General features: G+C 38.3%; 2 protein-coding genes and 1 long non-coding RNA gene across 4 annotated transcripts; 1 reads left to right on the forward strand and 2 right to left on the reverse strand.

Moving 5' to 3' along the window:
- Positions 1-16886: 16886 nt before the first annotated feature.
- Positions 16887-19152, reverse strand: MAGEE2 (MAGE family member E2). The gene has a single exon (XM_045538939.1). It carries the CDS (start codon positions 18951-18953, stop codon positions 17382-17384), a length of 1572 nt encoding a protein of 523 aa, XP_045394895.1. The 5' UTR covers positions 18954-19152; the 3' UTR covers positions 16887-17381.
- LOC123628221 (Y-box-binding protein 1-like) lies at positions 19118-33081 on the forward strand. Its single transcript, XM_045537853.1, is given in 4 exon segments — positions 19118-19299; positions 31572-31744; positions 31747-32305; positions 32307-33081. Coding segments are annotated over 4 exon segments (1290 nt in total). The 3' UTR covers positions 32683-33081.
- Positions 33082-54953: 21872 nt separating this feature from the next.
- Positions 54954-120039, reverse strand: LOC123628905. Of its 2 annotated transcripts, none has more exons than XR_006731798.1 (3): positions 120021-120039; positions 117529-117634; positions 54954-55074 (listed from the first exon to the last, which is right to left on the reverse strand). It is a non-coding gene; the product is annotated as an uncharacterized LOC123628905 (long non-coding RNA). The 2 variants fall into 2 exon arrangements; XR_006731797.1 differs by lacking the exon at positions 120021-120039 and adding an exon at positions 117886-117895.
- Positions 120040-121896: the final 1857 nt, after the last annotated feature.

Consider the following 121896-nt stretch of genomic DNA (forward strand, 5'->3'; position numbering starts at 1 on the left):
AATTTTACCAGACCTACAAAGAACAGCTGGTGCCTATCATGCAGAAATTATTCCACAACTTTGAAAAAGAAGGGATCCTCCCCAACACATTTTATGAAGCCAATATCACCCTGATACCAAAACGCAACAAAAGGAAAAGACGCAACAAAAAAAGAAAACTACAGACCAATATCCCTAATGAATATAGATGCAAAAATTCTCAACAAAATCCTAGCAAACCAAATTCAGGTGCTTATCAAAAAAATAATCTGGGATTCTCATAAAGAGATTTTGTTCCACATATTGTTGTTAGATAATTGTGTTTTTTGTGTGTTTTTGTTTTGTTTTGTTTTGTTTGAGAACAAGGACTGGAACTTCCTATTCTGCCATCATGCTGACTTTACTCCCAAATGGAAAATTTATAACTAAAAAAATACCATAATAAAACTTACTGGATGAGTTCCACAACCGAATGGAGTGGGCAGAGTATAGAATCAGTGACTTTCAGGACAAAATGGTAGAATTCATCCAATTTGGACAATACAGACCAAAGAAGAAACAAAATCCCACAAAACCAAACCAAACTCAAGAAACTTATGATAGTATAACAAAAGATCTAGGATTCATGTCACCAGAATACTGGATGAAGAAGATAAAGGAGATGGACTAAAAATTATTCCAAGAAACAGTGACTTAAATTTGCCCACATTTGGTCTAAAACATAAACCTGCAGATTTAAGAAGCTGAGAAAATCATGAACAGGATAGATCCTAAGAAGCTTATGCCATAAAAAACACAATCAAATTTTGAAAACTAAAGAGCAAGAAAAAAATCATGAAAGCATCCAGAGAGAAATCAAACATTATTTGTAAGAAAAGACAATTTGATTGACAATGGATTTCTTATCAGAAACCATGAAAATGGAATCTAGTGGCACATTTTTTAGTGCTGAGAGAAAAGAACTGTTTAAAAAGAATTCTATATCTAGTGGAAAAAACAATCCCTGGAGCATGAAGGGGAAGTAAAGACTGATGAAGAAAAACTAAGGTAAGTTTTCTTTAAGAGACCTACCCTAAAAAATGGCTATAGGAAGTTCTCCAATAAGAAAGGAAACTATCAAGAAGGAATCTTGGAACATTACAAAGGAAGAAAGATAGTGGATTGAACAAAAATATGGGTAAATATAATGGACTATCCTTCTCCTCTTGAGTTTTCTAAATTGTATTTGAAGACAAAGAAAAAAATTTAACACTGTCTATTGTTGTTCTTAATGTATGTAGAGGAAATGTTTACAACAATTATAAATAGGGAGGGTGAAGGGATGTGAAGGAAGGTAAGTTTTCTGCACTTGATCTAAATTGGTAAAATTTTAACATCAGTAGATTATGATTATATATATAATATATGTGTGTAAATACATAGAGAAACCACTATGAAAGCTATACAGTGAGGTAAACCCAAAAACATTATAGATAAATCAAAATTGAATTTGAAAATATGTTCACATAACTCATAGGAACCGTGATGGAGAAATAAAAAACAGGGAGAACAAACAGAAAACAAAAAATAAAAAGTCATACTTAAATCTTACATATAAAAGATTATATTAAATTTAAATGATTTATATACATCATCTAAAAGACAAAGATTGGCAGAGTGGGTAAATAAAATCACCCAATTATATGCTGGCTACAGAAAAAAAACCCACCTCATTTCAAATATAATGATAGGTTAAAAATAAAATGATGAGAAAAGATATAAAATAAAAATCAAGTAAAAATAGGAGTGGCTATATTAATATCACATAAATTAGATATCAGAGCAAGGAAAATTTTAAGGGCAGAGAGAGAAATTATATAACAATACAGGGAGAGATCAATCAAGAAGATATATCAATACTAAATATCTATGTACCAAACAACAGCTGCAAAATATATGAAGCAAAACTGACTGAATGAAAAGGAGAAATAGATATATCTCCAATTACAGTTGATAACCTGAAGATTCTGCTCAGCAATTCATAGGACAAAAAAGGATGTAGAAGAACTCAAAAATACTCTCAATCAACAGGATAAAGTTGACTTTTATAGAGCACTATATCCAAGAATGGCAGAATACATACTTTTCAAATGTACACAGAACATATACTGAGATAGACCATGTCCTGGACAATAATACAAATCTCAACTAACTTTAAAAATTGATATCATGCACAGTGTATTGTCTGAACACAGGGAAGTAAAGCAGATGTCAATAACAGAAAAAGAAGAGGAAATCTCTAAACATTTGGAAGCTAAAAACACACTTCAAAACAAACCATGGGTCAAAGAGGAAGTTTCAGGAAATTAACAAATGCAAAAACCCCTAATGAAATTGAAAATTGCAATGTATCAAAATATGTATGATGCAGTTACAGCAGTGCCAAGAGGGAAATTTATGGCACTAAATGCATACATTAGAAAAGAATAAAATTCTTAATTTAATAATCTAAGCTACCACTTTAAGAAACTAGAGAAAGAAGAGTAAAATAAATGCAAAGCTTGCAGAAGGAAGGAAATAATTATGGTAAAATCAGAATTCAATGATATAAAGAACAGAAAATTAACAGAGAAAAAACAGTAAAATACAAAGATGATATTTGAGAAAAATTAATAAAATTGACAAAATTCTAGCAAGACTAACAACAAAAAAAATGGGAAAAGACACAAATTAATAACATTAGGAATGAAATAGAGGCTATTGCTACACACCCTGAAGATGTCAAAAGGATATTGAAGAAACACTATGAACAACTGTATATGTGTAAATTTTACAACTTGGGAAAAAACAAAAACCAGAAACTATCACAACTCACCCAGTAGGGTATAAATACTTGGAATTGCCCTGTGAGTATTAAGGTAATTGAATTTGTTCTTTAAAAAGTTCCCAAAAGAAGAAAATGCCAGGCCTAGATAGCATCACTGGAGAATTTTTCCAGACATTTGCATAAGAACACCAATTTTACACAATTTCTTCCAGAAAATATAAGAGGAGGGACCAGTTCCCAATTCTTTCTAATAAAGTCAGTATGGCCATGATGCCATATCCTAACATACAAAGTACAAAAAGATAATACAACACACCAATGTCACTCAGCAACATAGATCAAAAAACCTTAAAAACATACTGGCAAATGAATTAAACTATATGTACACACACAAAAATTATACACTATTACCAAGTGGAGTTTATCTCAGAGATGCAAAAGTGGTTCAATGTAATCTTTCATAGTAATAGGCCAAAAAGAAAAATTGTATGACCATATTGATGCAGAATAAGCACTGGGCAAAATTCAACAGCCATTCATGATAAAAACTCTCAAACTTAAGAGTCAAAGGAATTTTCCTCAATTTGTTAAAGAACTTCTACAAAGAATCCTACATTTAACATCATGCTTAAATTAAAAGACTAAATACTTCCCTGCTAACATAGGGAACAAGGCAAACCATATCTACCCTCACTACTGCTATTCAACATAGTACTGGAAGTTCTAGTCAAGACAGTTTGGCAAGAAAAGGATATAAAATGCATACAGTTCAGAAAGGAAGAAATAAAATTACCCCTATTTGCAGATTACATGGTTGGCAATGTGCAGAATCCCAAGGAATTTATACAAAAATTTATAGAACTAAGAGTTCAGCAATATTGCATGATACAAGATCAACAAACAAAAATGACTTTTACTTTTATTTCACTAAAAATAATAATCTCATTTAAACCAAAATTAAAAATAAAATAACATTAATAGTCACTCAAAAAATGAAATACTTAAGTGTAAACCTGAGAAAACATGTACCAGACTTGTACATGAAAACTACAAAACTCTGATGAAAGAAATAAAAGAAGGTCTAAATAAATGGACAGACATACTATACTATGTCCATGAATTGAAAGACTCAACTCTCACCAAATCAATATACAGGTTTAATGAAATTCCTTTCAAAATCCCAGGAAGATTATTTTTATAAATATAGACAAGATAATTTGAAAATGTATATGGAAAGGCAAAGGAACTAGAATAACTAAAACATTTATTAAAAAGAAGTATACAGTGGTAGGAATTGTTCTACTTGCTTTCATAACTTATTGTGTAGCTAAAATAATCAAGACTATGTGATATTGGTGGAGGGATAGACACATAGAACATTGGAACATAGTAAGTAACCTAAAAATTGTCCACACCAGTATAGCCAACTTATTTTTGACAAAGTTGCACCAACAATTCAATGGTGAAAGAATAGTCTTTTCAGGAAACAGTGCTGAAGCAATTGGACATCCATAGGTAAAAAAACAAAACAACAACAACAAAAAACCCTCAATCTAACCCTTACACATACAAAAATTAACTCAAAATGGATCATAGGTTTAAATGGAAAACATAAATTGTAAAACTGAGAATATAACATCGGAGAAAATCATAGGGACCTAGGGTTTGGTAGAGTTAATAGATATAATACCAATAAACTAAATAAAAAGCTAAAAGATGTGCTCTGTGAAAGGCCTTTTAAAGAAAATGAAAAGACAAGTTACATACAGACCAGAAGAAAATATTTTAAAACCACATATCCTACAAAGGACTAGTATGTAGAATATATTCATAAAAACCTCTCAAAACTCAACGGGGGAAAATCAATCAATCCCATTACAAAATGGTCAAAAGTAATAAACAGCTATTACACTGTAGAGAATATACAGATGGCAAATAAGCACACGAAAAAAGTTCAGCATCATTAACCATTAGGGAAATGCAAATTAAAACCACAATGATATTTTGATACATATTTACCAGAATGGATTAAATAAAAAATGGTGATAACACTGAATGTTGATAAGGATGCAAAGAAACTAGCTCTCTCATACACAGCTAATAGGGATGTAAAATGGTACAGCTACTCTGGAAAATTGTTTGGCAGTTCCTTTAATAAACTAAACTTTCAGTTGCCATGGGAGCCATCACTTATACTCCTAAGCATTTTTCTCAGAAAAATAAAAATTTACATCTACACAAAAACCTGTATGTGATTGTTCTTATCAACTTTATTTATAATAGTGAAAAACTGGAAACAACCCAAATGTTGCTCAATAGGTGAATGGTTAAACAAACTGTGGTACATCCATACCATGGAATCCTACACAGCAGTAAAAAGGGATAAACTATTGATATACTCAACTTGGATGGCTCTCAAGGGCATTATTTTGAGCTAAAAAGCCAATCTCAAAACGTTACATGCTGTGTAATTCCATTTATACCACATTCTTGAAATGATAAGATTATAGAGATGGAAAACAGATTAATGATTGTCAAGGTTTAGGGATAGCAGGAATGTGTGGGGGGTAGAATGTGGATGTGACTATAAAGGGGTAGCAAGAGAGAACCATTTGTTTGTATGGAATAGTTGTGTATCTTGTGTGCGGTGGTGTTTACATGTGATAAAACAACACAGAACTATACACACACATTGTATCCATATCAGTCTCCTGGTTTTGATATTGTACTATATATATTTAAGTAGTAATCATTGGGAAGAATTAGGTGAAGAGTACATAAGATCTCTCTGTACAACCTTTGCAACATTCCATGTGTTGGTAATTATTTCAAAATAAAATGTTTAAAAACTATATTTTACAGTTTTCTATGTCTTTAATATTCTTCTGTGACATCAATTGCAATGTTTGTAATATCTTAAATTCCAAAATCTTACTCTCTCACTCATCATTGTCTCTTACTCATTGTTAGGTATTCAAAGTGATTCAAATTGTTCTTAATTTAAATAAATGGTGGTGAATCAAGAACATCCTTGTACTTAAATCTGTGCTGATATTTAGAATTACTTATTGGACAAAGATTTCAGGAGGTTAAGTGGCACTTTGAAAGTGCTTGTGCATTTCAGGTCTTTTAATTAAATATTGCCAAATGGCTCTCATTGAAGTTGCTCTAATATAGGGTCCCATGAGTAATGTGATGCAGTGCTATTTTCCCAAATGAATGCCTCCACCAGGTATTTTTAATTACATTGGGTCTGTGTTCATTTAACTGACAGAAATTATTTGGTTACTTTTTTTAGTTCAGGCTTTAAAATATTATTACACAAGAGCCAGTTATTTGTTGTAGATAAAGAAAACATCATGATAAAAAGATGTAAAAAATGACCAGAATTCCACCCAACACAGAGATGTGACTGAAGTTTAATTTGGGACCATTCCTTTCTGTTTTATACATTTGGGGTGTGTGTGTGTGTGTGTGTGTGTGTGTGTGTGTGTGTGTTTATAAAAACATAATCATACAAAATATTTCCTTTTTATCACAAAATGATATATCTTCAGCATTTATGTGCCTTAAAATATTTTCTGCTTCATCCTGTTTAGTGACAGAATTCCATTCAATTTAATGCACAGATCCTAATTTCTGTTTAACTAATTTCTGGTTTTTAAATCATTTCAAATTGTAACCTGTTCAATCAATATTTCTATGGACTCCATGTAGCCAAATCTACATTTATCTGCTGGATTATTTCCGGAGAAAACCTTCAAAAGTGTCATTTTGCTGTCAACACTCCCTCCATAATGGGGCTATTCATATGTATGCTCCTAACCACAGTATAAGAAGTTATCTCCCCAACCTAACCCATATTCAGAACATTAGAATTCTTTTCTGACTTTTCAGAAAAACAGAGGTCATCACAATATGCCTTTGATGTTTCTTTCTCCATTCAAAAAAAGTAATTTCACTGTGGAAAATTAATAAAATGCACATTAGAATATACACAAAAATAGAAAGCATTCGTAAAACCACTAAGCAAAGATGAATAGGACTGTAATGTGGCTGGACAAATAGTCCTTTTTATCACACAGAAATTGAATGGTACTGTCAATATTGTTTCCTAAACTAAGTTTCTTGATATTAACCATTCTTTTACATCATTTCTAATGTCTGTATACTATTCCACTACATAGACCTTAATTTCCCTTAATTAAATATTATTAAAGATTTAGGTGGTGTTCAGTATTTTCGTACTTAAATCAAGCCTGGAAAGATCCTTTAAGCCAAACTTAACCTCATATCAAAAAATATTTTCTAAAAATTAATTCTTAGAAATGGAACTGCAATGTACCAAGACAAACTTTTCCTAAAATTTTATTAGGTATTTAATGTAGCTCTATTTAACGTAATATAACCCACTACCAATTTATACTTCCATGGGACATGTTAATAAGTTACATGTATTTTTATTTCCTTCTGCATTTGCTTGCCCTGGATATTACAATACTTTTATTTTTTACTGTCGTAAGATGACACGAGAATCTCATTATTATGGACAGATTCAGCTGCTTTAAATATTGCATTTTATTTATTTATTTATATCTAAATGTGAATATCTCATGCAAAAGTAGAAACTTAAATCACTACATTTTTCTACCCTGTGATAAGCACTTGTATTAGTTTCCTATTGTTGCTGTAACAAATTACCACAAACTTAGTGACTTAAAACAAAAAAGATTTATTAGCTTACAATATTGAAGGACAGAAGTCCAAAATCAGTCTCACTGAACTAAAGTCAAGATGTCAGCAGAGCTGGTTCTTTCACAAATTTCTAAGGGGAGAATCCATTTCCTTACCCTTTTCAGCTTCTAGAAGCTGCCTGTATTCTCTGGTTCATGGCCGCTTCTTCACATCACTTTGACCTCTTGCTTCCATTGTCACGTGTTCTACTATTAACTCTGATCCTTCTGCCTACCTCTTATAAGGACCCTTGTGATTACATTGGGCCCATCTGGATAACCCAGAATAATCTCCCTATTTCAAGATCATTAATTAAATTTCATCTGAAAAGTCCCTTTTGCCATGCAAGGTAACACATTTACATGTTTCAGGGATTAGTAGGGGGACACCTTTGGTGGGCTGTTATTTTGTCTACCACACCACTATTCATAAGTTTTAAAATATATATATATACACACACACACATATATATTTCTTTGACTTACACATTTTTACAAAAAAATATTGACATTATATGTATTGTTTCATGGTTTGTTTTTTTGTACTTAATAATATATATTGAACATAATTTGTTATTCCTTAATAGACTTCTACTCAATCACTCCCAAAGATTTTTATACTGTTTCATTAAGAGGAGGGGCCTAATTCTGTTAATAAGTAAAAACAAAATATTTGCTGTGAAAATTTAGGTTGATTTCAACTTTTATCTATTAAAATAAATGTTATGTTCTGATCAAGATGTGGGATTATGTCCCTCTTTTTCCCTTCCTTCCAAAATTCCATTGAAATGACACTAAATCATTGTAAAAGGAGTAAACTATAAGAACACTGAGCCATGGAGGGCAGCAGAAACTTGGATAAATATCTCAGAGTCATATATACAGGAAAAGGCTTCAGTGGAACAGCCCCAGAGAGCCTCCACGCTCAGAAAGACATGTTGGAAGAACTGGAGTGGAGCAGCTGCACCAGACTACATATAACTCTATTCAAAAAGGACAAGATTGGCAGCAGAGGCATCCTCAGAGTCTGTCAGAAGACAATGGCCTGCTAAATCTTAGCACATAGACATAAGTTATAAAGCATAAACAAAACAAAACCACCATTAGATACTGAGCAGACCCAACAAATGGCAGAACTCACAACTAAAGAAACGTGCAATAGATCAATATGAAAGGAACTTTAAAAATAAACCTGCTTAAAATGTTGAAAGGGATGAAAAAGGGAATAGAATCCATAAGACAAGAACAGGGACCTTATTTTTAAAAATTCTACTAAGTTAAGTATTGCAAGAATGGAAAAACAAGCACCACATGTAGTCACCATCAAATTGGTATTAATTGATCAACACTTATGCACACATATAGTAGTAACATTCATTGGGTGTCTGGCAGGTGGGAGGGGGAAGGACGGGATGGGTATATTCTCACCAAATGTCTGTGGTGCGCACCATCTAGGAGATGGACACGCTTGAAGCTCTGACTTGGGCAGGGCAAAGGCAATATATGTAACCTAAACATTTGTATACCCCTGTAATATGCTGAAATAAAAAAATAAAAAATTAAAATAAGATATATTTGAAAAAGAAACAATTAGGAAGTCTAGAAATGAAACAGGTATGCATTGAAATAAAAACATTACTAGATTGCTCATATATTTGACCAGACTCAAAGCTGAATAGTGAGTTGGGACACAGATCAGATGGGTCCACATCTAATTCATCCCTGTACCCCAGTGTCTATATATTTCTTTTTTTAATTAAATTTTTTTTTATTTCAGCACATTATGAGGGTACAAATGTTTCAGTTCCATATATTGCCTTTGGCCCACCCAAGTCAGAGCTTCAAGTGTGTCCATCCTCCAGACGGTGCACACTGCACCCATTAGTCTAATACAAGATCAGTGTTTAGCAGTTGCTTGTTAAATTGAATTGGGTAAGTGTCCTTTGGACAAGCCTGACATCCAGAGGCTTCTCCAGTGTAGATGTGTCACAGGGGCCAGGACATTCTCAGGTGGAACTACCTGAGGGCTGGGCTGAGCAGTGTCTGGTTCCTTGTGGGTGGGGTAGTTAATGAAGGCCATCTAGAAAAGAGGCATTGGCACCAGCCATTCACCTCAGGGAGCAGCTTGTTCCCTGTCAAAGCTGGAGACAGACTCCTCTTCCTTCACCATGTGTCTGTCTACTGTCCTTCCTCCCTGTGTCAAAGATAAATAAAGTGGTAAAAACATTTTATTTAGTAGCTGCTGACAGTAGAGGAAAAAGCCGAGCTGTATTCCAATTTGTACAATGGTGATCTGGGCATTTTAAAAGGAGAATGAGGGAGGGGGCTCAGTAGAATCAGAGAAGTGAAAATTACAAAGGGTTGGTCAATGTAAATATGATTAGGTCGGCTGTGTTTGTTACCTAGCAGTTAACAAAGGATTCTGTTTTCCCAGAGAGACTGGGAGACAGAGGCTGTATATTTGTTGATTGTGTTTCAGAGAAATGGCTCTCAGGTCCTTGAGAGAGACACTCCTGAGCTTTAAGAGACACATATTCACAATGGTAAGCCTTTTTTTATTAAATGCTCTAAAAAAGGGGTCTTATCATCAGATGTTGGCTAGAACAAACAGTAAATTTTCCTGGCAGCATTGAACTTTCTTAGGCAGGTATTTTAATATGGGGCCGGGATCACACATAAGGACATAGCCTTATGCTGCTTGAAGTCATACAAGAGTTTAGTGAAATTTCTTTTTTTTTTTTCCTTTTTATTTCAGCATATTATGGGGGTACAAATGTTTAGGTTACGTACATTGCCCTTGCCCCACCCGAATCAAAACTGCAAGCACGTCCATCCCCCAGATGGTGCGCATCACACTCATTATGTGTGTATATACCCATCCCTTCCTCCCCCCTCCCACCTGCCCGACACCTGATGAATGTTACTACTATATGTGCACTTAAGTGTGATCAGTTAATACCAATTTGATGGTGAGTACATGTGATGCTTACTGCAGGGGTTTGGGCAGAGGTGTCAGTGCCAAGAGTTCTGCAGTTCTTACCTATTAGGAATTATGAGGATGTCAATGGCCATATTTCCGTGAGGAAACATTATATAAATGGTTGATGTTAACAACTGTGCCAAAGCTCCCTCTCCTTACCCCATCCCTCCTAGGCCTTGCATCCCCGTCAATCAAGAGAAAGGGGAGCAGTCCTATGTGCAACCAGCTCTCCACTCCTGGCCCCCACAGCTGGATATCAGGGTGGTCTCCCTCACTGGCTGAAATGATGAACACTTTATCCCAGGAAAGCAGCCTTCTTTGTCTTGCAGAAAGGAGAGAAATCCAGGCTGAGACCTTCCTAGGGCACCATGTTGTCTGCAGCCTTCTTAGGCAGAGAAGCTTCTCTGAGCTGTGGTCTAAGCATGTTGGCCACAAGAGAGGGCAGCTTCAGAAACAATGGCCATTCTTGTATCCTCCCTTTCCCCATCCTCCTTCTCTTCTATATTTCAATGGAAGTGGACACTCAGAGGACAGAGACCCTACCCTGGCCAGCCCATGGCAAACCAAGTACTATCAAGAAAAAGGCAGTTTGAGACAGACTGCTTGGACTTTAGATCTCAGCTCCCAACTCCCTCTCTAACTCTGCCCCCTTAGAAGAGAAGTCATACTCACTGACTGGGAACACCGGAATGGTAAGTAAGGCAGGTGGTCTCTTGTAGGACACTGAAGTCTGCTTAAATATACTACCCATAAGCTTCCAGGAAAATGTCTTGTGGATTGATGTCTACAAACAACATATTATTGATGCAGCTAAATCTCACTAATTCATAACCACTTGGGTTAATATTTGCCTTAAGTATTTACTAAAGAAAACAAAGACTAATAATTCTAACAACCCAGTATTCATTTGAACTCAGCTACCAAGGCATTGACAAGTAGTAGTCTTAAAAGCAGTTGTGTGGCATGGAAATATCACTAGATTGTGATACAACTAGCTTGGGTTACAGTTCTGACATAATCAAATAGTGGATGGGATGTGTGGCCCTGGGGTTTTCTATCAAGTTCTTGAAAACAGCTTCAAGTTGTCTAGAAAGAGATGTTGATTAACTTGCCCAGGGCCACACAGCTAGTAAGTGACAGAGCCGATACTTTCCAGATACAAAGTTCTTAACCATTCTAATATACTGTCCCCTCCTTATCAGGTGCTTGTTTTATTCCTATGGGGCATAAAACAAAAGTGTCTCAGGGTGTATTTTTCCTTTCCAATCTTTTTTTGCACCTACCCTCAAATCCTGCCAGTAGAGAATTCCTTAAGACATTGCTGAGCCCTCATTAAGGGGGAAGACAAACCCTGTTCAGTGAAAAATCTTACTGTCCAGAGATCCCCTCTAAGAAGGGAGAAGGAGGCTATGGGATTCTTGTGTGAACCTGAAAGGTGCTTATGGACTGATCTAGGTTGTCAGTATCAGAACATTTAGAAGCAGCAATCCTTGGGGCAGGGGGAATTGCCTTGAAATCCACATATGCCAGTCCAGCTCAGCTATTCCTTGAATTGTATGTTTATGTGTGGGTGGCTTGTGTGTGTATACAGAAGCTCATGGAAAGAAAAGGCAGGAAAAGTCTTCCCTAACCACCATCCTCTCTAAAAGAGGGTACTCCTGGGCCTTAGTAACTGAAAGTGAATGTATTCTCAATGTTTTCTCTCCAGGAAGGATCCCAATCATAGGTCAAAGGGGGCTCTGGATGGCATTGTATATACAGAATGATGAGTCCACATCTAACCAATACCTACTCTGCAAACTCCAATATAGTCAAAACTTCAATACTTGGTGAATATTGGTGACCCACAGAGTCTGCAAATGAACCCAGGCCTTTCCATTCTCCAAATGAATTCACACAGATAAGAAAGATATTTGGTCTGATGTTCTAAAGGCTTAACAGTGATTGCACATTGGAGTAATTTGTTCAGCATCCTCTGTAATTCTTGTTTACTAGACACTCACTTCCACCCCTAAGTGTTTCCCCTAGGGGGTGTTAATTCTAAGTTGCTGCCTGAAGAATGGAGAGTACTCAAGTCTCTGTTGCCATTCAAGGGAATGGCTGTGGCCACAGAGAGACTATATCCTTTCCCTCACCATAAATAGGTGCCCCATAAGTCTCATTCCTGTCACTTCTGGGAAACTGTATGTGGCCTCTGTGACACAGGGCTATTTCCCACTTCTGTTTTTGCACCCAAAGCAACATTGGACAAGGCACGAGTTTTGTCAGGTCATTGTTCTTTCAGGATTGCAAAAAAAATCACTGACAAGAGACTACTGGAATTTATAAATAAGTTCAGCAAAGTCTCAGGTTACAAAATCAATATACACAAATCAGCAACATTCATATACACCAACAACAGTCAAACTGAAAACCAAGTTAAATACTCAATACCTTTCACAATAGCAACAAAGAAAACAAAATACGTAGGAATATATTTAATTAAGGGTATAAAAGACCTCTACAGGGAGAACTATGAAACACTAAGGAAGGAAATAGCAGAAGATGTAAACAGATGGAAAACCATACCATATTCGTGGATTGGTAGAATCAGCATTGTTAAAATGTCTATATTACCCAAAGTGATCTACAGATTCAATTCCTATCCCTATGAAAATGCCAACATCATCTTTCACAGATCTAGAAAAAATAATTCTACACTTGTTATGGAACCAGAGAAGATCTTATGTAGCTAAAACAACTTTAAGAAAAGAGAACAAATTGGGAGGCATCAATTTACCACACTTCAAGCTATATTACACAAAACAGCATGATACTGGCACAAAAACAGAGACATAGACCAATGTATCAGAACAGAGAACCCAGGTATAAAACCATCCTCATATAGCTGTCTGATCTTTGACAAAGCAGCTAAAAACATACACTGAGGAAAGAAATCCCTATTCAATAAACAGTGCTGGGAAAACTAGATATCCACATGTAGAAGACTGAAACAGGACCCACACCTCTCACCTCTCACAAAAATCAACTCATGATGGATAACACACTTAAACCTAAGGCATGAAACCATGAGAATCCTAGAAGAAAACATTGGAAGAACTCTTACAGACATTGGCCTAGGCAAAGAATTTATGAAGAAGACCCCAAAAGCAATCACAGCAGCAATAAAAATAAATAAATGAGACCTGATCAAATTAAAAAGCTTCTGCACAGCCAAAGAAACTATCACTAGAGCGAATAGACAGCCTACAGAATGAGAGAAAATATTTGCATCTTATATATCTAACAAAGGGCTGATAACTAGAATCTATATAGAACTCAGGCAAATCAGCAAGAAAAAAATTAAACAACCCCATGAAAAAGTGGGCAAAGGACATGAACAGAAACTTTTCAAAAGAAGATAGAATAATGGCCAACAAACATGAAAAAATGCTCAACATCCCTAATCATCAGGGAAATACAAATCAAAACCACAGTGAGATATCACCTAACTCCAGTGAGAATGGCTTTTATCAAAAAGCCCCCAAACAACAAATGTTAGCATGGATGTGAAGAGACAAGAACACTCATACACTGCTGGTGGGACTGCAAACTAGTACAACCTCTGTGGAAAGTAATATGGAGATACCTCAAAGAACTAAAAGTAGAACTACCATTTGATCCATCAATCCCACGACTGGGTATTTACCCAAATGAAAAAAAGTCATCCTATAGTAAAGACATCTGCACTCGAATGTTTATAGCAGCACAATTCACAATTACAAAGATGTGGAAACAACCCAAGTGCCCATCAATACATGAGTGGATTAATAAAATATGGTATATGTATGCCATGGAGTACTACTTAGCCACAAAAAACAATGGTGAACTAGCACCTCTTACATTATCCTGCATGATGCTGGAGCCCATTCTTCTAAGTTAAGCATCACAAGAATGGAAAAACAGGCACCACATGTTATCACTATCAAATTGGTACTAATTGATCAACACTTATGTCCACATATGTAAGTAATATTCATGGGTGTCAGGCAGGAGGGAGGGGGTAGGAGGGGATGGGTAAATTCACACCTAATGGGTGCAGTATGCACTTTCTGGGGATGGGCACACTTGTAGGTCTGACTCAGGCAGTGCAAAGGCAATGTATGTAACCTCAACATTTGTACCCCCATAATATTTTGAAATTAAAAAAACTAAAAACAAAAATCACTGAACACTTCTGGAGCTCCAGAAATGGTGATGTTTGACTTTCCCTGGGTGACAAGCCAGCAGCAGACAATGCTGGAGGCTTTCAGAGGAGCAGACTGGGGAGGATTCAGAGGACAGAGTCGAGAAATTGGACAGAAATGCATATTCTGTACCTAGACAGCTCTCATGGAGCCCCAGTGATGAAACAAAGAAGAGCCTGGAGAAATTTCAGCATCACTTTCATCCTCCTTCTAAGGGCTATCATTTTGCCTTCCATTGTGGCCTTGCAGGCTTTCCTTGTATCTCCTGAAAGTCAGCAAATTTGAGTGGGAACATAGCACTGTCCCAAAGTGGGGCTCCTTGGACTCCAAGCCCAGCTCTCATTGACTTGCTGTGTGACCTTGGGCATATTAGTTAAGCCTTAGTTTCGTGTAGTATACAATGAGACTATTAAAATGCTTCTTGGAGAACTTCTTGAAAGGTCAGAGTGAAGCATGTGAAGAACCCAGCACAGTGCTTGGCACATATAATAAAACAATTGGCAGCTTTATATTGATAATTGTTGGTACAGATGCTACACCTTCCCCTTGGCAGGTTTCTCTCTCTACTGGAACTCCCAGAAGAGCTGACGTGTTTGAGTACCCAAATACAGCACTAATCCAAAAAGTCAGAGCAGAGCAAGGAAAACTTAGCAGCTTCATGTGCTTGCCGCCTTCCCCTCCCATGCCCTACAAGCATGTACAGATTAAGGGTCCAAGGAGGTTGAAGAATGAGAGGCTCGCGCTTTAGTGCGTAGGCAGGACTCCTCCAAAGTCCCAGATTTTGAGTTGGATACTGCCCCGTCTCAAAACTCCACCCCCACCCCATTTTCAAGAACCTCGTCAACTCAGGCTCTCCAGTTACTCATTTTTCTCGTTACCGGAAATCCCGCCCTTGCCATTCAGTTCTTGGAATGCTACTATAGGGGAGATCACTGAGACGTAGTTGGGGCTGCATCTCCCTGGCAACTGTGGAGTGCGCCTGCGCAGTGGCTTCCCCAAGCAGGCAGCTCTAATTAGGTTTCTGCATCGCAGCACGCCAGACTTGGGGTCCAAAAGGGCATATCTCCCCATCCCCCATCCGCTCCCCCAGCAAGACGATTGTGTTGTTCTCTTCCTAAGGCTGACGAAAATGTAAGGAATGTCTTCCAGCTCTCTCTCATCTGGTAGGAAGTGACAGTTGGAGGTAGCTTTGGTGATTAAATGGATGAAAAAAAGAGCAGAAAGCTTGCGGGTACCAGGAGGTGAGGAATTATAAAACCTCCACTACTGGTAGGCAGCAGCCCTCCACCTCCCCTGTCATAGGTGATTTTCCATATGACTCCCACCCTGTGCCAGGGCTCCCTCTCAGAAATTGTTACCTGCCGGCTCTCTAGGGAAGGCTTGAGGAGAGCTGTGAGCCAGGTTAGAAGCCGTGAGGAGGAACAGGATGAAGAGAGCCAAAATACTAACACACACCTTAACAGCTTGGGTGCTGAAATAAACTGCTGGCAGAGAGGATCCCCTTCAGGGCTCCTCCACGTGGATTATTGGTCTGACTCAAGATGCAAGACTCACTGCCTTCCGGAAAGCCATTATTGATTCCCAAGAGCCACTCTCTGTTACCTCTGTCACAGACTCATCTCTCCCATTCCCCCCTTAAACTCAACATTGTCTTTCTGAGCCACTTTTAAATTCCCTGAAGGTGTTTTACACATCGCCCCTGTCTTCTCCTCAACCTCTGTTCCCCTTCCCTTTCCTTAACCTTAGGTCTCCCAATAGATGTCACTAAAGCACATCTTGTCCCCAGCCCTCTATACCACCTTCACTTCCATACCACCTTCCCCACCACCACCACTGACCACTCCCCCACTCATCCCCTGCTTGACACCCGTGTACTTTCCCTAGCTTTTCTTGGAGCCCATCACCTTCTCCACCATCCCTCCCAGCACCTAAAGTTGGGAGTTATCCCAGGGAATCCCCACAGCACTCTGAGCTTACCCCTATTATACCACTTGCTGCAGCTTAATATAATTGCTGGTTTACTTCCATGACCCCACCCCCTTAAGCCCTGTGGCCCATCTGGGTCTTCTTCACCCTTATATTCCTAGCACCGAGCACTGTGCTCAGAGCATGGCAGGTGCTTAATAAATATTTATAGAATAAATGAGTGCATAAGCACAGTGTATAATTCATTATGCTTTTATTTTTCACTACACTCTGGAACAGTGAAGCCAATACAGTTAAATGACAGTCTTTTAAAATATATATATGCATAGCAGAAGACACAAAGGGAAGACAACCACAGATCAGTCATTTTGTGTTTGTTTTTGTTATGTGTGTGTTGTTATTGTAAATTAAGTCCAGTACCAGATCATTTTACTGATTATTTCAAAGATGTAAATATTACCAATACATTTTACACAGCTATGAATTTTTATACTGAAAAAAGACAGGGATGGCAAATGAGCAATTTCACTTATAAACATTGATTATAAACCTAATTCATAGGTATATTAAAAGGAAAGAAATACTATTAGAACTGGAACACAGACAGCAAGCACAGTGTGTACTCCCCACCCCAACCCTTCCAGACTTCCCATTTCGGGCCCCAGTGCCCATTTTCCCAAGGCCCTTCTAACTGATGCCATTAAACTGAAGTGATACATCTTCCCCAGACTTCACATGGGGCCAAAGAAGAACATGGCAGTTGCCTCAGATCTGGCTCTGGCCTCCTCATCTTCCATAGCCTCCCTATATTGCTCTGGCCAGTCCTGTGGTCTCTTTCTGTAGAGCTTGGCCATGTACTCCAAGGCTTTCATTTTGGTGGTTTCAAGGTGAGCTCGAGGACCCCATAGAAGCTCATATTCAACTGGATTAGAGTAAGACAGTGGCCTGCATTCCAGGTAGCGCTGTCTCATAAGCTTACAGGTGATGGCATGCTTTCTCCCTACATCCACACTAAATCTCCGAAGCAAGTTCCAGACATTGGCTTCTTTGACACGGTTGCCCATCAGGAAGATCAAACCTAGGATCGGCATCACATATTCTTGAGTGGGTCTCCCCAGGCTCTCTAGCATCACTTGCTCTTCTTCTGATTCTGGTTGCTGGACAAGGAGGTAGATGTGCTCACTGGTATCAACCTCAATCAGAGAGAACCCATAGAACAGATCAAGGATTAGAGTAGCTCGACTGAGGATATTTGGGAACACATCCTCGAATTCTTTGCCAGTGTGAGCCAATAGCTCATCCTGATGTATTGGCAGCAGTTCCTCAGTGACATTAATGGCTAACTGTACCAAATCATTTGCCTTATCATTCATAGTGTCCTCTGACCAGAACTCTAAGCCAGCAGCCTGGCTTCTTTCTTTGGCCTTGTCAGCCTCCATGGCCTTGTTATACTCTTCTGGCCAGCTCCAGGGTTCTTCATCATGGGCCTCTGCCACAAACTTCAGGGCTTCCATCTTTGTGATTTCCCTGTGGGCTCTAGAGCCCCACAAGAACTCAAATTCAAGGGGATTAGTGCCATATACTGGCCAGTACTCCAAGAATCGCATGCGCACAAAGTCAGTAGTAAGGAGGTTCCTTGTGTTCCCATAAAGGTTGTTGATCCTCTGAGGCTCATCCAACATATCAACTTTTAGCAGCAGGTCCCAAACGGAGGCCTCTCTTGCCCGGTTGCCATTCAGGAGGATGTGACCTAGGACCAGGGCCAGGAGACCTGCCTTTGGCATGTCCAGGGACTCTGCTATCCGATCCGTGGTCTGAGTACCCCGCTTGCTGACTAAGTTGTAGGTTTCGGCCTGAGGATCAAGAACCCTCAGGTTCAACCCAAAGACCCGGTCCAGGTAAGCTGAAGCTCGTCTGAGTATCTCAGGGAACTGATCTGAGTATTCTCTGAGAAACTCTAGCATCTCTGACTGCTGGATAGACCCCTCAGTTTGGCTTTTCATTCGCATGAAATTCACCAAAGCAATTGACCTGTCTTCTAGAGGGTCGTGGACCCTGAGCGCCCCCAAACGTCGGGACTGCTCATCGATCAGGACCTCGAGGTCATTCGGGTGCTGAGCAGCCTGGGAAGCACTGGCACCCTGAGGGTTGAATGGCGCCCGAAGGCCCTGGGGGGCATCGGGGACTAGCATGGAGATGGGGGACCCAGAGGCGTTAGTAGCCTGCATTTCGCCCAGGCCGTCGCTGTAATCTGCGGTGGTCTCTGCGCTGCCGTGGCGCGCATTCTGGCTTACCAGAGACATGGTTCCAGGAGACAGGAGCGGAACGGGGAGGTCAGCGATCAGTCGGAGAGAGGACGGTACGTGTGTTGGTGCCTCGGCACAAAGCCGAAGCCCGAGACCCAGGAGCTGGGCGGGTCAGAAGTGAGATCTGGGGAGCGACCTTCCTACACGAGCACTGGCCAGCAATGACCGCAAGCCTCAGAGCTTTTAGCTTTGCCGCAAGCTACGCAGGCGCAGTCAGGCTCTGCGACGTGGTGGCCACGCCCCACTCCCAGTCTTCCACTCCCGCCCTGCCGGGCAAGCGAGGCTGGTTGAAATGGTTGCTGCTGAACTCAAACTTGTTAGAGAAGCGAATTCAAGAAAGGCGGTAGCAGAGATAAAGCAAAGGGGCAAGGGAGTGGGAGGTGTTCAATGATGCTTCACTTTGACGTTTTTCTGTGGGGTATAAAGAGTCATGCTAATAGGCAGTAGAGGATTCAGAGAGGAGGAGGAGGAGGATGCTAATGATGACAGTTATTTTACAGATTCATTAATGCAGCCACTCACTCAACAGATGTTTCTTGACCACATGCCACATGCCAGGCTCAATGCTGGGTATTAAGGGTACATCAGAGGACAAACATAATGATTATTCCTTTTTGTGTGGAGCTTACATTCTGAGATAGGTTCAAACAGGGTAATATCAATGAGAGCTAACACGTATGGAACAGTTACTATGTACCAGGCACTGTTTCTGGTGCTTTTGCTCTTTTCATATTAAATCATATAATCTTAGCTAAGAGGTAGCTACTGTTAATGATCCTTATTTTACAGATGAGTAAACTGGGTCAGGGAGGTGAATTTACCTGTCCAAAGTGAAGCAGCAACAAGTGAAAGACACCAAGATTTAAACCCAGGTCTGTCAGTCTTAAGAATAAGTACATCTGACCTTTAGCCCTATTTATTAAACATGACTCGTGTAAAATAGATGGAAATGGGTGCTCTGAAGGAGGGTCAATTAACATATAGTACAAACACAGAAGAAGGAGTAAGCAATGAATTACATCTTAGTCTGGGGTGTCTTAGATTGGGGGAAGTTGCCTGAAGAAGGAGTTGAGCTGTAAGTGATGAAAAAGATGAGAAGGGTTTATAGGGGTATTCTAATCTGAGGGAACAACAACAGGCAAGGCCCAGAGGAGTGAAAGTACAAAATAATTTTGTATAACAGCCAGTCACTCAGGGTGGCTAGAGCCAGTATGCTAGGATGGATGGAAGATGAGTATGAACGTGTCTAGACAGGAACAATTGGATTTCCTGTTCTTCATTTTTTGATGTTAGAACTGATTGTGGCCCCACAGGGTGGAAATGGCAGCACCAGAATAGGGCCTGTTCATTCAGGGGGTTGTTCATGCATGTGTATGTGTGTAAGTGTACATGGGTGTTTGGGGAGGCATAATCCAAACACTTTGGCCAGGAAGAGAGGGGTCAGCTACTTTATTTTCTGGAAGTGCTACAAAACCGTTGGGCTAAAGCAAAGCTGTAATTCTAGCCTTCAACCATCAAGGAATGCGTAGAGCATTGGGAAGAGAAAAAATTTATATAAGATTGCCATCGGCAGCCACAATTGAAATCCTTCCTTAAATTCTTGATGGTAATGAATACTGATACATTAAGTAATCCTGTGTCCTGGAATTCCTTCAGAGGCCAGTAACTTCACATGTGGGGGCAACTCACCTCTGACATTGTTTACATCCCATGTGCTTTCTACAAGACAAATGTAGGTAGTTCAGGACAATGGATTTGGTCAAACTTGGCTAAAGAGATCAATGTTTATACAAATGAATATGTAGGTTCTACAAGGTAGAAATATGTGGCTTGTATGCTGATCCTTCCTTGGGAGAATGTTTCCAAAAGCAGCAGCATCTTCCAAGCTGCTACAAAGGTATGAGTGAGATCAGATCTGATGGAGTCTCTCACCCTGGTCTTTCCCCTTTTCCAGAAGGGTTCCTTCTCTTAGGTGCTTCCCAGAGGCAAATTCAGAGAGGAGTTTTAATCTCTTCAGTTGTAAACAAAAAATTTTCCCCCTGAAACCAGCTCATGAGTTGGACCTCCTATTACCAACACTCTCCATCTAATAAAGAAGAACAATGTTCAATGATAATATCTTACCTCTGAAATAACATTCTAATCCCATTCCACAGCATTTAAACCCTTAAAAACTTAGTCCCCACTTGGCTCTCTATCTTTATCCCCAAGCACATCCTTCCATGAAATCTGTTCCCTAGCCACATTGGACTACACTTCTGGTCTCAGTCATTTCTATTCCACAAGTCTCCAAACAGTTCTAGTTATTGCTAAACAAATAACAAAGGAGCTGTGCCTGTGACTGTGACATATGGCATGTTTTCTTCTTTGTTTAAATGTGATGTAAAAAGATGGGATCATACTCTCCATTATGAACTTCTTTTGATACTTTCTGACCTCTTTTTTATACTTTTAAAACGTGAATATTTTTCCATACAATTGTTTGTCTTCAGCATAATTTTAATAAGGTATTTTTACTTTATTACCATGACATACACAGATTAAAATGCACACATCATGACTATAGAGCTTTATAAATTATGATAAATTTAACATACTATCTGACCACAGTGCCAATCAAGAAATAAATCATTACCAGCATCTCAGAAGCTCCCATGGCACTTCCTCCCAATATCTTTCCTCTCATTTGTTCTGAAAGGAAACCCCTATTCTGACTTCTAGCATCACAGATTAATTTTTGTCTGTGCCCAAACTTTAAATATCAATAGAATTAGACAGCATGTATTTATTAGTATCGCTCTTTTTCCAACAAACTCCCACTATGTTATGTTATTTATCCACGTCATGTATAGCAGTAGTTTGTTTATTTTCATTACTATATAGTTTACCATTGTATGAATATGTACTAAAACTTATCCTGTCAACTGTTGATGGACATTTACCTCTTTTCCAGTTTGTGGCTATTACGAATAATGCTGCTATGAACCATTTTTGCACATGTCTTTTGGTTCATGAGTATATTCATGTTGGAAATAAGTCTATGAATGGAATTGCTTGATCAGAAGTATGAGTATTTTTAGTTTTCAGAGATATTGCCAGAGAATTTTTCAAAATTCTTGCACCAGTTTACACCTCCACCAGTAGTGTATGAGAGTTTCTATTGCTCTGTGTTCTTGTCTACATGTGTTGTTATCATTCTGTTTAATTGTAGGCATTTTGGTGGGTGTGTTGTGGTATATCATTGTGGTTTTTTCTTTACTCATAGTTAACCTTTTTTTAAACAACTTTTCAAACGAGACTAGCCATTTATTTTCCCAGGCCAATGGATAGTAAAGACAGAAAATTAAGAAGGATGAGAAATACTAGAAGTCAGCTAGAAGATATTATAGCAGCAAGAAGGGACAACCGGGAGACACTTCAAAGGGAAGGAGATGGAAACAATATTCAAAACTGACATTAGAATTAAAATATTATAGTTCTTTTAGGGCATTTGGTGCAAGGACAAAAAGCCCTAGATGTCATAATTGTTCTCAAATTCTTCACTCTATAGTATAGTCATTAATGACATAGACTCATCAAGAAAAGTTAACTTCTGTTTAAGAAGGCAGATAAATATCTATTATAGAATTTTGAATCCAGAAGATACATACCATGCTTTCAAAAGGGTTGGTATTCAAAGTAATAATGTAATTACACAGAAAATTCACATATGGAAAGTCTCATTTCTGGATGAGGTATAGATATAACATTGTGGTAGTTATACCCAACTTTTTATAATATTTATCCCTTTATATCTAAAATTGTAATGCTCACTTAGACTCAATTCATTTGTTAAGCAGTGATATTTTATTCAGACTCAAATAATAAGACTTTACTATTATTAGGTTGGAATATATAAGAACATGTCAAAAAAATCTTAAAAATACTCATGTTCCCACCAACCAGAGATATTTACTGTTAGCATTTTAGTATATGTCCTTCTAAGTCTGTTTTTCCATACTTTAATTGAAATATAACATTTCTGTAGAAAAGTACATAAATTATAAGTATACAACTCAATGAATTTTCACAAATTGGACATATTTGTATAACCAGCAACCAGTCAACAAAAAGAATATAACCAGCAACCAAAAGTCCCCCTTACATCTCCTTCCATTCATTGGAACACCCTCTTTCCCAAGGGTAAACACTATCCTAAGTTTTAACACCATAGATTTATTTCACCTATTTTTGAACTCTATATAATTGGAATCATACATTATAATTATTTTCATGTCTAGCATCTTCCAGTCAGTATTCATATTGTTTGTAGCAGTCAATCATTCATTTTTCTTATTGTATAGTACTCTATTTTGTGAACATATCAGAATTTTTTTTAACCCATTCTACTGTTGATGGGCATTTTGGTGATTTCCAGTTTTTGAAATGAATAATGCTGTTATGAATACTCTAGTTCAATGGTCCCCAAACTTTTTGGTACCAGGGACCAGTTCCATGGAAGACAATTTTTCCATGGACTGGGGCAGGGGATGGTTTAGGGATGATTAAAGTGCATTACATTTATTGTGCAGTCAAACCTCTCTGCTAATGATAATCTGTATTTGCAGCCACTCACTATCTCAGCTCCATTTCATATCATCAGGCATTACATTCTCATAAGGAGCGTGATCCCTAGATCCCTCACATGAGCAGTTTACAGTAGGGTTTGCACTCCTATGAGAATCTAATGCCACCACTGATCTGACAGGAGGTGGAGCTTATGTGATGATCCAAGCTATGGGGAGCAGCTATAAACACATATGAAGCTTTGCTTGCTCACCTCCTGCTGTGCAGCCTGGTTCCTAACAGGCCATGGACCAGTACTAGTCTGCAGCCCAGGGATTGGGGACCACAGCTCTAGTGCATGTCTTTTCATTAACTTTTGCATGCACTTCTGTTGGGTGCCTAAGTACACAATTTCTGGATCACAGGTTATGCATATTTCCAGCTATTATCAAAAAGTTTCCAGAAGTGGTTATACCAATTTATACTCTCATAAGTAGAGAATGAGTGTTCTGGTTTCTTTGCATCTTAACGAACACTTGGTATTTTCTTTCTTTCATTATAACTATTTTAGTGGGTGGTATAGTATTGCATTTTCACTATCTTAATATTATCTTTCAATCAACAGCAGTTCTTTTTTTTATTTTACAATATTACAGGAGTTCAAATGTTTTGGTTTCATGGATTCCTTTTGCACTGCTTTAGTCAAAATTATAAATGTGCCCATCACCCAGATAGTGTACATTGTACCTGATAGGTATGATTTCACCCAACTCCCCTCCCCCTCCCACCTGCATGATTTCCATTGAGTTTTACTTCCATTTGTGCACATGAGTGCTCATCGGTTATTTCCAATTTAATAGGGAGTACATGTGGTGTTTGTTTTTCCATTCTTGAGTTACTTCACTTAGGAGGATGGACTCCAGTTCCATGATTGTTGCAAAAGGTATTAATTCATTTTTTATGGCTGAGTAGTTCTCCATGGTGTACATATACCACATTTTATTAATCCGCTCATGAATTGATGGGCCCTTGAATTGATTCCACATCTTTGCAGTTGTGAATTGTGCTGCAATAAACATTCTAGTGCAAGTGTATTTTTGATAAAATGACTTTTGTTCCTTTGGGTAAATACCCAGTAGTGGGAATGCTGGATTAAATGGTAGGTCTACTTTGAGTTCTTTAAGGAATCTCCATACTATTTTCCATAGAGGTTGCACTAATTTGCAGTCCCACCAACAGTGTATAAGTGTTCCTTTCTTTCTGCATCCATGCCAGCATCTATTGTTTTGTGATTTTTGATAAAAGCCATTCTCACTGGAGTTAGGTGATATATCATTGTGGTTTTGATTTGCATTTCTCTGATGATTAGTGACACTGGGATTTTTTTTGTATGTTTATTGGCCATTAGTCTTCTTTTGAGGAGCTTCTGTTCATGTCCTTTACTCACTTTTTAATGGAGTTGTTTGATTTTTTTTCTTGCTGATTTCCTTGAGTTCTTAGTAGATTCTGGTTATTAGCCCTTTATTGGATGTATAGCATGCAAATATTTTCTCCCATTTTGTAGCTTGTCTATTTGCTATGTTGATTGTTTCCTTGGTTGTGCAGAAGCTTTTTAATTTAATCAAGTCCCATTTATTTATTTTTGTTATTGCTATGATTGCTTTGGGGGTCTTTTTCATAAATTCTTTGCCTAGGCTGATATCTAGAAGAGTTTTTCCAAATTCTCTTCTAGAATTCTTAGGTTTCATGTCTTAGATTTAAGTCTGTTACCCATATTGAATTAATTTTTGTGAGTGGTGAGAGATATGGATCCTGTTTCAATATTCTACATGGGGCTATCCAATTTTCCCAGCACTATTTATTGAATAGGGATTCTTTCCCCAGTGTATATTGCTGTCTACTTTGTCAAAGATCAGATGTCAACATGTGGATGGTTTTATATCTGGGTTGTGGGGGATTGGTACCCATATTGCAGAAATTATTTCATAATATTGAGAAGGAAGGAATCCTTCCCGATTCATTCTATGAAACCAGTATCACCTTGATACCAAAGCCAGAAAAGGACACAACAAAAAAAAACTATAGACCAATTTCCCTTGTGAATATAGATACAAAAATCCTCAATACAATTCTAGCAAACTGAATTCAGCAGCACATAAAAAAATCATCCACCATGACTAAATTGGCTTCATCCCAGGGATGCAAGGGTGATTCAACATACATAAATCCATAAATGTGATTCACCACATAAACAGAAGCAAAAACAAAGATCATATGATCATCTCAACAGATGCAGAAAAAGCATTAGACAAAATCCAGCACCCTTTTATGATAAGAATGCTTAACAGAATAGGCCTAGATGAAGGATACCTCAAAATTATAAAAGTTGTATATGACAAACCCATAGCCAACATCATACTGAGTGGGGAAAAGTTTAAATCATTCCCACTCAGAACTGGAACAATACAAGAATGCCCACTGTCACCACTTCTATTTCCCATTGTGCTGGAACTCCTAGCCAGTGCAATCAGGCAAGAGAAGGAATTCAAGGGTATCCAAATGGGGAAAGAGGAGGTCAGACTATCACTCTTTGCTGATGATATGATCTTATATCTAGAAAACCCCAAAGATTCTGCCAAGAGACTCCTGGCATTGATTAATAAATTCAGCAAAGTCTCAGGCTACAAAATCAATGTATACAAATCAGTAGCATTCCTATACATTAATAACAGTCAAGCTGAGAGTCAAATCCAAGACTCAATACCATTCACAATGGCAACAAAGAAGATAAAATACCTAGGAAAATACTTAAGCAAGGAGGTGAAAGATCTCTACAAAGAGAACTATGAATCGCTGAGGAAGGAAATTGCAGATGATGTAAACAAATGGAAAAACATATCATGTCCATGGATTGGCAGAATCAACATTGTTAAAATGTCCGTACTACCCAGCGTGATTTACAGATCCAATGCAATCCCCATCAAAATACCAATGTCATTTTTCACAGCTCTAGAAATAATAATTCTATGCTTAATTTGAAAAAGAAAAGAGCCAAATTGCCAAATCAAACTTAAGAAAAAGGAACAAATCTGGAGGCATCACTTTACCAGACTTTAAGCTATACTACAAGGCTATAGTAACCAAAACAGCATGGTACTGGCCCAAAAATAGAGACATAGACCAATGGAACAGAAGAGAAGTTCTTATTCATCATATATATATCAATTAATTTTCTTTCTGGCTTGTGCTTTTTGAGTCATGTTTAAGAAATCCTTGTGTACACCGGGTGACAATGAAGTTTTTCTATGCTTGCTTCTAAAAATGTATATCGTTTTAGCTTTCATTTTGAGATCTAAAAATAATCTGGAACTTATTTTTGAGTATGATGTGAGATCAGAGGTCAAGATTTGTTTCCTTTTTACCATATGTTAGATGGTAACATGCCATACCATTTTCAATTGATCAGGCACCATTATTGAAAAGAAAACCTTTCATCATGGTACTATCATATCACATTTGTCATAAATCAAGTGATCAAATATGTGTGGGTTTGTTTCTATATACTCAATGTTGTTCCATTGGTTGGGTTGTTTATCCTTGTAATAAGACCACACTGTCTTAATTGTTTTAATTTTATGATAGGTATTAATATATGGTAATTTTAGTCTTCCAGCTCTGTTCTTCAAGATTGCCTTGACTATTCATGCTCCATTGCATTTCTATATATATTTTAGAATTCATTCCCAATGTTCACACAAAAGCCTTGGCATTTTGATTGTCACTTTTCAATTTGGGGAGAATCAATATCTTTAAAATATTGAATCTTCCCATCTATTAATATAGTATACAACTCCATTCATCTTTGTCTTCCCTAATCTTTGTCAATAATGCTTTTGAGTATAAATACCCTCTTGTCATGGCCCACTAAGAACATATCAGTAGTTGAACAAGTTGGGTTTATTACTCATTTCAGGGATAACACACATCATGGAAAGTCATCTCAGTAAGAGGATGTGAGAAAAACTTATAGGATTTGGGCTTCATTTGGGGGAGGATCGAAAGGATGTCGGTATTCACTCTAGATTCGATCCTATGAGAAAATGCATAATTCTGTCTTTGGGTATCTTAATAAATCTTATCTAGAAGAATGGACGCCTAGAATGAGGCTAAGAATATACTTGGTAAAGAAGTGGCTTTCACTTATATTAGCCAGGATAGGGGCAAGTTTGGTAATTTGTGTGGCTTAGACAATCTTTGTATTTTTTAGTGTTCAGATCTGATTATGGAGTAGTCATGTTTTTGTCTTGATCAATCATAGTCACAGAGTGGTCTTATCTGAAGTTGATGATATTTGAAAATTTTCATGTTCAATAGGAGAGCACCAAGGCCTTCCTGATAGTATGCTAGGCCAGCTCATGTATGTCAGGGGCTACTTTTCGCTTTTCCAGTGTCCCCTTTCAGCCAAGGGCAGACAAAGTAAGGCCACATGTGATGTCTAGGTTTTAATCATTTCTGAGATTTTGCTGATCAGAGGTTATTTAGAGAATACAGTTCGACAGTGGACTCAGGTCACTCTCTACTGCTCTATTTGTTTCAGGGAGAGTTGAATCCTTTGATGTGACAGGGGCTGAGCAGTAGCATTTAATTCTCTAGACAAGATCCATGGACCAACTGTAACACAAGAAATTTTCAGAAAAAAAATTGATTATTAGTCCTTAATTCTTGAAGTCAGGGACCTATATTATAAAATATAGGCAATGAACCCAGCTGGGTCTATTTAGAGAGCCAGGTAATCATGGGTTTATTTATTTATCTTACAGTATACAGGTGCAGCATGAAGCATTTGCATATATGTATACATATACATATTTCAGCAAGGTCAAGTGAAAGATGTCATATCCAGCAGTCAGTTAAATTCAGAGTAGCTATGGTTTGGAAAAAAATATACAGGAGAATTTTGTTTTTCTGACAGAAGGAGACTATATGGGGTCAAAGATAACAGGATGAAGATAAGGGAGAGTAAGATTAGTAGTAATGCAAAGATTCAGAAGAGTGTTGAAAAATCAATCTTGTTGCATTATCTTCGGTGTAAGCTGCTCATTTTTGAAAGTAAAAGCTCATTCCATTGTCTTGGGTGGAAGCTGTCCACTTCTGTAGTAACAGGCTTCTGGAATATTCCTATGAATCCTCAGTTTAAGGTATTTTGATAGAATGGATATCCCAGTAGTTAGGAGGAAGTGATATATGTCTTTTAGGTTGAGAAACATGAATAAAAGTATCAACACCTTAGAGTTTTATTGTTATGCCACTTGGCAGCAGTACCTGAAAAATGTTGTCCAACTAGGTTCAAACTCAGTTTCTTCTGATATCTATTTAAGAAGACCAAATCTCCAGATTGTAGATTACACAGAGTTTGTTTAGGTGGGTATTTTGTAAATGTACTTTGTTACCTGTTAATAAAGGTGGAAGTGTTGTATGAGTATCTAATCATATAAGTCTGTAGTAGGGTAGAATCTGGATTGAAAGTGAAATTTCCAAATGCTTGAGACAATCTGCTATTAACTCAATAGGAGATAACCTGTGGGTCCTAGAGAGGTTTGAGCTTATTGTCACAAGGCTAGTAAGAGTAGTTTGGGCCTTGGAAGTTTGTGGGTTTCTGACAGCTATGCTAATTTTAGTTTTAGAATTCCAATACTTTTATTTTTACTGAAGACCATGGATGATAAAGTTAGTGAAGTGTTTCACCAAAAGCTAGAACTTTAGAGAACTTGTTAGTAACAATGACTGTAAAATAAGTGTTTCTGCTGTTAGAGAAGAAATTGGAATTTTCCAGGCTGGAAACATGAAAACAAACCTTTTTTTTTTCCTTGCTAAATTTAATAAGGTTATAGGCCTCCAGTAAGGAAAAGCAAATAATAAAAAGAATATATTCATAGCCCATTGCGGGAGGTATTGGTGTAAAGTCCATTTGAAAGTATTCAGAACTTTTGGAAATTGTCCACCTTCACAGTTTTACCAGAATTCACTTGTTGGCAGGTAGGACATGTTTTGGAAGGGTCCTCAGCAATACCTCTAAAATTAACCCACCAGTGCTAGTTTAATATTGTGGCCAAATTATCTCTGCTATTGTGGGTACTATTATGAGGGTTTTTTGTTTGTGTGGTTGGTTTTTTGTTGTTTTTTTGTTTGTTTGTTTGTTTGTTTGTTTTTTGTTTTTTGGGTTTTTTTTTTTTTGCTGAACTCCAGTTTAAATATTATGGTGCTACCAGTCAGCCATCCTGAAAGCATACAATATATATATTTTTTAATTTCAGCATATTACAGGGGTACAAATGTTTAGATTCCATATATTGCCTTTGCCCCACCCAAGTCAGAGCTTCAAGCGTGTCCATCCCTCAGATGGTGCGCACCATACTCATTATGTGTGTATATACGCATCCCCTCCTCCCCCCTCCCCCCCACCTTTCCGACACTCAATGAATATAATTGCTATATGTGCACTTAAGTGTTGACCAGTTAAAACCAATTTGATGGTGAGTACATGTGGTGCATGTTTTTCCATTCATGGAATATTCACTTAATAGAATGGGTTCCAGCTCTATCCAGGATAATACAAGAGGTGCTATATCACCATTGTTTTCTGTGGCTGAGTAGAACTCCATGGTATACATATATCACATTTTATTGATCCACTCATGTATTGATGGGCACTTGGGTTGTTTCCACATCTTTGCAATTGTGAATTGTGCTGCTATAAACATTCGAGTGCAGATGTCTTTTTTATAGAATGTGTTTTGTTCTTTTGGGTAGATGCCCAGTAATGGGATTGCTGGATCAAATGGTAGTTCTACTTCTATGTCTTTGAGGTATCTCCATATTTCCACAGAGGTTGTACTAGTTTGCAGTCCCAGAGACTTCTTGTTTGACATATGTATTCTTTCAAAGTGTGCTTTTTAAATTTCCATGTGTTTGAAGATTTTTTTTTTAGTACTATTTGTTTCTAGTTTAATTCCATTATGGTTGGAAAAAAAACTCTGTATGATTTTGATTATCTTAATTTTGTTGATTTGTTGTATAACCCAAGTTATGATCTATCATGATGGATTTTACATTGACATTTTAAAAGAATTTGTATTCTGCAGTAAACACTCAAGTGCAGGTGTCTTTTTGATAAAATGACTTCTTTTCCTTTTGGTAAATACCCAGTAGTGGGATTGCTGGATCAAATTGTAGGTCTACTTTTAGTTCTTTAAGGAATCTCCATACTCTTTTCCATAGAGTCTGTACTAATTTTCAATTCCACCAACAGTGTATAAGGATTCCTTTCTCTCTGCATCCATGCCAGAATCTATTGTTTTTGGACTTTTTAATAGAAGCCAATCTGTTTGTTCAATGTCTCTGCTTAATTTATGAATTGCTTTTCTGTGTTATTTGGGAGATCACTAAGTTTCCTTAAAACTTCTATTTTGCATTTTTATCAGAGAGCTCACATTTTGCTGTCTTCTTAGGATCAGTCACTGGTTCCTTGTTTTGTTTGTTTGGGAGGTCATGGTTCCCTTTTTGCTGTTGTTTCTTATGGATGTACATCTGTATCTTTGCATTGATGTATTATATATACCATGGAGTATTACTCAGCCGTAAAAAGGAATGAAATAATGTCTTTTGCAGCAACTTAGATGGAACTGGAGACCATTATCCTAAGTGATGTATCTCTGTAGTGGAAAAACAAACATCACATGTATTCACTAATAATTGGGAGCTAAATGATCAACACACACAAGCACAAAGATATAAAGGACATTGGAAACCAAGAAGGGGGCTCAGGGATAAAACTTACCTGTCAGGCACAATGAACACTATTCTGGTGACAGGCACACTAAAAGCCCCAATTTAAGTATTATATAAGGTATCCATGTAGCAAAATATTTGTATCCCCTTAGTATTTTGAAATTTAAAAAAAAACAAATAAAATAATGATTCTTTAAAATACAATAAAATAAAATCCTTATTAGATCTGTTGGAACCCCCATATATTGCTGGTGGGAATGTAAATTTGTGCAGCCACTGTAGGAAACATTTTGGAATTTATCAAAAAGTTAGAGTTCGATCTGTAGCGGGAGTGGAGAGCGGACCCCAGAGAGCCCTGTGCAGCCCCACCGCTGCCGCCGGCCTAGTTACCATCACACATCGGGAGGAGCAGCTGCCGCAGCCGGCCCTGGTCACCGCCAGCGTGAGCAGCGAGGCCAGACCCAGCAGCCGCCCGCCGCCCCCGCCCTCAGCGCTGCCAACACCCAGCCCGGCACCACGGGCAGCGGCGCAGGGAGCGGTGGCCCGGGCGGCCTTACATCGGCGGCGCCTGCCGGCGGGGACAAGAAGGTCATCGCAACGAAGGTTTTGGGGACAGTAAAATGGTTCAATGTAAGAAACGGATATGGTTTCATCAACAGGAATGACACCAAAGATGTGCTTGTACACCAGACTGCCATAAAGAATAACCCCAGGAAGTACCTTTGCAGTGTAGGACATGGAGAAACTGTGGAGTCTGATGTTGTTGAAGGAGTTTTAAAGGGTGTGAAGGCAGCAAATGTTACAGGCCCTGGTGGAATTCCAGTTCAAGGCAGTAAATATGCAGCAGACCGTAACCATTATAGAGGCTCTCCACGTTGCAGGAGTCCTCCACGCAATTACCAGCAGAGTTACCACAATAGTGAGAGTGGGGAAAAGAACGAGGGACCGGAGAGCGCTCCTGAAGGCCAGACCAACAACGCCGCCCACCGTGGGCGAAGGCTCCCACCTTACCACATGCTATGGGCAGCGACCACAGTATTTCAGCCCTCCCGTACAGGGAGAAGTGATGGAGGGTGCTGACAACCAGGGTGCAGGAGAACAAGGTAAACCACCAGTAAGACAGAATATGTATCGCGGTTATAGACCACGATTCCGCAGGGGCCCTCCTCGCCAAAGACAGCCCAGAGAGGACGGCAATGAAGAGGATAAAGAGAATCAAGGCGATGAGACCCAAGGTCAGCAGCCGCCTCAACGTCGGTACCGCAGCAACTTCAATTACCGATGCAGATACCCAGAAAACCCTAAACCACAAGACGGCAAAGAGACAAAAGCAGCCGATCCACCAGCTGAGAATTCGTCCACTCCCGAGGCTGAGCAGGGCGGGGCTGAGTAAATGCCGGCCTACCATCTCCACCATCGTCCGGTTTAGTCATCCAACAAGAATAAATGAATATGAAATTCCAGCAATAAAAAAATGAACAAGATTGGAGCTGAAGACCTTAAGTGCTTGTTTTTTGCCCATTGACCAGATAACTAGAACTATCTGCATTATCTATGCAGCATGAGGTTTTTATTATTTTTACCTAAAGATGTCTTTTTTGGTAATAACAAACGTGTTTTTTAAAAAAGCCTGGTTTTTCTCAATGCACCTTTAAAGGTTTTTAAATTGTTTCATATCTGGTCAAGTTGAGATTTTTAAGAACTTCATTTTTAATTTGTAATAAAAGTTTACAACTTGATTTTTTCAAAAAAGTCAACAAACTGCAAGCACCTGTTAATAAAGGTCTTAAATTAAAAAAAAGTTAAATGTATAGTTACTATTTGATCCATCAAGTCCACTTTGAGGTATATACTCAAAAGAAATTAAAGGATACATCCACACAGAAACTTTACACAACTGTTTATAGCAGTATTATTTATAATAGCCAAATAGTGGAAATAACCCAAATGTTCATCTACTGATGAATGGACAGAAACAGTGATATATCTATACAATGGAATGTCATTATACCCTATAACATGCATGATGCTTGTAAACATTATGCTAAGTGAAAAAAGCTCGTTACAAAAGATGACATATTGTATGATTTCATATATATGAACTGCCCAAATTGGGCAAATTCATAAAGACAGAAGTGGGTTAGTGGTTTCCTAGGCCTGGTGGTTGGGTGAGTAGGTGATTGACTGCTCATAGATATAGATTTCTTTTGGGAGGTGATGAAGTGCTCTAAAATTAGATTGTGCTAATGGTTTCACAACACTATGAATATACTAAAAAACATTGATCTGCACATTTTAATGGGAGAATTTTACCTTATGTGAATTATATCTCAATACATTTGTTTCTAAAAAATCTGACAAGGATTTAATTCCAACATCTGATTCATATTGCTATTGGCATCAGTTGATTGTCCTTTCTCATTCAAGATGTATATTAGTTTTTTAGGGCTACCATAATGAAGTACCACAAATTGGGTGTCTTAAACAATAGAAATTTATTGTCTCATAGCTCTGGTGGCTCAAAGTACAAGATGTTGGCAGGACTTGTTCCTTCAGAGAGCTATGAGAGATAATTTGTTCCATGACTCTCACCTAGCTTCTAGTAGTTTAATGTATAGGATACTTTGGATACTTTTGTGGGCTATAGTTACAATGACAATTTAGTTTTCTGATCCTTTGCAATGCTATTATGGTCTGGTTTCATTCTGGTTCTGCTTGATCTCCTGCTTTACCTATGTTGGTGCCACCTATGGGGATGGAAGATTCTTCCCAGGACTATTGGTGTTGTTAGGTGAGGAGTAGAGGATACCAGTCCCACTAGACAGAAAACATTTCCCCTGGCCTATTTTCCAACCACTAAATTCCAGTAGGCACCCCACTCTATCTCTTACTAGTATCACCATATAAGGGAAGTACCTATATGTATCATCTTCTTCAATTGACTGGAGAATCAAGAGTTGCAAGGTCTTGGTAGATGGAGATTCAAGAGACCATTGGCTTTATTCACCTTCTAATGCTGGGTAGAAGGCCAGGAATTGGTGGGTCTGGTTGCCTTCTGTCATTGGATATAGGTCCAGGAGACATCTTTCTTGGGTCTTCTGCCAATTTGTGGAAGGCCAGGAGTTGCTGGGTCTAAGTGGCTATCTGCTAATGGGCAGAGAGCTAGGAGACATTGGGCACCACTAGTGTCAACAGAGAGGCCTGCCTGCTGCTGGCAGGTTTGACATGTGGGTTATTTTTGCTTCCCTGTTGCCCTGTTGCTGCTGATTCAGGCAGATTGGCTCACTGCTGCCAGTGGCCACAGGTAGGGAAAGGGCTGTGTTCTACTGTTTCAAATGCCACAGGTGTATTGCTTCACTGCTGCTGACTCAGGGATGGGTTGCACCTTTCCTCTCCTGTTCTGCTGGTACCACTTCTGTTGACAGATTGGGGTTGATGGGTTGGCCCCCTGAGCTCTGCTAGTGCTAATGGTGTGGGAAGATCCAACTGTCTACATTGGTTTATATTTCAAGTCTAATATACATAAGGAACCCATTTATGAGACTTGTGCTTCTGGCTAAAATGGAGTACAAAGGACCAGATTTACCATTTTACCTGAAACAATTAAAAAGAACAAAATATATGAAGCAACAGTTTTAAAAAAATTATGCACTGAACAACAGTGATAACTTGAGAATCATAAAGGAAACAAAATGAGCCCTATAATTGCCTTACTTTACTTCCATGAGAGTTTCTAGACCTCAGTGTAGGTAAAGGAAATCCAGGAAGAGCCATAAAAAAAACTCCCCAGAGTTGAAGAAATGAAGCAGAGAGTTCAAGGAAACCAAGACAACTACAGTCTTGAGGAATGAGTAAAGGAGAAGAAAGCTAACCGTGCTGGTGAGGTATCAACAGTGGGTTCCACTTAGATATGCAGCAGATTACTGACCAATGCTTGAATGTGAAGAAAGTACCCAAATCAGGAGAAACAACCACATGAAAGAAGCTGAGAAAAGAGTACCCAGCATTCACTCATAAATAGTGCCTCTTCCAACCATTTAGACTAGAAAACCACATAATTTGTGGGATAATGGTACTCAGAAGGGTCTGGTCTCTGTACTGGGGAATAATTATCCCTAGACTGAACACAACTCTAGTCCCTCCTAAAAAACATAATAAAAATGGAAGCTGAAAGGCTCAAACTATTTCTATGCAACTTAATAACATCACAGAATAAAGCTCAAGAATATTTATAGGAATACAAATATAGCTACCACCTAAGACATCACCAAAATGGTAGAATGAAAAACCTTGAACTCTCATTCACTTCATGGACATACCATTTCAACAGCAACACATGTGTCAATTCCCTTTTTAAGAAATCTAGAAACTAAGAGGTTCCTGCATCACAGGAGAGTGCAAAATCAGCAACATCAAAACTGGTAGGAAAAGGAGACAGACCCTCTCATCAAAATCTCCACCCCTTGTTCGGGTGCGGTGGCTCACGCCTGTAATCCTAGTACTCTGGGAGGCCGAGGCAGGAGGATCGCTCAAGGTCAGGAGTTCGAGACCAGCCTGAACAAGAGTGAGGCCCCGTCTTTACTAAAAATAGAAAGAAATGACCTGGACAGCTAAAAATATACACAGAAAAAATTAGCCAGCCATGGTGGCACATGCCTATAGTCCCAGCTACTTGGGAGGCTGAGGCAGAAGGATTGCTTGAGCCCAGGAGTTTGAGGTTTCTGTGAGCTAGGCTAACGCCATAGCACTCTAGCCCAGGCAACAGAGTGAGACTCTGTCTCAAAAAAAAAAAAAAAAAACCCACTCCTGGCACAGCACCATATGGTAAAGAGGAAACCCCAAGATTCAAACTTCTCTCTGAAGAGCAAAGGAGGTAAACTGTACATCTAGTGTCCAAACTTCTCTGGGTGCTACCTGAAAGACTGGCTTCTATATTACCTGTCTCACACGCTCATAGGGCCTGGCATACTATTGTCCCCTGGGGATTACAGAGCATAAAGAAGTTTGAACTAGGATTTAGGCACCCACCACAGCTCCTTTCCCTAGCTCACTATAGAGCAAGTGGATGATAAACCTCAACTCCCATTTTCTCCCTGAGGAGGAAAAGAGTTAGACTGTACCCTCGGAGTTCCAACTTCTCCAGGATCTACCTGAAGGATTGGCTTCTACCCCACCTTTCTTGGAGTGTTGATGGGACCTGGCATGCTCTACATGCTTGGGGACCACTAACAAAGATGGTGCTTTGGACTAGCATGAAGGTTTGAGAGGCCCACATACTATATGTTCAAAAAGTTAAGCAGAGCTAAAGAAAATTATAAAAGAACCCAATTCAAACTTCTAGATATGAAAACTACAATGAACAAGATGAGAACTACTATATGGTATTAAGAGTAGAGAAGATATTTCAGAAGAAAAGATAAGTGAACTTGATGACATACTACTAGGAACTATCTGAAATAAAACAGAAAAAAAAATTAAAGAAGAACAAAGTATCAGTAAGCTGAGGGACAACTTCCAGAGGCTTGATATGTAAGCATTTGTGATTCAAAACACAATAGAGGAGGAAAGGAAGAAACATATTTGAAGAATTATAGCCAAAATTTTTAAAAATTGATGAAAATAGGTACAAGAAGTTCAACAAACCCTAAGTGCAGGAAACATGAAGAATAATAAACCAAAACATATAATAATTATATTGTTAAAAACAAGTGAAAAGGAAATCTTGAGGAAAAAATACAAGGATGACAGTACATTTCTCATTGAAAACAGCATAAACAGGAAGATGGTGAATCAACATCTTTAAAGTATTGTGAGAGTTATTTTTATGTGTCAACTTGGCTAGGCCATGATGCCACGATATTTGGTCAAACATCATTCTGAATGTTTCTATGTGGGTATTTTTTGGAAGAGATTAGCATATAAATTGGTGGACTTTGAGTAAATCAGATTGCTTTCCATAATGTGGTGGATCTCATTCAATCAGTTGAAGGACTTTATAGAACAAAAACTTACCTCCCATAGGCAAGAAGGAATTCTGCCAGCAAATGTCCTTTGCACTTAAACTGCAACATTGGCCCTTCCTTTGGTCTCCAGCCTGACAAACTTCAGACTTAGATTGCAACATCAGATTTTCCCTGGGACTCCAGCCTGCTGGCCTACCCTGTAGATATTAGACTTGCTAGCCTCCTTTGTCATGTGAGACAATTTCTTAAAAATCTCTCTCTCTCTCTCTCTCTCTCTCTCTCTATATATATATATATATATATATATATATATATATATATACACACGCACACACACACACACATATGTATAAATAATACACACATGTACACAACCTATTGGTTCTGTTTCCCTGAAAAACCCTAATACAAATACTGAAAGAGAAAAACTCTCAGCCTAGATTGTATACACAGCAAAAATATCTTTCCCCCAAATATGAAGATGAAATAAAGACTTTTACAGACATCAGAAAGTAGAAAAATTCATTATTAGTAGATGTGCATTACAAAAATGTTAAATGAAGCCCTTCAAGTAGAAGGAAAATGATACCAGGTGGAAATATAGATCTACACAAAGTAATGAAGGACTTCATAAATGATAGCTAATTGGGTAAACATATAAGGTAATTTTAAATATTTTAATCTATTTTGAAGTTCATTAAAATAGTTTCTGATTTCTGCTGGAAGATATAGAAATATGGAAAGAGCATCACTCTGATCTGTATAAGAAAAAAGCTAAACAAAATGGAAATTAACAACTTGAACCTATCAGAGAAGTGATGTCAAAGGGCAAACAACTAACCTGAAACCTGGAGAGAAGTGCCCGTGGAGAAGAACAGGACTGGATCATTGTGTACACAAAATAGATACCACTGAACACTATAGGTCTAGGAAGCTGTAGGAAGATTAAAGTGTGCTAGAAATAATTACCCAACTGTGAAATCTGATTGTGGGCTACTATAAGAGCATAAAGCCAGTTCTCAGGCTTAAGTGGATTCCCACTACTCTGTAAACTTTTCCTCCAGAAATCCCACAGGGAAGACTCAGGAAGATCCTAAGAAAGTTCTCTCATTTCTGGCTGGAGGAAAAGAACAATAGACACTGCCAAAATCCACCTAAACCCACATACCTCCCACATCTGTGCTACAGAACAAGACTTTTTCTGCAACGGAATGCACTTGTGGAGTACCATAGCAGTTGTGTAAGGGAAATGGAGACTATCACCAAAACTGCACCTATATTCATCTCCCTAGAAGCTTCTACATTTGGAGTTAGGGGTAGCAATACTTGTGAAGAATATACACCAAAACCCAAGTTAAAAATACTTGCCTAACACTGAGGTTTAAATAGAACAGCAGAGAATGCCCACCTTTGCCCCTCCAATCAGGCTAACAAACCTCGAATAAATATTATAGTGGTGTACAGCTGGAAGAATGGCAAGAGACTGATTCTCTACGGGGAGCAAAACAAAAGAAAAATCCAAAGCCAAGTGGAGAAACAAAAACAAGGTATCACTAGAGGATTTTGAAATGTCTGGTGCCCATGGCAACAACAAAATCCAACTCTGATAACCATAGCAACAAATTCCAACTCTGGTAACCATAGCAACTAAGCAAATTTCAAACCTTGTCCAACTCCTGACTAGATCAACAGAAACCCCCACACTGAAGGCCCATCAGAAGGAAAAAAACATGATAATCTTCAAGTATAAAAAAATTCATCTCAATATTACTATCTTATCATCATCTTTTAAGAAAATAATTATGTGGCATGCCAAAAAGAAAAAAAAAAACCCACACATGTGAATGTACTTAATGCTACTAAACTATACCATTAAAAATCATTAAACTGGATAATTTTATGTTTAAAAAAAACCACACATACACATAATATGAAGAGACAAAGAAATCATCCCAAGCAGACTCAGATGTCTGCTGTTGGAACTATCATAAACAGAATTTAAAACAACTGTAATTAACATGTTTAAGCACTGGTTCTCAAAAACAGGCAATTTTGCCTACAGGGAACATTTGGAAACATCTGGAGGCACTTATCATTGTCTTAATGGGAAATGTGCTACTGGTATCTAGATGGTAGAATCCAGGGATGTTCTAAGCATCCTACAATGCACAGGACAGCATTTTACAACAGAACTATCTGACTGAAAATGTCAGTTATGCCAAGGCTGGGAACCCCTGTGTCAAAAATGCTAATGTGAAAAGTAGAAGACATGCAAGATCACATCTGTACTTTCAGTGGGAAGATGAAAACTGTGAGAATAAAATGGATATGTTAATATAACTGTACCATCATTTCACAATGTATATGTATATCAAAACATCATTTTTTACACCTTAAATATACACAATAAAAAAGAAAGAATAGGGAGAGAGGGGGCAGAACAAAATGGCCAAATAGAAACCTCCAGTGATTGTCCCTCCACATGAACACCAAATTCGACAACTATCCATGCAAGGAAGCACCCCAGAAGAACCAAACATCAGGTGAGTGATTGCAATAGCTGGTTTTAACATTATATCAAGGAAAGAGCTATTAAAGAGGGCAGAAAAAACAGTCTTCCATGGTCTACACCACCCCTCTCCCACCCCCTGGCAGTGCCACTCCAGTGTGTCAAGTGGAGAGAGAATCTATGTGCCTAAAGGAGGGAGAGTGAAGTGATTGTGGGACTTTGCATTGGAACTCAAAGCCACTCTATCACTGGAGAACACAATACAAGACAGAATTCTGCTGACACCCATGGAGGGAGCATTTAGAACAGCCTGGCCAGAAAGAAATTCTAAGCCTTAAAACCTGAGTTCCAGCAAGCCCTACCACCAGCTGACAAAAAGTGGCCTAGGCCCGGAATAAATTGGTAAGGCAATCAGGCAAAAATGGCTGGGAAATTCTTGCAGCTGTGCTGGCTTGGAACCTGTGGACTTGGGGTGCACATGACCCAGTAAGACACCAGTGGTGGCATCCAAGCCAGTGCCTGTGTCACTCTTCCTCCAACTCCAGGCAGTGCAGCTCAGGGAGAGTCTCCTTCCGTTTGTGGAAAGGAAAGGGAAGAGTTCAGAGGACCTTGTTTTGCAACTTGTGTACCAGCTCAACCACAGTAAAATAAAGTACCAAGCAGACTTCTGGAGCCCCTTATTCCAGGCCTTAGTACCTGGATAGCATTTCTAGATCCACCCTGGGCCAGAAGGAAACACACTGCCCTGAAGGGAAGAACCCAGTCCTGGAAGGATTCACCACCTACTGACTAAAGAGCCTTTGGGCTTTGAATAAACATCAGAGATAGCCAGGCAACAGTCACCATGGGCTTTGAGTGAGACTACACTGGCTTCAGGTGTGACCTGGCACAGTCCTAGTTTTGGTGGCCATGAAGGAGTGCCCATGTCACCCCTCCCACAACTCCAGCATCCTAGCACAGAGAGTGAGATAAGAGAATGAGAGACTTTGCCTTGTAATCCTTGGAATTCTCCCATATCTATACAAAGTCCACCAAGGCAATACCACCAGGAGTCTGTAAGAGTCACAGCATTACTGTCCTTGGGGCACCCCAGTGCTAATACAGCCATAGTGACCAAAGAATTGGATCACAACACTCAATTCCATTTGAATATTTGGAAAGCCTTCTCAAGAAGGACAGGCTCAAACAAGCCCAGACTGTTAAGATTAAAATAAATACATAACTCTTCAATGCCCAGACATTGATGAACATCCACAAGTATCAAGAACATCTAGGAAAACCTGACCTCACTAAATGAACTAAATAAGTTACCAGTGACCAATCTTGGAGTGATGGAGATACGTGACCACTCAGAAAAACAATTGAAAATAGCTGTCCTGAAGAAGCTCAATGAACTTCAAGACAACACAAAAAAGGAATTTAGAAGCCTATCAGAAAAATTCAACAAAGAGATTGAAATAATAAAAGGCAGAAATTCTGAAACTGAAAAATTCAATTGACAAACAGAAATGCATTAGAGTCTCTAAACAGCAGAATTGACCAAGTAGAAGGAAGAATTAGTGAACTTGAAAAGAGGCTACTTGAAAATACAGAGTCAGAAAAGCAAAAAGAAAAAAGAAGAATGAAGCATACCTTACAAGACTGAGAAAATAGCCTCAAAAAGGCAAAGCTAAGAGTGGCCTTAAAGAGGAGGTAGAGAGATTGGGGTAGAAAGTTTATTCAAAGAAATAGTAACTGAGATTTTCCAAACCTAGAGAAAGATATCAATATTCAGGTACAAGAAGGTCATAGAACACCAAGCAGATTTGACTCAAACACGATTACCTCAAGGCATTTAATAATCAGGCTCACAAAGGTCATGGATAAAGAAAAGGTCCTAAGAAAAGCAAGGAAAAAAGTAACATATAAAGGAGCTCCAATATATCTGGCACCAGATTTCTCAGTGGAAACCTTACAGGCCAGAAGAGAATGGCATGACATGTTCAAAGTGCTAAAGGAAAAAAACCTGTAACCCTAGAATATTAAATACTGCAAAAATATCCTTTAAACATGCAAGAGAAATAAAGACTCCCAGACAAACAAAGCTGAGGGGAGACTGGAGCCAAGATGGCAGACTAGAAGGAACCTGCACACGCTGCTGTCTATGCAAGGATCAAAAACTGCAAGTAGATGCTCACCTGTGGATGGATTCTCTTGGAGAGAGCACTGTAAATCATCAGAGAACTGACAGGAGACATTCAGAATGACGGAAATGGGGACAGGGAGTTCTGCTCACCAAGACTGAAATGTACCTGGGGGAGACCCCTACATGGGGGGAAGTGACAAAGGAGAGAACCCAGGGTCTCATGCTACCCAGAAGGACATTGTGACTTGAGCTCTGAGGGGCCCCACACCACCACCGAGGATCTCCATATCAAGCAGAGAACTGCTTGGAGACTGTATAGGAACGTTGGATTGGAGAGCAGGCTCAGCAGGGACCCAATGACCTCAGTTCCTGGGTTGCTGCAGCTGACAACACTCTGAGCTCTTGGATCTGGAGCTCCAGGGCTACCCAGGGAATCAGCTTTTCTGCAGCTGCCCCAACACCGCCCCCTGCCAGGCTGGGGGACAGCAGATGCTTTTACACACCTGTGACTGGGAGCAGGGCACTCCCCAACCAGGGAACATGAACAGAGCTAGAGAGGTCCCATGGTAACAGCCTCAGTGTGACCTCTGTGAGGAGAGTCCTAGCCATACAACAGCCCAGCCCCTATGGGCCTGTGCACCAACCAGTGGAACAAGCCACCCAGCCCCATGTTCTGCTGCACCAAGGGCCATGCCCCCATGGACTCAGGTGCTGAGCAGAAGTCCATGCCCTTGCAGACCCACGTGCTAACTGGCAGGCTACACCCCCATGGTCCTGAATGCTGATGGGAGGAAAAATCCCTCTGGCCCTGCAGACTGTACAGAGGTCCATGCCCCTGTAGACCCAGGCATTGTGTGGTGGGCCATGCCCCCAGCCTAGTGCACCAATAGGTGGGCCACATCCCTGCAGAACTGCAGGCCCTGCAGTGGGACATGCCCCCTGGTTTTGTGCACTGGCTGGCAAGACATGCCCATGTGGCCCCAAACACTGACCAGCAAAACAAGTTTTCTGGTCCTATGTGCCAGCAGGTGGGCCATGCCCCCCACAACACTGTGTGCTGCCATGCCTACAGTCAAGCTCTCCACAGTGGACCTGCTAGCCACAAGCCACCTGCTGCCACATACCACCGTTATACCTACACCTAATGGAGTGAACACCTGCAGCCCTGACACATGTGACCACCACCTAGATTGCCTCACCAAAGTCACTGTGACCACCATGGGGATACCTGGACAGAGCAATATCCTGCAATGCCTGCCTCAGTGGAGATAGAGCTTTGAACAGCAGCCTAGGGACCAACCCACCACTCCACACGGAGATCTTCCAGCACTTGCCCAACTCCTGCAACCCGCCTAGGCACTGGCCAAGGTCCTGTGACACACCCATGCACCTGCCAAGGTCCTGTAATATGCCCTGCCACAAGTTGCAGTCCTGTGATGCACGCAGGTGCCAAACAAAAACCCACAACCCACCGCACGACTGGCTGCAGTTCCATGACACATCTAAGCACCTGCCAAAGTCCTGCAACCTGGCCAGGCACTGGCCAAGGTCATGCCACCCTCCTCCATGGAAAGAGACTTGTGCGGCCCCCTACCCAAGCTTCCAGTAGTGGCCTGGGGACCAATCTACCTATAAAATGAATATCCCCCAGCATTGGCTTGGACTGTGACAAACACAGCGGATGGAGACAATGCAGGAGAATAGCACAGCTGTGTAACAGGCTCACAGTGCATCTGCCCCTCTTTTTCCAGGTCAGTCCTCAGAGTAGGACACAAAAGCGTTATCTAGACACCTCTCCTCTTTCTCACTAAGTGGCAGAGTTCCCAGAAAAGGAGAACAGGTGCACTACAAAACTATCAGCCCTGATTTTACAGAAGAGGTTTCAGATGAGAAGAAACTAGCAAAAAAAAAAAATTTTGGCAACATGAAAAAACAAGCTAGCATAACACCTCCAAATAATAACAATAGATCCATGGCAATGGGCCTCACCCAAAAGGATTGTCGAAATGTCAGAAATTGAATTTAGAATATGGATGGCAAACAAGATGAATAAAATTGAAGAGAAAGTCGAAAATCAATACAAAGAAGCCAAAAAATGTCTCAGGACATAAATGAAAAACTCATTAAAGAGATAGACAAGATAAGAAAGGATGTAACAGAACATAAAGAAATGAAAGAGTCATTTAGGGACTTATAAAATACAGCAGAAAGCTTCAATAACAGGCTAGATCTGGCAAAAGAAAGAATCTCAGAGCTTGAAGGTGAGGGTTTTGAACTAACTTTTGAACAAACTAACTAGTAAAAGATGAAGAAATAAAAAAGAAGAATGAGGAATCACTCAGAGAAATACGAGTCTATGTGAAATTTGTACCCTATAAAACTAAGTTTCATAAATGATGGAGAAATAGACTTTTCCAGACAAGCAAACACTAAGGGAATTGTCACTATTAGACTTGCTCTACAGGAAATGCTCAAAAGTGCATTATACATACAACATCACAATAGACAACCACAAACATAAAAAAACCCAAAAGTTAAAGCTCACAGCTCTTATAAAACAATAATATAAGAAGGAAAACAAAACAATTAGGTGTCATCCAACATAATGAGCAGAATGCCATCCCACGTATCAATACTAACTAACATTCAACATGAACAGTATGAATGCCCCACTGAAAAGACATAGACTGGCTGAATAGATTAAAAAAACAGAACTCAACTGTTTGCTATCTCCACAAAACACATCTAAACCACAAAGACTCCCACAGACTCTGTCAAGGGATGAGGAAAAAATTCCATGCAAATTGAAACCAAAAGCGAGCAGGTGTAGCCATTCTCAAATCAGATAAAGTAGACTTTAAATCAACAATGGAAAAAAGACAAAGATGGTCACTATATAATGATAAAGGGAGCAATTCAACAAGAAGACATAGTACTCCTAAATATATATGCACACAACACAGGAGCTCCCAGTTTCATAAAACAAATTCTACCATATCAAAAGATAAAAGATTCTCACTGGAGTTAAGTGTTATCTCATTGTGGTTTGATTTGCATTTACATGATGATTAGAGATGTTGAGCATTTTTTCAAATATTTATTGGATTAATAAAATGTGGTATATGTATACCACGGAGTAGTACTCAGTTCAAAAAACAATGGTAATCTAGAACCTCGTGTATTATCCTGGATAGAGCTGGGGCCAATTCTACTAAGTGAAGTATCACAATAATGGAAAAACAAGCACTACATGTACTCACCATCAAATTGGCATTAATTGATCAACACTTATGTGTACATATAGTAATAACATTCATGGGGTGTTGGGCAGGTGGGAGAGAGGAGGACGGGATGGGTATATTCACATGAGTGTGGTATAGTGTGCAATATTTTGGGGATGGACATGCTTGTAGCTCTGACTCAGGTGGGGCAAGGCAATATATGTAATCTAAAAATTTGTACCCCTGTAATATTCTGAAATTTAAAAAAAAGCTGAGGGATTTCATCAATACCAGACCTGTCCTACAAGAAATGCTAAAAGGAGTTATTCAATCTGAAAGAAAAGGATGTTAATGAACAGTAAGAGATCATCTGAAGGTATACAACTCACTGGTAACAGTAAGTACACAAATATACACAAATACAGAATACACTATTATTGTAATAGGAGTATGTAAACCACTTATATCTTGAGTAGGAAGACTAAAAGACAAACCTATCAAAAATAATTACAACTCCAGTGAAAATGGCCTTTATCAAAAAGTCCCAAAACAACAAACGCTGGCGTGGATGTGGAGTGATTGGAACACTCTTACACTGCTGGTGGGACTGCAAATTAATACAACCTCTGTGGAAAGTAATTTGGAGATACCTCAAAGAGCTATAAATAGAAATACCATTTGATCCAGCAATCTCACTACTAGACATCTATCCAAAGGAAAAAAAGACATTCTATAATAAAGACATCTGCACTCGAAAGTTTATAGCAGCACAATTCACAATTGCAAAGATATGGAAACATATCAAGTGCCCATCAATACATGAGTGGAATAATAAAATGTGGTATATGTATACCATGGGAATACTACTCAACTACAAAAAAACAATGGTGAACTAGCTAGCACCTATTATATTATCCTGGATAGAGACTGAGCCCATCCTTTGAAATGAGGTATCACAAGGATGGAAAAACATGCACCACATGTACTTGCCATCAAATTGGTACTAACTGATCAACACTAAGGTGTTCACATGGTAGAAATACTCATTGGGTGCCAGTCAGGTGGGGACTGGGGGGGGGTAAACCCACAACTAATAGAAGTGGAGCATACAGTATGGGGGAAGGGCACACTTGTAGCCCTGGCTTGGGCGAGGCAAATGCATTACATGTAACCAAAATGTTTGTACCCCCATAATACCCTGAATTAAAAAATAACTAATAAATAACTACAACAGCTTTTGGAGAGATAGACAGTATAAAAAGATATAAATGGAAACAACAAAATGTTAAAGAGCAGGGAGGATGGAGTTAAATTGTAGAATATCTTTCATATTTCTCTTTGCATGTTTATTTGTTTGTAAGCAGAGTTAACTTGTCATATGTTTAAAATAATTGGTTATAAAATGCTTTTTTGCAAACCTCATAGTAACCTCAAATCAAAAAACCTACCACAGATCCACAAAAAATAAAAAGAAATTAAAATATGCTAATAGACAAAATTATTTTTAACAAAGGGATACAGAAGAAAGGACAAAAGAGAGGACCACAAAACAACTAGAAAGCAAATAACAACATGGCAGTAGTAAGTTCTTACCTATCAATAACAACACTGAATGTGAATGGACTAAACTCTCCAATCAAAAGACAAAGAGCAGCTGAATGGATTAAAAAAACAAGACCCAATTATATGTTAACAACAAGAAACCAATTTTACCTATAAATATAGACATAGATTTAAAATAAAGGGATGGAAAAAAAATTCCATGCAAATGGAAATCGAAAAAGAGCAGGAGTATCTATACTTCTATGAGATAAAATAGACGTTAAGACAAAAAACTGTAAAAAGAAACAGGGTCATTAAGTAATGATAAAAGGGTCAATTCATCAAGATGATATAACAACTGTAAATATATATGCACCCAAAACTGGAGCACTGAGATATATGAAACAAATATTATCATAGCCAAACAGAGAGATAGACCCCAATGCAATAATCACAGGAGACTTCAACACTCCACTTTCAGCATTGGAGAGATCATTCAGACAGAAAGCCAATGAAGAAACTTTGAACTTAACCTGTGCTGTAGACCAAATTGACCTAATACATATTTACAGAACAGTTCTTCCAGAATACACATTCTTCTCCTCAGATCATGGATCAGTCTAAAGAATAGACCATATGTTAGGCATGAAAAAGTCTAAAACATAAAGAAAATTGAAATCATATCAAGCATTTTCTCTGACAACAATGGATTTAAACTAGAAATCAATAACAAGAGGAACACTGGAAACTATACAAACACATGGAAATTCAACAATAAGCTCCTGAATGACCCATGGGTCAATGAAGAGATTAAGAAGGAAATTAAAAAATTTTCTTGAAACAAATGAAAATGAAAATACATCATATCAAAACTGATGGGATACACCAGAAGCAGTGTTAAGAGAAAAGTTTAAAGCAAAAAATGCCTACATCAAAAAGTAAAATAGCTTCAAATAAACAACCTCATGATGCATCTTAAAGAACTAGGAAAACAAGAGCAAACTAAATATGTATACCATGGAGTACTACTCAGCTATAAGAAATAACGATGATACGACATCTCTTTGGTTCTCCTGGAGAGAGCTGGAACCCATTATATTAAGTGAAGTATCCAAAGAATGGAAAAACAGGCATCACATGTACTCACCAGAAAACTGGTTTCCCTGATCATCACCTGAATGTACACCAGGGAAGGATACCAATTGGATATCAGACTGGGATGGGGGGTGGGGGGAGGGGATGGGTGTATGCCTACATGACGAGTGCGTTGCACACCCTCTGGGGAATGGTCATGCTTGAAGGTGCAGACCCGGGGAGGTGGGGGGGTAAGGGGATGGAGGTATGACTATATGATGAGTGCCAGGCGCACTGTCTGGAGAATGAGAACGGATGTGCCTGGGACTCTGACTCGGGGGGATGGGCGGGACATGGACAATGTATATGACCTGAACTTCTGTGCCCCCATGATGAGCTGAAATAAAAAAAATAAAATAAAATAAATACAAAATTAGTAGAAGAAATAGTAAAGATAAGAGCAGAAATAAATGAAATTGAAACAAAAAATACAAAGATCAACAAAACAAAAGTTGAGTTTTGAAAAGTTAAGCAAAATTGACAAACCTCTAGTCAGACTGAGTTTAAAAAAGACCCAAATAAAATCAGATGTTAAACAGGAGACATTACAACTGATACTATACAAATTCAAAGGATAATTAGAGGCTACTATTAGCAACTATATTCCCACAAATTGGGGAAACTAGAATAAATGGATAAATTTCTAGACACATACAACCTCCCAAGATTAACCAGGAAGAAATCCAGTACCCAAATAAACCAATAAAAAGTAACAAGATAGAAGCAGTAATAAAAAATCTCCCATCAAAGAAAAGCCCAGGACTCAATGGCTTCAAGGCTGAATTCTACCAAGCATACAGAGAAGAACAAATATCAATCCTACTTAAACTATTCCAAAAAAATCAAGGAGGAGGACATACTCCCAAACTCATACTAAAAGCCTGTCTCACCCTGATACCAAAACCAGACAAAGATACAACAACAACAAAAAGAAAACTACTGGCCAATATCTCTGATGAACATAGATACAACAATCCTCAAGAAAATACTAGCAAATTGAATTCAATAACATATTAAAGAGATGATTCATCATGTGAAAGTGGGATTCATCCCAGGAATGCAACGATAGTTCACCTCATGCAAATCTATCAATGTGATTCCTCATGTCAACAGAAAAAAGGACAAAATCTATAATGTATGATCATTCCAATTGATGCAAAAAAAGCATCTGATCAAATTCCACACCTCTTCATGATAAAAACTCTCAAAAACCTGAGTATACAAGGAACTTATCTCAACACGATAAAAGCCATATATGACAGACCCACAGCTGTATCCTACTAAATGGGGAAAAACTGAAAGCCTTTCTTCTAAGACCTGGAACAAAACAAGGATGCCCAGTTTCACAACTGTTAGTCAACATAGTACTGGAAGTTCTTGCTAGAGAAATTAGATAAGACTGGGCACAGTGGCTCACGCCTGTATTCCTAGCACTCTGGGAGGCTGAGGTAGGAGGTTGCTTGAGTCCAGGAGTTTGAGACAAGCCTCAGTAAGAGTAAGACTCAATCTTTACAAAAAAGAGAAAAATTGGCCAGGCATGGTAGCATACACCTATAGTCCCATCTACTCAAGAGGCTGAAGCAGGAGGATCACTTGAGGCCAGGAGTTTGAGGTTGCAGTGAACTATGATGACACCACTGCACTCTAGCCTGGGTGACAGAATGAGACTCTATCTGAAAAGAAAAAAAGAAAAGAAAAGAAATCAGATAAAAGAGAAAGAAATAAAGGGAAAAGGGCATTCGAATTGAAAAGGAAGAAGTCAAATTATCCTTGTTTTGAGACAATATGATCTTATATTGAGAGAAAATAAAGACTCCATAAAAAAACTATTTGAACTGATAAACAAATTCAGTCAAGTTGCAGGATACAAAATCAACATACAATAATCAGTAGCATATCTATATGCTGGCAGTAAACAATCTTAAGAAAAAACCAAGGAAGTAACCCCATTAACAATAGTTACAAATAAAATAAAATACCTAGAAATAAACTTAACCGAAGAAGTAAAAGATCTCTATAATAGAAACTATAAAACACTGATGGAGGTAATTGAAGAGAACACACAGAAAAAATGTAAAGATATTGAATGCTCATGGATTAGAAGAATTAATATTGTTAAAATGTCCATACTGCCCAAAACAATCTACAGATTCAATGCAATCCACAACAAAATACCAATGACATTTCTCATAGAAATATTTAAAAAATCCTAAAATTTATATGAAACCACAAAATACCCAGAATATCCAAAACCATTGTGAGCAAAAAGAACAAAATTGGAGGAATCACATTACCTTGCTTCAAATTATACTACAGAGCTGTAATAACCAAAACAACATGGTACTATCATAAAAGCAGACACATAGACCAATGGAACAGAATAGAAAACCCAGAAATAAATACATACATCTACAGTGAACTTATATTTGACAAAGTTGCCAAGAACATACATTGGGGAAAGGACAGTTTCTTCAATAAATGGTGCTGAGAAAACTGGATATCCATATGCAGAAGAATGAAACTAGACCATCATTTCTTGCCACATACAAAAATCAAATCAAAATGGATTAAGGACTTAAATCTAAGACCTGAAACTATCAAACTCCTAAAAGAAAACATTGGGGAAGTGCTTCAAGATTGGTCTGGGCAAGGACTTCTTGAGTAATACTCTCAAAGCAACCAAAGAAAAATCAGACAAATGGGATCACATCAAGCTGAAAAGCTTCTGGACAGCAAAGGCAACAATCAACAAAGAGAAGAGACAACCCACAGAATGCGAGACAATATTTGTAAACTTCCCATCTAACAAGAGATTAATAACTAGAATATATCGGGAGTTCTAACAACTCAATAAGAAAAAAAAAATCAAATAATCCAATTAAAGGTGGGTAAAGGATCTGAGTGGACATTTCTCAAAAGAAGATATACAAATAGTCAACAGGTATATGGAAAAAATGCTCAACATCATTAGTCATCAGAAAGTGGCAAATCAAAACTACAATGATATCATCTAACCCAACTAAAATGGTTTTTATTAAAAAAAACTGGCAATAACAAATGATGGTAAGGATATGTAGCAAGGGGAACCCTCTTATAGTGTTGCTGGGAATGTAAATTAATGCAACCATTCTGGAGAACAGTATGAAGATTTCCTCAAAAACCTGAAAATAGAACTACCATAGGAAACAGTAGTTCTACTGCTAGGTGTTTATCCAAAAAAGGGATATAAGTATATCAAAAGGGTATCTGCACTCTCATGTTTATTGAAGGACTATTCACAATAGCCAAGATTTGAAATTAGCCTAAGTGTCTATCAATAGATGAATGGATAAACAAATTGTGGTATATATACATAATGGAATGTTATGTGTAATGTTATACAGCCATAAAAAATAATGAAATCCTCCCATTTGCAACAACATGGATGGAACTGGAGAACATTATGTTAATTGAAATAAGCCAAGCAGAGAAAGACAAATCTCACATATTCTCTCTTTCATGGGAGACAAATACTTGAACAATTGATACGATGGAGTTAGAGAGTAGAATGATGGTTACCAGGGGCTGAGAAGGGTAGCAGGGAGTGGGGGGATAAAGTGGGGATAGTTAATGGGTGCAAAAATATAGTTAGATAGTTCAATATAATGAACAATATTTGATAGCACAACAAAGTGACTATAATCAACAATAAGTTAGAGTATATTTTAAAAATAACTTCGAGTAGAATTGAAATATTCCTAATACAAAGAAACGATAAATGCCTAAGGTGATGGATACCCCAATTACCCTGATTTGATTAATACATATTGCATGCCTGTTTCAAAACATCACGTGTACCTTATACATTATACAAATTTTATATGCCTATAATAATTAAAAATTTAAAAAAAGAAAGCATAAAATGGAAATGCCAGAAATAAAAAAACCCACAATAACAGAAATTAGATTGTCTTTGTTGGGCTCATCAGTTGAGGAAAGAATAACCAATCTTAAATTTGAGTCAATAAAAATTACCCAAACTAGGCCGGGTGTGGTGGCTCACACCTGTAATCTTAGCACTCTGGGAGGCCGAGGCGGGTGGATCACTCGAGGTCAGGAGTTCAAGACCAGCCTGAGCAAGAGCGGGACTCCGTCTCTACTAAAAATAGAAAGAAATTATCTGGCCAACTAAAATATACATAGAAACAATTAGCCGGGCATGGTGGTGCATGCCTGTAGTCCCAGCTACTGGGGAGGCTGAGGCAGTAGGATCGCTTAAGCCCAGGAGTTTGAAGTTGCTGTGAGCTAGGCTGACGCCACAGCACTCAATCTAACCAGGGCAACAAAGTGACACTCTGTCTCAAAAAAAAAAAAAAATTACCCAAACTGGAATCCTAAGAGGAAAATATAGAAGGAAATAGTACAGAACATGCAAATACAGTGGGACAATAACAAATAGCCTAATGTACATTTCATTGGAATTGTAGGAGGAAAAAGAGAGAACAGAACAGAGGAATTATTTGAGGAAATAATGGCTGAGAATTTTCCAAAATTACTAGGAAACATTACATATTCAAAAATTTCAGAGACCATCAGGCAAGATAGATGAAATACAAAACAAAACAAAAACATACATACACACACACTCCCCTAGGCATATCATATTCACAGTGCTAAAAAGCAAAGGCAAGGAGAAAATCTTGCAGTCAGCCCAGGATGAGGGTACATTAGCTACAGAGGAAAAAGGAGAATTACACATTCTATGCATGTAACAAACACTCACATGTACCCTATAAATGTGTAAATTATTATATATCAATAACAGAAAAAACTAAAAATAAAAAGTTTTATAAGAATTATAGATTTCTCTTTAGAAACCATAAAAATAAGAATATATCTTTTAAGTGTTGAAATAACTATGAATTTAATATTTTATATCCAGTGAAAATATCCTTCAAAAGTCAACCAATGTGACCTAACCATTATAGATCAACCTCCCAATAACAGCTGAATATACATTCTTGACAAATGCATATAAAACATTCACCAAAACAGACCATATCCTGAGCTATAAAATAAATTGTGAGACATTTAAAAGAATAGAAATCATACGATGTATGTTCTCAGAAAATAACAATTAAACTAAAATCAGTAACAGAGAGACATCTGGAAACCCTCCCACATATTTGGAAATTAAACAAAACGCATTTGTGAAAGAGAAAATTTCCAGGGAAATTAAATAATGTTTTCAACTAAATAAAAAGTAAAATACAATATATCAAAATTTGTAATATGCAGCTAAAGCAATGCTTAGAGGAAAGGTATAGCATTAAATGCTTGTATTAGAAAAGTGGAAAGATCTAAAATAAATAACCTAAAATTCCACCTTATGAAACTAGAGTAAGAAAAGCAAACTGAAGCTAAAGCAAGCAGAAGAAATAATAAAAATTGAACAAAAATCAACAAAATTAAAAATAAGAAAACAATAGAGTAAAATTTTAAAAGGTGGTTCTTTGAAGATGCACAAATGGCCAACAGGTATATAAAAATGCTCAAAATCACTAATCATCATGGAAATGCAAATCAAAACCATAATGAGATATCATCTCACCCCACTTAAAATGGTATTTATCAAAAACAGAAAATAATGAATGCTGAAAAGGATGTAGAGACAGGGGAACACTCTTACACTGTTGATAGGAATGTAAATTAGTACAACCACTATGGAAAACAGTATGAAGTTTCTTCAAAAAACTAAAAATAGACCTACCACATGATCCAGCAATCCCACTGCTGGGTTATATATCCACACACAAAAAGGGATATTAGTATATCAAAGAGCTATCTGCACTCCCATGTTTATTGCAGTACTATTCACAAGGGCCAAGATATGGAAGCAATCTTAATGTTCATCAACAGATGAATGGATAAAATATGATACATATACACAATGGAGTATTGTTCAGCCACTAAAAAATGACGTCCTGTCATTTGCAGCAACATGAATGCAAGTGGAGGTTATTATGTTAAGTAAAATAATCAAGGCACAGAAAGACAAATATTGCATATTCTCACTCATATGTAGGGGCTAAAAAAGTGGATCTCATGGAAGTAGAGTGTTGACTGATGGTTGCCAGAGGCTGGGAAGGGTGGTGGGGAGGGGCATGAAGGCAGGTTGGTTAATGGGCACAAAAATACCATTAGATAGAAGGAATAAGATCTAGCATTCTATAGTACAGTAGAGTAACTATAGTTAACAATAATTTATCATATAATTCAAAATAGCTAGAAGAATTGAAATGTTCTTAGCATAAAGAAAAAATAAATATTTGAGGTTATGGATATCCCAATTGCCCTGCTTTAATCATTATACATTGTATCCATGTGTCAAAATATCAAATATACCCCCAAATATGTACAATTATTATGTATCAATTTTTAAAAGGGAAGGAAATTTGGACACAGATAAACACACACAGGGAGGATGCCAGATGAAGATGAAGACAGAGCATCAGAATGATACATCTACAAGCCTAGAAATGGCAAATTTGCCAGAAAACCATCAGAAGGTAGGGCAGGGATAGGGAACAGATTTTTTCTCATAGCCCTCAGAAGAAACCAACCTCATTGACACCTCGATCTTGGACTTGTAGCTTCCAGAATTGTAAAACAATAAATTTCCATCATTTTAAGCCAAAATAGTGGTCCTTTGACTAGATTAATAAACCTTTAGGTTGATAAACATCTAGTCAGAGAAAGAGGGAGAGAGGGACAGAGGGAGAGGGAGAGGGAGAGGGAGAGGGAGAGGGAAAAGGGAGAAATTGATTATCCAATCAGGAATGAAACAGGGAACATCACTGTTGATACCCAAATGAGTGCAATGCACACCGTCTACAGGGTGGACACACTTGAAGCTCTGATTCGGGGTCGGGGGCAAGGGCAATATACATAACCTAAACTTTTGTACCCCCATAATATGCTGAAATTAAAAAAGTAAAATTTAAAAAAATAAAAAATAAAAAAATAAGAGGGAGCCAGAAAAAAAAAAAAAGAATAGTATGAAAAATTCTATGTCCACAGATTCAAAAATTGTACAAAATGGAGCATGTCTTAGTCTGTTTTGCACTGCTATAACAAAATGCCACAGACTGAGTAATTTATAAAGAACAGAAATTTATTCTCTCACAGTTCCAGAGGGTGGGAAGTCCAAGATTAAGATGCCAGCAGGTTCATTGTCTGGTGAGAGTCCAGTCTCTATTTCCAATATGGTGCCTCAAATGTTCCATTCTCTGGAGAGGAGGAATGCTGTGTCCTTACATAGTGGAAGGGCAAAAACGGTATGAATTTCCTTCATCAAGCCCTTTTATAAGTGCATCCAATCCCATTTACGTCCATTTACATGAGGGAGGAGTCCTCATGGATTAATCATGTCTTAAAGGCCCCACATCCTAAAACTATTACATTGACAACACCTGAATTTTGGAGGGAACACATTCTAACCATAGCAGACCAGTTTCTATACAGATGAAAACTACCAAAAATCACTCAAGGTAACCTGAATAGCCCTATATGTATTGAAATATTAAATTTGTAATTAACCTGTCATAAAAGAAAGTTCTAAGACCATATGGTTTCACTAGTGAATTCTACTAAAGATTTAAGGAAGAAATAGTGCCAGAACTACAAATCTCTTTTAGCAAATCATTGTATGAAGCCAGTATTACTCTAATACTGAAACTAGACAAAGACAGTATAAGAAAAAGGAAAACCCATTACAGACCAATATCTCTGATGAGCATAAATGCAAAAGTCCTCTACAAAATAGTTAATAATTGAATATGCAAATATTCAATTATTTTATGTATTTATTATATATTCAGAAATATATAAAAATATAATATAACAGGACCAAGTAAGGTTCATTCCGGGAATGTAAGGTTGGTTTAGCATTTGAAAATCAATCAATACAATTAACTCTATTAACAGACTAAATAAGAAAAATTATATAATCATATAAATGAGTAAAAAGCATTAAATATCCATTCAGTATAAAAACTCTCAACAAACTAGGAATACAAGAGGCCTTCCTTAACCTAATAAAGGGTTTCTAAGAAAAATCTATAGCTAATATTAAATTAAGTGGAAAGAGTAAATGCTATCCACCTAAGATCAGAATAAGTTAAGATATATTGTCTCTCACTACTACTATTCAACATCATCTGTAAAGTCCTAAGTGATTGACATAAATTAAGATAGAAAATTAAAAGTATACAGATTAGAAAGGGAAAATGACATTTTTATTTGGAAATGACATGATTTTCTATGTAGAAAATAAAAAATAATCTTTTTAAGACTCTAATAAGGTTAGTCTATCAAGGTTACTGGACACAAGGTGAACATACAAAAGTCAATTGTATTCCTGTGTACCAGAAATGAAAAAGTAAAAATTGCATTAAAAATCCAATACAATCTACAATAAATAAAAAGGGAAATACTTAGGTATATAGCTAACAAAATGTGCAGTCTTTGTGAAGAAATCTACAAAAAAAATTGAAGCAAGAAATTAAAGATCTAAATAAATGGAGATACAGTATATACTGTGCTAAAGGATTGGAAGAATCCATATTTTTAAGATGTCAATACTCCTAAAATTGATCTATAGAATCAATTCAACTCCACTAAAAATCCTAGTAGTCTTTCTTTTAGATATAGACAAATTGATTCTAAAATATATATGCAAAGTCAAAGGAACAAGAACAAAGTTGGAGGATTTATATGATCAGATTTTAAGGCTTAATATGTCAATAACAAACAAAATAGTGTGGTATTTATTAAAGAATAAACACATAGGTCAGTGGAACAGAACAGACAGTAGAAGAATAGATGTACAAATATATAATCAACTGATGGAGAAAGGATAATCTTTTCAACAAATGTCACGGGTACAATGAGTTACAGCAATGTAAAAATGAACTCAGGGATTCATATACAGATGGTACCCAACTTGTGATGGTTCGACTTATGATTTTTTGACTTTATGATGGTGCAAACGTGATGCATATTCAGTAGAAACCATACTTTTCTGGTGATGGTGGGCAGCAGCAGGAGCTGCAGCTCCCAATCAGCGACACATTTTTTGACTTAGGATATTTTCAATTTATGATGGGTTTATCAAGGATGTAACCCCACAGCAAGTCAGGGAGCATCTGTATCTTGTTTTAACAGACCTAAAACTAACAATTCTAGAAAAAAGTCATGTGAAATGTTCTTGATGACCTTGGTTTAGGCAAAGAATTTTTTTTCTGATTTTTTTTAATTTCAGCATATTATGGGGGTACAAAAGTTTAGGTTACGTATATTGCCCTTGCCCCCCCCCACCGAGTCAGAGCTTCAAACGTGTCCATCTCTAGACGGTGCGCATCGCACTCATTATGTATGTATACACCCAAACCCTCCCCCCCCCAGGAAAAAACCCAAAAGAAAGATGATATATTTTATTTCATCAAAATTAAAAAGCCATTGCTCTTAAAGATCTTGTAAAGAAAATTACAAGGCAAGGATTTTCTTGAGGATTTTTGCATCTGTGTTCATCAGTGATATTAGCATGTAATTTCCTTCTTTTTGGTGTCTTTTTCTGCCTTTGGAATTAGGGTAAGGCTAGCCTTGTAAAATGAGTTTGACAATGTTCCCTTCTCTTCAACTTTGTGGAAGAGTTTGAAAAGGATTAACAATTTTTTCAGAAATGATTGGTATAATGCACCAGGAAAGCCATCAAGTCCCATGCTTTTCTTTTTTGGGAAGTTTTTGATTACTGATTCAATCTCCTTGTTCATTAAATATTTGTTCAGAATTCCTCTTTTTCATGATTCAGTCTTGAAGGTGGAGTATGCTTTTCTTTTTTGGGAAGTTTTTGATTACTGATTCAATCTCCTTGTTCATTAAATATTTGTTCAGAATTCCTCTTTTTCATGATTCAGTCTTGAAGGTGGAGTGTATATTTCTAGGAATTTATCCATTTTTTTCTAGGTTACCCAACTTTTTGGCATATGATTGTTCATAGTATTCTTTTATAAACCTATGTATTTCTGAGACAGTGGTTGTGATGTCTCCACTTTCATAGTTCTATTTACTTGAGTCATCTCCTGTTTTCTTAGTTTGTCTTGCTAAGGTTTTATAATTTTTTTAAAAGAACGAACTCTTAGGTTCAGTGATCTTTTTTATTGTTTTTCTAGTCTCTATTTCATTTATTTCTGCTCTTTTCTTTATTATGTCCTTCCTCTTCCTGACTTTGGGCTTAGTTTGTTTTTCTTTTTCTAGTCCCTCAAGGTATAAATTTAAGTTGTTTAAGATCATTAATGTAGGCATTTATTGCTATAAATATCCCTTCTAGAACTGCTTTTGCTGCATCCCACATGTTTTGGTATGTTGTGTTTTCATTTTTATTTTTCTCAAGATTTTTTAAAATTTCTTTTTGACCCATTGATTTTTCTGAAGTGTGTTTGATATTCATATATTTTTAAATTTTCTAATTTTCCTCATTTTTGATTTCTATTTTTATAATGTGTTTAGTAAAGATACTTGATACAATTTCAATCTTAAATTTGTTAAGACTTGCTTTGTAACTTAACATGTAATCAATCCTGGAAAATGTTCCCTGTGTACTTGTAAATTATGTGTATTCTGCTTCCATTGGATGAATGTTCTGCATATGTGTGTTGGGTCCATTTGGTCTAACATGTAGTTCAAGTCCAATGTTTCCTTATTGATTTTCTCTATGAATGATCTGTCCATTGTTGAAAGCAGGGTATTGAAGTCCCCTACTATTATTGTACTGCTGTCCATTTCTCCCTTCAGTTCTGTTAATATTTATATATTTAGGTGCTCTTCTGTTGGGTACATACGTATTTATAATTGTTATATCCTCTTAATAAATTGACCCCCTTATCATTATAGAATGTACTTCTTTGTCTTTTGTGACAGTTTTTGACTTACAGTCTATTTTGTCTGAAATAAGTAAAGCACCCCTGCTAGCTTTTGGTTATCACTTGCATTGAATATCTTTTTTCCATCTCTTCTCTTTCAGCCTATGTGTGACTTTACAGTTAAAGTGAGTTCTGTATGCAGTATACAGTTGAATCTGTTTTTTTTCTTAATCCATTCAGCTACTCTGTGTCTTTTGATCAAAGAATTTAATCCATTTATATTTAAAGTAATTACTGATAGGTAAGGACCTACTACTGACATTTTGTTAGTTATTTTCTGACTGCTTTGTATTTCATTTGTTCCATTCTTCCTCTTTTTCTGTCTTCCTTTGTGATTTGATGATTTTTTTGTAGTTTTATGCTTCAATCCCTTTCTCTTTCTCTTTTGTGTGTCTACTACAGGTTTTTTTCTTTGTGGTTACCATGCAGTTTACATAAGATTAGTTATAACAGTTTATTTTAAGTTGATAACAAATTAACTTAAATTGCATACAAAATCTCTATACTTTAACTTTCCCTGCTCTCATATTTTATGTTGGTGATATCACAATTTACATATTTTATTTATTGTGTAGCCATTAACACATTATTGTTGCTACAGTTATCTTTAAGATTTTGTCCTTTTAATTTTATACTATAGTTAAAAGTGATTTATGTACCACCATAACAGTATTAGGGTGTTCTTAATTTAACTATATTTGCACCATTTCAGTGAGTTTTATATTTTCATGTTTTCATGTTGTTAGCATATTTTTGTCTCAACCTGAAGAACTCCCCTTAGCATTTCTTGTAAGGGAGGTCAAGTGATGATGAACTCCAATAGCTTTTGTTTGTCTGGGAAAGTCTTTATCTCTCCCTTATTTTTTAATGATATCCTTGTGAAGTATAGTATTCTTGGTTGTCAGGATTTTTTTTTCTTTCAGCACTTTGAATATATTATTCCACTCTCTCTTGGCCTGTAGGGTTTCTGCTGAGAAATTCACTGACAATCTTATGGGGGTTCCCTTGCATGTGGTGAGTTGCTTTTGTCTAGCTGCTTTGCTGTAGCATTCTTAAATGGTTTCTAGAGTTCTCACAAAGGTACTTTGGTCCATATGCTGTTGTTTATTCAGTGTTTCAATAGAGTAACACTTCCTAATCTGCCATCTTGCTGATGGTACCTCCTATGGTCAATTGATTTTTGACACAGATGGCAAGTGTATTCTGTGGGGAAATCAGTGTATTCAACAAGTGGTGGAGGTATAATTGGATATCAATATATACAAAAAATTAACTTTGCATCACATCCTATACAAAAACTAATTCAAAATGAATATAGAGTTCAAGGTAGGATCTAAAATTATAAGTCATCTACAGTAACACATAATAGAAAAGCTCCACAACTTTGGATTAGGCAAAAAATTCTTAGGTATGCCACCAAAGGTATGAGGCATAAAAGAAAAATTTGATAAAGTGCACCTCATTAAAATTAAATACATGGTTACTTCAAAAGACACCATTAAAAATATTAAAAAATAAAGCACATACTGGATAGAAGTATTTTAGAATCACATATATGAAAAAGAACATGTATCCAGAATATAAATTGTAAAAACACAATTCAATAATAAGAAGAAAAACATCTAAACTAATAAATGAACAATAGATTTTAATATACATTTTACCAGAAAAAGATATACAGATGACCAATAAACAAGTAGAAAAATCCTTGACATTGAATATTAAGGAAATACAAATTAAAACCAAAAGGAGATATTGCTTATTCACCCCCACAAGAATGGCTATAATCAAAAGAGACAATGCAAGTGTTAGTGAGGATGGAAACTGGAATCATTATACATTGTTACTGGGAATTTAAAATGGCACAGCAGCATTGAAAAGTATTTCTCCAGGTTCTTAAAATGTTGAACACAAATGACATGGAAACTCCTAGTTATTTACCCAAGAGAAAGAAAAACTAAAATCTACACAAAGACTGGTATTCTTGAAGATTTATATATTCGTAACATCATTATTCATAATGGGGCAAAACTGGAAACCATCCAAATGCCTATATGGTAAATAGATAAGCATAATAAGGTAGTATACACAGGAATACAATTCAGCAATGAAAAGGCATTAACTAGTGACATCTATAGTGAAACACCTTCAAAGATGGTCATATGGAAACATTCCACTCAAAGCTCTGCCATGCATAGGCACTTTGAATATGCCATTCAATTTATTGGAATATATCCTTCATAACCAAATTTGAGTGTCAGCACAGATTGTTCTTTTTATCATTGTTCCTTTATTTCAAGGAAAATTCAAATCACTTCTTTTTGGTGGGGTGATAAAATAACTTTATTTATTTATTTATTGTTGAAGTAAAATTGTCTTTACTTGGTGAAAATATTGCATTCATAAAGAATATAATGGAATCTACAAGCAAACTGGTAGAACTAATAAGTGAATATAGTAAAGTTACAGGGTATAGGTTAGCATGCAAAAATCAATTGTACTCCTACATATTAGAAATGAAAAATTACAAATCATATTTAAAAACAATGCCATTCATCACATTTGACAAACTTTAAAAGCCTAGTAATATATCTTTCAAAAAAAAGATAGCATGGGCCTCTACACTGAAAACTACAAATAATTGATAGAATTGAAGAAGACCTAAATAGATGAAGAGGTAAAATATATTTATGGCTTGAAGGAATCAATATTGCTAAGACATTCATTCTTCCCAAATGGACATATAGATGCACTGCAATCCACATCAAATTTTAGCAGAATATTTTGAAAAAAAAAATTAAACAAGTTAATCCTGAAGACTATATGGAAATATTCAAAAGGATGTACAAACAGCACTATCCAATAGAAATATTAATATATTGTGAGCTACATAAATATAAAATTTTCTAGAAGCCACATTATAAAAGTAAACTATGAAATTAATTTTAGTAACACATTATATTTAACCCAATATTCAAAATATTATCATTTTAACAAGTGATCAGTATTGCATAATTATTAATGAGATATTTTACATTTTTCTCAAGCTATGTTTTGAAATCAGTGTATATTTTATTCTTATATCACTTCTTAATTAGCTACATTTCAAGTGCTCATAGCCACACTGGACAGATGGCTACTGTACTGGATAGCACGGATCTTGAATACACAGAACAATCTTGGAGGAGGAGGAGGAGGAGCAGGAGGAGGAGGAGGAGGAGGAGGAGGAGGAGAACAAGAAGTAGAAAGAGAAGGAGATAAAGAAAGAGAACAGAAATGAAAAGAAGAAAGAGAACAAGAAGAACAAGAATGGTTGTGAAGACCTTAAACCTTTGCTTTCTAAGACTGGTATTGGCATAAGGAGAGACAGCTAAATTGAAAGAGAATCAAGACTCCAGAAATATAGAAATATTCCCACACATATCTGGTCAATTGACTTTCAACAAACATGGCACATCTATTCAGTGGGAAAGTAAAACTTATATTAATAAATGGTTCTGTAACAACTGGATAGTTGTTTATGATTTTTTAAAAAGGCCTCCATTTTCTATTATTGGTAACGTTGGTCATCTCTGAGTTTTTTCTAATCAGTCTGCCTAGAGGTTTATCAATTTTGTTGCTCTTCTCCGAGAAACAGCTCCTGGTTTCATTAGTTTTCTTTATTGTTTTTGCTTTCTATTTTATTGTTTCCTGCCCTGATCTTTATTATTTCTTTTTTTTTACATACTTTGGATTTTATTTTATTTTCTGTTTCTAGTTTTTTAAAGTGGCACATGAGATCATTTGATTTGGACCTTTAATCTTTGTAATATAGTTGTTAGTGCTATAAGTATTGCTCTAAGTATGACTTTAGTAGCCTTCCATAAATTTTATTGTTTTATTTTCATTTCATTTCAGTTCAAAATACTTTCAAATTTCCCTTTTGATTTATTCTTTGACCCATGGGTTTTTAGAAGTGTTTTATATAGTTTGTAAATATTTTAGAATTTTACAGATAGCTTTTTTGTCTTTGATTCCTAATCTAATTCCTTTTGATCAAAGAACATACCTTGTATGACATGATTTGTTTTTATTTTTATTTTTTTAATTCAGGATATTATGGGAGTACAAACATTTGGGTTACATGAAATGCATTTGTCTCAGTCAAGCCAAGGCCACAGCGTGTCCTTCCCCCATACAGTGTGCCCCTTATGACATGATTTTTTTAAAAAAAAATTATTGAAAATTATTTTATGACCTCAAATATAGTATTCTTGGTATATATTCTTTGTACACTTAAAAGAATTTTTATTTTGTTTGGGGGTTGGCTAAGTTAATTGAAAGTGCTTTTCAAGTCTTCTATACATTTACAGCAGTCTCCCATTATCCACAGAGGATCCATTCCAATGCCTAGTGGATGACTGAAATTGTGGATAGTACTGAACTCTGTATATACTATTTTTTCCTATATATAAATACCTGTGATAAAGTTTTATTTATAAATTAGGCACAGTAAGAGATTAACAATAACTAATAATAAATTAGAACAATTATAATAATATAGTGTAATAAAAGTTGTGTGAATGTACTATCTTTCTCTCTCTCTCAAGATATCTTATTATACTATACTCATCTATTTTTGGACTACAGTTGACCATGGGTAACTGGAACCAGAGAAAGTGAAACCATAGATGAAGGCAGACTACTATACTGGTTTTTTGTTTTTTTTTTTTGTTACTTATTCTATCACTTATTGAGAGAAGGATATAAGAATATCTAGTTATAATTCTGACCTTATCTGTTTATCTTTGAAATTCCATCAGGTTTTGTTTCATGTATTTTGTGGTTCTATTACTAAGTACATGAGGTTTATAATTTTTGTTCTCTTGAAGAATTCTTTTTACCAAGAATAAGGATATTTGTATGGTTACAATTTCTAACTTTATACACAAGAATTATTTTGAGATGGATCATAGCCCAAATGTAAAACTCAGAACCATAGAGCTTTCTAAAAGAAACAGAAGACTGTCTTCATGACTTGGGATAGGCATATGTTTCTTGGGCAGGAGACAAAGCACTAAAAATAGAGGAGACGTTGATAAATTGGACTTTGTCAACATTAAAATAAACATTAAAATTAAAAATACACTGTTTAGAAAATAAGAAGGCAAACCAAAGACTGGGAGAGAATATTCTCAACACATTGATGTGACAAGGATTTCAGTGACATTGAGAAGAACAGAAAAGAAACAGGAAGGAGCAAGTCCCGTTTTCCTCCTCAGCCTTCCTGTCTCCCTGTAGCAATTCCTACTGGGAGCTCCTAACACAGAGCCAGCTGGCAAAGGAGAAATGTGGGCTTAGAGTCCCAGCACCAACATGACACAGTGGAGCATGAAAAGATGAGTCTGAAGCTGAGAGGCAAGAGCTTAATATCCAGCCCAGATACACATAAAATTATGGTGTACCCTACATGTGATAGCATCTTAGATTCAATGAAAAATATATATATATTTATATACTATATTGTTATATTGCATTATAAAGTGGATATAATTACATTACCATTTTCTAGAGTATATATTAATATATATTCATTTTTGTAATAATCAGGAATGAGAAAAGCACTTTAATGTGGTTTAAAAGAAAAACTCAGTATGATATGAAATGTGTATTTCTGCCCTCCAGTTCAGAAACTGAGTATGTTTTCTTGAGGTAACAGAACCAGTGGGTGACTAGACAATAAGCTCAGTATCTGGTTATCTATTTTTATTAACTCAAGAAACAAGGCAAATATCATACTTTGCCTGACCAATAAGCATCATTATTATTATTTTTTACATTCAAGAATATTAAAGGGGTACAAACGTTTTGGTCATATGAATTGCTTTTGTACAGCTTGAGTCAAAGTTACAAATGAGTCCATCAACAAGACTGTGTGCATTGTACCAGTTACGAGTGAATTTATCCATCCCTTTCTCGCCCTCCCACCTGCTTGAATTCTACTGAATTTTACTACCATATGTGCATATGAGTGTTGATCAATTAGTTTCAGTTTAATAATGAGTACATGTGGTGTTTGTTTTTCCATTCCTATGATAGTTCACTTAGAAGGATGGTCTCCAGTTCCATCCACGTTGGTAAAAAAGGCATTAGTTCACCATTTTTTATGGCTGAGTAGTACTCCATGGTATACATATATCACATTTTATTAATCCACTCATGTATTAATGGGTACTTAGGCTATTTCCATATCTTTGCAGTTGTGAATTGTGCTGCTATAGACATTCGATTATAAGTGTCTTTTTTACCAAATGTCTTTTTTCCTTTGGATAAATACCCAGTAGCGGGATTGCTGGATCAAATGATAGTTCTACTTTCAGTTCTTTGAGGTATCTCCATACTGATTTCCATAAGGGTTGTACTAGTCCCACCAACAGGGTATAAGTGCTCCTTTCTGTCTGCAACCATGCCAGCATCTGTTGTTTTGGGACTTTTTGATAAAAGACATTCTCACTGGAGTTAGATGATATCTCATTGCAGTTTTGATTTGCATTTCCCTGATGATTAGAGACTTGGAGCATTTTTTAAATATGTTTATTATCCATTAGTCTATCTTCTTTTCAAAAGGTTCTGTTCCTGTCTTTTGCCCACTTTTTAATGGGGTTGTTTAATTTTTTTTCTTGCTAAATAGCTTAAGTTCTTTGTAGATTCTGGTTATTAGCCCTTTATCAGATGAACACCATGAGTTCATCTGGTCCAGGGCCTTTTTGGGGGAGGGGAGGACTTTTTATTACTTAACTCAAGATCACTGCTCATTTTTGTTCTATTCAGGATTTCTATATTTTTTTTTAATTTAGGTTTGGGAGGTTTTGTGTTTCTAGGAATTTATCCATTTCCTGTAGATTTTCTAGTTTGTGTGAATAGAGTTTTTCACAGTATTCAAGGCTGATATTTTGTATTTCTGTGGTATCAGTTGTAATGTCTTCTTTTTCTTTTCTGACTGAGGTTACTTTAGCCTTTTCTGTTTCTGGTTAATCTGGCTATTGGTCTATTGATTTTATTTACCTTTTCAAAGAACCAACTTTTTGGTTCATTGATCCTTTGTAATTTTTTTTTGTTTCCATTTTGTTCAGTTCTACTCTGAACTATGTTATTTCTTCTGCTGGTTTTGAGTTTGGTTTGTTCTTCTTTTTCTAGTTCCTTGAGATGCAACAATAGGTTGTTAATTTGTAATCTTTCTGTCTTTTTGATGTAGGCATTTAAGGCTACGAATTTCCCCTTAGCACTGCTTTTCCTATATCCCATAGATTTTGGCAGCTTGTGTCCCCTTTGTTATTCATTTCAAAGAATCTTGTGAATTCCATGTTAATTTTGTCATTGACCCAAGGATTGTTCATCTGCAGGTTGTTTAATTTCCATGACTTTGTGTAGATTTGAGAGTTTCTCTCAGAATTGATTTCTAGTTTTATTTGACTGTGGTCTGAGGAGATACATGATATGATTTTGACTTTTCTGAATTTTCTAAGACTTATTTTGTGGCCTAATGTGATGGATCTTGGAAAATGTCCCATGTACTATTGGAAGAATGTATATTCTGTACTTTTTAAGTAGAATGTTCTGTAAATCTCTGTTAGGTTTATTTATTTTGGAGTCCATTTTATGTCCAGTGTTTCTTTATTGATTTTCTGCTTTAATGATCTGTCCAGTTCTGTCAGTGTGGTGTTGAAGTTTCTGGCAATTGTGATGCTACTGTTTATTTCTTTGCTTAAATCTGGTAGAATTTGTTTTGTGAATCTGGGAGCCCCCATGCTAGGTGCATACATATTTAGGATTATTACATCTTCTTCCTGGATTACTCCATTCATCATTATATAAGGACCATCTTTGTCTTTTTTTTACCATTGTTGATTTAAAGTCTATTTTATCTGATATGAGAATAGCTACACTTGCTCACTTTTGGTTTCCATTTGCATAGCATTTTTCCCATCCCTTTACTTTGAGTTTATAAGAGTCCTTACAGGTTAGTTGACTTTATTGGAGACAGCATATGTTTGAGTAGTTTTTCATCCATTCAGCCAGTCTATATCTTTTCAGGGGAGCATTAAGACCATTTATATTCAGTGTTAGTATTGATATGTGTGATACTGTTGTGTCCATTATTTTGATTGATACCTTGTTTTGTTTTAATCTTTGTGCTATTGTTTTATAAGAGCTGTGAGCTTTAACTTTTGGGTGTTTTTACATTGGTGAGTATTTATTGTTCTATTCCATGTATACAGAACTTTTAAGCATTTCCTGTAAGGCAGGTCTAGTAGTGACAAATTCTGTTAGTGTTTGCTTGTCTGAGAAAGATTTTATTTCTCCTTCATTTATGAAACTTAGTTTTCAGGATACAAATTTCTTGCCTGGCAGTTGTTCTATTTAAGAAGACTAAAAATGGTGTCCCAATCCTTTCTGGCTTATAAGATCTCTGCTGAGAAGTCTGCTGTTAGTCTGATGGGTTTTCCTTTGTAAGTTAATTGTTCTTTTGGCCTTACAGCTTGTTGGATTATCTCCTTCACTTTGACTTTGGCTGGGTTGTTGACTGTATCTTGGTGATGTCCTATTTGCTATTAATAAATCTTCCTGGTGTTCGATGACCATCTTATATCTGGACATCTGAACCTCTGTTGATATCAGGGAAGTTTTCCTCAATTATTTCTTTGAATAAGTTTTCTATGCTTTTTACCTTGTCTTCTCCCTCAGAGAGATACCTATGCTTCTTATATTGGCTTGCTTTACATAGTCTCATATTTCTCTGAGTGATTGTTCATCCTTTATTCTGTTTTCTACACTTTTTATTGACTAGGTTAATTCAAAAGCCTTGTCTTTGAGCTCTCAAATTCTTTCTTCTGCTTAGTCTAGTCTGTTGTTGAAGCTTTCTGCTGTAATTTGAAATTCCCTTAATGACTCTTTCATTTCTTTAAGTTCTATTAAATCTTCTCTTATGCTGTATATCTCTTTTTAGAGTTTTCCATTCATGTCCTTAAGTTTTGTTTTTGGCTTCTTCATGTTGGTTTTCAACTTTCTCACCAATCCCATTTATCTTACTTTTCCATCCATAATCTCAATGTCATATCTGACATTTTGAGAATTTCCTTTCGGTTAGAGTCCATTGCTGGACATCTATTGTGATCCCTTGGGGATGTCAAACTAGCTTGTTTTTTTCATATTGCCAGAGTTCTTATGCTGGTTCCTTCTCATCTGAAACCTCTTCTCTCAGTTCAGGACAGGTAAGTTTGTGGTGCACCTGTTTTCCTTTGTGGAAGCTCTCCTACTTAGTGAAAAGAAGATGTCCCTGGATTGTGCATTTGTGTCCTACTCTGGAAGACTGACCCAGCAAATGAGAGGCAGATGCACTGAGAGCCTGTAATACTGCTGTTTCCCTATGTCATCCTGTTTTCTTGTGGTTGCTTCAGTCCAAGCTCCTGCTGGGGGATATTCACACAGAGTGGTGGGTTTGTCCCCAGGCTGCTGTAGAAAGCTCAATTGTTGGGCTGCATGACTTCCTCTTCATGGAGATTGGTGGTGTAGGAGATTGGTCTGCCTGGGTCTCCCAATGGCAGTGACAATGGCGTCTGGATAAGGATATCTAGATGGTGCCCATGGGTGTCAGGGCTGTGGGAATTTGCTACACACTGATCCAGGGGGCAGTGTCAGCATGCAGCAGTGTGGTGGGTTGCAGCTAGTGGGTCTGCAGGCTGCACATGGGACCATGGGCTGGGGTGCTGGGTGGTACACAGGACTGTGGGTGGGGGTACTGGATGATGCATGGGACCACAGGTGGGGACTCCAGGAAGCTGGGGCTCTCCCTTGCAGGTCTTGCTGTGGCTGCTGCTGTGACACTTCTCCAGTGGCATTGGTGGATGTTGTGGACAGTCAGCACCTGCCCTGCTTGAATCCCTTGTGGTAAGCAGGGCACACATGTCTCCCAGTCATAGGACATGCTACAGAATCTGCCTTCCTTCTCTCTCCCTGGCCTGGCAGGGGTGATGTGGAGGTCACTGTAGTGAAGCTGATCCTTGTGTATACTGGGTGCTCTTGGGCTGAGAGCTCAAAAAGGCATTAGTTGTAGTGACCCAGGAATAGAAGCCAGTGCGTCCCTGCTGTGCTTGCTCTCCAGTGCAATGTTACTGCACAGTCTCTAAGGAGTTACCTGATCAGTTCAGAGGCCTGCTGTTGTTATGGGCCCCCCTCACAGCTCGAGTTTCAGTGTCCACAGGGGAGCAAGGAGTCCTGAGGTTCTCTGTTCTGACCCTTCCCCACATGTGGACATTTCTCCCAGGAACCTTCTGATATTGCAGAGGAGATCACCCATCTCCCTCTCCTTCACTTTGGGTGTCTCCAGTCGATTCTCTGATGATTCATAATGCTCTCTCCAAGATGGTCCATCTGCAGATGAACATCTACTTGCTACTTTGATCCTCTCCTTGAGAGGAACATGTGAGGGCTGCTTCTAGTCCTCCATCTTGACCCTCACTGCCTCCTTTTTTATTGTTTCCATGGTGTATCTTTTTCCATCCTTTCACTTTTAACTGCTTTGTGTTTTTATTTTAGATTCTTTGTATTTGATTTATTTTTAATTCTTACTAGGCAGCATATGGTTGTGTTTCGCCTTCTTTATCCAATCTGATAAGCTTTGCCTTTTATGTTGGATATTTATATCATTTACAATTAGTTTGAATATTGATATGGTTGTTCTTAATTACCATCTTGATATTTGTTTCTAATTGTTCCACTTGCTCACTGTTCATTTTGTCCTCTTTTGGCCATCTTCAGATTAATTGAATATTTGCTGTGATTGTATTTTTGTGCATTTCTGGCTTTTAGCTACAACTATTTTGTTAGTGGCTTCTTTGGGTTTTATAGGATACATATTTAACTTATTACAGTCTAACATCAAGTGATACTATGCCACTTCACATTGTATAAGAAACTTATGATATCACACTTCTATTTCTCCCCTTACAGACTACTACTTTTGTTATATATTTTAATTCTGTATTTCTTAGGGACCACTGTTGTACTTGTCTTTAAATAGCTAATTATTTTTAGTAAGATTTGTACAATAAGAAAAAAATATTTATATTTACCCATGTATTTTCCATTTCCTGTGCTCTCCATTCTTTATTTAGGGATGAATAAAGGGGGATAATTTTCCTTATGCTTATGCTTGAAGGAACTAATTTATCATTTGTTATAATGGAGTTCTGGGGATGAAGGTTTTCCAATTGTCTCTATTTCTAAGAAAGTATTTTGCCTTTATTTTTGTAAGGCATTTTCGCTGACAAAATTATTATAGGTTTACTGTTTTATTTTTCTTTCATTACTTTAAAGATGTTACTCCATTGTCTTCTTGCTTGTACTTTTTCTTTTTTTATTTTGATATATTTGACAAATAAATACTGTATATATTCAAGGCATACAATGTGAAGACTTTTTTGAAGATTTGATATATGTATACATTGTATAATGATTATTAACAATCAAATTAATTAACACATACATCACCACCCATGGTCCCATCCACAGAACTTGGTCATCTTATACAGTTTGCACACTTTGATTAGAATCTCTGCATTCCACACCTCCGCAAACCCTGGAAACCACCATTTTACTCTCTGTTTGTATGAATTATTGCTTGTACTTTTTTTGATGAGAAACCTGATGTTAATCATATCTTTATTATTCTGTATGTAATATGTTTTTTTCCCTCTGGCTACTTTTTAAACAATTTTCTCCTTATCACTAATTTTAAGCAATTTTGTAATGAAATACCATGGTATAATCTTTTTCATTTTTGTTATGCTTGGGGTTCATTGAAGTTTTTGCATTTGTAGGTTTATGGTATTTATTAAATTTAAAAAAATTTCAGCCATTAGGTAAAGAATACAAGAAATCAAGAATAAAACAATGATTTTTTTTTCTTTTGAGGAACTTTGGTGTACATGGCAAATAGAGAGATAATGATGCAGTAGATGGAGGACGTTGTATAGTTGAGGTGCAGTGATTGGTTTCTTTCTTGTTTTTTTTTTGTTTTTTGTTTTTTTTTTAAGATGGGAGACTTTGCAGAAAGTTTGTGCACGATGGCAATCACCCAGTAAAGAAGGGTAAATTGGTGATGTGGGAAAGAGCACAGGCAGCATTGCTGGGGCCATGCGTTGAACAGTCAAGAAGGGATGGAATCTTGTGGCCAACTGTATGGCTGGGTTTTGATAGCAGTGGGGAGAGTTCATCCATACTGACAAGAGGGAAGGCAGAATGTCTAGGCACAGATGCAGATAGGTGGAAAGTTTTGCAAGGCCTTTCCTTACTTCCATGATCTCAGTGTCATCAGCTGGCCCTGTGGATACTCCAGTAGTAAATGGAGTTTTGCAGAGAGGATACAGTGTGAACTGCAACACCTAACATGGAGAGAGTAAACGGGGGAAGTGCATGCGGTCACTCCGAAAACAGTATTTCTGACACTGTTCTAAGCATAGGAGATGCAGCCATGGGAATGCACATGTGCAACACATGTTCATTCCTGTGTGTTTGTTTGGTAAAAGGGTGGGGTACAGAGGTATCTGGTGCCTGGTGCCCTTGCCTGGCCTTAGGACAAAGGACACATATTTCTGGTGCAAACACAGGCCTTGGGCCCCAGAGGAACAAAACCCACTCGGACCACCCATCACCTGCAGGCACAGAGATGGAGGATGGGGTGGAGACTGTGTTGGAACACTGAAGGGCCTAGTGACCCACTTCTCTCCAGCTGAGTGTTAAGGTATTTTCTTCCCAAAAGGTAGTCTCTCTGCAACAGACAGTCCACTAAGCTTTGGTGTCAAATAATTGCCTTACCCCCCTGCTCAGCTTGGCTTCTGGTTGCTATGGCAATACGGCCAGGAACACTGCTCTCTCACTGTAAATGAGTAGGAGTCTGTGAATGTAGAGGGGTACATTGGAGGGAGGGGGAAATTCTAGAAGGTGAGAATAGCCTAATACATTCAGGTCCTTTGGTGATTAACACCTCCCACTCGCCCTCCCCCAGCAGTTACACCACTATTCCCAGGAGGCAGGCTAGTTAGAGTGTAAACAGGGAGCCTGAAAGCAGATAGCAGAGGCTTTTCAGTAGAGTCATTTCCCAGAAGTATGCCGTGCATTAGGAAGGCTTCACTTGCTCACATTCCAAGGTGGTCTCACTGCGCTCTCACTAGTAGTGTTCTCTCTTGTAGGACTGCTGGGCACCAAACACTCCAAGGGTACCTACTTAATGCCAGGTAACTTCATGGAGATGCCCAGGGGAAAGTGCATGCATGCAGCTTTGGGTTTGGGACCATGGCAGGAGTTATAGGCTAAGGGCAAAAGTTCTGATGTCCAATTCAGACATTCATCCTTAATAGGGACAGCCCTCCTCATTCCCGCTCTCTCCTGCTTTTGCAAACAGGGGGCAAAGATGAAGTTAGAGGTGGGAGGTTTGGCTGAAGTTCTGAGGCACTTAGCTGCCCCTTCTCTCTAGCTAAGAGCCACTTTGTCTTAATTCTAGCAGTCTTGCTTAGTCATCCAAATTTCCAGAGTCATGGTTAGCTTTGCATGTCAGTGTCCTGATCCACAATGGCCTAACCTGCCTGGTGACTGGTTGCTATGGCAATCCTGCCAAGAGCTTTCCTCACTAAATGAAATTTAAAGGGCGTAGGAAAGGGGTGGGGGTGAGAAGGGTGGCTGGCCACGTGGAGGAATGGGGAGAATTGTAATTTGAATACCCTAATTACACTAATTGATAGACCTTTGTGAACACAATCACAGGCCCAGGCATCAGGGGGCTTGACTGGGAAAAGAGAGCTTCAAACAGTAGGAAAAGGCATTTTCCATTAGAGAAACTCCTACAGAGTAAAATTCGGAAGATGAGGAAAAGTGTCATCAGATTAGGACTCAGAGTTCACTCCGTAGTTGACTCTGCCTGTTACTCTGCATTTTCTCTAGACAGCCAGATCCAAATCCCTGTGTTGGGGGCGTGTTGGCAGGTAGATGTCTAGAGTTCCTTCTCTGAGTGGAGAAGGGGACTAGCAGGCCTTTCTCGGGGCTGGTGGCGGAGAGCACGTGCCGTGCTGTGGGCACCCAGGCCCGTGGCTCCCACGGAGTCCAGGTCGGAATGGTTTGCAGCACTCAGCTACTCTGCTGCCCACTCCTCTGCAGCTGAGATATGCTTTGTTTTCCTTCTTTCAGCCTCCCTCCTTCAACCAATATTCTGGACTCTATAATCAGCTTAGGTGTCTAATGACTCAGTCAGGGCTTAATTGGCCCTAGCTGCTGGTTGCTATGGTGATGCAGCCAGGAGCTCTTTGCTGGCTAAGTTAAAATAAGAGGGAACCTGAGGTGGGAGGGGGGATAGCAGAAGGACAGGGCCCAAACTGAAGATGAGAATACCCTAATTACACTAATTGATAGCCTTTGGGGATTAAAAACTTATAAATACAGGTCCCAGGCAAAGGCAGAGGGAGCTGGAGGCTTACCTGGGAAAATAAAGCAACTGAACACAAGGAAAGGGCTTTTCAGTAGAGACATATCCAAGAAGTAATCCAGAGGATAAGAAAAGGCTGTAGCGTGAAGCTCTGACTCGGGTGGGGCAAAGGCAATATATGTAACCTAAACATTTGTACCCCCACAATATGCTGAAATTTAAAAAAATTAAAATTAAAAAAAAAGAAAAGGCTCTACATGCTCAAGATCATGGGATGTGAGTTTTATAAAGACACAGGCATGTTCAGGATCAAGGTCCGCATTTGCGGGAGTCTAAGACTTCTCAATTGTCAGTCATGACTATTCAGATGGGAAACTGAGGCTCAGAAGTGGGAAAGGACTGGAACTAAATCACATGCTAGGTTAGTAAGAGAGCTGTGACTGGAGTCCAGGGCTCTCGGTGACCGTACCACAGCTCTACCTATGACCCCCATCTGCCTCCAGATAGAGCCTGGGTTGGTCAAACAACTCATTTTCCAAAGAGATGAAGCCCAGAGAGGGGAAACCACCTGCCCACAGAGTCCCTCCTGGGTTGAGAATGTGGCTTTCCTGCCTTTTAATGTAGACCAGGTAAATGGCCAGTGGGTCAAGAATTAGGGCAGGGACAGTGGGAACAGGGAAGGGAACACCTTACTTTACAGGGATTCTATACGACTGATACGTAAGCCAGGTGGGAAACATTCTCGGTGATTCTAACTGATGGGCGGGATTGGTGCCATTAACAGAGGGAGGGGAAAAAGGATGAAAAGACCAAAGGAGAGAGAGAATTGGCTGTCTGTCTATTTCTGTGATTTCTTTGGAAAGAGTCCCTTCCTTGAGCCATAGCTGGAAATAGCATTTAGAGATTTTTTTTTCTGAGGATATCGTGCTAGAGAACCTAGGGGGTCATGATGCTAATTTGCAGGCCCCCATCAGTATGTAACTGGGCAAACTAGTATACCAGAGTGAGGAGTGACATCCCCAATATCAGACTCTGGGCTACTGTCAAAGCTGTGATCCCAGCCCTCATAACCACATTGCCAGTGCTCTGTCTACCAGGAGTGCAGGCAGCAGGAATTGTACTCTCTAGGTGCCTGGCACTTCTCTGGAAATAAACCATGGGCAGAGCATGCTCACACCTGGGCGTCGGGGGACGTGGTGGCAGGGAGGCATCCCCCATGCACTTTCCTGAAGTGACCTTGTGCCCCTCCCTCTGGCCTGTGGGCAAAGGATACATGGCTCCAACCAGGAAGACCTTGAAGTACAGCAGGAGAAAATGATGGCTGTGGTCAGCATTGACACGCAAGCAGTTAAAAGCAAAAGGTAATGAATAACCAGAGGGTCCCTGTGAAGCAGGGGTCCCCAACCTATGGTGAGTTGTATAATTATTTCCTCATATAGTACAATGTAATAATAATAGAAATAAAGTACACGATAAATGTAATGCACTTGAATCATCCTGAAACCATTCCCCCACTCCCCACTCCATGGACAAATCGTCTTCCATGAAGACGGTCCCTGGTGCCAAAAAGGTTGGAGACTGCTGCTGTAGAAGACTTGGCTGATGTGGGTCGAAAGGACTGGAAGGCTTTGCAAGGATTACTTTAGTAAAAATATTAAATATTAGGAACATTTGGGATTGGAGAAATCTTGGAAGCTGGGTCAGAGTTAGGAGACTTTTCAAGTCAGCTAGGGAAATGAGGACCCCAGGAAAGAGGCGGCACGATTCAGGAGGGACTCTGCAAGGCTTAGCTGAATATCTGGTATCTGCAGGGGTGGAGAGGGTGAAATGAGGCCCTAGGTAGATAGCTGGAAGGGGGCTGGGGCTGCTAACAAAGAATGAAAAGAGCAAAGAAGGTAGGAAGTGAAGAAGGGGAGGGAGCGAGGGACAGAAAAGATAAAGACAAAGATGAAGATGAAGACAGAGGCTCAAAGAGGAAGAAAAAGTGCCATAAGATGAAAGAAGAGGAGGAAAAGTAAGAGGAGGTAGAGGCAAAGGAAAAGAGAAGAGACAGAACCTTGTCAATCATTGTGATATTTGCTTAGAAAATGCCAGACACACAGCACTCCCTGCACTGATCTGCAGTTTTATATGTGTGTGTATGCACGTGTGTACACACACGCCCCCCCAACACACATATTTGTTAACCTCTCAGGTGGATGTAAAATGTTGGGGACTTAGAGAGAAGTGGCAGACACCTTGGCTGTTACTTCTGCCCTTGAGAAAAGCCACCATCCCTCCCTCCCTTGACTCCCTCTCCTGCTCCAGTTATAGCCTCTTCCTAGTAGTCCTTCCAGGTTTCTGGCCTGTCCTCCTCCTGGTGGGCTGCACTCTTCCCTTCATCTTGAAAGAAAACAAGCCTCTCCTTTGTCACCTGGAGGGAACTTTGCAAACCAGTTTTACACCTATTCCTTTGCTGTGAAATTGCAATTGAAAAAGAGCATCTGCTCCGGGTTACAGAGGCACCAGTCGGCATCATTACAGAGAAGCTGTGTGCATGAGTGGAGCTCAGAACCCCAGGACTATCTCTGTATAGGACATAAGGAGCAGTTTGTTAAAGAAAACTCTTGCAGCATCCTGTGACAGAGGAAGATGATAGTATATGAAGGAGAAATCCAGGAAAAGCAATTTCACGTGATTCAGGGATAGAGATAACCACAGAGAAGATTAATATGCGAGCAGTATTCAGTACATTTAGAGACACAATGGATTATCTGGCTCTAAGGTATTCAAACCTCTGTCATCTAAGGAGCTATGCATTTGTTAGTCACCTAGAAGCCATCTTAATTGTCAGATTGAGAGATCATGAGAAGGCCTTCCCATACCAAAATTGCAGTGTAAAAGCAAGGTGGCTTCACTCCCTCCCACAAACAAATATATAGTACTGAAAATATTACCAGCAATATCCGAGAACTCAAATTTAAAGATGAGACAGTCCCAAAGCCACAGAGTTGTGAAAAAACTCTGAGTAGATCATATGAGAATGAGACTTTTTAATCCAGAGTTGCCTTCCTCCCAGTCTGCCCTACACCAAGTAGGTGGAAAATTGTCCCCTAACTTACAGTTTCTACACTGGAAAGACAGATCATGGTGGACAACCAGCTTCCCCACCATCTTGGGTTCCCTGACAGGAGAACCATTCCTGCTTTAACCCATGGGAAGCATCACAAAATCCTGAAGGGAGAAATGTCCCTGAGTACAGCAAGTTACAAGTGGAAGATGTGGGACTACCATTCCCAGCCCTGAAAACTCTGCTCTAATTTGAACATAGGAGATGCCAAATCAGAGTGGCTCTTCAATAGCTCCATGCTAATGGAGCAAATCCAATAGGTCCCCTGGGCACGAACCCCTAGTCAACCTTCCCATGCTGGTGAGATATCCCCTTTGGGACATCCTGCATCCTGGAGGGATAGTTCTCTGATATTTTAGTACAGCTGAGGCAAACCTGAATTTAAGGCACCAGCTAGTGGCAAAAAGGAGGCAGCAACCTAGTGGGTGGGGTGGGGGGAGAAGGAAATTCATAAGTTACAAAGAATCTATAAGCAAACATACCCAATAAAACCCAAACAAGCCTGATGAGAAGACTGAAATGAATAATTTTTCAATACAAAGAAATAAACTTATATTAACAAAACCAAAAGCAAACAGGGAACCATGACCTCCCTAAACAGGCAAAGCTAAGAACCAGTGACTGACCATAACAAGACAGCTATGTATGAACTCCCTGACCAAAAAATTCAAATTCTAGTTTTAACTAAGAAATACATTTGCTAAATGGAAAAATCCATTAGAGGATCTCAACAGCAGAATAGATCACGCAGAGGAAAGAATCAATTAGCTATAAGGCAAAGTATATGAAAATACATAGAGGACAATAAAGATAAAAGAATAAAAAAGAACAAAGATCATCTACAAGATACAGAAAATTGCCTGAAAAGACTAAATCTAAGAATTATTGGTGTTCAAGAGGGAGTTGAGCATGAGCAAAGTGTTGAAACATTATTCAAAGAAATAATAGAAAATTCTCTAAAGTTTGAAAAAGATGTAAATATTCAGGTACAGGAAGATCAAAGAATGCTAAACAGTCCTGAACCAAAAAAGATGAGGCCAAGGTATATAATAGTCAAACTGCCAAAAGTCAAGGACTAAAAGAGGATCCTAAAAGCAATAAAAGAAATGAAATAAATAATATATAAATAAGCTCCAATTTGTCTTGCAACAGAGCTTTCAACAGAAACTATATAGGCCAAAATGAAGTGAGACAATATTTTCTACGTGCTGAAAGGAAAAAAAAATTGTCATCCAAAAATATTGTATCCAGCAAAACTATCCTACACATACAAAGGAGAGATAAATTCTTTCCCAAACAAACAAAAGCTGCAAGAATCCACCACTACCAGATTCATCTTAAAAGAAATGCTAAAGGGAGTTCTTTAATCTGAAAAAAAAAAATTATATATATATAAAGAAAACATTTTAAGGTATAAAACCTACTGGTAAAATTAAGTACACAGACAACTCCAGAATACTCTAATATTGTAATTGTCATATGCAATTCATACAAAACTCTAGTTTGAGGCCTAAAAGACAAATTTTTCAAAAGCAATAATAGCTACAGCTACCTGTTAAATGATAGGCAATATAAAATTTGTAAATTGAGACAGAAAAGAGTCAAAATATGGGAAGATGTAGTAAAACTATATAACTTTTTAGTTTTTTGTTTGATTCTATTCAAAGATAAGCTGCCATCACTTTAAAATAACTTATTATATAAATCTATAAGATTTTTTGGTAAGCCTCTTGGTAACCACAATGCACAAACCTATAATAGATACTTTAAAATAGAAAAAAGAATGAATTAAAACATATGACAAGAGAAAATCACTTAACCACAAAGAAGAAAGTAAAAAAGAAAGGAAGAAAAGAGTTATAAAACAACCAATAAAGTGACAGTAGTAAGTCCTTAATTTTCAATACTAACACTGAATGTAAATGGACTCAGTTCTCCAATTAAAAGACATAGACGGGCTGAATGGATAAAGAAACAAGACCCAACTACATTCTGCCCACAAGACACCCATCTCACCTATAAAGACACACATAAACTAAAAGTGAAGAACTAGAAAAAGATATTCCATTGAAGTGGAATCCCCCCCCCAAAAAAAATCAGGAGTAACTGTACATATATATCAGATAAAATAGACTACAAATGAAAGACTATAAAATGAGACAAAAAAGGTCACTATATAATGACATAGGGTTCAATTCAGAATGATGATATAAAAATTTTAAATATTTATGAACCCAACAGTGGAGAACCCAAGTATATAAACCAAACATTAACACACACAAAGAAAGCAATAGACTGTGACACAATAATTGCAGAGTACTTCAACACCCCACTCTCAATAATGCACACATAATCCAGAAAGGAAATGAACAAAGAAATATTGGAGTTAAACTATACACTAGACCAAATAGGCCTAAGTGACATTTACAGAACATGTCACCCAATGGCTGCAGAATACACACTCTTTTCATCAGTATATGGAACACTCTCCAGAACAGATTATATCTAAGGCCACAAAACAATCCTGAACAAAATTTAAAAAGGCAAAGCCATATGAATTATCTTTTCTGACCACAATGAAATAAATTAGAAATCAACAATAAGAGGAACCACGAAAACTACACAAACACATGGAAATAAACAACATGCTTCTGAACAACCAATGAGTTAGTGAAAAATTAAGAAAGAAATCTAAAAATTTTTGGAAACAAATGAACGTGGAAATACAACATACCAAAATCTATGGGTTACATCAAATCTATGGGAGGTTTATAGCAATAAATGCCTACATCAAAAAAGTAGAAAGACTTCAAATAAACAATGTAATGATGCACCTCAAGGAACTAGAAAAGCAAGAACAAACCAAACCCCAAATTAGTAGGAAAAAAAGAAATAATAAGGATCAGAGCAAATATAAATGAAATTGAGACTGACAAAAGAATATAGAATATTAATTAAATGAAAAGTTGGTTTTTTGAAAAGATAAACAAAATCTATAAACAGTTAGGCTAAGAAAAAAGAGAAGACCTAAATAAATAAATCAGAAATGAAAAAGGAGACATAACAACTGCCACATAAATACAAAGAATCATTAGACAGTATTATGAACAACTACATGCCAAAGAATTGGAAAACCTAGAAAAATGGATAAATTCCTGGACACATACAATTCACCAAGATTGAACCATGAAGACATAGAAAACCTCACCAAACCAACAAGCAATGAGATTGAAGCCATAATAAAAAATCTCCCATCAATGAAAAGCCCCCAGGATCTGACGGCTTCACTATTCATTTCTACTGAACATTTAAAGAAGAACTAATACCAATTCCACTCAAACTCTTCACAAAAATTAAAAAGGAGAAAATACCTCCAAACTCATTCTATGAGGCCAGAATTACCCTCATACCAAAACCAGACCAGGACATAACCAAAAAAAGAAAAGAAAAAAAAGAAAGAAAGAAAACTGCAGGCCAATATCACTGATGAACAATGATGCAAAAATCCTCAACAAAATACTAGCAAACTGAGTTCAACAATACATTAAAAGATCATTTACCACGATTGAGTGAGATTCATTTCAGGAATGCAAGGATGGTTCAACATATGCAAATCAATAAATGTGATATATCATATTAACAGAACCAAGAACAAAAACCATATGATCATTTCAATACATGCTGAAAGTATTCAATAAAATCTAACATCCCTTTATGGTAAAACCCTCAACAAACTGCATAGAAGGAACATTCCTCAAAATAACAAAATCCACATATGAAAAACCCACAGCCAACCTCACACTGACTCAGGAAAAATTGAAAGCCTTTCCTCTAAGATCAGGAACAGGACAGGGATGCCCACATTCACCATTTTCATTCAACATAACACTAGAAGTCCTGGCCAGAGTAATTAAGCAAGAGAAAGAAATGAAGGGCACCTAAATTAGAAAGGAAGAAGTCAAGTTATTCTCATTCACAGATGACATGATCATATATTTAGAAAAATCTAAAGACTCCACCAAAAAACTGTTAGAACTGATGGAAGAATTCAGTAAAGTTGCAGGATACAAAATCAATATACAAAAATCAGTAGCATTTACATCAGGGAAGGATACCAATTGGATATCAGACTGAGACGGGGGGTGGGGTGGGGGGAGGGGATGGGTGTATGCCTACATGATGAGTGCATTGCGCACCGTCTGGGGAATGGTCATGCTTGAAGGTGCTGACTCAAGGAGGTGGGTGGTGGGGGGAGGGGATGGAGGTATGACTACATGGTGAGTGCCAGGCGCACTATCTGGAGAATGGACACGCTTGAGGCTCTGACTCAGGGGGATGGGCAGGACATGGACAATGTATATAACCTGAGCTTTTGTACCCCCATGAAGAGCTGAAATAAAAACAAAAAAAACAAAAAACAGGCCGGGCGCGGTGGCTCACGCCTGTAATCCTAGCACTCTGGGAGGCCGAGGTGGGTGGATCGCTCGAGGTCAGGAGTTCGAGACCAGCCTGAGCAAGAGTGAGACCTCATCTCTACCAAAAATAGAAAGAAATGATTTGGACAGCTAAAAATCTATATAGAAAAAATTAGCTGGGCATGGTGGCGCATGCCTGTAGTACCAGCTACTCGGGAGGCTGAGGCAGTAGGATCGCTTGAGCCCAGGAGTTTGAAGTTGCTGTGAGCTAGGCTGATGCCACAGCACTCACTCTAGCCCGGGCGACAAAGCGAGACTCTGTCTCAAAAAAAAAAAAAAAAAAAAATCAGTAGCATTTATATACACTAACAATGAACAAGCTGAAAAAGAAATCAAGAAAGCAATCCCATTTACAAAACCTGCGAAGAATATAATTAGGAATCAATTTAAGCAAACAAGTAAGAAATCAATACAAGAAAAACTATAAAACACTGATGCAAGAAATTGAAAAGGATACCAAATATTGGAAAGATAGTCTATGCTCATGGATTCAAAGAATTAATATTGTTTAAATGTCAATACTACCCAAAGCAATTTACACATACAATGCAATCCTTATCAAAATGCCAATGACATTCTTCACAGAAACAGAAAAAAAAAATCCTAAAATTTATATGGAACCATAAGAGACCCCAAATAGCCAAAGCAATATTAAGCCAAAAAAAAAAAGTTGGAGGATATACTATAAAGCTATAGTAACAAAATCAGCATGGTGCTGCTACTGGTATGAATTCAGACACATAGACTAATGGAAGAGAATAGAGCAATCAGATAGAAATCCTTGCAGTTATTGCCAACTGATTTTCCACAAAGGTGCCAAGAATATACAAGGAGAAAGGTCAGTCTCTTCAGTAAATGGTGATGGGAAGACTGGATATCTACATGCAGAAGAATGAAACTGGACCCCTATCTTTCATCATATACAAAAATCAACTCAAAATGTATTAAAGACTTAAATCTAAGACCTGAAACTATGAAACCTCTCATGAAAACATTTGGAAAACACTTCAGGATATTGGTCTGGGGAAAAGTTTTTTGTGTAAGACCTCAAAAGCACAGGCAACTAAAGCAAAAAAAAAAAAAAGAAAAAAAGACAAATGGGATTATATCAAGCTAAAAGGCTTATGCACATCAAAGGAAACAATCAACAGAGTGAAGGGAAAACTTACAGAATGGGAGAAAATATTTGCAAGCTATCCCTTTGACAAAGAATTAACCAGAATATGTAAGGAGCTCAAACAATTCAAAAGCAAAAAAAAAAACAACAACAAAAAAAAAAAACAAATAATCTGATTTAAAAATGGGTGAAAGGTATGAATAGACATTTTTCAAAAGAAGACATACAAATGGCCAAATGTTATAGAAAAAAGCTTAACATTACTAATTATCAGAGAAATGCCAATGAAAACCACAATAAGGTATCTACCATCTTATTTCACTTCAAATGATTTGTATCAAAAAGACAGGGAATAACAGATGCTGGTGAGGATACAGAGAAAGGGGAACCCTTATATACTATTGGTGGGGATGTAAATTATTAATAGTATAACCACTATAGAGAACAGTATTGAGCTTCCTTAAAAAACTAAAAATAGAACTACCATATGATTCAGCAATACCACTATTAGATATATATTCAAAAGAAAGGAAATCAATATATCAAAAAGATAGGTGCACTCCCATGTTTACTGCAGTACTATTCACAATAGCCAAAACATGGAATCAACCTAAGTGCCATCAATGGATGAATAAAGGAAATATGGTACATATACATTATGGAATATTATTCAGCCATAAAAAAGATTTAAATACTATCATTTGCAGCAACATGGATAGAACTGAAGGTCATTATGTTAACTGAAATAAGCCAAGCACAGAAAGACAAATACTGCATGTTCTCACTTATATGTGGGAACTATAAACATGGATCTCATGATTATAGAGAGTGGATTGGTGGTTACCAGAGGTTGGGAAGAGTAGAGTGGGAGGGGGATAAAGAGAAATTGATTAATGGGTATAAATATACAGTTAGATAGAATAAATAAGACCTAGTGTTGGATAGACTAGTAGGTGACTATAGTTAACATTTATTAATCTATTGTACATTTCAAAATAGCTAGAAGAGAATAATTCAAAAGTTCCTAGCTTAAAGATAAGATAAATATTTAATGTGATAGATATCCCAATTACCCTGGTTTTGTTACTGGATGTTGACCTCAGTTCTTGTCTTCTTGTGATCCAAGAATGAAAGCAAAAGAGTTTTGAAGCAGCAAGCAGCAAAGTTTATTAAAGTGAAAGTTCATACTTAAGGGGTTAAGAGCAGGCACACATCCAAGTGGACTGTGGCGCTGGGGTTTCTGTGTAATCAGCAAGCAACATATGCTCCCAAAGTGGGTAGGAGTGGGCACACATCCCAGCAGACAATGGCACTGGGGTCTCTGTATCATGTCTTTTTCTCTTATCTGGCCTCTCCCCCTTCCTGATATTGTCTCTTTTTTTTTTTTTTTCCTTGACCAAGGGGATGTTGTCTCCTTCCTGCTGTCAGTTGGGGGAGTTTTCCACCTTATATGGTTAGGGATGGATGTATTTTGGTGTCCAAAGCCCATGGGGTGGGGGGTGGGGAAGCAAACTGTAATGTATAATGTGCCTTGTGTTATTCCTGTTATATTTCTTGTGACAGTTGTGGTTACCCTTTATCTTGTTATTATTACAGTATGTTCTCTTACTCAACATCCCATTTGTTTGTTTCTTGGTTTCATATATTCTCTGCTCATTTCTCATTTTTCTTACACTGACATTCTGTGACACTTGCAGTTACCCTTATCTTACAGTGTGTTTTCTTACTGAGTATCCTGTTTGTATACATGGCCCATTCTATACGTCCTCTGGTCATGTCTTAACTTTCCTACCTATGCTAACACTTTAATCTTTATACTTTATATGAATGCATCAAATTATCACAAGTACCCTGAAAATATGTACATCTATTATATACCCATGAAAATAAATTTTAAAAATACCTATATCAACTTTCTTACAATTACAGTTAAGTTTTAGATATATTTGTTTGGCCCTGAGTATGATAATAGACACCCATGCTGATACTGGAGGCTTGTGGATGCATCCAAGCAGCTGCCTGGGGCTATTTTCCCAGGGACCTCCCCCCAGGATCCTCCTGGCCCCGGCATCATCAACCTTTGGCACATGCTTAAACTTTTGCAATAGAGAAACAGTTTCTGGGTCTGAAAGATGTCTTTTCGTGCAACTTCGATACAAGTGACCAGATTCTCATTTCTCCCTTCCACTGGTTTGACTTCCAAAAGCAAGCCCTTATTTGACCTTCATTGTGAGGGTCCTGGTTTCTGGGATGCTCCAATACTAGGGAAGGATTAGGGAATCTTTACAGAAGTTCTCCTGGTTCTGTCTGGTTTCTGGTTTCTGAGATCTGGTTCTAGCTGCAGCATAGATAATATAAAAATATATTTTTGACTCGATGTGTCCAGATTTGAAACAATGAGAAGTAAATCATTCAAAACTGAAACAACAGGGCACTGGACAACCAACCTCCAGTCGGCACTCTGGCAGGCTTCATGTATACAGAGCCTATACTTGCAAGTATTCACCTAAATATGAGGGATTTACTAAAGGAGATTTAACATTGAAATAGCCTAAATGGTTTTTTTTAACCTGACATTGTGAACATAGGGATTCTTGAACATTAAGGCATGCCAGGTTTTCTGGGACTCCAGCTGGCTATATGTTCTAGCCCATTTTAGTGCATAATTTAAAACTGATAGCTAAATTACAACAAAGAAAATTCAAAGATCAAATAGCTATTATTCAAAAAACATACAGCTAAAGAGTTAACATGTAGTCTTCTGAAGTTCTCTGCTATCTCCTCTATTTTTTCCCTGCCTACTTTGAATTTGCTGACTTTTCTACTGGTGTTGAGATAAAACTTACTGTTTGTTCCCAGTGTTACTAATTCAAGGTTACTTGGCTAAAAGGAAAAAAAAGAACGAAGGAGGACTTTTTAAAATTGAACTACCACAGAAACTACTTTACCCATTGGGACAATAAAGTTTAGCCATGTGAACAGGTTCCAGTTTTGTCAGGAAAATAAGTTGGATCCAACTGTCTTGCTCCTATACATATATGTACTATGTTATATGTTGTGTCCACATGGTACCAAACTGGCTTATAAAAGAAAATTAATAAATTAAATAAATAAGCCCAAATGCTTTTCAAGTTCACATGACTTTAATAATCTTTAGTATATAAAGATAATTTTTAAATTGTTTATAAAATGAAATGGAAATATCTTTAAAAATTTTTTTTAGACGGGGGGTGGGGGGAGGGGATGGGTGTATGCCTACATGATGAGTGCGTTGCGCACCGTCTGGGGATGGTCATGCTTGAAGGTGCTGACTCGGGGAGGTGGGGGGGAGGGGATGGAGGTATGACTACACGGTGAGTGCCAGGTGCACTGTCTGGGGAATGGACACGCTTGAGGCTCTGACTCAGGGGGATGGGCGAGATATGGACAATGTATATAACCTGAACTTATGTACCCCCATGATGAGCTGAAATAAAAAAAAAAAATTTTTTTTGCTTCAAAATTGCATTTTCACCTGCTTCTGTAGAGTGTGTGCCTCTTTCTTTTTCTTTTTTTTTATTTCAGCTTATTATGAGAGTACAAAAGTTTAAGTCATGTATATTGTCCATGCCCCCCCCCAGTCAAAGCTTCAAGCGTGTCCATTCCCCAGACAGTGCACATCACACTCATTATGTAGGTAACCAGGGAAATGCAAATCAAAACCACAATAAGATATCACTTAACTCCAGTGAGAACGGCCTTTATCAAAAAATCCCAAAGCAATACATGTTGGCATGGATGCAGAGAGCAGGAACACTCATACACTGCTGGTGGGACTGCAAACTAGTGCAACCCCTGTGGAAAGCATTATGAAGGTACCTTAAACAGATACAAGTAGACCTACCATTTGATCCAGCAATCCCATTATTGGGCATCAACCCAAAAAAACAAAAGACATCTGCACCCGAATGTTTATAGCAGCACAATTCACTATCTCAAAGATGTGGAAATATCTTTAAAATTTAATTTAGATGTTGTTGCTTTGGTCTGTTGGTCACACAGGTTTATACTATCTAGATGTTTTAAGGGCATAAAACTGTTGCTTCTATGATATTTTTGATATTTGCTTAATTTGTGAGCTTATGTCTTTAGAAGAAAAATTAAATGAAATACCTTATGTTCAGTCTTTTATGTTGTCACATCAGAATAAGGCTGTACAGAAAAAAAATGTAAGATCACAGTTTAACATGAATGAAAGGCAAAGAAACTTGTTTTGCCTGATTCTGATGAAAAGGACCACTCCCATGTGGTGGCACTACTCCACTGACACTTCCTGAGCCACAACCCCAGGTTTTGGCTCTCTTCGTCCCTGAGGGTCAGGAGATAGGAATGGTTTCTCCTTCTCATACCCATCAGGGTACTAAATTTGGCCAGTGGGCTGCCCAAACCCTGGTAGGGCAATACTCACTTAGGCAAGTTCCTATTATATATGGATGTGACCACCAGACAGCCAATGGGACTGATTTGGATCCACTCTCCCTTTTCTACCTTAGATCTGTTTAATTAGAAGAACATGCCCACCTAAAGGGATGATTTCAAAAGAATGAAAAATCTTTTTTCATCAATTTTTGCTAATCATAATTCTACCTGGGCTGATGTATAGAATTTATTAACTACCCTCCTCTCTTCTGAGGAATGCCAGATAGTTTTTAAAAAGACTAGAGAGAAAGCCAATTTCACTACATGTGGAGACCTCAGGAAACCCCATAAGGGCTAAGGTGACTGTGGCCATACTCACAACTGACCCTCACTGGGCTATAAATAGAAGAGACAGAGCCAGACTTGAATGTTGCTGAGATTGCACTTTAGCCAGGGCTTTGTAAAGGGGTCCCAAATCAAAGGAATCTAAATAAAATTCAGGCAGTGAGACAAAAAGCCTAAAGAGAACCCTTCAATATTTCTGGAAAGGATTTTTAAAGCACATAGGCAATACATGGATATAAATCCTGAGGTCCCTGAAAACTTAAAAATAATAAATATGACCTATATTAGCCAAAGTACTCTGGATATTCAGAAAAAAACTACAGAAAACAGAGGGGGCCCTGGAGGTGCTGATGTCTCAACTGGTTGAATTGCCTTTAATGTTTTCAATGGCAGGGATCAGGTCCAATACAAAAAAAACAGTGACAGAAAATGAAACAATAAGTCACCCTGCTGGCAGCAGCACTGATCCAGGAACAAACTCAAGGCACACAACCAGGAAGACCTCGATTGTAAGTAGGCAACCCCCTGTTCCAGAATCCAAACCATAAAGGACACCCCACAGTGGGACCCACCAATGTGCCTACTATAAACAAGAAGGCCATTCAAAGAAAGAATGCCCCAATTGAAACAAAGTTCTTGGAGAAGATAGAGAACAGATAGTGTACCAAATGCCTGAGATCATTGATAATGATGAGGCCTGGGGGCTCCTTCCAACCTTACTGATCTCATTAAGATTTCCCACATGGAGCCTCAGATGATCATGATGGTAGGCAATAAATCTCTGGATTTTCTTATTGACACTGGGGCTACCTATTCAGTCCTAAACATTCAGCTTTCCAAGTTCTCTGAAAAAACAATGCTAATGACCAGGGTCTCTGGAGAAACCATTAAAAAGTCATTTCTCCAATCCTTAGACTACCCAAATCACATCCAAGACACAGTTTCTTGTATATTTCTGAAGGTCCCATCCCGCTGCTGTAATGGGACCTACTAACCAAGCTGAATGCTAGAATGACTTTTGTACCTGGACAGATAGACATCAAAATGCCACCAGAACAAGCAGGTGCCCTCCAGGCGGTGCTACTACAAGTCAAGAAACCCCTAGTGGAGGTCCCTGAAGACATCTTTGGAGAGGTAAGACTGTATGTATGGGCAGACAAGAGGCCTGGATGGATGAAGAGAACAGCATTTGTACACGTTAAAGTTCTTCCTGAGTCAAGAGTTCCAAACTTGAGACAATATCCACTAAAGGAACACACTAAAGAAGGTATTCAACCTGTCTTAACTACTTTTCTTGAATATGACCTCATCTGCCCATGCTGATTCCTATATAACACTCTAATTTTACTGGTACAGAAGCTAGGCACACAGGACTATTGCTTTGTGCAGAACTTAAAGCCATTAACCAGATTATGAAAGATATCCATCAAGTGATGCCTAACCCTTATACTTTGCTTACTACTCTGTCTGGAGACTTTAGCTGGTTTACTGTTTTGGACGTTATGGATGCATTTTTAGCATACCTCTGAGCCCTCTCAGGAGCTTTTTGCTTTTGAATGGGAAGATCTTGAGACTAGGTTCAAACAAAATATCATTTGACTGGACTTCCTCAAGGTTTTAAAAACTATAGCACCCTTTTTGATGAAATCGTAGTCAGAGATCTGAGGGATCTCCAATTAGATAAAGGAGTACTTCTCCAATATGTAGATGACATCCTGATTGTCAGCAAGACTAAAGAAGCCTCAAACCAGAACATGATTTTGACCTTACATTTCCTAGTTGGACAGGGCTATAAAGTCTCAAAAAAAATTCCATATCTCCCAACCTTCTGTTAAATACCTGGGATTTGAGTTGTAACACGAACAGAGGAGTTTACTCCCTGATAAGAAAGAAGCACTGGAAAGGGTAACAGTACGCACCACCAGGAGACAACTATATGGCTTCCTATGTATGACAGGGTTTTGTTATATCTGCATCCCCAATTTTGGTCTGGTAGCCAAGCCCCTCTATAAAAGAAAGAAACAATGAGCCCCTCAATTAGGCTAATGAATGCCATAAGGCTTTCCAAGTTATTAAAAAGAATTACTCACTGCTCTAAGTCTGCTGGACATTAGGACGTTTTTTGACCTGTTTGTCCATAAAGACAAGGGATCAGCCTTGGAGTATTAACCCAAAATCTAAATAATATGAGATGACTCATTACCTGTTTCTCAAAGCAACTAGACATAATGACTAAGGGATGGCCCATATGCCTGAGGACAGTAGCAGCAACCTATGATTTACTACAAGAAATAGAAAAGTTCACCTTAGGCTAGCCTGCCACTGTACATGCTCCCCATTATGTACTTCCTCTATCAGAACAAAAAGGAGGCTAGGCAAGTACCAAGCCATATTATTAGACAATCCAAACAGGATCTCCATTAGTAATAAAAGGAGTCAAATCCAGAGGCACCAGACCCAGAGAAGACTGACAAATTGACTTTACCTTGATGCCGAGAGCCACTGGGAATTTCAGGTACTTATTAGTATTTATGAACACTTTCACTGGATGGGTGGAGGCCTTTTCTGTTGGTCTAAAAAGGCTTCTGAGGTTATAAAAGCTCTATTAAAAGAAATAGTTCCCCAGTTTTGGCTACCTGCGTCTATCCAAAATGACAATGGAGGAGCCTTTATAACAAAAATAATTCAAGAAGTCTCTGGTGCCTTGGACAGTCATTGGAAATTACATGCTTCTTGGCAGCCGCAATCTGCTGACAAGACAGAAAAGATAAATCATACTCTTAAAAAGACTAGCTAAAATTTGTCAGGAGACCAATTTACCTAGGAATAAGACCTTACCAAGTTGCCCTGCTTTGGGTGAGCATAGTCCCTAAAAACAAGCTCCAATGGAGCCCCTATAAAATTTTATATGGGAGACTCTTTCTATACTCAAAAGATAGACAGGGGGACCCAGAGGGAAGCCAAACTAAAGAATTAAATATTGTCAGGTACATGCAATCATTGGAGGAGGGGTCACTCTAACTACCATACATAAGTTTACTTACAGCAGGATAATATTTCCTACAGATGTTTCCCTGCACCACCTCTGCCCTGGAAACTGGGTTCTGCTAAAGTCCTAGAAGAATAAACATCCAGAAGACCAGCTTTGTCCTCATTGGACTGGGCCTTATGAGGTGCTGCTGGTCGAGTTGAAGAGTCAAGTTAGAGAGTCAAGTCAAGTCAACCTGAGTTATGCTGGTCCCAGAATGGTTGCCAAACCCACCCACACCCTGTATACAGAAATGCCTCTGGGAACAGAACCACACAGTGGAAGAACACTATAGCCAGGATCACTCAACTCTCAGTTGGCAGTACACACTAGATGCTGACTTCTCCAAATGGACCAGTAAACCTCTGACTGACCTCAAGTTTCTGTCTGAGAGACAGCCCCTAAAGATAAATAATGAGTGACTCCCAGGTTCTTTCTTTACTTGTTGATTCACTTGGCTGTTTTCTCCTAACTCTCTACCTCTCTATGATGTACTGTATATTTCCTGAAGGCTTCAACCACTTTCTTTGGCAACAGGGCTAATACGCCTTTCCATAAGTCATAAACATGATCACATTCTTCCTTTTCTGTTGTGGCTTCTTATTGACTATGAATCCCTATGGATAGAAAGACAACTCAATGGTAAGAATTTCTAAGATGGTAGAGATGACAGGTAAACTTTCTAAATGCTAGATATGTCACCCAAAGCCTTTTTCTGTACATGTTCATACTGATCCCTTAGTTATGCCTGTAATAAACCTTTGGACTGTCGCCAATTTTACCATGATTTATAATTAAAAGATTGGATATAACCTAGCAGAGCAGATTAATTAACAGAGGGTCGCCTGTTCACTGTTTCTTTTTTAACACTCCCCACAGAGACGCCTACGCTAGTCTCTAGAGAACAATGATAAAATAAATAAACCACAATAAAATAATGGAGACAAAATAAGACAACAAGCTACCTGGTACTTTCCCAGAAGTACCAGGCCCTGACTGGTATTCTGAATTGTTTTTGTAGATTCCCCAGGGAATTAAATCTGTCCTCCAAGGGTTACTAAAATTTGGGCTATCTATACATTTTATTCTTTTGATAGGGTATTTACTTTTAAATTTTCTTTCAAATGTTATACTAAGACTATTAAACAAGATACCAAAGTTCTGATAATCTAAAATGTTAACCTAAAACTGGGACAAGAGAATAGTTTCAAATGAATACCAGATAGTTCCGTTCCTTGCATCCAGATCTGTGTCCCAATTCAGCAGGAAGTGGCTACAGTGTCCATTGCCCCAAGTCTCTCAAGAATGAGGAATGGAAAAATACTGCAGGAACTGAAACCAAGGGGTTAGTTTTATCAGGTTTGCCTTTCTTGCTTGCTTTTGGTCACTTGTTTTTATTATTTCTCCCTCCTTTTCCATAAAGCTAAAGGCCTCAGTAGCTGAAGGCCACATTACTGAATACTGAAACTTAAACTTTACTGGCTACATTATAGATAACATTCATAAGTTATCATGATAGTTGAGAGAGGGGGAAAGATGGCTGACTAGAGACATTGCTTGCTGGACCATCCCAGAGAAAAGGAAGGGTTTGAGATAACGGAGATGGGAGAGGGAATGCAGCTCAGATGTAGGTCAGAGAGCAAAGTACCAGAGCCTGCCAGGGACCTCATTGAGGAAAAGTGCAAAGTAGAGAAGGAAGAGGATAAAGGAAAAAAAGAAAGATATCAGTGAGGATCAAACCCGGAGAGGCTCCGAGCCCAGTGAAAGGGTAATGGGGGATCCTTTTCTCCCTCCTCCACTCTTTCAGTGATCAGCAGGTTACCAAATTACTTGGAAGCTTTTCCACCCCCATAAGCCCAAGCACTACAGCAACCATGGAATTGTGAGGAGAACTTGCATGATTCTAGAGCTTGCACATTCTGTGTGGGGTTCCCCTCCAAGGAGAGTGACCCAAGAGGCCACAGAGCTGGCTTTCTTCCATTCAGACTGTTGTCTTTTCCCACCCCTCCACCAACCACTGCAACTGGTAGAAGAGTTTAAGCCAAAAATTTGGAGAGCAGCCACCTCTCCCCAGCTGGCTCGTCTGCCAGTTGGAGGTTTCCACAGAGAGTGGGGCCCATACCTTTCCCCTTGAAGACCTGCAGTGGACCCAGGGTGCCCAATATGGGAGCTCCCTGCCTGCTGGCATTTCTTGGAGATGCACCCCAGCAGGTCAGACACATGGGCTGGATTCCGTGCCCACTGGACTTGAGCAGATTGCAGAGGGACACAGGGGGAAGTTTAAAAGTTGGACTTGGGAGGCGAGGGAGCCCATGTGGGTGGAACTGATAGGAGAATACTATGGGGGTCCGAGACATAGTGATCTTGGAAAGTGCCCATCCACCCCCCACAGGAAAGCCACACTGTTGGACTAGGGTAGGTCCTCAGGTGAGGAAAATCAAAGCACACAGCACAATAGCAACTGAGTACGGTGCAATCAGATGCACCTGTTTGCAACCAGACACTGGGGAGCAGGGTTAATGCAAGAGGAGCAGAGCTCACTCCCAACAGCCAGCTGGGAAATTGTGGCCCCTTCCCTATGAACAGCCTTCCCAGCCTGGAAAGCTAGCCTTGACCCTCCTCCCAGCACCTTTCCCTAACAGCTGGGAAAATTATCTTGGACCCTGCTGAGGCTCAAAGCCATGCTGTCAGATTAAGGAGGGTCCCCAACAGGGTAGAATCCCAGCCCATGGTGCCATAGCAACTGAGTTCAGGTGCAGCTGTTTGCAACAAGACACCAGACGGCTGGGGTAAAGTAAGAGGTGCAGAGCTCACTCCCAATACCCAGTCAGGAAATTGCACTGCCTCCCTCACAAGCAGTGAGTGCCTTGACACTCCTCCTAGTGGCTCCCCCAAAGGCCGAGAAAATGACCTCTGAGCCCTGCCAAAGCTTTGCAAAGCCTTCCAGGCTCACACAACCTAATCACACCCAGCCTTACAACTCCACCCACCTCTGCTGTAGTGAAGATCAAGCAACCCCCTGGGAGCTACAGGGCCTCTCCCAAAGCCTGGGGCATTAAAGTTTTCCATGTAAGGGACTAGAGCTTATCACAGGCACAAAAGAACATTTATACAGTTGGCTCTTTCCTGAAAGCATCAACCACTGACAGGGAGAACATCTCTATAGCTCATTACAGCATCTACCAACTCAATCAAATAGGGCATGGCTAATTCTTACAGGCATCGACCACCATCTTGGAGATTAAGCTAGGGGACCCAACAATTCACACTGCTGGGAAGAGGTGAAGAAAGCAGGATAGAAGCAACCTGAGGGGACACTGCTTTTTAGGAGAGAAACAAAAGTTACAGGCATCTCAATCTATGAGGGGTCTCTCTTTTCCACTGCAGACCTCTGAGCTGATGGGGGAGCTGCTCAGAATCTGTGCAGAGACATCCAGCAGAGAGCAGGTGCAGCAGAGATCTGGTGCCTGCCAATTCGAGGTTTCTGCAACTGACTCCATCGTGATAACTCTGGTGCACAGAGCCAAGTCCGCTCAGGATCCAGCCTTTTAGCAGTAGCCTTTGCATCAACCACACTAGGCTGGACAGGGAACAGATGCTCCACCGTGTCATGCCCTATGACTGAGAGCCAAGTATGCCTCCTTCCCAGTGTAGGAGCCAAATAGAGGAGGAGTCCCAGACACCACAGACACAACTTGACAAGCCTGGGGAGACTCCCTCAGTGGGTTCTAGGTGTGGGTGGAGAACCTTGGCACCAGTAGCTCCAGCCTACCTACATAGACCCTGGGCTGCTGAGAAAAAACCCTGGCTACACGACTGGACACCAGCAGTCCCTACACCAGTGGAACAGCTCCCCACATGGGCAGCTCTGCCTCCGAAATCCCCAGAGCCAGCTCTGAAGCTCTTGCTGTGTCTGAGCCTAAGGCTCTGCCCCTGTAGCTCTAGGGCTGCTTCCAGGCCTGTGACTCCAACCCTGAGAATCCAGAGTGTGCCTGGACACCAAGACCCCACTACCGAGTCCCCACCACTACCACTGGGCTGGCAGAACCTACCCAAGGTCCAATATATCACTCAGAAACCTCCATTCCTGAGCAGCCATTAGTCCTGGACTTGCTTTGAGAGAGTTCCCAGCAAAGAAGAACAGTTATCCTGCAATCCTAATAATCCAGAGCTGACAGAAGAGGAACGAGGTGAGAAGAACCCAGCAAAAGAACCCTGGAAAGATGAAAAAACAAAATAGTTTGACATCCCTAAGGGAACACAGTGGAACTACAGTAGTGGACTCCACCCACAAGGAAATTATTGAAATGACAGGAATGGAATTCAGAAAATGGATGGCAAATAATATGAATGGAATTCAAGAAAAAGTTGAAAAACAACAAAAACAACCCAAAGAAATTAAAGGAAATCAGTAAAAAAAATGAAAAAGTCATTAGAGAGCTAAACAATGTAAGAAAGGATATAATAGAAGTTAAAGAAATGAAAGAGTCATTTAGGGAATTTGAAAACACAACAGAATGATTTAACAACAGGCTCAACCAAGGAGAAGAAAGAATCTCAGAGCTTAAAAACAAGGCTCTTGAGATAACCCAGTCAGTCAAAAATAATGAACAGACAATTAAGTGGAATGAAATGCAGTGAGAATAAGAGAAAAGACCAGAGTCTGCAAGAAATGTGGGATTATGTGAAGAAGCCTAATGTGAGACTTATGGGCATTCCTGAGGGTGAAGAAGAAAATACGCAAGGGTTGGATAAGCTATTTGAAGATATAATTGAGGAAAATTTCCTAGGCCTTGCTAAAAATCTAGATATACAGGTACAAGAAGCCCAAAGGACCCCTGGGAGATTCACTGCAAACAGGAAGACACCATGTCATGCAGTAATCAGACTGACAAAAATATCCACTAAAGAGGCGCTTCCTTGAGCTGTAAGGCAAAAGAAACAAGTAACATACAAAGGAAAGCCCATCTGAATAATACCAGATTTCTCAACTGAAACCTTACAATCAAGAAGAGACTGGGGCCCCATCCTCACTCTTCTGAAACAGAATAATTCCCAGCCTAGAATCTTGTACCCAGCAAAGCTAAGTTTTGTATACAAAGGAGAAATTAAGACATTCTCAGATAAACAAAGACTGAGGGAATTCACCAAGACAAGACCAGCCCTCCAAGAAGTGCTTAAAACAGAGTTGCACATGGACCAGCACAAGAAACACTCACGAATGTAAAACTACTCAAAAGCTAAAGATCAAAGGCCAGATACCACAATGGCTCAAGAGAGAAAACGTAGCAATGAAGTTCTACCCAACAGGATGAACACAAATCTGCCCCACCTATCAGTTCTCTCAATAAATGTGAATGGCTTGAACTCCCCACTCAAGAGACATAGGTTGGCCCAATGGATAAATAAATACAAGCCAAGTATCTGCTGTCTCCAGGAAACTCATCTAACCCTCAAGGAATCATACAGACTCAAGGTGAAAGGATGGAAAAAATATCAGATGCAAATAGAAATGAAAAGAAAGCAGAGGTAGCCATTCTCATATTAGATAAAATTGACTTTAAATTAACAATAGTAAAGAAAGACAAAGATGATCATCATATAATGATAAACAGAACAATTCAACAAGAAGATATTACAATGCTAAATATTTATGCACCTAAAACAGGAATGCACAGATTGATAAAGCAAATGCTACTAGATCTAAGCAAAGAGATAAACAGCAGTAATTGCTGAGGACTCCAACATCCCACTGACAGAACCAGACAGATTATCTAAATAGAAAATAAATACAGAAACAGGAGACTTAAATGGGACGTTAGAACAAAGGGGCGTAACAGAAATTTACAGAACATTTTACACAAAAACTACTGAATATACATTCTTCTCATCAGTACGTGGAACATCCTCCAAGACTGATCATATCTTACACCATAAAACATGTCTCAACAAATTTTAAAAAGTAGAAATCATACCAGGTATCTTCTCAGATCAGTTCTCAGTGGAACAAAACTAGAAATAAACTCCAAGAGAAACATTCAATTCTACACAAAGTCATGGAAATTAAAAAAACTGCTACTGAACAATTATTGGGTTAATAATTTAAAAAAGATTGAAATCAAAAGATTCCTCAAACTGAATGACAAAGGGGACAAAAGCTACCAAATCTGTAAGATTCAGCAAAAGTATTCCTAAAAGGAAAACTCACAACCTTAAATGCCTACATCAAAAAGACAGAGAGATCACATATTAACAATCTAACGACACTTCTCAAGGAAATACAAAAGGAAGAGCAAACCAAAGGCAAGGCTAGCAGAAGAAAAGAAATAAGAAAGGTCAGAGCAGAACTAAACAAAATGGAAAACCAGAAAGCAATACAAAGGATCAATGAAACAAAACCTTGGTTCTTTGACAAGATAAACAATATTGAGTAAGCAGGAAAATAAAAGAAAGAACTCAAACAAACCCTATCAGAAACTAAAAAGGAGATATTACAAGTAATACCACAGGAATACAAGATATTATTAGTGAATAATATGAAAACTTCTATGTATATAAACTTAAAACATAGAGGAAATAAACAACTCCTGGAAACACACAACTTGCCAAGACCCAATGAGAAAGAAACAGAACTCCTGAACAGACCAATAATGAGCAAGAAGACTAACACAGTAATCAAAATATCTGCCAACAAAAAAGGCCCCAGACCAGATGGTTTCACATACGAATTTTACCAGACCTACAAAGAAGAGCTGGTACCCATACTGCAGAAATTATTCCAAAACGTTGAGAAGGAAGAAATTGTCCCCAACTCATTCTACAAAGCCAGTATCACCTTGACACCAAAGCCAGAAAAGGACAGAACAACAAAAATGAAAATTATATGCCAATATCCCTTATAAACATATATGCAAAGCTCCTCAATAAAATGCTAGCAAACTGAATTCAAGAGCACATCAAAAAAAAAAAATCCACCATAACCAAGTGGGCTTCATCCTAGGGATGCAAGGATGGTTTACATATGTAAACCAATAAATGCGATTCACCACATAAACAGAGGAAAAATCAAAGACCATATGATCATCTGAATAGATGCAGAAAATGCATTTGACAAAATTCAGAACACTTTCATGATAAAAACCCTCAAAAAACTAGGCACAGAAGAAACATATCTTAAGATTATAAAATCCATATATGACAAACCCACAGCCAACATCATACTGAATGGGAAAAGTTTAAAGCATTCCCATGAAGAACTGGAATAAGAAAACTGTGCTCAGTGTCACCACTTGTATTAAACATAGTGTCAGAAATCCTAGCCAGAGCAATCTGGCAAGAAAAAGAAATAAAGGGTATCCAATTCAGGAAAGAAGAGGTCAAACTATCACTTTTTGCTGATGACATGATCTTATATCAGAAAACTCCAAAGATTCCACCAAGAAAATCATGGGATTAGTAAATAAATTCAGCCAAGTCTCAGGGTACAAAATCAATGTACACAAATCAGTAGCATTTCTATACACCCATAACAGTCAAGCTGAGAGTCAAATCAAATACTCAATATCATTCACAAGAGTTACAAAGAAAATAAAATACCTAGGAATATGCTTAACCAAGGAGGTAAAAGATCTCTACAAAGAGACCTACAAAACACTGAGGAAAGAAATTGCAGACTATACAAACAAATGGAGAAACACATCATGCTAATGGATCAGTAGAATCAATACTGTTAAAATGTCCATACTGCCCAAAGTGATTTACAGACTCAATGCAATCCCCATTAAAATACTAAAGTCATATTTCACAGGCCTAGAGAAAATAATTTTACACTTCATTTGGAACCAGAAAAAAAGCCCAAATAGCAATCTTAAGCAAAAAGAAAAAATCTGGAGGAATCACATTACCAGACTTCAAACTATACTACAAGGCTATAGTAACCAAAATAGCATGATATTGGCATAGAAATAGAGACACAGACCAGTGGACCAGAACAGAGAACTCAGATATAAAATCATCCACATACAACCAATTGATCTTTGACAAAGCAGACAACAATATACATCAGGGAAAAGAAACCCTATTCAATAAATGGTGCTGGGAAAATTGGATAGCCATACGCAGAAGAATACCTCTCACCACTCACAAAAATTAATTCAAGATGGATAAGACAGTTAAATGTAAAGCATGAAACCTGAAGAATTCTAGAAGAAAATATTGGAAAAACTCTCCTAGGTATTGGCCTAGGCAAAAAAAATTATGATGAAGAACCCAATGACAATCACAACAACAACAAAAATAAATAAATGGGACTTGATTAAGTTAAAATGCTTCTGCACAGCTAAGGAAATAATAAACAGAACATATAGACAACCTACAGAATGGGAAAAAAATATTCTCAAGCTACACATCCAAAAAAGGGCTAATAACCACAATCTACAAAGAACTCAAGCAAATCATCAAGAAAAAGCAAACAACCCTATTGAAAAGTTGGAAAAAGACATGAACAGAAGCTTTTCAAAGGAAGATAGACAAATTGCCAATAAATGTACAAAAAAATGCTCAATGTCACTAATCATCAGGGAAATGCAAATTAAAACCACAGTGATATATCACATTACCCACTTGGAATGGCTTTTATTAAAAAGTGAGAAAACAGTAGATTCTGGCATGGATGCGGAGAGAAAGGAACACTTATACGCTGTTGGTAAGACTGCAAATTAGTACAACTGCTATGGAAAAGAGTATGGAGATCCCTCAGAGAACTAAAAGTAGACCTACCATTTGAACTAGCAAGCCCACTACATGGTGTTTACACAGAAGAAAAGAAGTGATTTTACGAAAAAGACATCTGCACTCGAATGTTTATTGCAGCACAATTTGCAATTGCAAAGATGTGGATTCAACCCAAATGCCCATAAATTCATGCGTGGATTAAACACATATGAGATATATATCCTATGAAGTACTACTCAGCCACAAAGAAGGACGACTTAATGCCTTTTGCAACAATTTGGATGGAACTTGAGACCATTATCCTCAGTGAAGTATCTAAAGAATGGAAAAACAAAACACCACATGTTCTTGCTATTAAATTGGAACTAACCAATGAGCATACGTGTGCAAAGAGGGCAGTAAAATTCAGTGGAAATCAAACAGGGGGAGCAGGGAGGAGGGGACAATCAAAATCCTACCTAATATATACAATGAATACTATCTGGTTGATGGGCACACTTATAACCCTGACTCAAGCATAATAAAATTGATACATGTAAACAGAAACATTTGTACTCCCGGAATATTTTTTTAAGTAATCAAGACTTTTTTTTTAATTTCAGGATATTATGGGGGTACAAACATTTTGGTTACATGTTATGACTTTGCCACATCCAAACCATAATTTCAGGCATGCCCTTCCCCTCCATACAATGCTCATCACATCCTTTAATTGTGAGTTTACCCCGCCCCAACCCCAAAAGAATATTACTACTGTGTGAGCACCTTAGTGTTGATCAGTCAGTGCCAATTTGATGGTGAGTACATATGGTGCCTATTCTTCCAGTCTTGTGATGCCTCATTTCGGAGGATGGGCTCAAGTTCTATCCAGGAAAATATAAGAGGTGCTAGATCACCGTCGTTTTTTATAATTGAGTTGTATTCCATTGTATATATGTACCATATTTTATTAATCCACTCATCGATTGACAGGCACTTGGGTTGTTTCCACATCCTTGCCAAAGTGAATTGTGCTGCCATATAAACATTCGAGTGCAGATGTCCTTATTATAGAATGACTTTTGTTCCTTTCGGTAGATGCCTAATAGCGCTATTGCTGGAGCAAATGGTATTTCTAGTTTTAGCTCCAAATTCTTTTCCACAGAGGTTGCACTAATTTGCAGTCCTACCAGCAGTGTAAGAGTGTTCCTATGTCTCCACATCCTCCCCAGCATTTGTGGCTTTGGGATTTTTTGATAAAGGCCAATCTCACTGGGGTTAGGTGATATCTCATTGTGGTTTTGATTTGCATTTCCCTAATGATTAGAGATGTTGAGCATTTTCTATATGTTTCCTAGCCATTACTCTGTCTTCTTTTGAAAAATTTCTGTTCATGTCCTTTGCCCATTTATTGATGGGGGCTGATTTTTTTCTTGTTGATTTTTTTGAGTTCTAGATAGATTCTTGTTATCAGCCCTTTATCGGATGTGTAGAGAGAAAATATTTTCTCCCATTCTGTAGGCTATTAGCTCTAATGATCGTTTCCTTGGCTGTACAAAAGCTTTTTAATCTGATCAGGTCCCATTTATTTATTTTTGTAGCTGCTGTGATTGCTTTGGGGGTCTTCTTCATAAATTCTTTGCCTAGGCCGATGTCTGAGTCTTCCCTACATTTTCTTCTAGGATTCTTATGGTTTTGTGCCTTAGGTTTAAGCCTGTTATCCATCTTGAATTGATTTTTGTAAGAGGTGGGGATCCATTTTCAATCTTCTGGATGTAGCTATCCAGTTTTCCCAGCACCATTTATTGAAAACAGATTCTTTTCCCCAGTGTATATTTTTGTCTGCTTTTGTCCAAATTAGATGACAATATGCGGATGGTTTCATCTCTGGATTCTCAGTCCTGTTCCAAAGGTCTATGTCTCTATTCTTTTGTCAGTACCATGCTGTTTTAATTACTATAGCCTTGTAGTACAACTTGAAGTCTGGTAGACTGATACCTCCTAGTTTGTTCTTTTTGCCCATGATTACTTTGGCTACGCAATGTCTTCTCTGGTTCCATACAAAGGGTAGAAGTATTTTTTCTAAATCTGTAAAGAATGATGATAGTACTTTGATAGGGATTGCATTAATTCTGTGGATCACTTTAGGTACTATGGACATTTTAACGATATTGATTCTATCAATCCATGAGCAAGGTAGATTTTCCCATCTGTTTACATCTTCTACAATTTCTTTTCTTAGTGTTTTGTAGTTCTCCTTGTATATGTCTCTCACCTCTTTCATTAAATACATTCCTAGATATTTAATTTTCTTTGAGGCAATTGTAAAAGATATTGCATTTTTTATTTGAATTTTGGCTTGACTGCTATTGGCATATACCTCTGATTTGTATGTACTGATTTTGTATCCTGAGACTTTACTGAATTCATTTATCAATTCCAGGAGTCTCTTGAAGTAACCAAGACTTTTTATAAAAATGTAGTTCTTATTTAACAAGGAAATTTTCAGATAACATTATGAAAGGTATAATTTCTCATTATAATTATTTTCTGTCAAGCTCATGCATACAATTTTTTTTACTCTCTATGTGTCCACTTTAATTTTCCATTTCTCATTTATTCAGAAAATGCTAAATCAGTATTATTAGAATTATATGTAAACAATAATGACTAGAAATTAATGGTTGGGAAGATTGCCCAGTAGCAGGGAATTAGATAAATAATACTCAGATATCATATCTAACTTTGATGCTAGGAGACTTTCAAAATTAAATTCCTTCTTCTGAGTTGTGGATTTTATTTTTTTAATTTCAGACTATTACGTACCCCCATAATATTTTAAAATAAAAAAGTTAAAAACTTTTATGCATCAATTGACATTATCAAAATAGTAAGATGACATCTACAGAATGGGGGAGAATATTTGAAAATCATATATATGATGTCTTAGTCTGTTCCAGCTGCTATGACAAAATACCATAAAGTGGGTAACCTATAAACAACAAAAATTTATTTATTTCTCACAGCTCTTTTTTTATTTAAAAATATTAAGGGGTACAAATGTTTTAGGTTACTTGCATTGCATTTGTAATGCTTGAGTTGGGGCTATAGATATGCCCACCACCCAAATAGTTTTCATTGTACCCACTAGGTAGCCTTTTGTCCCTCCCCTACTCTCCTCCCTCCTCCTGTCGATTTCCACTGAATTTTACTTCCCTCTGTGCATATATGTGCTCATCAGTTTGGATTTAATAGTGAGTACATGTGGTGTTTCTTTTTCCATTCTTGGGATAGTTTTTGTAAGAAATTGCCAACCTATTTTCCAGAATGGCTGTACCATTTTACATTCCCAACAGTAATGTATGTATGACCCACTTTTTCTCCATTCTCACTAGTGGTTGGTGTTGTCACAATTTTTTTTAAATTTTAACTATTATGATACATGTGTAGTAATTGCTACTTTCTTTTTTACTATTGAGTCTTGAGAGTTCTTTATATATTCTAGACATTATTCCTTTGTGACATACTTGGTTTATAAATATTTATACCCAGTCTGTAGCTTGTCCTTTTGTTCTCCTCACAAGGTCTTTTTAAAATTTTGATGGGGTGTAATTTATCCAATTTTCCTTTTATAGAGTGTGCTATTAATGTCAATGCTTTCAAGATTTTTTCTTTGTCTTTCATTTTCAGAAGCTTGACTATGATGTGTCTTGGTGTGGATTTTTTTTGTTTGTTTTATCCTGCTTGGGGTTTACTCATCTTCTTGAATCTGCAGGTTTAGGTCTCTTATCAAATTTGGAAAGTTTCCTATCATTTCTTTGAATACATTTTCAGCCTCACTTTCTCTCTTCTCTCCTGGAACTCTGAGGGCATGAACCTTAGATCATTTGCCATATTCCCTAGGTCCATGAGGCTCTGCTCATTTTTTTCTCAGTTCATTTTCTCTGTTTTTCAAATTGGTTGATATGTATTGTTCTATCTTCCAGTTCACTGATTCTTTCCTTTGTCCCTTCTGTTCTGCTGTAGAGCCCATCCACTGTGCTTCTATGGTTGCTGTATTTTTCAACTCTAAAATTTGCATTTAGTTCTTCTTTATATCTTCTATGTCTTTGCTGAGACTTTCTATTTTTTGTGTGTCTCAAGAGTGGGGTTATTGCTTGTTAAAACTTTTTTATCATGTCTTCCTTAATATCTTTGTCAGATAATTTTAATATCTCTTATCTCAGTGTTGGCGTCTATTGAGTATCTTTTTTTTCCATTCGGTTTGAGATCTTCCTGGTTCTTGGTATGATGACTGATTACCAATCAAAACCAGTACATTTTAGATATTATGTTATGAGGATCTGGATCTTATTCAAACTTTCTATTTTAGCTGGTTTCCTCTGATACTACCCCAGTAGGAGAAGGGGGAGTGGTGACACCTTGTTATTAATAGTTTCAGGTGTGGGTAGAAGCTCAGGTTCTCCACTTGCCCTCTATTGACACCTGATGGGAGGGAATGAGAGTTACAGTTCCTCACTAGGCCTCCCCTGATACCTCCCAGGTTGGGAGGCATAGTTATGCCTTGTTACTGCTCCCAACCATAGTATCTATTAACACCTAGGTGGGTGGCTCATCAGCACTGGGTTATGGTGAAAAGCCCTGAACCTCCACTATTTCTCTGACACTACCCTAGAGGGGAGAAGGAAGGGAATAGTTGCCTCATTCCTGCCTGCCAGTTGGAAGTGCAAGCTCAGGCTCCCCACATGATCTATACTGACACTATGGAGAGGAAACTCTGTCATCTCCTAACAGGGATAAAAGTCCCAGCTCCACACTTGTTCTTCTCCAATACTACCCTGGCAGGGAGGAAGAAGGATGTCTTATTATGGCAAGGTGCAGGTGGAAATTCAGGCTCTACACATGGTATCCACTGACACTACGGTGATGATGAAGCAGATGTTACTCAATGCTACCTAGCTGGAATAAAAGTCCTGGCTCCTTACTTGAGTTTCTCAGGTACCACCCTGGCAGATAAATTCATATAGATTTTTTGAGCCTAGTGAGGTTGGAAGTATAGGCTCCACACTTGCCTTTTCTGGCATTGATTTGGGTGCTGCCACAGTTTTTTTCTGTGGTATTTGGCTGGAGTAGAGCAGTTATTGTCTAAAATATTTCTACCTTGGTATCCTGTCCCTTCCCTGGTCTTTTGTCTAAAGAGAGCAGAATTTTTGTGGGGCTCTTTTTTCTTTTGTCTGCATCCATTGGCATTTCCATCTTGCTGGTGCCTTCAGCTCCAAGTCTGAGATATATGAGATGAAAAGAAACACAGTGAACTAACCGCCATTTCTCTTTGGGTCCCAAGGTCCCTAGCTGCTCTGTCTTCTTCTCTATACCTTTCAGAGTCTCCTTATATTTGTCTTATATATCATGTCTAGGGTTTCCATCACTGTTGTCATTATTGTTGTTGAACTTAGCAGGAGGCATACAGAAAATTATGTTTACTCCATCTTCCCCAAAGCAGAAGTCTTTTATATACATTGTTTTTATTTCAAAATATTATGGGGGTATAAATGTTTTTGGTTACATGGATTACTTTTATAATGTTTGGGTCATGGTTATAAGTGTGCCTATCACCCAAATAGTGTCAATTGCACCCATTAGGTAAGTTTTCACCTACCCCCTCCTCTCCCCTCCCCCCTAATTGATTTCCATTGAGTTTTACTTCCCTCTATGCAGATATGTACTCATTAATTAGTTACAATTTAACAGAGAGTACATGTGGTGTTTGTTTTTCCATTCTTTAGATACTTCACTTTACCTTCTACTTGGGTAAATACCTAGTAGAGGAACTGCGGAATTGAATGGTAGGCCTAGGGCTACTTTTAGTTTTTTGAGATATCTCCATGTTATTTTCCATAGAGGTTGTACTAATTTGCAATCCTACCAACAGTGTAGAAGTGTTCCTTTCTCTCTGTATGCATGCCAACATCTATTGTTACTGAACTTTTTAATAAAAGCCATTCTAACAGGGGTAAGGTAATACCTTATTATGGTTTTAATTTGCATTGCCCTGATCCACGAGCATGATATGTTTCTCCATCTGTTTGTATCATCTGTGATTTCGTTCCTCACTGTTTCATAATTTTCTTTGTAGAGATATTTCACCTCCTTGTTTAAGTATATTCCTAGGTATTTTATTTTCTTTGTTGCTATTGTGAATGGTATTGAGTCTTAAATTTGATTCTCAGCTTGACTGTTATTAATGTATAGGAATGCTACTGATTTGTATACATTGATTTTGTATGCTGAGATTTTGCTGAATTAATTTATCAATTCCAGTAGTATCATGGTGGAATCTTTGGAGTTTTCTAGATATAAGATCATATCATCAGCAAAAAGTGATAGTTTGAAACCCTCTTTCCCCATTTGGATACACTTAATTTCTTTCTCTTGCCTGATTGCTCTGACTAGGACTTCCAGCACTATGTTGAATGAAAGTAGTGACAATGAGCATTCTTGTCTTGCTCTAGTTCTTATTGGAAATGCTTTCAGCTTTTCCCCATTAGGTATGATGTTGGCTGTGGCTTTGTCATATATGGCTTTTATAACTTTTAGATATGTTCCTTCTATCTCTGGTTTGTTGAAGGTTTTTATCATGAAAGAGTGTTGAATTTTGTCGAATGTAATTTCTGCATCTATTGAAATGATCACATGATCATTGTTCTTGCTTCTGTTTATGTAGTGAATCACATTTATCAATTTGCATATGTTGAACCATCCTTGCATCCCTGGGAAGAAGCCTACTTGGTCATGGTGGGTTATTATTTTTTTTTTTATATGCTGTGAATTTGGTTTGCTAGTATTACACGGAGAATTTTTTCACCTATATTCATAAGGGATATTGGTCCATAGTTTTTTTTTGTTGTTGTTGTTGTGTCCTTTCCTGGCTTTGGTATCAAGGTAATACTGGCTTTATAGAGTGAGTTGGGGAGGATTCCCTACTTCTAATTGTTGTGGAATAACTTCTGCAGTATGGGTACCAACTCTTTTTTGTAGATCTGATAAAATTCGACTGTGAATCCATCTGCTCTGGGCCTTTTTTTGTTGGAAGATTTTTTATTACTGCTTCAATCTTGTTGCTCATTATTGGTCTGTTGAGAGTTCTGTTTCTTCCAACTGAGTCTTGGGAGATTGTGTGATTGCATAAACTTATCCATTTCCTCTACATTCTTGAGTTTATGTGCATAGAGATTTTCATAGTATTCACAGATGATATTTTGTATTTCTGTGGTATCAGTAGTAATATCTCCTTTTTCATTTCTGATTGAGCTTATTAAGGTACTTTTTCTTCTATTCCTGGTTAATCTCACAAGAGGTCTATCTATTTTGTTTATCTTTTCAAAAAAACAACTTTACTTCTGCTGGCTTTGGGTTTGGTTTGCTTTTCCTTTTCTAGTTCCTTGAGATGTGTCATTAGATTGTTAATTTGTAATCTTTCTGTCTTTTTGTTTTAGGCATTTAAGGCTATGAATTTTCCCCTTAGGACTATTTTTGCTGAATCCCAAAGATTTTGATAACTTGTGTTCCCTTTGTTATTCAGTTTGAGGAATCTTTTGATTTCCATCTTAATTTCATCATTGACCAAATAATTGTTCAGCAACAGGTTGTTTAATTTCCATGACTTTGAGTAAAATTGGGTGTTTCTCTTGAAGTTGATTTCAACTTGTATTCAATTGTCATGTGGGAGGATACATGGTATGTGTTCAGTTTTTTTGAATTTGTGGAGCCATGATTTGTGGCTGAAAATATGATCAATCTTGGAAAATGTTCCATGTGTTGATGAGAAGAATGTATATTCAGTAATTTTGGGGTAAAGTGTTCTGTAAATGTCTGTTAAGCCCAATTTTTCTAGTTTCCCATTTAAGTCCAGTGTTTCTTTCTTTGTTCTCTGCTTGGATGATTTGTCCAGTTCTGTCAGCGGGATGTTGAAGTCCCCAGCAGTTATGATGCTGCTGTTTATCTGTCTACTTAGATCTAGTAGGGTTTGCTTTATGAATCTGGGCACTCCTGTGTTAGGTACATAAATATTTAGGATTGTTATGTCTTTTTGTTGAATTGCTCTGTTTATCATTATATAATGACCATCTTTTTCTTTACTATTGTTAATTAAAGTCAATTTTATCTGCTACAAGAATGGATACACCTGCTTTCTTTTGGTTTCCATTTGCATGAAATAATTTTTTCCATCCCAACTTGAGTCTGTAAGAGTCCTTGAGGGTTAGATGTGTTCCTGGAGACAGCAGATACTTAGGTTATGGTTTTTCATCCATTCAACCAGCCTATGTCTCTTGAGTGTGGAATTGAAACCATTCATGTTGATTAATAGAATTGATATGTGAGATACTGTTCTGTTCATCCTGTTGGGTAGTACCTTGTTTCTTTGTTTTACCTCTTGTACTATTGTTTTGTATGAGCTCTGAGCTTTAGCTTTTGGGTAGTTTTACACTGGTGGGTGACCACTGTGCTGATCCATGTATAATGCAGTTCTGAGTATTTCCCCCAGGGCAGATCTGGTCTTGACAAATTCCCTCAGTGTTTGCTTCTCTGGAAAAGTCTTTATTTTTCCTTGGGGCCCCAATCCCTTTTGGCTTGTAAAGTCTCAGATGAAATGTCTGCAGTTAGCTTCATGGATTTTCCTTTTAAAGTTACTTCATGTTGACTTTGGCCAGTCTGATGACTATATGTCTTTATGATCGTCTCTTTGTGATGAGTCTCCTAGGTGTTCATTGAACTTCTTGTATCTGGATGTCTAAATCTCTAGCAAGACCAAAGAAGTTTTCCTCAATTATTCCCTCAAATAGGTTTTCCATCCCTTGTGCATTTTCTTCTTTAGGGATGTCTATGATTCTTATATTTGGCCATTTTACATAATCCCATACTTCTCACAAACTTTGTTCATTCCTATTAATTCTCTGTTCATTATTTTTGACTGGCTAAGTTAATTTGAAAGAGCTGTCTTCAAGCTCTGATATTCCTTATTCTGCCTGGTCTAGTCCATTCTTAAAACTTTCCACTGTGTTTTGTATTTCCTTAAATGAATTTTTCATTTCCAGAAGTTCTATTTGGTTTTTCTTTAGTATGTCAACCTCTTTAGTGAATTTTTCATTCATTTCCTGAATTGGTTTTCTGGTTTCTTTGAGTTGGTTTTCCATTTTCTCTTGAATTTCACTGAGTTTCCTTACAATCCATATTTGGAATTCTTTATCTGTCATTTCAATATTTTCATTTTGGTTGGTATCCATTGCTACAGAGCTGATCTTCCCTTTTGGAGGTGTCCTTTCACTGCAACTTTTCATATTTCCAGAGTTCTTTCATTGATTTCTTCTCATCTGGAACAGCTGTTGCTTCTTATTTTTGAACTTTCTTTTATTTAGATGGGGCTTCCCCTGCCCACTCATATGGTATGTTTGTAGAATATGTTGGGTAAGGTCCTTTGGCTTTGTTTGTGGCTGCTTTGATGGTGATCTAGGTTCTGGATAGATGCCTTGATTTTAGGCATCCTTTGTGTGGTGGTTTTCTCAGTTGCTAGTTGTTTGTAGGCTATAGCAGTGGTGATCTATGTGTGTGTACACATTCCCTGCTTCACTTTGATGACAGAGGATGGAAGTCTTTGAAATCCTTTCTCTTTCCCACCCCTGTGGTCTTCTTAGTAGTGTGAAATGTATTGGCATGCCCAGTTTAATCTCTGAGACAGTAGGTGGTGCTTGTGGGTGAGAAACAATTTCACCCTGTATGATCAAGTCAGTAACTGCTGTAAAGGGCTGTGCAAATTGACCTCCCTATCAGTAGGTGGTGCTTGCCAGAAGTAATAAGGTGCTGTGTTGCTTCTGAGACCTGTGACTGGCTCTAGTTCCTTGGGTAGAGCATTCAAATGCTCCAGGTGGTGGCTGGGGCCCTGAAACTTCCAGGTGAGTCCTTTTTCTCTGCCACAGGGGATGTGTGTGTGTGGGGGGGGTGAGGCTGGGCAGGGCTGGGTTGGGTAAGCCCACCTTCAGGTTCCACAACAGCTGATAAGGTAGCTGTTTCAGCAGGGTTCAAAGGTCTGCTCCCAGCTTCTAGAGAAATCCACCAAGGAGGGGCTGAAGTGGCCCCACCGAACCAGAAAGTCTGCTTGTGGAGACAGAGCTGTCTGAGATTCACAATCTGGTTTTCCGGCTCTCAGACCTCCCCCCGGCCTGCATATCTGACCCATTAGTGTGCATCTTCACAAAACATCAGTGGGTAGGGTGCTTCCAAATTGGGCACTGTCGGTCCACTATAAGTCTTCAACGGAAAAGGTATGGGCCCCACTCTCTGTGGAGGCCTTAGCCTGGAGAAAGTGCCCACTGGAGAGAGGCAGCCACTAGCCAAATTCTTGGCTCAAACTTTTTTCCTGGTTGGAATGCATGGGGAAGTAGCCACAGGTCCAGGTCAGCCAGAGCACCTGAATGCAGCGCCTGGTTGCTATGGCTCCTGGAGCTGTACTCTTCCTTGCTGTAGGATCCACCCTAATCCAACAGGGTGGTTTTCCTGCAGGGGGAATGGGTGCTCTCCCAGCTCCCCATGTCTCAGAACCTCACAGTATTCTCCCATCAGTTCTGTCCACGTGGGCTTCCTTGCCACCCAAGTCCAGCTGCCAGATCTTTCCTTTGTGTCCCCAGTAACCTGCTCGAGTCTGGGGGACACGGGGACCAGTCTGCTTGTCTATCCCACTGGTGTGCAACTCCACGAAACACCAGTGGGCAGGGAGCTCCCCATTTGGGCACCCTGGGTCCACTGCAGGCCCCCAAGAGGAAAGGCATGGAACCTACTCTCCACGGAAACCTCAGCCTGCAGTATGTGCCTAGTCGAGAAAGGCAGCTGCTTGCCCTTTTATTATACATTTTTAACCTCGTGAACACTCCTCACATGTGTGACTGCCTGTCTTTTCCCAAATACAGTCCTAAAAATCTCAGGCTATCACCTACAAATTGAAATCATCTTCACCTACATTTTTGTTATTCCAATTTGTGCCCAAATTTGAGCATGTCTATCACCTCCAGGTGGCAAATCAGTTTAATCCCTAAGTTCTCACTGAAGTTTCTGTTTTGATGAGTAAAACTGTTATGCTCATCCTTTAATTATGGTCACCTGGACATATTTGTACCTGCTTTACCCTGAACTTTAGAGCCCTGGAAGTTGAGTATTTACCTTCATCCTCTTACTCCTCCTTTTTCTCCTGTAGGCCTCCCTCTGTTAATGGCCCAGATCATACTCAGAAACTAAGTCTTACCTCCTCCCGAAGCACCTCACAACCAATCAGCAGTCAGGTCTCAGAGATGCCACCTAGTTAACACCCTCCAGCAATACCAATACAGTCTCACCGAGGTTCCTTTCTTCATTCTATCCCACTCTCCAATCTAACTAGGCATCACCTTTAGCCAATGAACTCATTACCATTCCACTGTCCTGACCAGAGTAAGGAGAAGTCATCAATAAAAATGTCTAATAAATGGAAGAAGGTCTGCCTAAATGAACATTCTATATGTACTTGAGTGAACTATAGCACATCTTCCAGCATACTCTGTACTCCAGGTTCCTAATATGCCTGGATATTTCATTAATATAGGCCCTATACCTGTAAGGACCACACCTTTCCTTGTACTGTCTTCCATCTGTAAGGAGCTTCCTCAACATAGCCCCCAGAGTTCTGCAAAGACATGACACACTCCCTACAACATTCACTTTATGGTATTATACCCTCTAGTGGAATAATGGAGTATAAAACTGAGTAAAATTATTTCAGACATCGATAAAGTCATGAGAAGCAAATAACACAGGGAATGGTGATATACAGTTATAAAGGGTGTGGTAGGAACAGGCTGAGGTAATCTACTTTAAGTAAAAGTGTCAGAGGAGGCTTCTCTGTGTGTATAACAATCAGGAGGTGGAAGCAAAGGCTAAGAGGCAATCTTTGGGAGCAGATTTCAGGGAAGAGTGAAGAGCAAATAGAAGACTTGGGGACAGAGACTTTCCTAAGAGTAGGTGGTAATACTCACAGGGGACAGAATTCCATGAAAACAGGTTCCTAGTACTGTGACCTAAAGCAGAGTTCTAGCCACAGCATGGTATAGAGGGCCTGTTCACATAAACATCACTGTACAGGCTGGGGTGCAGCATCCCTTGTCTCTAATCCAGGCAGGGGACAAGTTCTATGTTAACTATATCTCTGAAATGAGAGTCCTAATCCTAGGAATCCCAGGCCCCATTTCACTGCTCCAGAGACTTTCCTTTGGTCTATTATCATCCCCCAATGACTGATTCACAGCCTTCATTCAATCCCCTATACTGCTATACCAGTGATTTTTCCAATCACAAATCCACATCCCATAGCATCATACCACAAACATACTTACAAAGTTTTAATCTCTTCTCATTGACTACAGAATAAACTCAAATTTCCTCTGATGAACATTTTTTTTTCTAGGAGTCAGACATAGCATTATCCTACTTGCTAGCTCCCCACATATCCCTCACCCATTCTACCATTTGGCTAATGGCTCTTCTCAGAAAGGCCCTGTACCTGGAAAAACCTCTTCCCACACTTCACATGAATTCAGTCCATGTTGAAATCCTTGTCCCTGGACGAGGTATTCACAGATACCATAAAGTGGAAATTTCTGTTATTCCAAGACTCATTTTTCTATTTTCTTTTTTTTAGGAGCAGAGAAAACTTTTAGTCTTTATAAGGAACAGTAAGTAAATGATATTACCTGGGAATACTCCCCTGGGAGGAGTTCAAAAACACACCTCTTGCTATTTTAATTTAAAACATATCTTACAAAGATATCAGGCCTTGGCTAGGCCTGTAAAAACATTTGAAAGAATGTTTTTACAAAGTGAATTCTCTTTTTTAACATTATAATAATGACCATTTATTGAGGAACTTATGTTATCCTTTATTTCACCTTAAATACTTGTCACCTATTCCTCCTAACTGCAACTTTGTACCCTTTGACCAACATCTCCTCATTCCCCCCATTCCCACCCTCTGACAACCATCATTCTACTCTCTGCTTTTATGAGTTCTATTATTTCAGATTGCACATATAAGTGAGAACATGCAATATTTGTCTTTCTGTGCCTGGCTTATGTCACTTAGCATAATATCCTCCAGGTTCATCCACGTTTTTGAAAATAGCAGGATTTCCTTATTTTTTAAGGCTGAGTATCAAGAATCATTTTTCTAAAGCACTGATCTGACTCTTCTTCATTCCTAGGTGCCAACATATTTGCTTCCCCTACAGTACCTATAAGCAAAATCTGGACTCCCCTGGGCTGAGCATACAAAGACTACCAGATTCTAGCTCCCATCCACTTTTCAAAAAGTAAAACCTTTCCTCAAATTTCTCATGATCCATCCATTGTGGACTAATTGCTGTGGACCTAAAATAAGCCCTATACATTCTCAGATTGGATCCTTTAAGCTGGTCTATTTGTCCCCCATCATTATGTCATTCAAGGCCATACCCACATTTTATCACTGACATAAGAAATTTATGGCTTCCCTAAGCTGAAATTTTTATCGTTTCCCTTTTCTGTCATTGAAAGCTATATCTCTCATAAGATTCTTGTCATTGGCATTATTATATGACAGTCAGCTATATGCATATGGATTTGGAGACACCAAATAGCAGGGACTGCATCATTTTTTTACCTGGGCATCCTATAGATACATACAAATACTATAATGCACAAATTGGGGAATCAAAGCACATTTAACTTTACTTCACAGACACAAAACTGGAAATCAAAGATGTTAAGGAATTTGTTCAAGGACACACAGTTGTTTAATGGTAGAAAGAGGACCAGATTGCTGCAAAAGACAATATTTCATTCCTTTTTGCAGCAACTTGGATAGAATTGGAGACCATTATCTTAAGTGAAGTGTCTCAGGAATGGAAAAACAAACACCACATATACTATGTAATAAATGGGAGCTAATCGATGGGTACACATGGGTACAAAGTAAAGGTAATAGGAAATCAAGAAAGGAGGAGGGAGGGAAGAAGAGAGGGGTAAAAACCTACTTATCGGGTACAATGAACACTATTCATATGATGGGCATGCTAAAAGCCCCAACTTAAACATTATTAAATGTATCTATGTAACAAAAATATTTGCACCTCCTTAATATTTTAAAATTTAAAAAAAAGAAAGAAAGAGGACTAGGATTCAGGACACTAGACCTTAGTCCAGCAATCTTTCTATTCTATGTGTAGATTCTTCATTTCACCAGAGATTGGAGATTCGAATAATATGGGTGCAAAGACAGTGAGAAAGGAGAAAACCTTTCAACTAATCTGTTTCTCTGAGACCTTAATCTCACCTGCAGATAGGGGGAGACACACTCCTCCAACTGCCCCTGGCAGCCAGTTCAGGGTCTTTTCCTTGATCCATTACTACAGCCCTTGTAAATTAATTTCCAAGCCACCAATTTCTTTTTTTCCCTTGTTTTCTGAATGATTTTTCCATACAGGAAGTTAAATCAGTCAGCACTGTACCACAAACATGATGAAAAAAAAAATTTTAGAAATTTCCCATGTACTAAAGAGTATACTAAACTCCTCTTTGATAAATGTTCAAAATTTTTCAGGAAACAGAACATTACCACTAGCACCCCCACCCAACACATCAGACAGTCTAACATTTCAGACATCTGGCTAATGGTTCTTCTTTAACCAGACTCTGCACTAGAAAGACTTTACCCCAGTCTTTCAGTCTAAGCTAAAATCCTATACGTTTCACACAACTAACAACTTTTATCTCAATTAAATTTCCTATGAATTTGGTTCCACACTATTTGCTTTAAACCTTTGGAAAATAATTCCCAGGTCTTACAAACCATTTCCCTCTCCTTTGACAAGCATAAGAAGATTTATACATTTCTTTAACTTCACAGAATTTTCATGTTTCTCTGACCTTCACATGTGCCAAATCATACTGCCAATAACACTGTCTCTCACATCCCCTTGCCTGTGCAATGATTATTCATGCTTTAGGTTTCATATTAGATGTCACTTCCTTCCAGAAGCCTATATGGAAACACAAGTCCTGGTCAGGTGCCCCTCTTATGAGTTTCCAGTAAACCCAGTACAAAAATTCTACCTTTTTGGTACCCCAGACCATACTATGTTGTGTTTTCCAATTTCCTATAGTCCCCACTAGACCATAAGTTCCCCAAAGGCAAGGAATTTGACCAGCATTTTCAGTGTCTAACACAGTACCTGGATGGAATAGGTAGACTCTTGCAGAATAAATGAATGAATAAGCAAACTAATAAATATGTGAGAGATATAGATATGTGTATAGAGCACAATATATCTCCACATACTCTTCACTCCAGTCTCTTCCAATCACTGGCAGATTCACCCAGAGCAGACCCTTGCCATACCCATGACCTCACATATAGTCTACATGATGTCCACAATACATGAGACAACCTTCCCCAACTTTACTTACAGTGTACTGTCTGGGACTTCTCTGTCAGCCAGCATGGCATATCTTTATTGTCCATATTCCACATAACCTAGAACACACAACACTCAAGGGCCTGGAAGCCTGGCATGAGGATGGGTATTGGGGAGGAGTCAGGTGGTGATCTAGGAAACAACTGTGGACCACTGAGGCTTGAACACTAATAAAGCAGCAAGCCTCCGCAGAACCTCTAGATCATGTATTATCCTTAAGACCTTGTCTTATATTAATAAATTCTAACCTACCCTGATAGTGTGTTGTGGTTTCAGGTTAGGAGTTTGAAGAAGGTGGAGAAGTTTAAAAACAGTTTGTTGTGGAATGGATAAGAGAACTCATCAAGAAAATGCAGAAGGATGGACAGGCTAGGTTGGAGGCCTCATCTTTCCCATAGTGAAGCAGATGAGAAAAGCTCAAAAGAGATGTCCAGGGAATTTCTTCTAGTCAGACCACTAAGGTGTGTGTCAGACTCGGAGTAGAATCAGGATTAGAACCATGATGCTGATGCCAGGAGTCTTGGTTCATTTCATGTTGCTTCTATATTAAATAAGTACCCAGCTAACTGTGAGTGAGTGTATGGGTTATGCAGGTGAAGGGACTATAATTCAAATCTTATTAGAGAATATGGACAACTTGCTAACAAGAGGCCAATCAGGCAGGAATGTTTTGAGCTTAAAAGCTCCCCAACTTGTCTTTACTTACTTTCTTATGAATATTTGGAGAATCAAAAGCCACAAACCCTAGCTTAATGTATGAGGGCTATGATATTTAGAGGGAAAAGAGAATAATGACACACCTTGACTATTTCCACCTTAGTCCACTAGCTAGACCTTAGTGTATACACTAATCAGATTGGTGGTGCAAAAGAGGAGAAGGAAGGGACCTCATGGGATCATGAATTGCAGCACAACAAATTCCTGAGTCTCTGTATATTTGCAATTAAGGAAAAATGCACACAGGCCTCTTTTGTACAGTGGTTTTCCTGGTGATCATAAACAGGCATCAGTGAAAGGATCAGAAAAGCATCAACTTTTGGACCCATTACTGAGCTCTCATGCTTCAAAGTCCCTGAATTCTAGCCCTTGAATCCTAGTTAATAGTGGTGTGAGGAAGCCAATTTTGGACAGTGACATAACAGTGAAAGACACCTGAAATTTCAGGCTAAGTACTATGTTGGAGAATGTACAGGGAAAAGCAGGATGCCTTGGAAGAGCATCCACCTCAGTCTGAAGAGCCAAACATTCATGGATAAATACAGAGAACAACAGTAGGGAAAAAAACCCAGCTTGACTCTGGTTCAACAGAGTCAGCCCTGGGAAAGCCCTCCTCTCTTTAACCCTATTTTACAGGAATTCATAGTTTTTGAAATATTTACATATGAAGGGATTTGACTGGGCAGATGGGAGGGGAGTGGAGGGGATGGGTCTATATATACATAATGAGTACAGTACGCACCATCTGGGTATGGACACGCTTGAAGCTCTGACTTGGGTAGGGCAAGGGCAATATACGTAACCTAAACATTTATACCCCCATAATATGCTGAAATAAAAAAGAAAAAAAGGGATTTGACCTTCAAAAATAAGAAAATTTGAAAAATACCCAATTCCAAAATAGTGAAGTGACTTTTGTTTAAAATATTCAATGGTGCCTTGATGCCAACATACTCCTCTAAGGAATCTCAAGTCCACTTCCGATTGTGTACGGTAGGTATCTCCTTTGCTCACATGGTCTTTGGCTGTCTCAATTTGAAGTCCGACACTCCCTCATTGTGAACAGCAGAAGCAGTATGACCTAACAATATGGAAACCCTGTCCAGAAGTTCTGGAATATGCCTTAAGGTATAGCAGGGGAGAGAGCAGCCCTTGGAAACAAATATTGGAGCAAAACACCGTTTTCCACCTTCTCCCCTTCTACTCATGCTCATCCTCCTTTTCCCTCTCCTCTACCCCAGTTTCTACTACTCTATGACACACATTCCTCCTATCAGTCACTGAGGCTGAATGCTATCCATCACACCCATCCCACCCCTATCCAGTTCTACCTCTGGTATGCTGCTCCACTCTGTCCACTCTTTATTCACATGGCCCCAAACCTGGTGTGAGTCCTGATTGTGTCTCACCTAGACTGCTGGGAGTGCCTCCCAAATGACCTGCACATCAGCATTTTCTCTCCCCCCTAATTTATAAGCTAGGTTTTATAATTCCTAGAGTAACATGTCTAGTGTATAATATGAGCTGTATTTAATTTCACTGTCACAATTCTCATTCATTCATTTAAGAAATATATATTTATTGCCTATTAGTCAGACATTCTTCTGGGCATTTGAGAAAAACATTACTTGTTCAACTTCTCCTCCAACATAAACCTGAAAACGCCTTGATTAACAGACAGGGACCACTAAGGTCTGACTGTTTGTTGCTTGCTTTCTAGCCCAGAAGACATCTCTACAACATATGTTCCAGCTACAACTGACTCTTAAAGCTTTAGCTTCAATCTTCAATAGTACCTATAAAAACTCTATCTATAGAAAAGTTTACTTAGTTGTCTACCATTTCTCCATACAGAAACATTATTAACTATCATACAGTGTTCTAAGACCTTTATATATGTTAACTCACTTAATCATAACAAATTATTTTATCCTCATTTTATAGATAATGAAACTGAGGCTCAGAGGGGTTAAGTTGTATCCTCAAGATACCACAGCTGCTAAGTGGTAGAACTTGGATTCAAACCCAGGAAGTTTAACTAAAGCTTATTTCCCCAATGATTCAAGATTCAAGCTCAAGCCTTTAACCTGAAATCACCTTCCCCTGCATTTAAATCATGCTCAGTTCTTACCTCATCCTAAAGTCTCCACAGATGTCATGGGATCATGAGTTAGAATTAATTCCTCTCTCCCCTCCTCTCTCACTGAATGATCTGTACTTATCAGAGATTCCATTCTCTCTTTCTCTCTCTTTCTTTCTCTTCCTCTGTTTCTCTCTTTCTCCCTCTGTCCTCTGCCTCCCTCTTTACTGTGAACTCATGAAGGATATCTCTGTATCCTCCCATAGAAATACTGGAAACTGCAAAAGATGCTTTTATGAATCTGAAGGTTTTTCAAATGGGTTTCAGGTATCTCAGAGATTATCTGGCTCACCCTCTTAATGAAGATGAGAAAACTGGAGGTGGGATATATTAAGGAATGTTTCCCAGGCCATTCAGCTATTTACTTATAAAGCCACAACTCCTAGTCTGAAAGGAGCCTTTCACAACTCCTGTTCTAGAAGTCTTTCTAGTCTACATGTTGGTTCTAGATTACATCAGTGAATACAACATTGTACCTATAGTCAACAATACTGTATTGAACATTATGAAGATTTGTTAAGAGGGCAGATCCCATGTTAAGTGTTCTTACCACAATAAAATAAAATTAATACGTAACCCAAACATTTGTACCCCCATAATATGCTGAAATTAAAAAATAAAGTAAAAAAGTACTGTCTACCAGTGATGGTGTTACCAGATTGAAAGCAGTCAGGTTCAGAAAGGAGGGAGAATAGAGAAGGGAATAGTGAAAACAGAAAAAAAAGGAAGTGGGGAGGGCAATCCCACTTGCTACTCACCCGTGTACTAGAATTGTGACCACTTTAGAAAGTTTTCGGGCAGGGACAGAAGCCAGTAGCCTTTTGGGTAACAAGGCCATAAAATCTGTGCGTGAACGTATTTAATCTGCAAGAAACATAATGATACTGTTACAACGTGTCATTATTTACTCTAACTATTCTATGTAAAAATAATTAGAGACTGATAGCAAAACAAAGGTGACAGTAGGTCTGCACCATTATACTCTTTTCACTTATACTTTCAATTTGGTCCCTATGATGTATAGCCCACAGCTGTCTGCCATCCTTGACTCCTTGAGGCTATTGGTAAAAGATAGGCCAGCCTCCCCTGAAAGAGTATAATGGAGGACCACGCACTGAATCAACACACTCAGTGTGTATTCATGGTTGGGAGTAAAATCTTGTGGTTGAGAGTCATGGCCATCCCCTGGAGAAAAAAAGGGCAGTCCTGGGAATTAAGATATCCAGCCTTTTATATGACAGGAGAGGTGCTTTGCATAGCCAGGACTGGGTCTTGATCTGGCATCCTCTTTCTGCTTTCACATCCTCACAGGGCTTCAACAGGAAGGCAGCTCTCTTGGCCTGGGAGATGGCAAAGAGGGGCAGTTCGTGAATTCAGTAGTTCCTACCTTTGACCACCCATGATGAATGACCCTCAAAACTCATTAAGGTGTTATTCTTAGTCCATGGCCTTGTAGATATGGCAAAGCTGGAGGCAGTTTCTTGAGAGAGGATAATACTATTTTTATACTCCAGATTTACATGAATTATTCTCACAAGGGAAAAAAAGCACCATGTCCATCCTTCACAGTCTCTGTCAATAAGCAGACTTTACCAACGTATTTCTAGTAAGAGTGCATCTGGTCATCTATATCGATTTCATTGGGGTGGGGAACCTGCAGCCTTGGGGCCACATGTGGCCTTCTGGATCCTTGAGTGCGGCCTTTTGACTAAATCCAAATTCTGTGAAATTTGGATTCGGTTGAGGGGCTGCACTTGGGGATCTGGAGGGCCACATGTGGCCTTGAGGCAGCAGGTTCCCCACAGTTTGCAGAATGTGATGCTGCCATGTAGACAGACACCAGGGGCAATGTTGCCTAGCAAATACAGGCCTTGGAAGACAGCTGTAGGGAAAATTTCTGCAACTCTTTCTGCAGTAAGGAAAAAAAAAATAGTGGCCATCCACTATTTTATCCACTGAATCACAACACTCTCAAGTTAAACATCAGCTTGAATCTATTACTTGAAATGTACAAGAGAATTTTGATTTTCACTTCCATGCACTTTATAACCATGAGACCTTTGAAATGAATAGCTTAAGTTTAGCATCTTCACTTCACCCTATGTCTGTTACTCTTATTCCTGTGTTCACCATTTCTCAAGTAATTTTTAAGTTGGAAAAATGTCCTTTGTATTAAATAAATTTACTTCATTTGGAATTATTAAAAAAAGGAATGTAGCGGTCATTTCAAACAGAAATTAAAGAAATGGGGAGGGTATTTTTCTCTCTACTTTTTTTGTGTACTATGTTCTTCTCTCTGTTCTCTCATTTGCTCAGAATGGAGATCCTCCCTCCTCAACATACACATGTACACACTTCAGCCAAATCCTGGAAAACCTATCTTTATTGGCATCTCTAAAGGTTAATCCCTTTTATCTATTTGCACTAAGCCGTCCCTACTTCTCATCTGCCACGTTTTAACCTCTGGTCCCTGCATCTAGATTTTTCGTCTCAGTGCTTCTAAGTGTCTCTATTTAAAACACAGATTTAATCTCTTAGCATTCCTCTGCATAGAAACCTCCAGTCATACAGGGTGCTCCATCTCATACACAAAGGGTTGGTAAAAGGTGCCTTTAAAGGGCCAAATAGTAGATATCTTAGACGTTGTGAGCATATGGTCTCTATTGCAACTACTTGTCTCTGCTGTTGTAGCACAAAAGCAGCCATAGACAATACATAAATAAATGGGCATGGCTGTGTTCCAATAAAATTTTATGTACAAAAACTGGTAATGGGCTAGATTTGAACTGTTGGCTATAGTTTTCTTGACTCACTATTAACATACAAAGCCTCCCACCTGGCTTCCTGATATCTGCCTAGGGTGAAGACAAGACCTTCTCACTTTATGTACCTATGAACTAATTCAGCAGGCAGGCCTGCTCAATTTAACCCAACAGTCCATGAGCCCCATTCACTTTCTGACTCTTAAATATATAAGCATAGAGTTTCCCTGTTAGGATAAACTAGGAGGAAGACTCACCAAAAGAGTCACCCAAAATACTTACAATGGAAGCAGGAATACGAGGACTACTAAGAAGAGATTTCTTACCAAGTGACTGTGAGTGATCTGAGGATGGGACAGGAGTATTTAATCATAGGCAAAGGGAATAAAATAACAATAACAACAGCAGGTAACACAGAAAGGAGAAATGATTAAAGGGAAGTGGTCAAGACAAAGAAAGCTATTAGGTGTTTCTTTCATTCTACTCACCTGCTTTCAAGGACTGTCGGCCTCTTCTGAGGTAGCACAGAATAACATTCAAGAGCCTGGGCCATGGAGTCAGGCTGCCTAAGTTTTGAATATTGGTTCAGTCACTTACATTCTGTGTGAATTGTAGGCAAGTCTGTGCCTTAGTTTCTGTATCTATCTCAAAATAGGGAATGGTAATAGTACAATCTCTGAGAGTTTTTGATATGATTAAACAAACAGTATACACAAAGCACTTAAGACAGGGCCTAGCACATGGTAAACAGTCTATAAGTGTCAACTATTATTACTGTGGGAATCTGGGGACAGAGCCAGCATTCACAGAATTGTCAGGGGGTGATGAGTCTGTAGACTTTGGCTAGTTCTGTCTCAGGGTCTGAATTCCAGAACTTCTATTCTGATACAAGATAGACTATACCCTACCAAATATATACTCAAAGGCCTGCTGTTCTAGAATTTTATTGAATTGGGTTCTTAGCCACAACTCAGGAAGGAAGGGTCTTTTCAAATAAAGAACTTATTAAAACAAAGCATTTTTTTCTACCAATCAAATCAGTGGCTAATTCCTGCAGATTTTATCATAAATGTTCTTTCTGTTTTACTCCTTTCAATCTATCCTCCACTCATTTCAGAGTAGTCTTTGTACAAATCAGATTCTAATACACTTTTTGCTGCCCAACTTAAAAATTTTATTTCCTCCCCACTACTTGATTAATAAATCCCCAATTCCTCTGCTGGGTATTCAAGGTCTACTATATTTTGGCTTCATTCCACTGTTTTTTAAATGAATTAGGTCCATGCTTATTTAACTACATGGTTAGTATTTTGATATTTAATTTATCTAACATTTATTTTTAAAATTAAAATAAAGCAAAATATGATTTGGGGCATACAGTTCTATGAATTTTTACACAGGCAAAGATTTGTATAACCACTACCACAGTCATGATAAAGGACAGTTACAGCACCCAGAAAAAGTCCCTCATGCTATTACTTTGTAGTCATACCATATCACCACCCTTAACCCCTGGGAACCACTAATCTGTTCTTTGACACTTTAATTTTGTCTTTCTGAGAATGATATATAAATGGAATAGTACTCTAAGCAACATTTCGAAGCTGGCTTTTTTTCATTCAGCATAATGCCTTTGAGAATTGCCCGACTTGTTGCATGTATGGCTAGTTCATTCCTATTTGTTGCTGAGTAGTATTCTATGGTATGAATGTACTGTAGTTTGTTTAACCATTCACCATTAAAGGGAATCTGGGTTCTTTCTATTTTTTAGCTTTTATAAATAAAACTACTATGAATATTCATGTAGAATTTTTTGTATGGACATAAATTTTCATTTATCTGGGATAAATGCTCCAAAATGCAATTATTGTGTCATATTGTAATTGCATGTTTAGTTTTCTAACAAACTTCCAAACTGTCAAGGAGCAGATGAAAGCAGTCAAGGGCCATCCAAAAATAATAATAATTATAATAGGACAGGCTCACTCCTAAACGGAGAATAGTAAGGATGCTCGACAAAGTCCCGAGAGCGGCACAGATGAGAGATGAAAAAAAGCTTTATAGCTTTTCTTCCTAAGCTGATCTACAGTCCAGGAAACAGAATGCTGGAACTCCTATACTACGCCCCCATAAGCTGACTACCAAAGCAATAAATATTGCTACCCCAGAAAGTATGATTCCACCTTGATTTTGTAGCATTGGGAGTGGCCAGAAAGACTGCAACAGAGATATATTAGGTTCCTCATCTTGTAGGGCTGGGACTGTAGAGAAAAATAAATAACAAAGAGTTTTAGAAGGAAAGACTTCCCCAAACCCCCGAGAAGAGGCTATCTATCAAGCTGCTCTATGTACCTCCATTTTTTC

Source organism: Lemur catta, chromosome X (genome assembly GCF_020740605.2).
Source record: "Lemur catta isolate mLemCat1 chromosome X, mLemCat1.pri, whole genome shotgun sequence".
NCBI classification, from domain to species: Eukaryota; Metazoa; Chordata; class Mammalia; order Primates; family Lemuridae; genus Lemur; species Lemur catta.

Excerpts from the sequence above, each read along its gene's own strand:
- MAGEE2 (XM_045538939.1), bottom strand. The coding sequence starts at position 18,953 with ATGTCTCTGGTAAGCCAGAATGCGCGCCACGGCAGCGCAGAGACCACC.